Below are 144,179 nucleotides of genomic sequence, written 5' to 3'. Positions count from 1 at the left end.
ATGCCTTGTAAAAATAGTAGTTTGGGAGTCGTGGGCAACTTACAACCCGAGGAGAAACGCCTCCATGACTTCCACATGTGCTGCATCAGGAACTTTTGGGGCATCACATGGTAGGACAGAATATCCAAGATGTGCTCTCACAAGCCCACATTCCCAGCATGTTCACACATCTACACGGGCTTGATCATGTCCGCAACATGGAAGACGGCAGGATCCCCAAGGATGTGCTCTTTGGGGAGCTGGCTTCAGGCACCAGACCCGTTGGCAGACCAACTCTCTAACAACGATGTCTGCAAACGTAACATGAAGGCTAGCAACCTAAACCCTGCCATGTGGAAATCCCTTGTAGACAGATAGTCAGGTCATGTATCCACAGCAGTGACTAGAGGAAGAATGACTGCTGGGAGGCCTGGAGAGAGAGAAAACCATGGTGCATTTTCAGCTTTCATCTGCCCCAGCTGTCTCTTCCATCTCAGTCTCTAGAGACACAGCCGATGCTGTAAATCTCAAACAGTATGATTTCAGCCTCTCCTCGCCGTTGCTACCCAACTCTGCAGCCCTAGCAACAGAAGGCCCCGCCCCTCCACATCCGGCGCCCGCATTGGGCGACGCGGGAAGGTGACGTCGGGAGGCCCGGGAGCCCGGCCAGAAGGCGGAGGAATCTTTGTGCCGCCGGACCGCTTCCCCGGAGGCCCTGAGCCGCTGACTTGTCAAGGAAAAGGGCGGCAGATAAAAATATAAAACAAAACAGGGAACGTACTTTTTGCTGGTGTTATGTTTTTATTGTAATTATTTATATTACTATTTATTATATACAGCTCTTCATCTGGAGGCCTCGGGGCGGTTCGCAGCCTATAAAGTCTACCCATATTCAATTCTTATTATTTTAAAAATTGTTTTCCTCCTATGTTTTGAGCTTGTTTTTCTCTGTAAGCTCCCTCGAGCTCGTCAGGGAAGCCCGCTTGCCCCCTCACTGCGCAGGCGCTGCTGTGACCTGGCCCCGCTCCTGCACAGGCCCTCCCGGAGGGCGATCTCCCTTCCTCCAAGATGGGCTGCTGGCTGGTTCTTGGCCTGGCCGTGGACGTTGTCCTTGCCCTGTTCGGGGCTGGCCAGGAGTTTTTCTGCTTGGCAAACTGGCTCTGGCCCTGCGGCTTTCGTCTGTCCGTAGCAATTGTCAGAACTTGGTAAGGCGGTTGGGCATTGGGTCAGCCTTAGTCTTTAAATGGAGAGCAGGTTGTAGCCTCCACCTGCCCCTCCTTGGTTAAGGGTAGCCCTCACCCCTTTTCCTGTTCCCGCTGGAGCCTTCTTTGGCTTGCCACGCCTGCGGGCTCTCTTCCGGCCAACGCTGCCAATGACCGATCTTAAAAACTTGGGGTCGGTGAGATCCGGCAATCGCGGCACCTTGCGCCTGCTGGACCTCCTGAGCGGAGCGGGTTGTGTCTTGCTCCTTGTGAAGTAGGGCGAAATGTGAGGAGTGTTGCAAGCCGGCGCAGAGGCAGAAGGTCTGGCCAAGGTGCTAGAGCACGGCTTCTCTGTCTGGGGCGTCTTCCTAATCCAGTGGAACACCATTATCATACGCCTCTTAGATGGGTTGGACATGCTGAAGAAAGTGCTGGAGGGCCAAAGACCAGGGTGACTTCAAAGTGGAGGACGCAGCAGGCAGTTCCCTATCAGTGCCAAATCCAAGCAGATTCCTGCCCCAGGAGGTTCAGGAGGTTCTTTTCCAAGTCGTTATTAGTTATTATTAATTAACTCCATTTGCATGTAGGAACTCCTATGACTACAATTAATGATGGGAGAGGTCACTGAGTTTATTCCAGACTACATGGCTTGCAGGAATGGGTTTTATAATATTTATAAAATAGGGACGCGGGTGGCGCTGTGGGTAAAACCTCAGTGCCTAGGACTTGCCGATCGCATGGTCGGTGGTTCGAATCCCCGCGGCGGGGTGCGCTCCCGTCATTCGGTTCCAGCGCCTGCCAACCTAGCAGTTCGAAAGCACCTCCGGGTGCAAGTAGATAAATAGGGACCGCTTACCAGCGGGAAGGTAAACGGCGTTCCGTGTGCTGCGCTGGCTCGCCAGATGCAGCTTGTCATGCTGGCCACGTGACCCGGAAGTGTCTGCGGACAGCGCTGGCTCCCGGCCTATAGAGTGAGATGAGCGCACAACCCCAGAGTCTGGCAAGACTGGCCCGTACGGGCAGGGGTACCTTTACCTTTACCTTTAATATTTATAAAAGTACAACAACAACAACATGCATTATAATCTTTGCTCTAGTATTACAGAGCTGGCATAGCTAATTTGAGGCTGTGTACACACCATACATTAAAAGCATTATTGCTTCTTCCCTGTAAGAATCCTGGGAACTGTAGATTACCCTTCTAGAGCCTAGCTACAATTTGTAGCACCCTCTACAAACTGTAGTTCCCAGGATTCTTTGGGAGAAATGTGCTTTTAATGCCTGTTTTGGCTGCAGCAGGCATGCTCAGCTACCCCTCTGGAAGCTCAATCCCACAGAAAGCTGTGGCGGCCACCAACTTGGATGGTTTTATGCAGGAGAAGGCTATCAATGGCCACTAGGCACAATGGCTATGCTCTACCTCCACAGTCAGTGGCAGTAACGTTTGTGAATAGTAGTTGATGGAAAGTATAGGAATACAGAAGGCTCTTGTTTCCACAGGCCTCTGGTTAGGCATTGTGAGAACAGGATGCTGGACTAGACAGGCCAATGTGGCCTCATCCAGCAGGCACTTCTTATGTCCTTACGTGGTTCAAGGGTAGAGATTGTGAGAAGGCATCTTCCAAAGCAATCCCACCCCACAAATAGCTTTGGAGCCTTCTTGCCTCTAGCCTAGCCCTCACCCCTTTTCCTGTTCCCGCTGGAGTCTTCTTTTGTTTTGTTCTTATAATACTTTTTATTGAATTTTCCCACAAACAAAATAAAACAGTCTTTACAATCATTCTTAATATCATTTTATTTACATTGCGTAAAATCACGCCTCGGCTTCCTTCCTTCCCAGTTGCGGTTTTCTTAATATACATCTTAATATACATCTTCTCTTCATTTCTATACATTTCTAGAGACAGCACAGCGCGGGGGTGGTGGTGCTTTCCATTTCGCGCCTGCCACTCCGTCCCGCTCTCGGGCCTTTAAAAAAACCCCGAGAAAACAGGGAAGCAGCTGTGGCGCTGCTGGGTGCCCGTCCCCCAAGGATGATCCCCTTGAGGTTTGGAGGTGCGCAGTGCCCTTGCGCCACCCCCAGAGCCCCGTGCCGCTCGGAAAGCCTCAGAGACGTTTTTCCGCGCTTCTACGATGTCCGTGGTTAAACCAGAAGTCTTGGAGCCTTCTTTGGCTTGCCACGCCTGCGGGATCTCTTCCGGCCAACGCTGCCAATGACCGATCTGGACCTCCTGAGCGGAGCGGGTTGTGTCTTGCTCCTTGTGAAGTAGGGCGAAATGTGAGGAGTGTTGCAAGCCGGCGCAGAGGCAGAAGGTCTGGCCGAGGTGCTAGAGCACGGCTTCTCTGTCTGGGGCTTCTTCTTAACCCAGTAGAACACCATTATCATACGCCTCTTGGATGGGTTGGACATGCTGAAGAAGGTGCTGGAGGCCCAAAGACCAGGGTAACTTCAAAGCGGAGGACGCAGCAGGCAGTTCCCTAGCAATGGTGCCAAATGTTAGCTCCAGTCCTGTTCAATCGATCCAGCAATTCTGAACGTTGAATAAGGGATTAATTCCTCAGGCAGTACGAAAAGACTTCCTGTGGCTTTTTAATAGCAGGGAGCTCCCAACTACTGCCACTGTTGACAGCCTGTTGCCCCTTTTAACTCTGCTTGAGTGGGTTATGTCACCATGGTTCCTTCATCAGGTGTTTGTGAGCACAAAAATGCTGTTGGGAGTTTCAGCAATGAAGGCTCAGGCATAATACACTGTTTGAAAGTCTGAACATTTCCCCTTTTTTTATTTAACAAAATGTATATACCACTTTTATAATTTTTGCTTTCGTAGATTTTCACGGGTACAGGAATGCAGGTTTTGGTGTCCTCGGGTATCTTCCCGTGTAAAAGTTGGGGTGTCTAGGCGACGTTTCGACGAGGTCTCACTCGTCATCTTCAGGCTGGTGCTTTCGGCTTCTTGTTACTGGAAGCTCTGTTCCAGTAACAAGAAGCCGAAAGCACCAGCCTGAAGATGACGAGTGAGACCTCGTCGAAACGTCGCCTAGACACCCCAACTTTTACACGGGAAGATACCCGAGGACACCAAAACCCGCACTTTTATAATTTATATACAAATTATTCGGAGAGTAAGTTAAAGATATACTATAGTTGATTCACTTCTAGGCTAGTTTACATACTTTATTCCTTCTTACACTTCTTTTTTTTTTCTCTTCCCAATATTCCTTTTTAATCTTTTGAAAAGCAGTCAATGACCCACCACCCTAGACTTAGAGGAACGTAATTATGCCATTTATAATTTGTGTGCCTAATGAAGTACTTCTGTTGGGACTAGCAAAGTTGGGTTTTGTTCATCAGCAGGAATTGGACATTCCCTCCGAGACTTGGGTCTCTTTTTTTATTATTATTTATTTCTTTTTATTAAGTTTCATATACATAGCCAAAAAGAAAAAAAAGGAAAAATAAAGAAAAAACCAACATCTAATTAGTCGTTGCATAAACAGAATTCCAGGAATAAAAAAATAATAATAAAATAAACAATTTCCATTTCAATTATTGATCCTCTCCTTTGTTTCTTTATATCTTTCATAATCTAAGTCTCTCTTCATCCCCCTACCGACCTCCATCCCTCCTGCTTTCAGGCTTCTTGATATCTATGGTTTACCTCTCCTGCAGCTTATACTTGTAACTAGCTTATACATCGTGAGATTTACATCAAACCCGCTATAATCTTTAGGTTTCTATAGTTTCCTTCTATGTAGATCATAAATTTGTTCCAGTCGTTCATAAACTTTGCATTCTTTTGGTTCCTAATTTTTTGTGTCAATTTTGCTAAATTAACGAATTCAAATAATTTTGTTTGCCACTCTCCAATTGATGGGGTGTTTTGACTCTTCCAATTTTGAGCAATTAGCAATCTGGCAGCGGTCGTAGCATATTGAAATAAAACTTTATCCTCTTTCTTGATCTCATCTCCTACAATTCCTAGTAGGAATGCTTCCGGACGTTTAGGAAATGTATATTTAAATATTTTTTTTAACTCATTATAGATAAGTTCCCAGTATTTCTTCATTTCTTCACATGTCCACCACATGTGAAAGAAATTACCCTCCTTTATCTTACATTTCCAACAGTTCTTATTTCCTGTTTTGTACATTTTCCCCAGCTTTGCTGGGGTGATGTACCACCTATACATCATTTTTTCTAAGTTCTCCCTAAGCGCTACACATGCTGTAAATTTCATTCCGCTAATCCATAATTTTGACCATTTATCATACTCAGTATTATAACCCAGATCCATTGCCCATCTTGTCATTACCCCTTTTATTTCTTCATCTTTTGTGTCCCATTCTAGTAGTATGTTATACATTTTAGATAATAATTTATGTTTACCTTCGATTATCTCTATCTGGAACTTCGATTTTTTTTCATTCATACCTATTTTTTTATCCATTGTCCACATAGCATTTATTTGATGATATTGTAGCCAGCCAGATAACTTGTCTTTCAGATCTTCATACGTTTTCATCTTCCATCCACTTTCTGATCCTATCAATACATCTTCGTATGTCAACCTTTCTCCCTCCATATTAGTCTTTTTTATTATTAGTATGTCCATTGGGGATAGCCACCAAGGTGTTTTCCATTCTAAAAGTTTTTTATTTCTCTCCCACACTTCTAAGAGGGGCCCCCTGATAATGTGATTTGAAAAACCCTTATGTATCTTTTCTTTATTTTCCCATAAGTAGGAGGGGAGGTAGACAAGGAGGGGAGGTATGAGGAAGTCAGTGAACTATGTTACTGAAAAATAGGTATTGTGAAACTTATGTGTTTTTAAACCTTTTTGCTTTTTGCTTTTTTGATTCTTTTTATTGTATTAAATTTGAAAACTTTAATAAATATCTTTTTTTAAAAAAAAAGAACACCATTATCATACGCCTCTTAGATGGGTTGGACATGCTGAAGAAGGTGCTGGAGGCCCAAAGACCAGGGTGACTTCAAAGCGGAGGACGCAGCAGGCAGTTCCCTATCAATGGTGCCAAATCCAAGCAAATGTTAGCTCCAGTCCTGTTAAATTGATCCAGCAATTCTGAACGTTGAATAAGGGATTAATTCCTCAGGCAGTACGAAAAGACTTCCTGTGGCTTTTTAATAGCAGGGAGGTCCCAACTACTGCCACTGTTGACAGCCTGTTGCCCCTTTTAACTCTGCTTGAGTGGGTTATGACACAATGGTTCCTTCATCAGGTGTTTGTGAGCACGAAAATGCTGTTGGGAGTTTCAGCAATGAAGGCTCAGGCATAATACACTGTTTGAAAGTCTGAACATTTCCTCTTTTTTTATTTAACAAAATTTATATACCACTTTTATAATTCATATACAAATTATTAGGAGAATAAGTTAAAAATATACTGTAGTTTATTCACTTCTAGGCGAGTTTACATACTTTATTCCTTCTTATACTTCTATCCCACCTTTCCTCCACAGAGCATACACACTTCAGCCTCCACCTTCTCCATTTTATCCGGACAGCAATATTGTGAGCTAGGGCCATAGCTCAGTGGTAGAACAACTGCTTAGCATGCAGGAGGCATCAGGTTCAGTCCCCAGCATCTCCTGGTGGGACTGGGAGAGATCCTGCCTGAAATCTTGGAGGGCTGCTGCCAATCAGCGCAAACCAAGTATCTTTAGCCTTTGAAGACCCAAGACCTACTTTTAATCATACATGCATTTGGGGACCCATTTCTTAATCTTTCCCCATATATTGGCAGGGTGGTAGCTCTCTGGTTGCAACCCACCTTGGATCGGGCCGCAGCATGTTAGTGGGTGCCAACCCACCAGCTGAAGACCAGTGGTGTATGAACTGAATGGACCGCTTTCATGTGTTACTCTGTGTTGGGCTGAGAGAAAGAGAGGAACTGGCCCAAGGTCACCCAGTATACTTCATGGCTGAGTTGGGATTTGAACCCTGCTTTGGCAGGTCCTAGTCTAACAGATGCAAAATATCTGGAGCATTGGGAAATTTCCCAATAGTGTCTTCCTACATACATCCCTTCCTCACCCCCTTTAAAAATGAAATAAAATTCTTTAGCATACTGAGTTTTCAGAATGAAATTTAAATGTGGTACGTCAGCCTAGTTAACTTGGGGGGGGGGGTCCTGGTCATTGTGCCAAGTGGGGCCTGTTAAGTTGTGGGTGAACATATCAGACGACACAGCGATTCTTCAAACAGCTCTTGTTTATTCACAGGCCAGGACAGGGTTCAGTCAGCCTGCTTATATAGAGCTCCAGTACAACGTAACTGTAACAACTTTCTAAAACTATCCAATCACTGAAGGTCACTTTTGATCCCTTATTTGCATAACTATCTACAGTATCCCCCTGCTGGCCCAGGGTGAGAACTTCAGTACATAACACCCCTCCCCACCGAGATAAGGTGTTAGTTACAATCGTAATGGTTTCCTTATATACAGCACTGCGCGTAATGGTTCAGTTAGGCACAAAAGCATATCGGTTGCATTTCACCTACTTCCATTAGACCAGCAGTGTTACATGTCCAACAACATAGTCCTTTAAATAAGTTGGGCGCTTGGAAACTCTGCCAGAGCGCTGGGGACCGGTACCCAAGTCCAGGGGGCCGCCCAATTTTTGCTGAGGCTGTGGCACGACCCTAGGTGGCGTTGAAACCAAGTCCCCTGGATCCGCTGCTTTGGGTGGATACCTCCGCAAATGGAGTTGGTGGAATGTTAGGAAAGAAAGGACAGAATATCCAAGATGTGCTCTCATAAGCCCACATTCCCAGCATGTTCACACATCTACACGGGCTTGATCATGTCCACAACATGGAAGACGGCAGGATCCCCAAGGATGTGCTCTTTGGGGAGCTGGCTTCAGGCACCAGACCCGCTGGCAGACCAACTCTCTTACAACAATGTCTGCAAACGTAACATGAAGGCTAGCAACCTAAACCCTGCCATGTGGAAATCCCTTGTAGACAGATAGTCAGGTCATGTATCCACAGCAGTGACTAGAGGAAGAATGACTGCTGGGAGGCCTGGAGAGAGAGAAAACCATGGTGCATTTTCAGCTTTCATCTGCCCCAGCTGTCTCTTCCATAGCAGTCTCTAGAGACGCAGCCGACGCTGTAAATCTCAAACAGTTTGATTTCATCCCCAAAAGTGCACTCTTCCAGTTTCCCAAGACAGATGGATTCCAACCAAAGGAAGGAATCCCAATTCCAACCAGAACCCACCATGGCTATTACCGTATTTTTTGCTCTATAAGATTCACTTTTTCCCTCCTAAAAAGTAAGGGGAAATGTGTGTGCGTCTTTTGGAGCGAATGCAGGCTGCGCAGCTATCCCAGAAGCCAGAACAGCAAGAGGGATCGCTGCTTTCGCTGCACACCTCCACTATGTTTTGAGCTTGTTTTTCTCTGTAAGCTCCCTCGAGCTCGTCAGGGAAGCCCGATAAGAAAGTCGGCTTCCAGGTGGAAAAATCTAAATTGGAAACAGAACTGTTAGAATCTAAAACTAAGATTTTGTCAAAAATGTATAACTTGCTGCTGAAATGGACTACTCAGGATGAGACGGTTAAATCTGCTATGATTAAATGGGCACAAGATGTGGGACATTATGTTTGCTGACTGGGAGCAGTTGTGGTCCACCGGTATGAAATTTATGGCATGTAATGCCTTAAGAGAAAATATTATGAAAATGATATATAGGTGGTACATGACCCCAGTCAAGCTTGCTAAAATTTACCATTTGCCCGATAATAAATGCTGGAAATGTAAGGAAAATGAAGGTACATTCTTTCACCTTTGGTGGACATGCCCTAAGATTAAGGCTTTCTGGGAAATGATCTATAATGAACTGAAAAAGGTATTTAAATATACCTTCCTGAAGAAACCAGAGGCATTTCTCTTGGGCATGGTCGGCCAATTGGTGTCAAAGAAGGATAGAACTCTCTTTATGTATGCTACAACAGCTGCAAGAATACTTATTGCAAAGTACTGGAAGGTGCAAGATTTACCCACTCTGGAAGAATGGCAGATGAAGATGATCGACTGTATGGGATTGGCAGAAATGACTGGCAGGATCCGAGACCAGGGAGAGGAGTCGGCGGAAGAAGATTGGAAGACATTTAAGGACTATTTATGGAAATATTGCAAAATTAATGAGTTTTGAAAGATGCTGTATAGAAATTAAGGGGTTTATAGCTGTAATGTGATATGGGGGGGGGGGAATAGGGTATAGAAACAGGTTAAATTTATGGATAAGGATTTGCTGAACTAATAATTTAAATTGGAATACAAGGAGGGGAGGTATAAGGAAGTCAGTGAACTATGAGGAAGTCAGTGAACTATGTTATTGAAAAATAGGTATTGTGAAACTTATGTGTTTTTAAACCTTTTTGCTTTTTTCTTTTTTGATTCTTTTTTATTGTATTAAATTTGAAAACTTTAATAAATATCTTTTTTTTAAAAAAAGAACACCATTATCATACGCCTCTTAGATGGGTTGGACATGCTGAAGAAGGTGCTGGAGGCCCAAAGACCAGGGTGACTTCAAAGCGGAGGACGCAGCAGGCAGTTCCCTAGCAATGGTGCCAAATGCTAGCTCCAGTCCTGTTCAATCGATCCAGCAATTCTGAACGTTGAATAAGGGATTAATTCCTCAGGCAGTACGAAAAGACTTCCTGTGACTTTTTAATAGCAGGGAGGTCCCAACTACTGCCACTGTTGACAGCCTGTTGCCCCTTATATCTGCTTGAATGGGTTGTGTCACCATGGTTCCTTCATCAGGTGTTTGTGAGCACAAAAATGCTGTTGGGAGTTTCAGCAATGAAGGCTCAGGCATAATACACTGTTTGAAAGTCTGAGCATTTCCTCTTTTTTTATTTAACAAAATTTATATACCACTTTTATAATTTATATACAAATTATTAGGAGAGTAAGTTAAAAATATACTGTAGTTTATTCACTTCTAGGCGAGTTTACATACTTTATTCCTTCTTACACTTCTATCCCACCTTTCCTCCACAGAGCATACACACTTCAGCCTCCACCTTCTCCATTTTATCCGGACAGCAATATTGTGAGCTAGGGCCATAGCTCAGTGGTAGAACAACTGCTTAGCATGCAGAAGGCATCAGGTTCAGTCTCCAGCATCTCCTGGTGGGACTGGGAGAGATCGTGCCTGAAATCTTGGAGGGCTGCTGCCAATCAGCGCAAACCAAGTATCTTCAGCCTTTGAAGACCCAGGACCTACTTTTAATCATACATGCATTTGGGGACCCATTTCTTAATCTTTTCCCATATATTGGCAGGGTGGTAGCTCTCTGGTTGCAACCCACCTTGGATTGGGCTGCAGTATGTTAGTGGGTGCCAACATACCAGCTGAAGACTGGTGGTGTAGACAATATTGAACTGAATGGACCGCTTTCATGTGTTACTGTGTGTTGGGCTGAGAGAAAGAGAGGATCTGGCCCAAGGTCACCCAGTGGACTTCATGGCTGAGTTGGGATTTGAACCCTGCTTTGGCAGGTCCTAGTCTAACACATCCAAAATATTTGGAGCATTGGGAAATTTCCCAAGAGTGTCTTCCTACATACATCCCTTCCTCATCCCCTTTAAAAATGAAATAAAATTCTTTAGCATACTGAGTTTTCAGAATGAAATTTAAAATGTGGTACGCCAGCCTAGTTAACTTGGGGGGGGGGAGGGTTCTGGTCATTGTGCCAAGTGGGGCCCATGGACATTTGCCCCAGATTCCTGCCCTGATGGCTCCACTGCCTGAGAGGACCGTCAGATCCTGGAGCTGGCCTGGCCCCACAAGAACCCTTAAAGTTCCCTCCAGCTCATCAGGGAAGCCCGCTTGCCCCCTCACTGAGCAGGCGCCGTTGTGACCTGGCCCCGCTCCCCACCCCGTCGCAATCCCGCTGTGGGCTGCAGCCCCCGTGCAAGGCGGGCTCCTGCGCAGGCCTCTCCCTTCCTCCAAGATGGGCTGCTGGCTGGTTCTTGGCCTGGCCGTGGACGTTGTCGGGGCCCGCCAGGAGTTTTTCTGCTTGGCAAACTGGTAAGGCGGTTGGGCATTGGGTCAGCCTTAGTCTTTAAATGGAGGGCAGGTTGTAGCCTCCGCCTGCCCCTCCTTGGTTAAGGGTATCCCATTCAAGGGATCTGTGAGCAGTTGCTTCTTTGGGTGCCCAGGCGGGGCCTAGAGCCATAGCACACCTGAAACAGGGACACTTGGGGGGGAGGGGATACCTCTATTTGATGTGGGTCATAGGACACCCCCCCCCCGTTGGGTTTACCCAAGAATACACACCCAGCAGTCGGACTGGAATTCAAATGTTATGCCCAATGCCATAAGGCAAAACCTTCACTTCTGTAATCAATAAAGTTATGGCCTATTTGGCCCCCTCTTCACTTACACTCCTTGTCCTGCCTGGTTGTTCCCCTCTACTGGGGGTGAGGGGGTCACAGAGCCCTGGCATGTATTAAAAAATAACAATAGCCCTGCTGCCCCCTGAGAATTAGCCAACAGGTTAAATGGATCACACGTGTTTTGACCATATTGTGCATGCACCAGGACCTGCAATTCAGTGAAGTTTAGATTGCCTGAGAATCCTCAATTTCTAGCCCCAAGAGGAGCGCGGGGAGCATTTGTACAGCAAACCTACACACCGCGGCTGACACACGAATGTGTTGTGACACACAGTTTGAAAAGCGCTGGCTTAATGGAAATGCGCTGCCTGCTGAAGATTCAGCAAATGAGGGGTTAATGAGCTGGAGTGCTGGAATTAGATGAGCAATTAGAGGCCACTTGCTTTGTTTCTTGGTCTGGCCTACAGTTGTGAGGGTCAAGGGAATGGGGTGTGTGTGTGTGTGTGTGTGTGTGTGTGTGGAGAGAGACATACCATACTTTTCCATGTAGAAGACTAGCTTTTTAACTGGAAAACAGTGTTCAAAATTGGGGCTTGTCTTATACTCAGATAGCGCAGAAGGGAGATGGGTGATATCAGTCTCTAGAGATGCAGCCGACGCTGTCAATCTCAAACAGTTTGATTTCATCCCCAAAAGTGCACTCTTCCAGTTTCCCAAGACAGATGGATTACAACCAAAGGAAGGAAGGAATCCCAATTCCAACCAGAAACCACCATGGCTATTACCGTATTTTTTGCTCTATAAGACTCACTTTTTCCCTCCTAAAAAGTAATGGGAAATGTGTGTGCGTCTTATGGAGTGAATGCAGGCTGCGCAGCTATCCCAGAAGCCAGAACAGCAAGAGGGATCACTGCTTTCGCTGCAAGGTATATTCTCCTAACAAGCAGAAAGCTGAATTCTTTAAAACTATAGAAGAGAAACTGTTTGATATTTGATGGCAAATTAATAATGATGGGTGACTTTAATGGTGTGGTGTCCCTAGGTTTAGACTGATCTATAAAAAAAATCAGACTCTAAAGAAGGGAAACTACCTAATGCTTTCTTCAACATGGTGGCCAACATGGATCTAACTGATCTTTGGTGTCTGAGACACCCACTGGTCCAGGAATCCACTTTTTTCCCTCAAAGGCAACAATTCTTCAAGTAGAAAAGACTTGTTATGGGCTTTGAAAGACCTAACAACTAGAGTAAAAAAGGTTGAGATCCAACCAAGGACGTTATCAGATCACAATGGTATTCTTATGACCATGGCAGGCTAAATGATGCGATACTACATCATATAGAAATTGTTAATAAGGGAATATGTTCCCTACAAGAATTTTTCAACCTCAACCTTAATAAAGGAACAGATCTAAATATGGTTTGGGATGCCAGTAAGGCAGTAATGAGAGGCTTTTTAATCAAACAAAGTGCATGCATATACACCCACCCCCCACCTCCACACTAGCCCAAAGATGGAAAGTGAGCGAGATCCCTAGTAAGGAAGACTGGCAACTTAAGATGATAGAATTTGCAAAATAATAATAATAACAATAATAATAAGAATAATATTTTTTTATTTATACCCCGCCCTCCCCAGCCAAGGCCGGGCTCAGAGCGGCTTACAAGCAATAATAAAAACAAGATGAATGATTACAACTTAAAAACAAAAATAAAATACAACATTAAAATAATGGAACATTAAAATATTAAAATGTAGCCTCATTGCAGGAGGAGAAGGAAAAGAAAAAAGAAAGAGAGGGAGGGAGGGAATCAAATTGGCTCCAAGCCAAAGGCCAGGCAGAACAACTCTGTCTTCCAGGCCCTGCGGAAAGAGATCAGATCCTGCAGGGCCCTGGTCTCATGAGGCAGAGCGTTGCACCAGGCCGGAGCCAGAGTTGAAAAGGCCCTGGCTCTGGTTGAAGCCAATCTAACTTCCTTAGGGCCTGGGACCACTAGGGTGTTGTTATTTAGGGACCTTGAGGCTCTCCGTGGGGCATACCAGGAGAGGCGGTCCCGTAGGTACGAGGGTCCTAGGCCATGAAGGGCTTTAAAGGTCAAAAGCAGCACCTTAAATCTGACCCTGTACTCCACCGGGAGCCAGTGCAGCTTGAAAAGCACTGGGTGAATATGCTCCCATGGCAGAGACCCCATGAGGAGCCTCGCTGCAGCATTCTGTACCCGCTGGAGTTTCTGGGACAGCTTCAAGGGCAGCCCCGCGTAGAGTGAATTACAGTAGTGAAGCCTGGAGATGACCGTCGCATGGATCACTGTGGCCAGGTCGGGGCGGGAAAGGTAAGGGACCAACTGCTTGATGCGGCGAAGGTGGAAAAATGTCGCCTTGGCTGTTGTTGTAACTTGCGCCTCCGTAGAAAGGGAGGCGTCAAGGATTACACCCAAACTCTTAACGGAAGGCAATGGCACTAATTGGGCCCCCGCAAGAGAAGGGAGTTGGTCCCTCATCCCCATGCCATCCCGACCTAGCCAGAGGACCTCTGTCTTCGAAGGATTTAGTTTCAATCGGCTCCCACGAAACCATCCAGCCACAGCTTCCAAGCATCTGGTCAGTGTGTTCGGGGCCGAGTCGGTGTGGCCATCCATCAGCAGATAGAGCTGAGTGTCATCAGCATATTGGTGACAGCCCAGCCCAAAGCTCTGGATAATCTGGGCAAGGGGGCGCATAAAGATGTTAAAAAGCATCGGGGAGAGGATTGCGCCCTGTGGCACTCCACACACCAAGGAGTGGCGCGACGACATTTCCCTCCCTAGTGCCACCCTCTGTCCCCGACCAGAGATAAAAGAGCACAACCAGTTACGGGCTATGCTATGCCCTGTATCCCCACGTCTGCGAGGCGGTGGTCCAGAAGATCATGATCGACCATGTCAAAGGCTGCTGACAAATCTAAAAGGATCAGCAGTCCTGACCCGCCTCGATCCAGTTGTCTACGGAGATCATCTGTTAGGGCAACCAGAGCCGTCTCCGTCCCAAAACCAGGACAGAAACCGGACTGAAATGGATCTAATGCCGATGTTTCCTCCAGAAACCTACAAAGCTGTTCAGCAACCGCTCTCTCAATTACCTTACCCAGGTATGGAAGATTTGAAACTGGGCGGTAATTGGATAGGTCTAAGGGATCTAATGAAGTTTTCTTTAAGAGTGGACACACCACTGCTTCCTTCAGTTCCCCTGGGAATATTGTCAAGGGACAAATTGATAATTTCAACCAGGGGGGTCCGCGCAACATCTGGACACTCCCTAATCAGCCAAGACGGGCACGGATCAAGGAGGCAGGTGGTGGGCCTACCAACTTGGAGGAATCTATCCACATCGGTAGGGAGTATCCGATCGAAATGGTCCAACACTGGACCTGAAGTCAGTCGAGGGGCCTCCAGTTCAGTCATTGTATCTAAATTGGCAGGGAGGTCACGGCGGAGCAACAGGACTTTCTCCTCAAAAAAGCTCGCGAATGCCTCACAGCTGTGGGTCGAATTTGTGCTTAAATTTGGTTGTCCTCCTAAGGACGTTATTGACCTAATTATTCTAAAAAGTTGTGCTGGGTTGAGAGCTAGCGGATGCAATGGAAGCTGCAAAGTAAGATTGCTTAGCAGCTTTCATAGCCATCTCATAGGCTTTCATAAGCGTCCTATAAGATGTTCTTGAGGCTCCGTCACGAGTCCGTCGCCATACTCGCTCTAGCCGTCTGAGATCCCGCTTCATTTTCCGGAGCTCCTCAGTAAACCAAGGGGCCTGGTTTCGACGGGGTTGCAGAGGGCGCTTAGGCGCGATCTCATCAATGGCTGCCAAGAGCCGGTTATTCCAGTCCTCAACAAGATCATCTAATGAGTCGCCAGGAGGAGCAGGGTTCCGCAAGGCTTGTCGGAATCTATCAGGATCCATCAGTTTTCGCGGACGAGCCCAAATAGGTTCGCCACCCGAGCCGGGGAGGAGTGGGAAGTCAATCTTGGCTTTCAGAGCATAGTGATCAGACCATGGCACTTCCACAGCGGGGAGCATGATCACATCTATGCCAGCCCCAAAGATCAGATCCAGCGTGTGGCCTGCTTGATGAGTGGGGCCCAAAACAAACTGGGAGAGCCCTAGTGTTGCCATGGAAGTCACTAGGTCCAGAGCCTGTGAGGAGGGAGCGGCATCGGCATGGATGTTGAAGTCTCCCAAAACCAGTAGGTTTGGGAACTCCAAGGCCCAGCCCGCCACCACCTCCAGCAGGCCTGACAGGGTGGCTGCAGGTGTGCTGGGTGGTCGGTACACCAGCCAGACAGCCAAGCTCTCCTTGGTGCCCCACACGAGACCAACACATTCAATGCCGGAGATCGCCGGTGATGGCAGAGCTCTGAAAGAGCAATCCTCCCGGAATAACAACGCTACTCCTCCCCCCCAACCCACAGTCCGCGATTGATGGAGGACAGAGAAACCAGGGGGTGTTATCTCATGTAGGGAGACTACTTCGCCTTCCCGTACCCAGGTCTCCGTCATGCAAGCCAGGTCAATCCCCTGCGAGACAAAAAAGTCATGCATGGTGGCGGTTTTGTTGCCTATGGACCTGGCATTGCACAGCACCAATGACCGAGGTGTGTAATCCTTGCTCTCCCTACCCTCATCCCTTGGGATGGGGCGTAGATTGGAAGGGGTTTGAGGATCACTGCATCTCGAAACCCTTCGCCGATAGAGATATCTAGCCCCACCGCCATTCCTCCCTAGCCCTTCAATTGTGGAAATCCCAGATCCCATACTAGCCTCCCCAATAGATGGGTAACATCCCCTCAATAACAAGTCATCCTTGGGCCAGGACTCCTGGGTCAAAATGGTATGGGAAAGAGGTGGAGGTCTGATAGGGTAAGTATCCCTAGAAGATAAAACCCAACCAACCACACCTCAAGCCGGCGGGGGGGGGGGGGGACACAGTCCCATGGTGTTTCATTAATTGTCAATCCCCCTCTCCCTCCTGGGTTAATTGGAGGATTGTTGGCTCTATCTGTGGCTGTGGAAGTATTAATGAGGTATGTGTTATAAAATGTGGATCACTGGCCAACAAAGAGCCAGATTCGAATTCGGAAGATCTGTCCATCCTGTCTCGCCAGGAGTACAGTAGAGAAGGCTGATCATTCTGATAAGTTTTTGGAACATTAGGCAAAGGTCCAGATGTAGATTTGGTGCTGGATATCTCCAGATTGTCAGCAGTTCTTTAGGTGTTGTTGCCATAGAAATGTCGGAGGCGCCAAATTCCTCATCTAATTTGGTGTTGTTTGAAAAGGGAACAGGGAGTTGCACTGATGTCTTTCTATGGGATAAAGAGCTGTTGTACGTCTTTAAATATTGTGCTCTAGGCTCTACTGTCCTTATATTTTGGGTAGAAATCTCAGTCTTTATACTCATTAGCCTCTTCTTCAGGTCTTGTAATTCTAGGCTTACAGAGTTCTTTTTTCCCTTCGGGCAATTAGTATTTCTAGTGTTGAGCTTGGTTTCCTTTATCCGCATTAGCTCTGACTCTATGCAAGGGACCAATTGCCTCCTAGTTTCGTCCTTAAATACCCTCACTGGGCGGAGAGAATGCAACCACCATAGGGTATCCTTTATCTCCATGAGTCGAGATGGGAGGGTTGATGACCTAAAGGCCATAAATAGGCGCATGGTGTTTCTCAAGGTAGGCAGGAAGTGGAAATTTTCTAGATCTACATTTCGGTAATGGTAATTCAGGAGCTGAGACAAGGACATAGTAATTTGTCTGCGGTTCATCCACCTATGAGTGTATCGGTGAATCTCAAGCATTATATGGTTCGTTTGCAAGACTTGACAGGACCTCACTTCATCCATAGTTTGAGTTGGTGAGCTGTTAACAGAGTCATTTCTTATCATCCTATTAAGCCCTTGGGCATTTAAAGGGGAGGAACTAGTATCCAATTGTTTCTCAATGTTAACTATTCTGGTGAAGATTTCATCCAGTCTTTGGAGAACCAGAACCATAGTTTCTGCAGACAACATGCAAATCTCTTGGTAGGGGTGCGTATCCGGAATCAGTTGAAAGCAGGCTCCTCTGATATCTTGTTCTAGAGGCCTGGGTGGGTCAGCATTAGGCGTGGGAGGAATCCCTCCTGCACCTGCTCTTGCCCTCTTGGACGGATTAGCTTTTTCTGCGAGGAGGGGGGTCGGGTCATTGACATCCTCCTTAAGGGGGGGTGAGGCTCCCCCAACGTTGTTACCCACTGTTTGTTCTATTTGCTCCGTTTTCTCGGTTTCCTCGACCCGCTCTGTTTCTGAGCCAGGGCAGATGGCGTTGGCTCTCTGCCGATTCTTTGTTTTAGAGGAATTGTGAGTCTCAATAATGGTCTTCTGGCTCTTTGCACCTCGTTTTCTCCTTCCGGCAGGCATTCTCAATAAGGAAGTGACAGTTGGAGGAGTGTCACTCCAATGAGGAGTGACAGTTGGAGAACTAGGCCTCAAACCTTCTGGCCTAAAAGAGCAGGTTTTAGCAGGGAAAGCCACACCTCTCCTTGAACACACTCAGAGGTGGATATTTAAAGCACAGCCTGGAAAGAACAGGGCAAAATTTAAGTGTGGATAAGCCCTTAGATTTAAGAAGAAGGAGATGTTCCTGCCTCTCTCATGGCGTTCAACGCTTCTGGGCTATTTCACACCTCTCTTGCAAGCCTGAGCTCATTCTGAGTTTTAGCCTGCCTGACCCTGCAAGGGACCAACAGCGGAGTAGGGGTAGGTGTAGAAATGGGAGCTGGTCCAGGGCACCATTTAGCCACTTCCAATCCTGTTTCAGATCAGCCTGATGTACACCCACAGGATTGGTTCATACTATTGGTTAATTGGTGAAACTAGAATTGTTCCTGCTGCTTCATAATGATAACCTGGTGTTACCCTTGATGGAAGAGAAGCTGATGGAAGTCCCTCTGTGCCACTGAGCCCCCCTGAACCACCCTGGCATAATGTGGCTTGGCTCCTAGGCAGTAAAGGGCAGTGGTGAGCATCCCCTGCAGAGCTCACCCTTGGAGCAATTGGGGGTCCAAAAGGTTGCAGCGCCCTTACTGTAAAAAGCCGGCAGTTAATCAGTTTGGGCCACTCTTGCCCTCTTGTGTAACCCCACGGGCAGTCAGGGAGTGCCGTGAATCCCTTGCAGGGCCCAGAGACTCTTGCATTCCCCACCGGAGCCCTTTTTAGAATTGTCTTGGAATACCTGTATGAACTGAATGGACCGGTTTCATGTGTTATTCTGTGTTGGGCTGAGAGAAAGAGAGCAACTGGCCCACGGTCACCCAATGGACTTCATGGCTGAGTTGGGATTTGAACCCTGCTTTGGCAGGTCCTAGTCTAACACATCCAAAATATCTGGAGCATTGAGAAATTTCCCAAGAGTGTCTTCCTACATACATCCCTTCCTCATCCTCTTTAAAAATGAAATAAAATTCTTTAGCATTCTGAGTTTTCAGAATGAAATTTAAAATGTGGTACGCCAGCCTAGTTAACTTGGGGGGGGTGTGTGTTCTGGTCATTGTGCCAAGTGGGGCCCATGGACATTTGCCCCAGATTCCTGCCCTGATGGCTCCACTGCCTGAGAGGACCGTCAGATCCTGGAGCTCGCCTGGCCCCACAAGAACCCTTAAAGTTCCCTCGAGCTCAGCAGGGAAGCCCGCTTGCCCCCTCACTGCGCAGGCGCCGCTGTGACCTGGCCCCGTTCCCCACCCCGTCGCAATCCCGCAGTGGGCGGCAGCCCCCGTGCAAGGCGGGCTCCTGCGCAGGCCTCTCCCTTCCTCCAAGATGGGCTGCTGGCTGGTTCTTGGCCTGGCCGTGGACGTTGTCGGGGCCCGCCAGGAGTTTTTCTGCTTGGCAAACTGGTAAGGCGGTTGGGCATTGGGTCAGCCTTAGTCTTTAAATGGAGGGCAGGTTGAAAAATGTGCATTTGTGGGAGTTTTTTTAACAAACCAATTCAACATATTCCACAGGTGAGAGCAGTGCCAACTTGGCAGGAGTGTCCACTTCTACTGCCGCGCATGCCGCTGGTACCCAAAGCTCATCAGGTGTCCATCTCCTCGTCCCACTTGGCGGCGTCAGGCAGCTTCATGTTTTGCCACATGAAATCGAGGAACATGGAGGCCTGCAGTAACCGGCCCAGTCTCTGGAAGTGCCGTGTATGGTAGGAGAGACTCCACAGCTGCTTTGATCCCTTCGTATTGCAAGAGGCTCTCTGCCGTCTCATGCTTGAGGAGGGTTTCCACCGCTGCCTGAGCCTCGAGGTAGTTCCGCGAGTTTGTGTTCCACGTGATGGAAATCTTCAGCACAGCCTCTGGAAGAAGGGGTTTGGGGAAGACATGTCAGGAAGGAGTGCAAGTTGCAGGCAGAGTGGCCACCTTGAACCAACACACCTCTCTTGCGAAGCGTGGCCAGGTCTGGGCACACATCTGACCTGCGCCTTTCTTCAAGGCAGGGTGTCCTTGCTGGTGTCCTTATGCTGGTGTCCTTACGTTTTTATTGTAATTATTTATGTATGTTATTACTATTTATTATATACAGCTCTTCATCTGGAGGCCTCGGGGCGGTTCGCAGCCTATAAAGTCTACCCATATTCAATTCTTATTATTTTAAAAATTGTTTTCCTCCTATGTTTTGAGCTTGTTTTTCTCTGTAAGCTCCCTCGAGCTCGTCAGGGAAGCCCACTTGCCCCCTCACTGCGCAGGCGCTGCTGTGACCTGGCCCCGCTCCTGCACAGGCCCTCCCGGAGGGCGATCTCCCTTCCTCCAAGATGGGCTGCTGGCTGGTTCTTGGCCTGGCCGTGGACGTTGTCCTTGCCCTGTTCGGGGCTGGCCAGGAGTTTTTCTGCTTGGCAAACTGGCCCTGCGGCTTTCGTCTACCCGTAGCAATTGTCAGAACTTGGTAAGGCGGTTGGGCATTGGGTCAGCCTTAGTCTTTAAATGGAGAGCAGGTTGTAGCCTCCACTTGTCCCTCCTTGGTTATGGGTAGCCCTCACCCCTTTTCCTGTTCCCGCTGGAGCCTTCTTTGGCTTGCCACGCCTGCGGGATCTCTTCCGGCCACCGCTGCCAATGACCGATCTTAAATACTTGGGGTCGGTGAGATCCGGCAATCGCGGCACCTTGCGCCTGCTGGACCTTCTGAGCGGAGCGGGTTGTGTCTTGCTCCTTGTGAAGTAGGGCGAAATGTGAGGAGTGTTGCAAGCCGGCGCAGAGGCAGAAGGTCTGGCCAAGGTGCTAGAGCACGGCTTCTCTGTCTGGGGCGTCTTCCTAACCCAGTGGAACACCATTATCATACGCCTCTTGGATGTGTTGGACATGCTGAAGAAAGTGCTGGAGGGCCAAAGACCAGGGTGACTTCAAAGTGGAGGACGCAGCAGGCAGTTCCCTATCAGTGCCAAATCCAAGCAGATTCCTGCCCCAGATTCCTGCCCTGATGGCTCCACTGCCTGAGAGGACCGTCAGATCCTGGAGCTGGCCTGGCCCCACAAGAACCCTTAAAGTTCCCTCGAGCTCAGCAGGGAAGCCCGCTTGCCCCCTCACTGCGCAGGCGCCGCTGTGACCTGGCCCCGTTCCCCACCCCGTCGCAATCCCGCAGTGGGCTGCAGCCCCCGTGCAAGGCGGGCTCCTGCGCAGGCCTCTCCCTTCTTCCAAGATGGGCTGCTGGCTGGTTCTTGGCCTGGCCGTGGACGTTGTCGGGGCCCGCCAGGAGTTTTTCTGCTTGGCAAACTGGTAAGGCGGTTGGGCATTGGGTCAGCCTTAGTCTTTAAATGGAGGGCAGGTTGTAGCCTCCACCTGCCCCTCCTTGGTTAAGGGTATCCCATTCAAGGGATCTGTGAGCAGTTGCTTCTTTGGGTGCCCAGGCGGGGCCTAGAGCCATAGCACACCTAAAACAGGGACACTTGGGGGGGAGGGGATACCTCTATTTGATGTGGGTCATAGGACCCCCCCCCCCGTTGGGTTTACCCAAGAATACACACCCAGCAGTCGGACTGGAATTCAAATGTTATGCCCAATGACCTAAGGCAAAACCTTCACTTCTGTAATCAATAAAGTTATGGCCTATTTGGCCCCCTCTTCACTTAAACTCCTTGTCCTGCCTGGTTGTTCCCCTCTACTGGGGGTGAGGGGGTCACAGAGCCCTGGCATGCAAGGGCGTATTAAAAAATAACAATAGCACTGCTGCCCCCTGAGAATTAGCCAACAGGTTAAATGGATCACACGTGTTTTGACCATATTGTGCATGCACCAGGACCTGCAATTCAGTGAAGTTTAGATTGCCTGAGAATCCTCAATTTCTAGCCCCAAGAGGAGCGCGGGGAGCATTTGTACAGCAAACCTACACACCGCGGCTGACACACGAATGTGTTGTGACACACAGTTTGAAAAGCAATTAGAGGCCACTTGCTTTGTTTCTTGGTCTGGCCTACAGTTGTGAGGGTCAAGGGAATGGTGTGTGTGTGTGTGTGTGTGTGTGGAGAGAGAGACATACCATACTTTTCCATGTAGAAGACTAGCTTTTTAACTGGAAAACAGTGTTCAAAATTGGGGCTTGTCTTATACTCAGATAGCGCAGAAGGGAGATGGGTGATATCAGTCTCTAGAGACGCAGCTGACGCTGTAAATCTCAAAGTTGGATTTCATCCCCAAAAGTGCACTCTTCCAGTTTCCCAAGACAGATGGATTCCAACCAAAGGAAGGAATCCCAATTCCAACCAGAACCCAAATGGCTATTACCGTATATGCTCTTAACAAGCAGAAAGCAGAATTCTTCAAAACTATAGAAGAGAAACTGATATTTGATGATAAATTAATAATGATGGGTGACTTTAATGGTGTGGTGTCCCTAGATTTAGACTGATCTATAAGAAAATCAGACTTTAAAGAAGGGAAACTACCTAATGCTTTCTTCAACATGGTGGCCAACATGGATCTAACTGATCTTTGGTGTCTGAGACACCCACTGGTCCGGGAATCCCCTTTTTTTTCTCAAAGGCAACAATTCTTCAAGTAGAAAAGACTTGTTATGGGCTTTGAAAGACCTGACAACTAGAGTAAAAAAGGTTGAGGTATAACCACGGACGTTATCAGATCACAATGGTATTCTTATGACCATGGCAGGCTAAATGATGCGATACTACATCATATAGAAATTGTTAATAAGGGAATATGTTCCCTACAAGAATTTTTCAACCTCAACCTTAATAAAGGAACAGATCTAAATATGGTTTGGGATGCCAGTAAGGCAGTAATGAGAGGCTTTTTAATCAAACAAAGTGCATGCATATACACCCACCCCCCCACCTCCACACTAGCCCAAAGATGGAACATGAGCGAGATCCCTAGTAAGGAAGACTGGCAACTTAAGATGATAGAATTTGCAGAAGCAGCAGGTTTAACATAGAATAAGAGGGCAAGAAGAATCTTTATTCAAAGAGGAGTGGAAAAATTTTACTGAATATTTAGAAAACAATTGTGTACAATTGAAAACACTGGTAGTGTTTAGATAAATTCAACAGTATGGTAAATATCTGAAGGATGTCAAATGGAGAAATGATTAGATTTGCTATAGTAAAATATGCAGGAATGATGATAAGTAAAATGAACCATGAAAGGGGAAGGAGGGAAGTCAGTTGTTACATCATATTATGTAAAATGTTTATTTTGAGATGTATGAACTGAAAAAATAATAAAAATTGTGTTTTTTAAAATGCTAAATAATTTTATTTCATTTTTAACAGGGAAGGGGAAGGGATTTATGTAGGAAGACACTCTCGGGAGATTTATGCCTTTACAAAATGAAAAACATGCATTTGTGGGAGTTTTTTTTAACAAACCAATTCAACATATTCCACAGGTGAGAGCAGTGCCAACTTAGCAGGAGTGTCCAGCTCTTCTGCCGCGCATGCCGCTGGCACCCAAAGCTCATCAGGTGTCCATCTCCTCGTCCCACTTGGCGGCGTCAGGCAGCTTCATGTTTTGCCACATGAAATCGAGGAACATGGAGGCCTGCAGTAACCGGCCCAGCCTCTGGAAGTGCCGCGTATGGTAGGAGAGACTCCACAGCTGCTTTGATCCCTTTGTATTGGCTCTCTGCCGTCTCATGCTTGAGGAGGGTTTCCACCGCTGCCTGAGCCTCGAGGTAGTTCTGCAAGTTTGTGTTCCACGTGATGGAAATCTTCAGCACATCCTCTGGAAGAAGGGGTTTGGGGAAGACATGTCAGGAAGGAGTGCAAGTTGCAGGCAGCGTGGCCACCTTGAACCAACACACCTCTCTTGCGAAGCGTGGCCAGGTCTGGGCACACATCTGACCTGCGCCTTTCTTCAAGGCAGGGGAGAAGTTGAAACACCCCTCCCCACCCTAGTAGAAAAGCAGCCTGCGGTGTTGGTGGGAGGTTTTGAATCAGAAAAATGCCAGGAGGGCGCAGGGTCAAGCAACCTCTCCTCTCACCCGTCTTTCTTCTTAAACTCACAACTTTCCCATGGCTGTTGTTCAAAAGAACAAAAAAAGACTTTGCGAAAGGGCACCTGCTGGGTAATTAAGTTCAGTACACACACACACCCCTTTCGAGGTCGTCCCTGCAGCATACCAACTAACCTTTCTGGTCTTTCCGAAGCTTCAGGAGGTTCTTTTCCAAGTCGTTATTAGTTATTATTAATTAACTCCATTTGCATGTAGGAACTCCTATGACTACAATTAACGATGGGAGAGGTCACTGAGTTTATTCCAGACTACATGGCTTGCAAGAATGGGTTTTATAATATTTATAAAATAGGGACGCGGGTGGCGCTGTGGGTAAAACCTCAGTGCCTAGGACTTGCCGATCGCATGGTCGGCGGTTCGAATCCCCGCGGCGGGGTGCGCTCCCGTCATTCGGTTCCAGCGCCTGCCAACCTAGCAGTTCGAAAGCACCTCCGGGTGCAAGTAGATAAATAGGGACCACTTACTGGCGGGAAGGTAAACGGCATTCCGTGTGCTGCGCTGGCTCGCCAGATGCAGCTTGTCATGCTGGCCACGTGACCCGGAAGTGTCTGCGGACAGCGCTGGCTCCCGGCCTATAGAGTGAGATGAGCGCACAACCCCAGAGTCTGGCAAGACTGGCCCGTACGGGCAGGGGTACCTTTACCTTTACCTTTAATATTTATAAAAGTACAACAACAACAACATGCATTATAATCTTTGCTCTAGTATTACAGAGCTGGCATAGCTAATTTGAGGCTGTGTACACACCATACATTAAAAGCATTATTGCTTCTCCCCTGTAAGAATCCTGGGAACTGTTGATTACCCTTCTAGAGCCTAGCTACAATTTGTAGCACCCTTTACAAACTGTAGTTCCCAGGATTCTTTGGGAGAAATGTGCTTTTAATGCCTGTTTTGGCTGCAGCAGGCATGCTCAGCTACCCCTCTGGAAGCTCAATCCCACAGAAAGCTGTGACGGCCACCAACTTGGATGGTTTTATGCAGGAGAAGGCTATCAATGGCCACTAGGCACAATGGCTATGCTCTACCTCCACAGTCAGTGGCAGTAACGTTTGTGAATAGTAGTTGATGGAAAGTATAGGAATACAGAATGCTCTTGTTTCCACAGGCCTCTGGTTAGGCATTGTGAGAACAGGATGCTGGACTAGACAGGCCAATGTGGCCTCATCCAGCAGGCACTTATGTCCTTACGTGGTTCAAGGGTAGAGATTGTGAGAAGGCATCTTCCAAAGCAATCCCACCCCGCAAATAGCTTTGGAGCCTTCTTGCCTCTAGCCTAGCCCTCACCCCTTTTCCTGTTCCCGCTGGAGTCTTCTTTTGTTTTGTTTTTATAATACTTTTTATTGAATTTTCCCACAAACAAAATAAAACAGTCTTTACAATCATTCTTAATATCATTTTATTTACATTGCGTAAAATCACGCCTCGACTTCCTTCCTTCCCAGTTGCGGTTTTCTTAATAGACATCTTAATATACATCTTCTCTTCATTTCTATACATTTCTAGAGACAGCACAGCGCGGGGGTGGTGCTGCTTTCCATTTCGCGCCTGCCACTCCGTCCCGCTCTCGGGCCTTTAAAAAAAACCCCGAGAAAACAGGGGAGCAGCTGTGACGCCGCTGGGTGCCCGTCCCCCAAGGATGATCCCCTTGAGGTTTGGAGGTGCGCAGTGCCCTTGCGCCACCCCCAGAGCCCCGTGCCGCTCGGAAAGCCTCAGAGACGTTTTTCCGCGCTTCTACGATGTCCGTGGTTAAACCAGAAGTCTTGGAGCCTTCTTTGGCTTGCCACGCCTGCGGGATCTCTTCCGGCCAACGCTGCCAATGACCGATCTCAAAAACTTGGGGTCGGTGAGATTCGGCAGTCGTGGCACCTTGCACCTGCTGGACCTCCTGAGCGGAGCGGGTTGTGTCTTGCTCCTCGTGAAGTAGGGCGAAATGTGAGGAGTGTTGCAAGCCGGTGCAGAGGCAGAAGGTCTGGCCGAGGTGCTAGAGCACGGCTTCTCTGTCTGGGGCTTCTTCTTAACCCAGTAGAACACCATTATCATACGCCTCTTAGATGGGTTGGACATGCTGAAGAAGGTGCTGGAGGCCCAAAGACCAGGGTAACTTCAAAGCGGAGGACGCAGCAGGCAGTTCCCTAGCAATGGTGCCAAATCCAAGCAAATGTTAGCTCTAGTCCTGTTAAATCAACCGTTAAAGAAGGGATTAATTCCTCAGGCAGTACGAAAAGACTTCCTGTGGCTTTTTAATAGCAGGGAGCTCCCAACTACTGCCACTGTTGACAGCCTGTTGCCCCTTATATCTGCTTGAATGGGTTATTTCACAATGGTTCCTTCATCAGGTGTTTGTGAGCACGAAAATGCTGTTGGGAGTTTCAGCAATGAAGGCTCAGGCATAACACACTGTTTGAAAGTCTGAACATTTCCTCTTTTTTTGTTTAACAAAATTTATATACCACTTTTATACTTTATATACAAATTATTAGGAGAGTAAGTTAAAAATATACTGTAGTTTATTGACTTCTTGGCTAGTTTACATACTTTATTCCTTCTTACACTTCTATCCCACCTTTCCTCCACAGAGCATACACACTTCAGCCTCCACCTTCTCCATTTTATCCAATATTGTGAGCTAGGGCCATAGCTCAGTGGTAGAACAACTGCTTAGCATGCAGAAGGCATCAGGTTCAGTCCCCAGCATCTACTGGTGGGACTGGGAGAGATCCTCTGGGCTGTTGGGTGGGTGGCCAGGTGCCTTCCCAGCAGTATCAAGGTCATGGGGGGGGGGGGTTGGCTCCTCTGATAGACGCACCAGGCACCCCAATTCCTCTCTGCTGGCGGTGCTGGTGGCAGCAGTTCTGGGAGCCCGGGAGTCAGCCAGACAGAGCCGTTTACTCTGGCTGGCTTCAGGAGCTGTTTTGTGCCGTTGCCGCCACCATGATGCCGCCATAAAAATTGTTTTTTTAAAACAACAACAGCACCACAATACCTGGTGGAAAGTATTGTGCAGGACACCATTTGCAAGTAAAAAAGACATAAAATAGACTAGTGAAGAATAATTGTGAATTCTGCTGAACATTTTTAACCATATCTGTTAAGAAATATATATCGGTTAAAAGGTAAAGGGTAAAGGGACCCCTGACCATTAGGTCCAGTCGTGACCGACTCTGGGGTTGCGGCGCTCATCTCACTTTAAAGGCCGAGGGAGCCGGCGTACAGCTTCCGGGTCATGTGGCCAGCATAACTAAGCCGCTTCTGGTGAACCAGAGCAGCGCACAGAAACAAACACCGTTTACCATTTATCAAGTTAGCGAAATTTTTAAAGATAAATGGGAAACAAAATAGAGATATAAATGTAGTTTGGGACGCAAGTAAAGCGTACATGAGGGGTCTTGGAATACAACAAATGGCTAGGCTGAAGAAGATAAAAGACAATAATATCCAAGAGCTAACTAAACAGATAAGAATTAATGAAAAAGAGTTGATCAAAAATCCAAAAAGTCATGAAATAGTACAGAAAATAAAGATATTGCAATCCCATATCTCTAGTATATTAAATAAGGAAGTAGAAAATAAAATTAAATGGGCAAAACAAAGGTATTTCGAGTCCGCCAATAAGCTGTTAGCATGGATGATAAAGGAAAAGATATATATATATATATATATATATATATATATATATATATATATATATAATTTTGGACCAAGGGGAGGAAATAACCGACCCAGTAAAAATAAAAATAAAATTCTTAAACTTTTATAAAGATTTGTACAAACAAGAACAATTAGATGTTAATAAAATGGAAGAGTATTTACAACAAAATAAATTACCAAGAATTGAAAAAGAAGAAGTTGAGGCCCTAAACTCCAATATAGAAATAGATGAAATAGCACAAGTAATAAAAAAAATGAAAGGTGGCAAATCGCCAGGTCTTGACAGAATCACATTAATGTACTATAAGAACCTGGAAGAAGTAATCCTCCCTATATGAGAGCCAGTGCGGTGTAGTGGTTAAGAGCGATAGACTCGTAATCTGGGGAACCGGGTTCGCTTCCCTGCTCCTCCACATGCAGCTGCTGGGTGACCTTGGGCTAGTCAGACTTCTCTGAAGTCTCTCAGCCCCACTCACCTCACAGAGTGTTTGTTGTGGGGGAGGAAGGGAAAGGAGATTGTAAGCCGCTTTGAGACTCCTGAAGGGGAGTGAAAGGCGGGATATCAAATCCAAACTCTTCTTCTTCTTCTTCTGTTCTTAGGCTGTGTGCACAAGCCTCAATTTTCTGCTCTTCCCTGTTCCCTCTCCTCCTCTAGCACCCCCGTGAGGAGGATGTGCTTTTAAACCAACTTTATAAATCTAAAGTCAGGAAAACGGATTAGTTTAAAACTGGGTGGATGAAGCCAGGGGCAAACAGTTTACAAACGAAATAGATTCTCTTGAGTTTGGATGTAGTAGGGAATGCAAGTGAGTTTGAAAACAAAAGTGCACGCATTGGATCTGCTTGTGGCCATGTCAGAGCAGGTCAGGAGAGGTGGAAGGCTTGGAGAGCCAGTGTGGTGTAGTGGTTAAGAGTGGTAGTCTCGTAATCTGGGGAACTGGGTTCGCGTCTCCGCTCCTCCGCATGCAGATGCTGGGTGACCTTGGGCCAGTCACACTTCTCCGAAGTCTCTCAGCCCCACTCACCTCACAGAGTGTTTGTTGTGGGGGAGGAAGGGAAAGGAGAATGTTAGCCGCTTTGAGACTCCTTAAAGGGAGTGAAAGGCGGGATATCAAATCCAAACTCTTCTTATTATTATTACAAAGAATAATGAATAATATACTGGGAGGGAAAGATATACCACAATCATGGAAGGAAGCACTGATCACTCAAATCCTGAAACAGGGAGTGGAGTTGACAGACATGAAAAATTATAGACCAATGTCCCTGTTGAATACAGACTATAAAATCTATGCTGGAGTGATGGCTAATAGATTTAAAAAGATTCTAAACAAAATAATCAGCAGAGACCAGGCGGGCTTCTTACTGGATAGACATATAAAAGAATATAAAAGTCATCTACAAGAATAATAATTGACCTTTTGGAGTATGTGGAAATGAAACCAAGTAAAAAGATGGCCATGTTATTGGTTGATGCAGAAAGACCTTGGTTGTCGAACGCCTTGGTACTCGTACATTTCGGCTCCCAAACGATCGAAACCTGGAAGTTTTCCAGTTTTCGGGGAAAAAATTGGTAGCTGAATGTCCAATGCAGCTTCCGCTATTGTTTCCGGTGCGCCTGCACCTTGGTTTCTGAACGTTTTGAAAGTCGGAACGGACTTCCAGAATGCATTCTGTTCAAAAATCAAGGTATGACTGTACTAATCTGTTACCAATGTGCGTGCACTCAATTTTTTAGGCTCAGTACAAAAACTGTACACCATAGAATTGTAAAGTTGGAAGTGCTCAAGGGCTCATCTAGTCCAGCTCTCTGCAATGCAGGAACCATTTATTCTAAACATTTCTACAGAAGCCCAAGATAGATGCAATAACGTCGACTTAACATGGCTGCTCTTGGTTATATGAGGGTCTTCACTAACTTAACTGGAATGTTTTCCTTTTCTTTGAACATGCTTTCATTATCTTTGAGCATACCCATGTGCCATATCAAGCTGCTTTTAAAACCCCCTTCCATTCCACAAAGGTTAGCACCTCTGTTTTAGAACAGTGTGTGAAGCCACTCTTCACGAGTCACTGGCTCTTTCGAGGAGATGCTGGGGTACTATTTACAACGTAATATTAACATTGTGCATTTGCACTTTAACATTTTCTTCAAAATTGGATTTTGCCAACCTTTCATGGTTTCTTTTGCACATACTGCACTATCAAATAAATTGTTTCAACCTAAAAAGGCAGTTTCCTGCCAACCTAGCAGTTCGAAAGCACATCAAAGTGCAAGTAGATAAATATAAACCACTCTGGCGGGAAGGTAAACGGCGTTTCCATACGCTGCTCTGGTTCGCCAGAAGCGGCTCAGTCATGCTGGCCACATGACCCGGAAGCTGTATGCCGGCTCCCTCGGCTTATAGAGCAAGATGAGCACCACAACCCCAGAGTCGGTCACAACTGGACCTAATGGTCAGGAGTCCCTTTACCTTTACCTAAAAAGGCAGTTATTAATCTATTATTGAAACAAAGCACCTGGCTCATAAAAAGTGGCTTGGGCAGGGTTGGGCAATGGGCTCTGTGGGGTGGTGAATCCTTCCCTCTGTGAGGTAGTTTTTTCTGACCCGCTTAAAGAAGCAGTTATCAAACTGCTTAAAAAACCCTCTTTGGACCCGGCCACTATGGCCGACTATCGACCAGTCTCAAATCTTCCATTCCTGGGCAAGGCGATTATGTGATTACTGATCAACTCCAGGCAAGCCTAGAGGATGTGAACCATTTAGATCCCTTCCAATTGGGATTCAGTTCCCTCGATATTTATTTGTGTTTATTGTTTGTAGTGTTTGATTTGACATAACCATTTAAAAATATAAAAAATAAAATACCTTATTATAAATACAGTACAAACAAAACATTTAAGCTCTTTATTTCTTTTGCAAGTACAAGAAAAATCAAACTTATTAAAAATTAACTATAAAAAATTACTTGCATTGTAATACAACCAGAACTGCGGGATCCTGGACATTCCTTCAGAAAAGTATCACTTTTCACAAAATGTTTGATTGTGGAACATCCCATAATTTTATAGCAAAATAATCAAGCCAACATCACAAGCAACTTGGTATTGGCTTCCTGCAGCCATTACTGCATTACAGTTTATTAAAGGCACATAGTTCCTTTTTGTATATAAACGTGTCTGAGTCTCATGTTCATTAAATAACTTCATATTTTTTTTTAAAATATCCCATGGGATTGCTTTATGAGGCAGTATTCCCAGATTCCTCAACTAGCAGCCTTTTTCTACATCTTGGGTGCCTCTTTGTTATGAGATTGGGGTTCCATAGCCGGTGGACAGATGCTAAACATTCAGCATTTGCTCAAATCCCAAGTGATCACTACATGAAGGATTAAGGAGGATCCTCCTCACCCCCAGGTGTGATTGTACAAGCTTTATTAAACTTATTTATACCCTCTGATACAGCATGCTATGACTTGTGTTTCCGCCTTGCGACACACTAGATCTTTAAATATGTCAGTTAAGATACTTGGTTCTGGAGAATCCTATGTCAGTAGAGTGTCTGGATAGGTGATAAATTTAAATCTATACTTCAGTTAAGAATGCAAACAGCAAAATGGTCTTCAAAATGTGAAAACCCAATGAACAGGGATAACTTGCTAATAGTTCTATCAGTCAGTAAACTGAAACCATGACAACAAAGTTTGCTTATACAAACAGCTGCCTCTTCCTGCCCAATCCCAGTTACCTCTATCTCAATTTCAATTTGCACTCTCAGTGGCCTTTCTTTCCCAGGCCTGTTCTCCAAAATATGTATTCAAATACCAATTTTTAAGGTTAGACCATTACTTGCTAGAGTTCATACTGGGGTGAAAATGTACAGTGTGCATTGGGACAAATACCTTGTGGAAATACTCCCAACTACTGCCACTGTTGACAGCCTGTTGCCCCTTTTAACTCTGCTTGAGTGGGTTATGTCACCATGGTTCCTTCATCAGGTGTTTGTGAGCACGAAAATGCTGTTGGGAGTTTCAGCAATGAAGGCTCAGGCATAACACACTGTTTGAAAGTCTGAACATTTCCTCTTTTTATTTAACAAAATTTATATACCACTTTTATAATTTATATACAAATTATTAGGAGAGTAAGATAAAAATATACTGTAGTTTATTCACTTCCAGGCGAGTTTACATACTTTATTCCTTCTTACACTTTTATCCCACCTTTCCTCCACAGAGCATACACACTTCAGCCTCCACCTTCTCCATTTTATCCTGGCAGCAATATTGTGAGCTAGGGCCATAGCTCAGTGGTAGAACAACTGCTTAGCATGCAGAAGGCATCAGGTTCAGTCCCCAGCGTCTCCTGGTGGCACTAGGAGAGATCCTCTGGGCTATTGGGTGGGTGGCCAGGTGCCTTCCCAGCAGTATCAAGGTCATGGGGGGGGGTTGGCTCCTCTGATAGACGGACCAGGCACCCCTGATTCCACTCTGCTGGCAGTGCTGGCGGCAGCAGTTCTGGGAGCCCGGGAGTCAGCCAGACAGAGCCATTTACTCTGGCTGGCTTCAGGAGCTGTTTTGTGCCGTTGCCGCCACCATGATGCCTCCATATAAATTGTTTTTTTAAAACAACAACAGCACCACAATACCTGGTGGAAAGTATTGTGCAGGACACCATTTGCAAGTAAAAAAGACATAAAATAGACTAGTGAAGAATAATTGTGAATTCTGCTGAACATTTTTAACCATATCTGTTAAGAAATATATATCGGTTAAAAGGTAAAGGGTAAAGGGACCCCTGACCATTAGGTCCCGTCATGGCCGACTCTGGGGTTGCGGCGCTCATCTCACTTTATTGGCCGAAGGAGCTGGCGTACAGCTTCCTGGTCATTATCAAACTGCTTCTTAAAAAACCCTCTTTGGACCCAGCCACTATGGCCGACTATCGACCAGTCTCAAATCTTCCATTCCTGGGCAAGGCGATTATGTGATTACTGATCAACTCCAGGCAAGCCTAGAGGATGTGAACCATTTAGATCCCTTCCAATTGGGATTCAGTTCCCTCGCTGCGAGAAGTGAGGTTACAGGGAATCAGGCAGAGGGCCTTCTCTGCAGTGGCACCCCTCCCAGTGGAATGCCCTCCTATCTGATGTCAAGGAGATAAATAACTATGTCTGATGTTTTAGTATGTTTAGTATGTTTTCATATGTACTGGAAGCTGCCCAGAGTGGCTGGCTGGGGAATGATGATGATAAAAATAAAATAAAAAATACCGGCTTAAGGATGTAAAGTTGTGGTAGAGGGAAGTCACGTGGGTGAAATATTAGTTGCGGTAAACGTATGTCAGGGGGTTTTGTCTATGTTTGTTTTTGATATTTATTTGTGTTTATTGTTTGTAGTGTTTGATTTGACATAACCATTTAAAAATATAAAAAATAAAATACCTTATTATAAATACAGTACAAACAAAACATTTAAGCTCTTTATTTCTTTTGCAAGTACAAGAAAAATCAGACTTATTAAAAATTAACTATAAAAAATTACTTGCATTGTAATACAACCAGAACTGCGGGATCCTGGACATTCCTTTAGAAAAGTATCACTTTTCACAAAATGTTTGATTGTGTCACATCCCATAATTTTATAGCAAAATAATCAAGCCAACATCACAAGCAACTTGGTATTGGCTTCCTGCAGCCATTACTGCATTACAGTTTATTAAAGGCACATAGTTCCTTTTTGTATATAAACGTGTCTGAGTCTCATGTTCATTAAATAACTTACGTGGTTCAAGGGTAGAGATTGTGAGAAGGCATCTTCCAAAGCAATCCCACCCCACAAATAGCTTTGGAGCCTTCTTGCCTCTAGCCTAGCCCTCACCCCTTTTCCTGTTCCCGCTGGAGTCTTCTTTTGTTTTGTTTTTATAATACTTTTTATTGAATTTTCCCACAAACAAAATAAAACAGTCTTTACAATCATTCTTAATATCATTTTATTTACATTGCGTAAAATCACGCCTCGGCTTCCTTCCTTCCCAGTTGTGGTTTTCTTAATATTCATCTTAATATACATCTTCTCTTACAGTTCTTCTTCATTTCTATACATTTCTAGAGACAGCACAGCGTAGTGGTGGTGGTGCTTTCCCTTTCGTGCCTGCTACTCCGTCCCGCTCTCGGGCCTTTAAAAAAACCCCGAGAAAACAGGGGAGCAGCTATGGCGCCGCTGGGTGCCCCTGTCCCCCAAGGATGATCCGCTTGAGGTGTGGAGGTGCGCAGTACCCTTGCACGACCCCCAGAGCCCCCGTGCCGCTCGGAAAGCCTCGGAGACGTTTTTCCGCGCTTCTACGATGTCCGTGGTTAAACCAGAAGTCTTGGAGTCTTCTTTGGCTTGCCACGCCTGCAGGCTCTCTTCCGGCCAACACTGCCAATGACCGATCTTAAAAACTTGGGGTCGGTGAGATTCGGCAATCGTGGCACCTTGCGCCTGCTGGACCTCCTGAGCGGAGCGGGTTGTGTCTTGCTCCTCGTGAAGTAGGGCGAAATGTGAGGAGTGTTGCAAGCCGGTGCAGAGGCAGAAGGTCTGGCCGAGGTGCTAGAGCACGGCTTCTCTGTCTGGGGCTTCTTCTTAATCCAGTAGAACACAATTATCATACGCCTCTTAGATGGGTTGGACATGCTGAAGAAGGTGCTGGAGGCCCAAAGACCAGGGTAACTTCAAAGCGGAGGACGCAGCAGGCAGTTCCCTAGCAATGGTGCCAAATGTTAGCTCCAGTCCTGTTCAATCGATCCAGCAATTCTGAACGTTGAATAAGGGATTAATTCCTCAGGCAGTACGAAAAGACTTCCTGTGGCTTTTTAATAGCAGGGAGCTCCCAACTACTGCCACTGTTGACAGCCTGTTGCCCCTTTTAACTCTGCTTGAGTGGGTTATTTCACAATGGTTCCTTCATCAGGTGTTTGTGAGCACAAAAATGCTGTTGGGAGCTTCAGCAATGAAGGCTCAGGCATAATACACTGTTTGAAAGTCTGAACATTTCCTCTTTTTTTATTTAACAAAATTTATATACCACTTTTATAATTTATATACAAATTATTAGGAGAGTAAGATAAAAATATACTGTAGTTTATTCACTTCTAGGCTAGTTTACATACTTTATTCCTTCTTACACTTTTATCCCACCTTTCCTCCACAGAGCATACACACTTCAGCCTCCACCTTCTCCATTTTATCCGGACAGCAATATTGTGAGCTAGGGCCATAGCTCAGTGGTAGAACAACTGCTTAGCATGCAGAAGGCATCAGGTTCAGTCCCCAGTGTCTCCTGGTGGCACTAGGAGAGATCCTCTGGGCTGTTGGGTGGGTGGCCAGGTGCCTTCCCAGCAGTATCAAGGTCATGGGGGGGTGTTTTGGCTCCTCTGATAGACGGACCAGGCACCCCTGATTCCACTCTGCTGGCAGTGCTGGCGGCAGCAGTTCTGGGAGCCCGGGAGTCAGCCAGACAGAGCCGTTTACTCTGGCTGGCTTCAGGAGCTGTTTTGTGCCGTTGCCGCCACCATGATGCCTCCATATAAATTGTTTTTTTAAAACAACAGCAGCACCACAATACCTGGTGGAAAGTATTGTGCAGGACACCATTTGCAAGTAAAAAAAGACATAAAATAGACTAGTGAAGAATAATTGTGAATTCTGCTGAACATTTTTAACCATATCTGTTAAGAAATATATATCGGTTAAAAGGTAAAGGGTAAAGGGACCCCTGACCATTAGGTCCCGTCATGGCCGACTCTGGGGTTGCGGCGCTCATCTCACTTTATTGGCCGAAGGAGCTGGCGTACAGCTTCCTGGTCATTATCAAACTGCTTCTTAAAAAACCCTCTTTGGACCCAGCCACTATGGCCGACTATCGACCAGTCTCAAATCTTCCATTCCTGGGCAAGGCGATTATGTGATTACTGATCAACTCCAGGCAAGCCTAGAGGATGTGAACCATTTAGATCCCTTCCAATTGGGATTCAGTTCCCTCGCTGCGAGAAGTGAGGTTACAGGGAATCAGGCAGAGGGCCTTCTCTGCAGTGGCACCCCTCCCAGTGGAACGCCCTCCTATCTGATGTCAAGGAGATAAATAACTATGTCTGATATTTTAGTATGTTTAGTATGTTTTCATATGTACTGGAAGCTGCCCAGAGTGGCTGGCTGGGGAATGATGATGATAAAAATAAAATAAAAAATACCGGCTTAAGGATGAAAAGTTGTGGTAGAGGGAAGTCACGTGGGTGAAATATTAGTTGCGGTAAACGTATGTCAGGGGGTTTTGTCTATGTTTGTTTTTGATATTTATTTGTGTTTATTGTTTGTAGTGTTTGATTTGACATAACCATTTAAAAATATAAAAAATAAAATACCTTATTATAAATACAGTACAAACAAAACATTTAAGCTCTTTATTTCTTTTGCAAGTACAAGAAAAATCAGACTTATTAAAAATTAACTATAAAAAATTACTTGCATTGTAATACAACCAGAACTGCGGGATCCTGGACATTCCTTTAGAAAAGTATCACTTTTCACAAAATGTTTGATTGTGGAACATCCCATAATTTTACAGCAAAATAATCAAGCCAACATCACAAGCAACTTGGTATTGGCTTCCTGCAGCCATTACTGCATTACAGTTTATTAAAGGCACATAGTTCCTTTTTGTATATAAACGTGTCTGAGTCTCATGTTCATTAAATAACTTAGGTGGTCCAAGGGTAGAGATTGTGAGAAGGCATCTTCCAAAGCAATCCCACCCCGCAAATAGCTTTGGAGCCTTCTTGCCTCTAGCCTAGCCCTCACCCCTTTTCCTGTTCCCGCTGGAGTCTTCTTCTTCTTCTTCTTCTTCTTTTTTTTTAATAATACTTTTTATTGAATTTTCCCACAAACAAAATAAAACAGTCTTTACAATCATTCTTAATATCATTTTATTTACATTGTGTAAAATCACGCCTCGACTTCCTTCCTTCCCAGTTGCGGTTTTCTTAATAGACATCTTAATATACGTCTTCTCTTCATTTCTATACATTTCTAGAGACAGCACAGCGCGGGGGTGGTGGTGCTTTCCATTTCGCGCCTGCCACTCCGTCCCGCTCTCGGGCCTTTAAAAAAACCCCGAGAAAACAGGGGAGCAGCTGTGGCGCCGCTGGGTGCCCGTCCCCCAAGGATGATCCCCTTGAGGTGTGGAGGTGTGCAGTACCCTTGCACGACCCCCAGAGCCCCCGTGCCGCTCGGAAAGCCTCGGAGACGTTTTTCCGCGCTTCTACGATGTCCGTGGTTAAACCAGAAGTCTTGGAGTCTTCTTTGGCTTGCCACGCCTGCGGGATCTCTTCCGGCCAACGCTGCCAATGACCGATCTTAAAAACTTGGGGTCGGTGAGATTCGGCAATCGCGGCACCTTGCGCCTGCTGGACCTCCTGAGCGGAGCGGGTTGTGTCTTGCTCCTCGTGAAGTAGGGTGAAATGTGAGGAGTGTTGCAAGCCGGCGCAGAGGCAGAAGGTCTGGCCGAGGTGGTAGAGGACGGCTTCTCTGTCTGGGGCGTCTTCTTAACCCAGTAGAACACCATTATCATACGCCTCTTGGATGGGTTGGACATGCTGAAGAAGGTGCTGGAGGCCCAAAGACCAGGGTAACTTCAAAGCGGAGGACGCAGCAGGCAGTTCCCTAGCAATGGTGCCAAATGTTAGCTCCAGTCCTGTTCAATCGATCCAGCAATTCTGAACGTTGAATAAGGGATTAATTCCTCAGGCAGTACGAAAAGACTTCCTGTGGCTTTTTAATAGCAGGGAGCTCCCAACTACTGCCACTGTTGACAGCCTGTTGCCCCTTTTAACTCTGCTTGAGTGGGTTATGTCACAATGGTTCCTTCATCAGGTGTTTGTGAGCACGAAAATGCTGTTGGGAGTTTCAGCAATGAAGGCTCAGGCATAATACACTGTTTGAAAGTCTGAACATTTCCTCTTTTTTTATTTAACAAAATTTATATACCACTTTTATAATTTATATACAAATTATTAGGAGAGTAAGATAAAAATATACTGTAGTTTATTCACTTCTAGGCTAGTTTACATACTTTATTCCTTCTTACACTTCTATCCCACCTTTCCTCCACAGAGCATACACACTTCAGCCTCCACCTTCTCCATTTTATCCTGACAGCAATATTGTGAGCTAGGGCCATAGCTCAGTGGTAGAACAACTGCTTAGCATGCAGAAGGCATCAGGTTCAGTCCCCAGCGTCTCCTGGTGGCACTAGGAGAGATCCTCTGGGCTGTTGGGTGGGTGGCCAGGTGCCTTCCCAGCAGTATCAAGGTCATGGGGGGTGTTTTGGCTCCTCTGATAGACGGACCAGGCACCCCTGATTCCACTCTGCTGGCAGTGCTGGCGGCAGCAGTTCTGGGAGCCCGGGAGTCAGCCAGACAGAGCCGTTTACTCTGGCTGGCTTCAGGAGCTGTTTTGTGCCGTTGCCGCCACCATGATGCCTCCATATAAATTGTTTTTTTAAAACAACAACAGCACCACAATACCTGGTGGAAAGTATTGTGCAGGACACCATTTGCAAGTAAAAAAGACATAAAATAGACTAGTGAAGAATAATTGTGAATTCTGCTGAACATTTTTAACCATATCTGTTAAGAAATATATATCGGTTAAAAGGTAAAGGGTAAAGGGACCCCTGACCATTAGGTCCCGTCATGGCCGACTCTGGGGTTGCGGCGCTCATCTCACTTTATTGGCCGAAGGAGCTGGCGTACAGCTTCCTGGTCATTATCAAACTGCTTCTTAAAAAACCCTCTTTGGACCCAGCCACTATGGCCGACTATCGACCAGTCTCAAATCTTCCATTCCTGGGCAAGGCGATTATGTGATTACTGATCAACTCCAGGCAAGCCTAGAGGATGTGAACCATTTAGATCCCTTCCAATTGGGATTCAGTTCCCTCGCTGCGAGAAGTGAGGTTACAGGGAATCAGGCAGAGGGCCTTCTCTGCAGTGGCACCCCTCCCAGTGGAACGCCCTCCTATCTGATGTCAAGGAGATAAATAACTATGTCTGATGTTTTAGTATGTTTAGTATGTTTTCATATGTACTGGAAGCTGCCCAGAGTGGCTGGCTGGGGAATGATGATGATGATGATGATAAAAATAAAATAAAAATACTGGCTTAAGGATGTAAAGTTGTGGGGAGTCACGTGGGTGAAATATTAGTTGCGGTAAACGTATGTCGGGGTTTTTTGTCTATGTTTGTTTTTGATATTTATTTGTGTTTATTGTTTGTAGTGTTTGATTTGACATAACAGTTAAAAAATATAAAAATTATAAATACAGTACAAACAAAACATTTAAACTCTTTATTTCTTTTGCAAGTACAAGAAAAATCAGACTTATTAAAAATTAACTATAAAAAATTACTTGCATTGTAATACAACCAGAACTGAGGGATCCTGGACATTCCTTTAGAAAGGTATCACTTTTCACAAAATGTTCGATTGTGGAACATCCCATAATTTTATAGCAAAATAATCAAGCCAACATCACAAGCAACTTGGTATTGGCTTCCTGCAGCCATTACTGCATTACAGTTTATTAAAGGCACATAGTTCCTTTTTGTATATAAACGTGTCTGAGTCTCATGTTCATTAAATAACTTCATATTTTTTAAAAAAATATCCCATGGGATTGCTTTATGAGGCAGTATTCCCAGATTCCTCAACTAGCAGCCTTTTTCTACATCTTGGGTGCCTCTTTGTTATGAGATTGGGGTTCCATAGCCGGTGGACAGATGCTAAACATTCAGCATTTGCTCAAATCCCAAGTGATCACTACATGAAGGATTAAGGAGGATCCTCCTCACCCCCAGGTGTGATTGTACAAGCTTTATTAAACTTATTTATACCCTCTGATACAGCATGCTATGACTTGTGTTTCCGCCTTGCGACACACTAGATCTTTAAATATGTCAGTTAAGATACTTGGTTCTGGAGAATCCTATGTCAGTAGAGTGTCTGGATAGGTGATAAATTTAAATCTATACTTCAGTTAAGAATGCAAACAGCAAAATGGTCTTCAAAATGTGAAAACCCAATGAACAGGGATAACTTGCTAATAGTTCTATCAGTCAGTAAACTGAAACCATGACAACAAAGTTTGCTTATACAAACAGCTGCCTCTTCCTGCCCAATCCCAGTTACCTCTATCTCAATTTCAATTGAGTGGCCTTTCTTTCCCAGGCCTGTTCTCCAAAATATGTATTCAAATACCAATTTTTAAGGTTAGACCATTACTTGCTAGAGTTCATACTGGGGTGAAAATGTACAGTGTGCATTGGGACAAATACCTTGTGGAAATAAGGACTATTGACAAAAACATTTTTTGGAACAGTTAGCTTTTTCCTAAATCATTTTAAAAATGATTCTGGGGAAATTCTTGGAGAAATGTTTCTATAATGTTAAACACGCTATGCACCTATATCCTGGTGGATTCTGTTCATTCACGATATATGGGTCCCAACAGGCATTTCAGCAATTATATGAACAAAAGACATAGATTGACATGAGAGATACAGGCTGCCTCTTAGGAAATGATATACAAAAAAGGTCAGCAAACATCCTGATATTTACTTGTACCCTTTCCCCATTTATTTAAATCTCTGTTTACTTCAGTAGTACACCACATTTCTGAACTCCGTATTATTTATATAGGATTGCACAGAATATTGGCAGAAAAATCTATTTCCACAAAGGCCTGGTTTAGAGCATATTTTCCTCCATTCTCTCTCTCATATGTGGAGAAGAGCAAGAGTATATTGTCCTCACAGTCCACCCAACACACCGATTCCACCCTTTAGGATAGCAGCTGTCGATACATGTGGGCAATGTTTCAGGAAGGTGTATGAAAGAAGAAGAACGTCCCAGATTATGCCATGTTACACTGTATGCATTTAAGCCATAGGCAAACATTTCTCCCACATGTGGTTATCAGGTGGGAGAGGAATTCCTTCTGAGTTGGGTTAAAAAGACATAATCTCACTTCACCCAATGTGCATAGAGAGACGTTTGGGCTGGTGTATTTTGAACCAGGCCAAAAGGGGGGTGCATTAAATTCAACTAATAGTTCTCACATTTTGTCTGAAGAGTCACTCCCATGGGTGACAAAAGTTTCCTTCTGAATTCACTGCGCATGTTAACTTTTCAGGCTACATTTTCATAAATATTTTCACGTACATAAATCCATGAGGGGGAAAGCAATCACTGCAGTGAGAATACTGCATATGATCAGATTAAAGCACATGGTTATTACAACCAACCACTGAAAGATTAAGATATTTGTATATGTTCTCATTATTAAAGTGCAGATACCCACCCTGATAGTAAGTGCTTGAACTATAATAGATTTAAAGCACTTTTCCACAATAGGATAGAGCGCTTGTCTCAAGGAAGACTGTTCCTTGGCTAGCCAAACTGAGGCAACTCCATTCTATTCAGTAAGATACAAGGTTTGTTCAGACCCAGGGAGTCAGCTGAAAACCCCTACACTGATGGAGAGTGCTGCTTCAGGTTTACGATTCTTAGCCATCTTTTTTTCAGAGTAATGATCCTTCTGCACACAGTCAGGCTTCTGGCTACTGGAAAACAAAAAGCAGATACACTATTAAAGTTAGTCAATCAAGTATTAGAAATATATGCGAGGCAGACCTGAGTCTGGAACACAAAGCTCCTTGAAGCAGGGGTGAGTAGCAGGATCTGGCTGGCAGCCACAGCTTGAGCTCTCCCAGCAATTGCAGGCTATTTTGATGGGCATTTCTACTGAGGAGAAATGTGGAATAGTATCTTGATGAACTGCTCTGGGAGGTGAATCATAGAAATCCATTGCAAATAAATTCTTTCTGCAGGATTTTTCTTTATTGCACATTTGTAATATGCAAACCCTGAAGTGTATATAGTTAGTATCCTAAATGTGCTGTAAAACACATAAACTTGAATCCTGTATTAGAAAATTGGGCAGAATCCCAGCATATCATAGTGGATAAATGAGTTCATTTCCAAAAAGACAAGGTCACTACAGATCAATGGGTTGGATAAAAACAGCCTGTTCTGCTCTTCGGTTGATGCCATAGAAGCATTCCTTCAAACCCAGAGTTCAAACAAAAATAGACCAGCACGTTCATGTGGTGTTAGTTAATGCTGGCTATGATTAACTTTAACTAGATCAGATCCTATAATATGGTGGTTTAAAATTTCATTTTTCAATTATTCACATTCTTTCAAAATCAATTTCATTACCTTGCAGCAGACCAAACGTGCAAACAAGTACAACTGAACAGCCCTTGAATTTATGGCATTAAAATCTAAATCATAATTCATCCTACTAACTTTTGAGATAATACTTTGTTGTAATTAGATAGATAGATAGATAAATTTATTGTCATTGTCCGTATATACACAGTATACACAACAACGAAAATCAAACACCCACCCAAAGACCGGGTTCACATACACATTTGCACGTATCTCCATCACTCTCATCCTATTCAGACATAATCTATAAAAACATAACATAATCCAGAATATAACATAACCTATTAAAGGCATAACATAACCTAAAACCTATCTCATTCCTTCCTACTCCCTGCTTGCTATTCCTTGCAGCTGGCCCTGAGATCATTATTTAGTGCAATCAGAGCTCTTGGATAGAAACTATTCAGAAGGTGTGTGGTTCGTGTTTTCATTGTCCTATATCTTCTGCCCGAAGGCAACAGTTCAAAGAAGTTGTGAGCAGGATGGGTGGGATCTCTCAGGATATTGTGTGACTTCTTCAAAGTGCGAGACGTGAAGATCTCATCCAGGGTTGGTAGTTGGAGCCCAATAACATTCTGGGCAATTTTAATTATTCTCTGTAAAGCTTTTTTATCCGTTTCAGAGCTGCTCCCATACCACGATAATATACTATAGGTTAAGACACTCTCGATGGTACTGTGATAATAGGACAGAAGTAGGTGCTGAGATAGATTCAGTCCCCTGAGCATTCTCAGGAAATACAACCTCCCCTGCACCTTCCTCACAACCATATTAATATTTGCAGTCCATGAGAGGTCCTCAGAGATATAAATGCCCAGGTATTTAAAACTACCAACCCTCTCCACCTCCTCGCCATTTATGTGCAATGGTAAAAATACACTTTTCTTTCTCCTAAAGTCAATTATGAGTTCTTTGGTTTTTTTGGTGTTAAGCATAAGATTGTTTTCTTTACACCATTGAATTAACCCCTTTACTTCTTTCCTATAAGCAGTCTCATCGTTCTTAAATCTTTCATTTGACTCATTGAACATCATATGGAAATACAGCTGAGTGGTTTTCTAGCCCTGCATATTCCCTGATGCCAAACTGGTCACTGCCCAACAATGCAAGCAAGTAGATGCGTTACAATAATCCTTTGTAACCCTAACATCTTTTCCAGACCATGCTGTTGTCTTGAATAATACATATTTTGGAAAGAGTGAGACAACAACCAGAGTTACATTGTTCTAGAACAGATGTATGTGCAGAGGCCAGTCAACAGAAATGCGAAACATTTCTATATAACAAGGACTTCTTCATTTTGTTAACAGGCCTCTTTTCCAATTGCCTATTCAAATTCCAAATCTACATAAAAAAATCCAATCACCACATTTGAGGACACAACTGGATTCATTTTACTGCTTTCTATGTTTAGACAATTTATATGGGCTTCTTGCTGAGAGAAAGGCATGGTATAAATTCTATAAAAAACTAAGATATACCTTGTTTTTTCCATAGCAAGTTGCTTCTGCATTTGTTTTCCAATGTCATCTTTCATGGTACTGAAGTCTTTACTGTCATCAAGTAGGAGATTCTGTTGTGCAAATTAGTGAAATAATTGTGAAAACAATTCCTAATAGTACTCTCCTTATAAAGGCAGATACATTTTTACAAGTGGTATTTTTTACTAATGACATTAAACTGCTATTCTTTTTTCTTTTGTTTGTAGAAATACATGACCTTCATGCAAAAAAAAATTCTTGCGAAAGCACTTTCCTCAGTTGGAAAGGAGGACAAAGCCACCCCACAATGCTTATTTATAAAACTTCTATCCGGCTTTATCAGATCAAAACCCCTGAACACAGCTAGAAGTTATAAGCAGAATAGGAATGCCCCTGACAGAAATGGGGAGTGATAGGAAACCAGATCTCCCAAAAGAAAAATCTCAAATCCTAAGTAAAACAAAATATAGGCTACCATAAATGAACTGGCCTCATTATCTACGGCTGCAAGATACACCAAAACACAGTTTAAAAGCACATAATTTAGGGCCTCAAAAGCATTGTACACTTCTGCACACATTCACCTAGATTTTGTACTTTACAGCTTATTAAATCTGGGTTGTATGGAGATTCAACATTGTGGAATCTTTTCCAACTTTGCCTGCAGCAACTTGTACTCCCTGAGAAGCCTCTTTCAGTGGTTCATGAATACCTGCTAAAACTTGTGGGCTCTGTTATCTGGGGATGCAGTGGTGGTGGTGGAGAAATCACTTGGAATTAAGCAGAGGAATTTTGTTGATAAATCAGTTTATTTACCTTCACACCAATAATATCTCCATCCTTCAAGTTGTAGGGGCTTAATTGTAAACTGTCACCTTTCTTCTTCTTTTTTCGCTTTGAAACTTGCTGTGTCTGAATGCAAATGAGAACATGTAAAAAGCATCATAAACTAACAGAGGTTACTTGTGATTTTGGTGCAGAGAGTGAGAATATTTTATATTCCCTATATTCCCAGGTAAAAAATAAAACATGTTTTTACAACTGAAAGGTAATTTAAAATTTTAAAAACAAAAATTGATTAGGGGTGAAGATATATGGATTTGCTAAAAAAAAAAGTCCTCAATAAACTTCTGAGGATAAATATTAATATTTATTGCTAAGTGTAAATGCTTCCCTGCTTAGGAGCACTAGAAATAGATTACGTTCTCCATCTTGAGCTTTTGCAAAACAAAAATGCTTGTGCAATGGGATTTTGTTTCTCTATTCCACACCTCCAGCCCACTGAGCACCCCAAAATCTGTTTCAGAGGGGTGCCCAACCCTCCAGAACAGGTTCGGGGATGTGGGGTGAAGCAGAGGAGAGGAGATGAACTTCATGAGCAGAAATCCACTCACACCACATTGGATCTCATCCACTGTCATTTTCCATGTCTCAAATATTAAGCCCGTACGTGTGTGTGTGTGGTATTTTTTTAACACATACAAATGGGGGAGGGGAGATACATTTTGCCCCCATGTAAAATGTGCCACTTCCCATTTTAGTGGGTGTTTTCAGGGTTTGCCCATTTGGCTTGTAATCTTATCACATACACAAATATGATTGGCTGCATGAGGATGATGATGACGACAGCATCACATTAAAAGCCAGTGTAGTGTAACAGTTAGATTGTTAAGACTAGGACTGATGAGACTCAGGGAGATACCATTTAGCCTTGAAGCTCACAGGGTGACCTTGGGCTAGTCACTGTCTCTATCCTGCCACACAGTTTTGTTTTGAGAAGAAAACACGTTCTCTGCCTCAAGCTCCTTGGGAAAAGGGCAGAACATAAATGTAATAAAATGTAAGGTAAAAGGTAAACGACCCCTGGACAATTAAGTCCAGTCAAAGGGGACTATGGGGTGTGGCGCTCATCTCACTTTTCAGGCCGAGGGAGCCAGCGTTTGTCCACAGACAGCTTTCCAGGTCATATGGTCAGCATGACTAAACCAGTTCTGGTGCAACGGAACACCTTGATGGAAACCAGAGCGCATGAAAATGCCGGCTGCCTTCCCTCCGCAGCAGTACCTATTTATCTACAGTGGTACCTTGGGTTACAGACGCTTCAGGTTACAGACTCCGCTAACCCAAAAATAGTACCTTGGGTAAAGAACTTTGCTTCAGGATGAGAACAGAAATCATGTGGTGGCGGTGCGGCAGCAGTGGGAGGCCCCATTAGCTAAAGTGGTACCTCAGGTTAAGAACAGTTTCAGGTTAAGAACAGACCTCCAGAACGAATTAAGTTCTTAACCCAAGGTACCACTATACTTGCACTTTGACGTGCTTTCGAACTGCTAGGTTGGCAGGAGCTGGGACCGAGCAACGGGAGCTCACCCCGTCACGGGGATTTGCACCGCCAACCTTCTGATCGGCAAGCCCAAGAGGCTCAGTGGTTTAGACCACAGCGCCACCCACTTATCGCTGACAGGAGGAGACTACCTCAAGAATAAAGCTGGGGGTTTTTTGGTTTGTTTTTTAAAAAAAGAAGAAGTGGTGCCAAAGCTGTAAACCAGGGAAAGAGAAAAGGCAGTGAATTACCATATTTACTTGAATGTAAGGCGCCCTTTTTTTGCCAAATTACGTTATGAAAATTAGGGTGCGCATTAGATTCAATGGCACATTACATTCGAATAAATACAGTATGTTAATTTTCCTTGACTGTTCCGATCACCTAATCTTAACTTTTTACCCCTACATTGTGAATCTTTTCTCTCTCTTTTTTGGTGCGTTATTGCTTTCTTAAAAAAAGAAAAAAAAGAAAACAACCCCTATACTACCACTAATTACCATGATGAGGATGACACAACAATTCAGGAGCTGGCTGCGTCTGCCAGTGTGTGTGTGTGTGTGCCTAGAGTGCCTTGCTTGCCCTGTTTCCTGGTGCTCTGCTCCCTGACCCCAGTAGTGGCAGTCCTTACACACTGCACTACTCTGCTCTCTTCCTTCTTCTCTCCCCCTTCATCTCTCCCTCTCCAGCCCAGATCGCAGCTGCTCTCCTTCTTCCTTTCCCTCCTTCCTTCCTTCTTTTCCCTTCCCGGCCAGAGAGAAGGGAAGAGGGATCAGATGGAAGAAAGAATATAATGTGCACCTGTTTTTGACAAATCACGTTGCGAAATTTAGGGTACACGTTAAATTCGATGGCACATTACATTTAAGTAAATACAGTAGTGTCAGTCAGCACAAAGAACAGGTAAGAACAATATTAAAAGAACTTATCCCGTTTCTCTCTCTTTCAACCCTTCCTGTGTTAAATGTCATTGTTACACAGGCATCTTTTATTTAGATAATGTGAAATGTCAATTCAAAGAATTGTTGAGAATATTGCTCCATGTCTCTGGCATCTCTTAGCTTACCCAACTACATATTGGTATCCATTCAAACTTCTCAGGAGAATATTTAGCAATTTCAATTTGCTCCTCTGGTAATGAGTAGTATGAAGCAATTCTTTGTCTCAATGCACATGCTGTACACTCTTTGGAGATATCCCATACCAAATCCACAGGATGGTAATAATCTCTTTCCTCTGGTATGCCCATCTGCACTCGCAGAAGCAAATCCTTTGGTCTGTAATAAGAAACATACACAATGCAATTAACATTCTCAAAATATATGTCTACATTAATGTCACAGAGAATACACAGATTCCCTACTCTTTTAAAAAAAAAGTACTATAGAAGAAAAATTCAGAATAATTGGGATTTGAAAGAAATATTTTACAAGGTTTTCTAAAACCTGTTTTGATGAATTGTGGCTGAATATCTTACCCAAGATTCTCTTCCTTGTGTAAAGGCTCTATACAAATTTCCACTCTGTTTCCTAGTTTGAATTTACTGAAAAAGAAACATAGTAAATATTTTAAATTCAGAATAGGAAAGGCAGGATATAAATAATTTTTTAAAAATACAAGTTCCACATTTAGAAGTTGGATTTTGAAATATCATAGACTGTCAATTTAACTGTTGCCAGAACACTTATACACAGGGTAGTTAGAAATCCTCTGCCTAATTTATACAGACAGAACAGATTACCTTCCTGAAAAGAATTAATCAAAAAGAGGTCTAGGCCACAATCAATGATGCTTAGTTTGTTTTAATTGCTTACAATAGTAAAGAACAACTGAATGAATGCTTGCAGGACAGCAATTTGCCTACTGAAAAGTAAAACCCACTGAAAACTTTCTTCTAGGAAACTGGATACAGGATTTCAGTCTCAAAGTATATCCCACCAAATTCAAAGTGACTTACTCTTAGTTAAGTGTGTAGGATTGCAGTGTTAATTAAAAATAATGGTAAAAATATATTGCATTAACATTTATTTAACTGAATGTTATACATAGGAACCTACTGGAGTTGCTGCTTATTGTTTCGTAAAAGCCTGCAAGGGCACTTATTTTCCATTGTCCAAACTCGGAGAAACTCAGGTAGTGGAATACTAAACTCTTCAGAGAATGGCAAAGTCATCACCTGAAAAGAAAAGTACTTTGCTAGCAATTTTAGAATAAATGTTAGTTTAAGCTCAGAAAACTAGTCATTTTCTAACTTGCAGGACTACAAATGTAAGCATAATTTTTAACCACCACATCACATTTCTTTTAATAACTTTACTATTTCCCCCAATATTATTGAAATGCAATGTTGCAGAGGATCCTAGGGAATTTTTTATTTTCTGTTAAAATCTACATCACATAAAATCTTCAAAAGATAATTCCCCACACTGCAACCTCTATATGCAGTGCTACTGGGAGCAGATCTCAGACTTATACCCACTCTATTTTTGTGCACAAAGCTTAACACCAGAATCAGGTGGAACAATGCTTATTTGAGCATGGAAACTTCGGTACACAACTGACTTTCATGTTACATTCTAGTTACAAGGAAAGACAGAGGAAGGTGTACTAGTCCAAAACCCTCCCCCAATCATCTGTGTGTAGAGGCTCATAGAGGCTCCTTTACTAATCCACACTAGTCTCACCAAACAACTGTTGTCTCTGGGATGTAACACAGGACTGGTTCACCCGTCACATTATATGATACTGTAGTTTAATGTAAATGAGTAGCAGGCCATTGCAGGCTGCTCAAAAGTTTCTACAGCATTTCTCCCCTGCTCCTGCTACACTGCAGAAAAAGAAACCGGAGTCTTGACTTGTTGTGTTGCCTAAAACTGGCTCATGGCTTGTTTCATCTGAACATGGCTTTGTTTGTTTGGACGACACTAATCACAAACTGGGGTTTGGGCAACTCCCCTCCTGCCATGCCACAAGCCAGAATCTGTTGTCCAAACGGGGCTTATGGTTTCTGTTCTCCAAACAATTTATAGTGATAAGCCAAGATCAGAACTTTTTAACATTTATGATTCAATTGGAGAAAAACTCATTCATATTAAAACATAGTTTGTATTAAACCATGTCTTAACTGGGCTACAGCCAATTTTCTATGTCAATGCAGTGAAATCTCAATGAACGTTGTATGTCTTGGTTTTTCCCCCTTTAAGAATTCGATTACTGTTCAGCAACTTAGTGGTAGAGCACGCAAAAGACCTTGGGAAAGTGTCCAGGATTACACCTATTAAAAAGGGTTTCAGATAGCAAAATTGAGAAAAAGCACTGTCTGAGATCTTAGAAAGCTGCTGTCAGTTGAAGAAGGCAGTTCTGGACTAGATGGAGCAGTGGCCTGATTCATTATGAAGCAACTGTTTATGCTCATGTTTCACCTCACCTAAAAGTTTCCCGTTAGTTAAAACTGACAATTTCACAAATATTACCACCAACCTCTTACACCCCACACAGGAAGGACACATACACAAAAACCATTAATAAAGGAACTCGTGTCAAAATGCAGAGTGGTTCCTGCGATACTGCATGTTCTGCATTCACATACAGAAATTGCAATTCTGATGGAAGTGTCACATGAGTCTTGCAGCTAAGGACACATGAAACAGATGACAAACTGCTAGAAGTGGATATTAGGAAGTGTCTCAAAAGTCCCTGGTTGTACTTACCACTGAAAATGGCATCTAAGCAAATGCCATATCAGAACATACTGGAGACAGAGGAAAGGAAATAAAAAATATATATTAATAGATCTTACTTAATGAGTAGATTTGTCTTCGCTTAACAAAATGTAATATCTAACCTGCATCTTTAGGTCTTCCAGGAAAGCGTCTCCTGAGATCTCTATATCACCCACATAACATAGGTCAACTTCACTTTGTAGAAATGTTGGTGTATCTTTAAAGAACATCAAGAGTCAGTGTTTAATTAAATTTAGAGTTCTCCAGTTACACAATTAGTAAAACATGAATTGTGTTATCGATACTAAACTAAAATGGAGCTCCAAGCTCTGTGCTCTCCCTCATCTAATTAAAAGAGAAATAAATAGCCCTATCTCAGTGCCTTACAAGGGCTTCCCCTGTTTCTTTTTAAGAAAGTGTCTGGTCCAAGAAATGATTATTTACATTGAACTTCAAAAAATAATTAATAATAATAATAATAATAATAATTCAAACACAAACTCTTGCTGACATGGTGATATGGGGATGGCTAAATAGCTACTTCCAGGGCTGAAAATATATTTAGTTTTAGTTTTTGTTTGTTTCCGTCTACTGCTTGGAGACTTATAACTTACCTCCAGATGTGGACAGTTCCAGAGCTTCCACTTTTTTGCAGACAGAGTTTCCTTGGTCTTGCCTGTTCCTTTTGTGCCTTGACTGAGAGAAGGCTTTGTACCACCAGACAGACACTTTCAGGAATCCCTTTGGGAATTAATGAAAAACATTCTATAATTTACTGCTACAAAGAAACAAAAAGTGTTGGCTTTAGAACAGATACTAATTGTAATACTTCTGAATAAAGGATTAAACAAAAATAATGCAGAGTGCTCAGTAGTCTATGATTTGCAGATAAATCCCAATGCCCTGCCCCAGGTTGATGGATGGAGCATTAGGATGGCACACAGTCGTCTCTCCCCCAGCCTTTATTGAAAATAAGCGTATTTTTTCAGATTTAACTACCAGGTTTTCTCTGGGAAAACTGATTACATTACTTCAGCACGCTGCTGTCACTGCTATGCTGAAACTGAAAGGCCAGCTTCCTAAATGCTACACTTTAATACAAAAAATGTTATTTCACCTTTGGCGGAAGCTTCCCCTCAGCAACATTCAGTATATCCCCACTGCAGATATTTAGTTCTTTTAGTGTGGCAGCCTGAGGAAACAAAAGGAAACATGTAAGAGAATACAGAAAACACAAAAGATAGCAATGTTTTATCCATAAGGGGAAAAACCCTCCAAAGTTTGTTTCAGCAATGGGAAATCCTCTGCCCCAAGCCGGCCCCCCACCCCCCGAGGACTCAGGTGTACCAACATGGCTGCAAAGGAACAACTGGGAACCCTAAAATGTGTTCCTGATTGTTCCTTGGCAAGTGGGGTGCGTATTTATAGTGCTTGTTGGGGTATCTGGTATCCTCTCTCTTCCAAAATAGATGTTGGCTTATATTACAGGTGTAAGTTCTGTATTATTTTATTAATACTATTGCTACAAGTCTTTGGTTAGAACAATACACCTAAGAGAAAAAAGGGCACCAAATGCAAACCCCTCTGGGATTAGTTCCACTCAGGAAATTCCAATCCGAGATCCTGAGTGGAGCTGATTCTTGTCAAAAGTGAGGTTTCAAAGTCAGTGCCAATCAGCCGATTATCAGGGACTTCAAGTCCTGCTTGGATTGGCTAGGATTTCTCTTTACAGAGTGGCTTCAACTCAAGCTGCCTTGCGAAGGTAGACTGGGCCACCTGACTCAGGGTGGTGTTAGGTCAGGGGTCTGCAACCTTTAAGACAAAAAGAGCCACTTGGACCCGTTTCCGAAGGGGGTAAAAACTGGGAGCCGCAAAACCATTGCGACATTTAAAACAAATATATCTCCGGAGCTGCGATCTGACAGCGGGCGGGAAGGTGACGTCGGAACGGTGCGTGACTAACGCACGCACCGCCCCCATGCGACGTCACAGCCAGTACAGTGCCCGCCACAGTGGGGAGTGTTGGGGCGCACAATGCGCCTCCTCCCCTCGCTAATATCTGCCCCGGAGCCATGGCAAAGGTGTAAAAGAGCCACATGTGGCTCCGGAGCCGCGGGTTGCAGACCCCTGTGTTAGGTGATTAACAGGTGGGCCTGCTGGAGGTGAGAAAGCGGAGCATCCAGGTCACTGCCAGGTTCTGTTCCCACCCACTGACTAGATGCTGTTGCTGTGAGGTCAACATGTACTCAGTTCCACGATGGAAATTGCAGGCTAGGTCCCACACAGCCGTCCTATGGTTCTGGAATAAACCCTTTCCCATGGTCTGAGAAAACACAGTCTGACTTGTATTCCAGATCTGACCCACATCTTAAAGAAAATACACAGTTTCCTGGGTAAGAAGATTGCAGAAGTAATGAGAAACATTGTAGCCTTTATCTTGGCAAAGCCAGGGATTGATTTTGGATGCCGTATTACAGGCTTCCTCAACCTCGGCCCTCCAGATGTTGTGAGACTACAATTCCCACCATCCCTGATCACTGGTCCTGCTAGCTAGGGATCATGGGAGTTGTAGGCCAAAAACATCTGGAGGGCTGAGGTTGAGGAAGCCTGCTGTATTAGGTAAAATAGTCAATTGAAGTCATATATGGTAGTATTACTTTATGGTTAATACTACTCATTACTTTTGAGAGGGGCTAACTTAACCTGCAATTTCCATCTTGGAACCAAGTCTACATGCTGATTTCATGGTTACAAGATATAACTTACATTTCCTACTTTTCATTTCGTTTCAGTTTTCCTTCTTGCACTACATCCTGCTCTATGTAATATTTTGCCTGACAAAGAGCTCTAGAAAGCCTGAAAGTTTGCCACATCTTTGGTGACCCTTTGGTTGTCCCAGTAACGGTATTACCCACCTGTGTACAAAAGAAAGGAGTGCACCTAACCAAAGCTCACACAATAAAAAAATAAATAAAAAGAAGGGCGGGGACTGTAAGCAGTATACCCTGTCTGCCTAGAGCAGAATCTCAATGCCATTTTTAAATAACTGATTTCCAATTTGTAAAGGGCACTAAAAGTATTGAAGTAGTAATGGGTTAAATAATGGGGCTACAGTTGCACATGTATTTTGGACTAACAAGTATGTTCACAGGAGCTATAACCTTTATACAGTATTTACAAAGTCCTATAGAAGTAATATCAAAAGGAATACTTATGTAAATGAATGTAAAAAATGAATGTAAAAAATTAGCTTTTTTACTTCCTCACTTAACGCATCCCCAGCTTCATAGCACCAGTCAATCTTTCTCAAGTGCCAGTTGTCCCCTGCAAAAGAAACCAGGAAATCGTCAAAGTGAAACATAAAAAATAACAAGAGTCACATCACAAATATTGTTCCTGCATATTTATCATTTTATTAAATACAGCGGGCCATATACAATGGGCAGAGCAATCCAAATCCTCCTTGTGCTGGGCTGGGGGGCACTGAGATTGAGCAGACGTCCTTTCACTCTGTTCGGCTGGCATCTTGCAGGCTGCCACCACCAGAGTAGCTCCAGAGTCATGTGCAGAGCTTCCCCTTCTGCCCACTGAATAAAAACAGTGTTCCAGAGGCAGGGAAGGTCTGAGCTGGCATCTGCAGACCTCATCACTATTCCAGCTTGGATAATCCTGCCCCCCTTTTTCATCCCTGGTTGCTGTACAGAGCAGGGCTGCAGGTGTAGCCCTGCTAAGTGAAACCCCACCAGTTGGGGCTTGCATTGCCTCATAAGCCACACTCAGAGAGCGTCTGTTGATAATCAACACTTAAGGTACTTAAGTCTATTGAATGTAATTGATCTACTCAGAGTATGACTAACGTGGGGTTATCACTCAATATAGAGGTCTGAGGTGGAGTAGCAAGAGAGATGCCATTTTGAGAATATTGTATTTCAATTATACCAACTTAGCAAATAATTAGATGTGGGGGATTTTTCCTTAGACTAGGTGACTTTTAGATTCCTGCCAAAGCGCACCAAAATCACGAACAATATTTTGCCACTTGTAAAGACTGCTTTATGGCACAATTCTTCTTGTTGGCTTCAAAATTTTCACAACAGTAATATTTAAGAACAATAAAGAACTAAAATAAAGATAATAACATTTATAATAAATTTATACTAACCAGCTAAGCCAGACTTCTTCAGCATTAAATTTAAACACTGAAAGAAAAATACACCATAACCAAAGTTAGTAAAATTTAAATACTGATGAACAGCACTCACTGTGGTACATCATGACCATTTATTTTATTTATAAAAATATTTCTAAACTAAGCATTTCCCCAGCCACTCTGGGCAGCTCCCAACTATTAAAAACCCCTGATAAAACATCAAACATTACAAACTTCCCTAAACAGAGCTGCCTTCAGATTTAGAAGACATCTGAAGGCAGCCCTGTTTAGGGAAGTTTGTAATGTTTGACGTTGTCAGAGAGTTGTCTATTTCCTTGACATCTGATGGGACGGTGTTCCACAGGGCAGGTCCCACTACCGAGAAGGCCCTCTGCCTGGTTCCCTGTAACCTTACTTCTCACAGTGAGGGAATTGCCAGAAGGCCCTCAGAGCTGGCCCTCAGTGTCTGGGCAGAACGATGGGGGTGGAGGCGCTCCTTCAGGTATACTGGGCTGAGGCCGTTTAGGGTGTTTAAAGGTCAACACCAACACTTTGAATTGTGCTCGGAAACGTACTGGGAGCCAATGTAGGTCTTTCAGGACCAGTGTTAAATGGTCTCAGCAGCCACTCCCAGTTGCCGCATTCTGCATTAATTGTAGTTTCCGGGTCACCTTCAAAGGTAGCCCCACGTAGAGCGCATCGCAGTAGTCCAAGCAAGACAGTCCATGGGCAGGTAGGGTCCTCAGCCTGTGTACTAGATGGAGAGGGTAGACAGCTGCCCTGGACAAAGAATTGACCTGTGCCACCATGGACAGCTGTGAGTCCAAAATGACTCTCAGGCTGCATACCTGGCCCATCAGGGGCACAGTTACCCCATTTAGGACCAGGGAGTCCTCCACACCTGCCCACCCCAGCCCCCCAAAACAGTACTTGTCTTGTCAGGATCCAACCTCAATCTGTTAGCCGTCATCCATCCTCCAACCGCCTCCAGACACTCACACAGGACATTCACCACCTTCACTGGTTCTCATTTAAAAGAGAGGTAGAGCTGGGTGTCATCTGCATACTGATGAACACCCAGCCCAAACCCCCTGATGATCTCTCCCAGCGGCTTCATATAGATATTAAAAAGCATGGGGGAGAGGACGGAACCCTGAGGCACCCCACAAGTGAGAGCCCAGAGGTCCGAACACTCATCCCCTACCACCACTTTCTGAACACGGCCCAGGAGGAAGGAGCGGAACCATTGTATAACAGTGCCCCCAGCTCCCAGCCCCTTTAGACAGTCCAGAAGGATGTCAGGGTCGATGGTGTCAAAGGCCACTGAGAGATCCAGCAGAACTAGGAAACAGAACATAGAACCATACAAAAACACACACACATAAAATGTTAAAACCAGGAATTAGGTCAGTATTGTGGGAAGACGTATTCTTAATTGTCTGCATAAGTCTAACAGCAAACATACAATTTAAATTAAAAACTACCACTTCAACCTTAAAAAGGCCATGTTTAAGATTTTGTTTTTCATTCCCTATTACACCACACAGAACAAAATAGATATGTCATTTGCTCATAGCCTCATTTTTTTATTTTTTTATTATTATTGTTTGATAATCTTTGATTAGACTGATCAAATTATGTAAACCTAAAGAGCCAATTCATTTTTGCATTTTAAGATTGGTTTCTCCAGAGGAACATTCAATTCTGAGCCACTGTCTACAACAGCACTACAGTGCTATAGTGGTAGTACTAGAGTACAAAGTGTCCAAGCCAGAATTTTGAAATATCTTTACAGCAATGTGTTTACACAGAATTTATAGCTCCTGTATTTACCTCTCTTACAGTTGTAGTCTCCTCCACCACTATCTCCATCTCTGGACTAGACTGAAGCTCATGGCCCACAATATAATACAGAAAAAGCTAGAAGAAAGATGATTAATCAGGTTTCTTGCTCCATATAGAGTTAAGCTTAGCATACTTCACATTTTAAGATTAAGGCATTTTATGGACACATAATCCAATACGGAATATGGCAGCCATGAAAATAAGTCATCAAATCAGTTTGTAATTTTTGTAAAGTTTGGCATTTAGTGACATATCAATGACCTAAAACAGTAACAAAACAGTCTTTCAATTAACAAAAGCTCCCCTGTTTAATCCTCTGGGGAAGAATGTTGCTTATCACAGGTGATGGGGGGAGGGAAAATATTTCTATGTCTGAAATATGAATATTTGAATGTAAGCATCCATAATGTGTTTTGAATTTAAAATGAAAGTATGTGGCTGAAAACAAGTGTAAGTGCACAATCCTATGTTCTTTGGGATGGCGTCCCAGGGGCTACAGAATTTAGTGGATCTCTCTCTCCACAGGTGGTGGAGGAGGAGATCCACCTCCAGACTGGATGATCTGCCCTTGTAAGCCCCCTCTCAGACAGTATTGGGGGGGTGGGGGGGAACCACCATCTGTATTTCCCTGCCATAAATGCTCCAATAGCACAGAGGGCACAATGGAGGCATTCCCAAGGGTTAGATCAAATCCACTAGATCCAAAGCTCTCACATACGCCAAACACACTGCTGGAAGAAAGTACATTTATTTTCACTCCCACTGGACCAAAAAGAAAATATGCCTTCCCCTTACCTTCCACCCTGCCAGCCTGAGCCCACCAAAGCTTAGTGTATGACTGCTCATCCACCACTGATCCTCCCTCTCCCCAACTCAATAGGATTGCTCTGTAAATTCCTTTTTTCAACTGTATTTTTAGTTTGGGAGGGGCATAAGTTAATGGCAGAGCACATATACAAAAGATTTAAGGTTCATTCTCTGGTATCTTCAGTTAAAGGCTCTAAAGCAGATGGTTAAGAGTTACTTTCCCCCTCCAGACACTATTGGGAACTGATGCTAGTCATTCAGGCTACTATTTTGAACCCTGACAGTATAAATTTCATTTAGTTCTATGTTCAATAACTAGGGAGCAATGGTTCAATACATTACTGTTACCCCTTATAAGATCACAGTTTTTCTGAACCCAGACAAACCAAAGGTTCTGTTGATTGCTAATACAGTGGTGCCTCGCAAGACGAAAAGAATCCGTTCCGCGAGTCTCTTCGTCTTGCGGTTTTTTCGTCTTGCGAAGCAAGCCCATTAGCGGCTTAGCGAATTAGCACTATTAGCGGCTTAGCGGATCAGCTGTTAAGCGGCTTAGCGGATCAGCTGTTAAGCGGCTTAGCTGATAAGCGGCTTAGCGGCTTGGGAAAAAGGGGGGGGAGGAAAAAACCCTGCAGGAACTCGCAAGACATTTCCGTCTTGCGAAGCATGCCCATAGGAAATTTGTTTTGCGAAGCACCTCCAAAACGGAAAACCCTTTCGTCTAGCGGGTTTTCCGTCTTGCGAGGCATTCGTCTTGCGGGGCACCACTGTAAAAGATTGACCCAGCACTGGGATTTAAGGAAACAATGTTATGTGGAATTTCAAAGCAAACTACTAATATTCAGTACACTAGCTGTGAACAATGAAGTGATATGCCTTAAACACACTGTAGGTGGAATCTAACACTACCATTCTGCTTGCATGACAGAAGCTTTGGATTAACCATTGGATTAAACTTCAGCAAGGCGTGGGCTGCACCCAAAGGTACACTTATCTCATTCTGCCACTAGCAGTGCCAACAACAAAATGGCAAGAATAAAAATAGTGACAAATGTTTCCAAAAGCCCTTGTAAAACCTTCTTATACAGTTTGTCTTACCTCAGTGGCTGTTGGAGCTTTCCCAGAGCACAGTCCTAGAAGGCTTCCCATTTTCAGCTCTGCTTCTTTAACGGTATAATCCTCAGGCACTTAAGTAGCCCAAAACAGGAACACAGAAGAATGCTTTGTTTTTTAAAGCAGTAATGTAAAAATTAATCAGGAAACTCCAAAATGCACTGCAACTCATACAAATTAGAAAGACTGGGTTTAGACTTCTGTTTCTGGCCACAAACGTGGAAGTAGTTCCCCTGAGGCTCTCCAAAGCCTGAGGGAGGGAGGGGGGTTAGAGGAGGCTTATCCGGTCCCCCTCCTAACCCCCCCCCCCCAGAATTTGGAGGATGTGAGCCCGTGGAAGCCTTCAGCAGCCAGCTTCTGCAGTCAATGGAGGTGGAAAACTTCACCGGAGGCAGGTGTGCAGGGCGCTGAGTTTAGCACGACCCTACCCAATGGACCAGGGACGTGGGTGGTGCTGTGGGTAAAAGCCTCAGCGCCTAGGGCTTGCCGATCGAAAGGTCAGCGGTTCGAATCCCCGCGGCGGGGTGCACTCCCGTTGCTCGGTCCCAGTGCCTGCCAACCTAGCAGTTCGAAAGCACCCCCGGGTGCAAGTAGATAAATAGGGACCGCTTACTAGCGGGAAGGTAAACGGCGTTTCCGTGTGCGGCTCTGGCTCGCCAGATGCAGCTTTGTCACGCTGGCCACATGACCCGGAAGTGTCTCCGGACAGCGCTGGCCCCCGGCGTCTTGAGTGAGATGGGCGCACAACCCTAGAGTCTGTCAAGACTGGCCCGTACGGGCAGGGGTACCTTTACCTTTTACCCAATGGACCAAACTGTAGTCTAAACCTCCCTTTAAATCCATCTCAGCCAAAAGAAGGGAACTCACCTTGAAACTTATCTATAGATCAGGAGGGGCCAACTCCCAAGAGACTGTGATCTATTCACAGAGTTAAAAACTGGCAGTCAAAGTTGTTGAGCTTTTTTTAAGGAAGGTCCATGGGGGAGGGGTTGGGTCAAAGTTATTGAGTTTTTTCAGGGAGGAGGTAAAATGTTGAGCTGTTTTGAGTCACAATTGTTCAGCTTCTTTGGGGGGAGCCAATGATCTACCAGTGACCTATTGCAGATGTCCAGTGATCTACCAGTAGATCATGATCTACCTGTTGGACATGCCTGCTATTGATGATACCTAATAACACCATGAAAGTTGGCACTGATACGCCCAGGAACCTCTGCTTCCCAGTCCTTTACTCGAAATAGTTTAACATTTTATCATTAATTATTTTTTCCTTTATTCTTTTCCATTAGCTGTTCATATTTCAGTTAGTGCTTGTACTGATATTTAACTATAAGGTATTTTGGATAAATCCAATATAATTACTCTTCACTTTGCCAACCTACATAGACGTTAGTTTAAAATAATTATTCTTTCAAAGAACTTCATCCCCTGGTAACATGCAAATGCAAAGTTCCAATTGTTTTATTGTTGTTGGCAAATCCTTTGATCCGTTTCTCCAGATTTAATTCATTTCCTCTTTCTGTGAAAGCAGTTCACAACAGTTCAAAGATTCCTTTTATGCTGATCCTTCAGCTAAAACATTCTGCAATTCTTGCTTCTCTCCCCCCCCCCCCCCAGCTTCTGTTCTCATGCTTAGCCTCCTGCCTTCAGTAAAAAACAACACTAATCCCCTCTTTCTTACCATGTGGGGGTGGGTAGTCTTTATTCCCTTGCAAATGTTAAAAGTTTAAAAATCAAAACACCCTTTCTCCTATTTACCCACAAGAATAAACTAATGTCTATGAAGCTTGGCAAAGTGAAGGGAAGTGCAGGGGGTTGGCCTATGATATAATATGTAATGCAACCATAAGGTGGAATCTACGAACATATAAACTGTTCTGAAAATGCTTTTTTACAGCATTTTAAAAAATACATTGAATTTTCCATAAGGCTCACCATCATCATCTAGTGTCACACTGTATATTGCACCCAAAACACACTTTAAACCATGGGTAGGCAAACTAAGGCCCAGGGGCCGGATCCGGTCCAATCGCCTTCTAAATCTGGCCCGCGGACAGTCCAGGAATCAGCATGTTTTTACGTGAGTAGAATGTGTCCTTTTATTTAACATGCATCTCTGGGTTGTTTGCGGGGCCTGCCTGGTGTTTTTACATGAGCAGAACGTGCCCTTTTATTTAAAATGCACCTCTGGGTTATTTGTGGGGCATAAGAATTCGTTCATTTCCCCCCCCCCCCCAAAAAAAAATATAATTTGGCCCCCCCAAAAGGTCTGAGGGACAGTGGACCAGCCCCCAGCTGAAAAAGTTTACTAACCCCTGCTTTAAACTTTTTATTTGCTGCTGTATAGCTGAATCAGATGTCTAATTAAAAAAAGCTGCAAATAACAAAGACAAAACAAATGATTGCCTGATCATAAACCCTACTTCTTCTGTTTAAAAAAACGATAGCACAACCACAAACATACAGCTGCATTAAGCTGTATCTGGAGGACTGATATGTGAGCTTACCTGGACAAAGAAGTTTTCCATTTCTGCTAATGGGCCTGAGACAGCTATTGTTAACTGCAGCATGAAAAAAGAGAATAAAGATGGAATCAATACAAATCTATGGAGTTTCATTTGCCTGAATTTTTCTTCACCTCATTAATAGAAAGGCAATTTAATTGAATGGCCAATTGCTCCTCCAGGTTGGAATGCAGAACAAAATGTTGTTGCTGTTGTTGTTTAGTCATATAGTCATGTCAGCCTCTTCGTGACCCCCTGGACCAGAGCACGCCAGGCACTCCTGTCTTCCACTGCCTCCCACAGTTTGGTCAAACTCATGCTGGTAGCTTCGAGAACACTGTCCAACCATCCTGTCCTCTGTTGTCCCCTTCTCCTTGTGCCCTCCATCTTTCCCAACACCAGGGTCTTAGTATCACAGAATTGTATAGTTTGAAAGGACCACAAGTGTTATCTAGTCCAACCACCTGCAATGCAGGAATCTTTTTGCCCAATGTGGGGCTCAAACCCACAACCTAGAGATTAAGAATCTCATGCTCTACTGACTGAGCTATCCCTTCCAAGCCAGAGTTTCTGCTCATTTATATGCGTTTCAAAATAGAGAAACAAATTTCAAACAATGAGATTAAACTAATTTGAAATTAGAAACATTTACAAAAATAGATACACATGATGTTCAAGGACATGTGTAAACATTTCCAGAAAATGAACTGTGTGGTTGGGGCAAATTGTCTTATTTTTAGAACGATTCTAATGTTCAGTCTTTGAAACACAGTAAGCTCACAACTTATGTGCATTTAACTCATGTGCATTCAGCTTTATGTTTGTGGCAAAAATATAAATGGAAAGGGGGGCAGGGTTCTGGGAAAGATGACTTTGGCAATCCCACCTGCCACTGAATCTAATGAGTTTTGTCTCCATGCGATTTTGGCTTTAGGTGTGATCCTCAGAATGTAACCCCTGTGTATGCTGTGGACTTACTGTAGTAAAAGTGTTTGATCCCTCTGCCTTAATCACACAGGTGCTCTCATGCCTGTATAATAATATGCAATTACCATTTCTTCTGTCCATACCAAACATCTTCCCTCGATAGCTTTTGTATGTACACAAATACATTTTGTTAGCAGTTTCTGTTAGAACTGATAGAAACCCACATGCCTATTGTTTTATCTACGATTTAAACAAAATAATAAATGGGTTGGATTAACATGTCCCATGCATATAATTCTGCTCCCAAGGTTGCTCCTGCTGGAGGAAATGCAGTTCAGGGTGAATGGAGGCTGTTTTCACCTACTCATCCTTCCTCCTGCAGCCGCCTATAGCCTCTTAAAAGCTGCCACAGAGGTAAGGAAGAAATGGAGGAAAATTCCTCCAGTAGCAGCTTTTGTTGGATCTGATACCACTTGATATCTTCAACACCAACTCTGAAATAACCAACTGAACAAAATTAAATTTTGCAAAACTATTTTACCTAGCTCCTTGTCCAACTGCATTTCTTCTATTGCTTTAATCCTGATGTCTGCCATCACCTAAAATAAAAACCATTAATTAAATGCAAATGTGATTCAGCAAAGGAATGCAGATTTCATAAATGTTTGTGTTTTAGTACTTAACCCCCTTAACAGCTGATGGCTGAAACATTTTTATTAGCAGCCAAAAATTTCATTTTACTGCATTTCTTTTACTCCTATAAAACCTTGTATATTTTCAGATGAATAAGCTGAACAGGAAAAACCTTATATAGAAAAGTCAATAAGGCATGTTGACTATGAATATAGACTTAAATGTATTATTGAGCCATAAAATGCAGCTATTTGCATTTTAAAAGAATCTCCCCAACTTGCAACAATTATGTTTCTCCATAACCTAATGAGCTATTACTAAAACATTTTTAACTTCCTTGACACAAAAAGTGTGTAATATGGAACTTGTTTATTTTAATTGCATTTCAGTCCTTTTTTGTAATGGACTACTTCCTACATCACATTTCCCAACTTGTGTTCTTAAGATGCATGCAGGTAAAGGGCAGGATGTCCAGTAACACATGTATTGGAATTATGCAAGGAGTCAGCTGCAAACACCAAACATATGTGCCCAAGTACAAACAGTAAAGACATAAATACTTCAGGTTGTATGCAACTAAGCAGCACAAAGTGCTAGCACAATGTGGTTTCCCCCTCCTTCCCTTGCGTGTGCCCCTGCGTCACCCCCTGAACTGCTCCAGAGGGTGGAGGAAACCCCACAACAGATTTAGGGGGTGCACAGGGAGGAGAGGGGGTGACTACTCTGCTTTGCAAGGAGAAATTTTTGTGCTGATGTATTATCTGCTTAACACTGTACTGAGTACAACCCATTTATTGAAGACAAGCAAAGCTATTTAAATGTATATCTACCATATGTGTTTAGCACTTTAAACATGTGTTTTTGTGGCCTAGTTTAAAAAGCAATGTGTGAATCAGTCCTCACATTCACAGCTGACACTAGGGGTGTTACAAATATATGCACATCTTCCTACTTTCCTATAAGCATCTAAAACACAAGCAGGCAAAAGTAACAAGATAAACAGCTTTCTGGACTTGGACAATTTAGAAAGCAAAACAAAGTAGATGAGCTGAATTGAATGGAAGGAAATGAATGAGATGAGATCTCTCAGAGCCGTGCAATCACAGTTGCTTTACTTACTGTTTCAATAGTTGCAGTAATTTTAACTTGTATCTCTTCAGCCTCCAATCTACAGAAATTTTTTACTTGTAACCAGCTGATATCATGCGTAAAAGCAGTCAAATTGCCGCCTGCCACATTCACCATGCTGCAAACAACACATGCTTAGAATGCATAATTGTGCACCACATGTAAGACAAAATGCAGGGAAATGAATTCTAAACAATGGTACTAATCTAAGCAACTAAATGACCCAGCAAGGTCGGGTCTCGTTCTTATGTAATAAACTAATATTGCAAATATCAGTCACAGCACAACCCCAATCCCCCATTGTCATCAAGGAGACACTGTGGTGCGCAGTACTAGACATGCAAGTGTCAGAAGTCACAACACCAGGTGGTAAATCTGATTTTAGTCAGTATCATGTGCCTACTAGATTTCTTGTTCTTTATCCTTCTCCTCTTTTGGTTATTTATTAATTACTCAAACACTGCAATGAATATGTATGGCACACTTCTAAGTTAAGTAATCTTAGTGCCTTAATGTCTGCTCCAAGCAGATTTCAACCAATAGTTTAGCCCAAAGAAAAAAGATAACCATATCAAGATGAATGCAGTTGCACATACATATACTTAGTGCAAATCTGTTCAAACCTTTCAACCCATGGGCTACAGATCCCTTAGAATTCTGGGTCCAAAGGGTTTGGGGGCTTCTGACTGCTTGAAAAGTATGGGGCAGAGCAATCATCTTTTGAAATCAGTGACACTTTCAAAAGCAGTTTTTGATATGGCATAGTGTCCTTGGGTGAACCTGCAGAAGCTTTGGAACCCATCCATGGTAGCTGTGGTTTAAATCTGCTGATGGCGATTTTTAGCCATATTGTTGCTGATTGAGCCAACTGCGTAATTAACAACAACACTAGTTTTGGATAATCTGATGGACTGCTATACCTCAGGATGCAATGCTGGCATTTTTATGGCCAGCTCAGACCACAGCTGATAAAACACTTCAACGTTGTCTATATGTTAATTTCCTATACTGGAACATCCACCCATATATTTCTTAAAGTATGCCCTATGAATCCTATTCCCACAGAAACCCTTCAGGTGCCTTAAAATTCCAGCCTGACTGCACATAATCCAGGACCTAGATCCAGTCAAAGCCTGCTGACATCATGTATATATAGGGTACACAGAATCTCTAACAAAGTAGACTGGAAATATGCATTCCCACATCAACAGAAATGAAACTATACAAAATGATACAAGAACTCTCTGTATTGGTGGGTTTAGGTAATAAATGTGGGAATGAAACTAATTTAGGTTCTCTCACAGAAGTGGATCTATGGAAAGGGACAGAAAAGAAGGCGGCAGTGTAATTTAGGCATCTTGAAAAAGAGCTCCAGCACAAAAGGATTAGAAGGAAATGTTGAAAAGGAAAGCAGATTCTGAAATACACATCCCAGTCACATTCATAATTATTTACCGTGATAAATCTTTTTCATATAAAACTTCTCAGCTGGTGTGACTTTTAGCAAATACTCTTAAATAGAGAACAAATCTCTTGCCTACATGTTCTTTGCCCTAAATCGTGTAAGAGAGGAGGGAAAGAAAAGGGGCTCCACTGAGCCGTACACCAGGCTGCAGCTACAGACTGATGAACCTTGCTCAATATATTTATGCTTCTGGTTGCAAAAACATTGTTACCAGCTGTGAGTCCTTGAGATAGTGGAAAGAGGTGGTGGTAGAAGAAGGACAACAGAATCCCACTTGAATTATATCAAAGATGTTTATAAAGTGGTAGCATGTGCAAAAAAAAAAGCATTACAAAATTCCTGTTCATGGTCCCCGGTAACCTGGAATAGGTGCATTGCAGCACTGTTCAGGGCAAATGGGGGGGAGGGGGAGGGGAGAAAAAACTGGGAGCGGGAGGAGAGAGGATTGAAATATTTCATTTCTCACTCTTCTGAAACAACCTGTCACTTTCAGCTTGAACCTGAAAGCCTTAGCAGGATGGAGCAAGACATTTCTAGAGAACAAGAAAGGAAAAAAGTGTCCTCTCCCACTGCTGAAGCCTCCTTGTGCAATGCAGGGTACAGTGCAAGGCACAGCCCCAACCCTAATAGCCTCTTCAGGGTTAAACGAGATTAAGGCTCCTGCACACCTTGTGGGCCACTTTGACAGGTGGGTGGAGTGCCTACCTGTCAATCACCTGGTGCCACCATGGCTTCAGGTGGCCAATCTTCAAAGGAAAGCATTGGGACAGCACTTTAAGTGCGCTCTAATTTTTTCCTTTCTTCCTTTGCAGTCTGGCTTAAACTCCAGTCAGGCTGCAAAGGAACATCCCAATCAAAATGGGGATTGCAGGTTTTACCAACAAATCCCTACAAACCTTGCTTCTGGCAGGGATTGGCTGCACTTGGGAATTCTGCTCAGGAGCTCCCAAGTGGAACCAATCCCAGTACGGCTTGCATTTGGTGCCAAATTTAAAACGCACCAATAACAAACCCAGTTTGCCAATTACAGATAGGTAGCCGTGTTGGTCTGCCATAGTCAAAACAAAAAAAAATTCCTTCCAGTAGCACCTTAAAGACCAACTAAGTTAGTTCTTGGTATGAGCTTTCGTGTGCATGCACACTTCTTCAGATACACTGGAACTATGTAACTGGAACTATGGAAGGCACCACATTGAGCCGCATGAAATGGAAGTCCATCAACTGTGTATCTGAAGAAGTGTGCATGCACACGAAAGCTCATACCAAGAACTAACTTAGTTGGTCTTTAAGGTGCTACTGGAAGGAATTTTTTTTGTCCAGTTTGCCAAGAAACTATAGGAAGTTTCTTTGCCGTCACATCAACACCTGTCCCACACTTAATGTTACATATTAGGTAAAATATAGGGCAGGTGGGTGTGGCTTAGGGAAAGCTGCCTCACAGGAAAATTAGGACCTCTGCTGAGTCTCACGTGGATCACAGTCAAGAGACACCTGTATGAGTGGGCACTGAGATGGCCATTTCCCATGCTTTCCTCACAGACTGCCCTCAATATTGCATGGGTCCTAGAGGGTTTTTTAAATCACCAAACACGTAACTGGCTTGTCATATAGCTTTCCACAACTGAATTACACTGAATTACACAATGAAACATAAAAGGAGAATAAATACTTAATCTCAATTCAATTCACAAGATTTACCTTTGGTCATGGCTGTCTAAAACTAGGATTGAGCTTCCATTCTTGAGCCCAATATTTCTGAGCGTCTGTTTCATATCTTCTTCAGGAATGACTTTCCAGTTTTCAGAGTCTTTCTCAGACCCTGAATGGTTCTTTAAGACAATCCCTTCGGGTGACATTAAAGCATCACAAATAGCTCTCAGGTTTGAACTACATGGAAATACATGCTGGGATTCCATAAATTGCTGTCCCACTCGTCCTTCATTATGTCCAGCTAAACGCAGAATGTTTATAAGAACAGGTTCATGGTCAATGCCAGTCAGTACTTCCACTCCATCAACCTATAGAAACAAAGTAGAATTATTTGAGCACAGATAACGAGCTGAGAGAACATTTAGTTAATGCTTCAAGTGCAGGTTTCTGTAAAACCACGATCTTCCTTGTATGCCGCAAGCAGTATACTATGAGCATTATCCTGAATTAATATTCAAAAATTTGTTAAGGTGTAATAAAATGTGAAGGCTTTAATCAGGGAGTTGGCAAGCCTCTTGTGTTGAAATATTTAATTGATTTCAAAGGCAGGTAATTTTACTGTATTCTTATTAAATCACTAAATGTTCATAGAACATACAAAGCAGCAAATCATTCAAGTCAGATCTTAGAATCATAAAACTGTAGAGTTGGAAAGGACTCCAAGAGTCATTTAGTCCAACCTCCTGCAAAGCAGGAATCTTAACTAAAGCATCCAAATAGATGTTAGTATCCATTCATATGCAACTATTCAGAAGGGGGTGAAATGCCTCTAGATAACTTGCAGGTATAAGCATAATACATTATCACACCACAAATGTTTAAAATGCATAGCATGAACACCCAAAAACAAAGTCCATTTTCAACCACAAATCAAAATAAAACACAGAATGCTCATAAAAATGCATTTAGCCACTAGTTGAGAAAAAGTGATAGTTATACAATAGTAAAATTGCGGGGGGGGGGGGGGGAGAACAGGATTGATAGGGAGATCCAGTTGTGTGTGCTTGCGCCCTTGTGTAGGAAACTATTGTGGCTATCATTTAATTTTTGAGCTTTGTGAAAATTGAAATAATATGCACACAGTTGGCACAGGTAAGCAAACTCCTAACAAGAAAAGCAAATGACACAAGAATGATAGCAGAACAACAAGATCCTGCCACAAGGAAATGAAACCAATGTTTCTTCTAGGCATAAACAGACTCTAGCCATTAATTAAGATATGGTATGCAATTCAACAAATAATAAGCTTTAAAGTGAAAATAAACCTTAAAAACAACAAAATGTGTTTGTCCCATTCACAAGGTAGACAGTTTTGTACCTCTTTTCCATTCCACACGAATATATTGGCTCCATCAGAAAGTCCAATGCCACTCAACGTAGAATCATCCCCTAACAAACAAAATAGTTTTTTAACTCCAAAAAGACACACTGAAAAGTAAAAAGGCCCTTTAAAATTATATAAGCCAATTATGTCTAAAGAATCTCCAACAACATTTGACTTCGTTTCACTGTAAAGTAGAACTTTATTAGCTAAATGCTTTCTCCTTCTGAAACGGAGGAAACCCTCAAACTATGCAGCCCAAAAGCCAATTTACAGCATCGAGTTAATTAATCTGTATTCTTTAGTTAGGCTTGTTCTGAGTTATTTATTGTGAAAGAATTTGGATCTTTTTGTCAGTCTAATACTTCTTCCACAGCTTCTGGATGCCCACAGAAATCACTGCAGATAGGAGGCCCAATCTGCCAGGCATAAGAAGTTTGAAGAAACAAAGTTGTGAGCATTTATCTACTTGTACCATATAGGTGCAAAGCTACATCACAAGGGTATCCTCACATTGTATCTTTGCACAAACTCGATTACTAGATGCAGCAGGGTGAATGTAGCCTTATGTAGATCATGTGGCTCCATGCAATGAAATGAGTGCATCTCCATTTGGGGGCTCTTTTTCTGTCACTCAGTTCTCCCAACCCCATTCTAAGCAAATTTTAGACTGCCAAGTGAGGGAATCGCATGACTGAATGCTCCTCCAGATCAATAATCGCACATAGAAAAATAGTCGGAGAGAGTAAGTTTAGCTCACCCTCCCTCCCATTATGATACGACGTTTGGAACACATAAGAATTTTAAAGAAAAACATCCAACCACGTGGTCAGGAACAGCTATTTATGTAAACCAGGCAACATGCCTATGCCTCAAGCCCAGGGGCCAGATGCAGCCTCTTGTGGAGCATGGTGCAACAGGGCAGGGTGGAAGGCAAGGAGGCAGACAGTAGGCTAAGCCAGAGCCAACCACTTCTGGTTTTGTCCCCCTCTTATACCCTGCTGAATTCTATGAAGGCAGCACTGAGACTAAGGAGGAGCCAGTGCCATCCTTTGGGCTGGTTGTAAGTAAGGAGGAAGCATAGCTGTCAACTTTTCCCTTTTCTTCCGAGGAATCCTATTCGGAATAAGGGAATTTCCCTTTAAGAAAGGGAAACGTTGACAGCTATGGGAGGAAGGCAAGTGGGGGCTGACTAAGGGCAGGCTGAGTTTGGATGGGTAGTGCCCCATTTGCCCTGATGGACCAGCTGCTATTGCCCTTCAGTTTTCTTTCCAGCCCTTGGGACTCTTCATAGGTCACCCCCTCTCTCCCCAGGGCAGGCCAAACCACTCATCAGCCCTGATGCTCCATGTCTTCCTCAAGCTGTTTTTCCGTAGCTGGAATGCATCCCTGTTCTGCAGATGGGGAACAGAGATTGTGCGTGTGTAGAAACCTTCTGACTTTTGGATGTTATCTACTATATCAAAGGTAAGTCGTGTCCATTGCACCACCCACTTTTGGCTTCTTGCACAAATACCCACTACTGCCACCTGGGCTGAAAAAGGTTCCTCACTATTGCTATGCCTCACTGACTCAATGCTGTGTCTCACTGACATGTTTAAAAGAGGAAGGTAATCGTGCATATTAGAAATGTGGCATACATAAAATTTTAATTCTACGGTAACTGATATTAGCGAAGATGTCTACCATAGCAATCAAGATGCTTTTTGATGCATACGTATCTTTGAAGAAAGGATTAACTGGTCACTCCAGCATAATCCAATAAATACGTATAATCTCCTTAAAAGTATTTGGAGTGGGGGGATTGTTTTTACAATTACATGTATGTAATTTTAAAGGTATCTTACCTTCAAGTGTTTGGTATATATGCAGTCCAGCTGGAAGAAGCTTTGCAAGGCTGAGAACTAGGTCTCCTTCCCAAAATTCCAACAACTATTCACAAAAAGTGAACATATTTCAGAAGTGCAGATATGGCTATGTAAATCATGTTGTTTATAAAGGATTCACACAAGTAGCTGTGGCTCTCCTGAAGGATGCCATAGCACTAAATAATTTATAATACATAAGGGTCATCTTATAGTAATCCACTCTACAAGTTACTAAAGTACCTATCAAAGTATGTAGGCAAACAATCTTGCTTGTCCTACAAGCCTATTATTATTACTAAAGAAACTTAAACTCGGTGAAAGTTTGGGGACATAGAATAACAGCAAGTACCTGAAATACCAATTGCTGAAGTTCTCCCAGTGTTTTTCTCTTGTCAATCGTCAGATCTAGAACACTTTCCTTCTGAGAAGCTACTGGGTGCAGAGCTCCATTGTAATATTTATAGTGAGAAAATATATGGAGATGTAAATCAATACTGTTGTTTGCCAAGTCATATTCTGCCCTTTAAAAAGTATTAACAGAAAAGTATGTTCAGTGGAAAATCTGAGCACAATTGAACAAAAATCTTAATTTTCTTACAAATCATACCTTCAGAAACTTCCCACAGTAAAGACAAGTTGTTTGATTTGTATCTTACTTCATAAAATATCATTCTAAAAGTCTTATTTATTTTTTACTAATTATGCATGTTGCACTGTGCAGGAATTTTATAAGAAATTTAATATTTTCAAAAAGTGTAATTGATTCTCTGATCAGAGAAGGCTCTCTGATGCAGTGAAGACTTCTGTGATTACAAGGGAGAAAGGTAATTTGGTTGATTCCCCATTCCTTCTGCACCCCTGCACAGATATCCAATTGCTCAAGAACATTGGGGGAGATTCTGGAACAACATGGAAAGTGGCAAATGATGTGGGGGGCTTGCAGAAGAAAGCTGTGGGTGGCTTGTTTTTGCAACTATCGCCTCCCTTTCCTTCCCGTTCTGTTCATAGAAGCCTGCATCAGAACAAAAAGCCTTCCAAGACTGCAAGATGATTGTATGATCTTTGCAATCCTGATCAGAAGCCCTGAACGAACTACACACCACACGTTTGCCATCAGAGCTGACTTACCTCTTCTTCTGCAGTTTGATATTAGCGGCATCCATTTCATTCAAGAGATGGATGGGGACCCGGTATCTTGGATTTCCTCGAGCTGTGTCAAAATAAACTGATTAATTGAATAACTGAAAACACATATTAAAAGGCTTAGGAAGTGCTGAAATTCAGATTTTCATGCATATCCTTTTTACATCACTAGGGTACTCTTCCTCTGGCTTACAGTTTATTAAACTACAAACTAAGAGAAAGTCACTCAAAAACTTCCATTCCTCAAAAAAGATGCTGAAGGATCATGGAAATCCCTAAAGCTAACTGCTCAGAACACAACAACTGTTTTGGTAAGACTACATTCCTATGAGAGCCTTGGTAGAAGATAAGGTTCCTGAAATTACGATCAATGTTGCCAAATTCTGTGTAGCCGCTATTAGGCGCACCAAACAAGAGCTTTCCAATGTCAATATGCAGGCGAAGGCAAATACTTAATTTTATTTATGCTGTCTAATTTCAAATTGCTGTTATGGCCTAATCTGTATTGAAATTGTCCTTTGTTTTTTCCTGGTGTTATGCTTCGCTGACTAGCTGTACGAGTTAACCTGGTCTGTGACCGTTTAATAAAATTTGATTTGACTACATTCCTCACAACACTTAATAACAAGTTTTGCTACTGAAGTCAGTGGAACATTCTGATCTACGTTATTTCAACATTTGTCTCTAAAATTTTGTCTTTTTAAGCCTTATACAAACTGTTACCTCATGACTGTTTAATAAAGAGGAAATAACCAAAAGCAATATTAAGACCCCAAGTACACACTATATATTTTGTACCTTCAGATGGTCTTGTCATTTGGGATTGTCGATAGAACAACATGTAGGCACTCTCATTCCCCTGAAACTGTTTCTCAATCTCTTGCTCTCTGATTGGCTGGACTTTGGAGTCATTCAAATCAAACCAATGGGATTCGGATGAATATTCCCGTAAACCTGTTGTTGCTTTTTCTGATGACATCTTTACCTCATGGTTCAGAGGGTTGCTTTGGGATGCTGATCCAAAATGGAGTTTATGACGATCATTCAGCTTAACTTTGCTTTCGTCAGAACTTAGAAGAAATGTTGGATAATGACTCTGCAAAAACTAAAGGGTAAAAGAGAAAGGGGGTGACAAAAAGGTGTTATTAAAATCCAGTTTAAAATGTTCCAACTATCAATTAATTATACTTACTATCAATTAACTAACTTCCTTCTGATATGAACTGTATTTTTCTGAATTTGGCTGCATGAGCTGCTCCCACCTATGCTCTCACACTGTATCTTCAGAAGTTCACTCTTCTGTTTTCTGCTACTGTATTTGGTGTTACACCCTTAACCATATCTAAAATTAGCTGCAGCTTAAAGTAACTAAAACAAGGCAGTATCATAAGCCAAATTTGAAGCTGGCTTTAAAAAAAATAAAAAATCATAGTTATGCCTAACTAGTTTGTTCATGTTTGGATGTTAATGCTAACTTTTGGTTAGTCAAAACCAAAGGCAAAATTTCCATCTCCCAACAATTCCTAAGATTTATGAGGTGCAAAGAAAAGGGCTGTTCAACATATATTGGCCTTCCCCAACTTTTATTTACCTATCATTACTAATGGAAGATAATGTGTTCAATATATTTTTTCTCTTTATATGTAGGGAAGCATATGTAAGATCCATTGGAAACTTGGGAGATTTTCTGTATACTTCATTGTGATATTAGTTTGTACTTGGTCTCTTTTCCATAATCTGAGGAAAGGCTTTGATAGAATCAGTCAATCAAATATTCAATATGGTCAACCAACCATTAAAGAAAAAACAAAATATAAAAATAGATCACAGCTTCACAGGAACAAAGGTAACAAGTTAAGTGCTAACAATCTTTGTTCAGTGTTGCAGCATATGCTCCTGGTTTGCACACAATGTAAAAATCACACCACCCTATATAAAAATCAAATATTTTAGCTCTGTGTTTAGCTAAATCAATGCTTCTGGTGTACCTCTTTGTCAGGGAATGGCTAGACGAAGAGGGGTGGTGGGAGGCACCAGCTGGCGAACCAAGGGAAAGCCCAAAGTACAAAAGCTCAGAGCCAGAGGATTGGTAGTGGGACACAGAGAAGAGGTCAGAAGGAGAGGATTGGGAGGAGGGGCTGGATGCTGAAGGAGCAACAGGGTTCAGTGAGCAGGAAGAGCCAAAGACAGGGAGCAGTTCAGACACTGAGGCTGATACCGAGGCTGCGGGGTCAAGAAGCTGCTGAAGAATCCAGGGACTCTCCCGCAGCAACAAACTCCCCTCCTCCCTGATCTTCAAGAACACAGAGAATAATGAGGAGGGCAGAACAGAAACCAGAGGTGTGCAGACACAATTTGAGTCTGCTTGGGAAACATCTGGAAGAGGAGGAGCCTGATAAAGGGTGGAAGGCGGGGACCTTCAGTCCTGGCAACTGCTCTGTAGGAGCAAGACCTGCTGGGAAGTGTAAAACAATAGGATGGCCACTCATGCCACAGGAAAATCACCACTAACTCAGGTAGTATCACTTTCTATGCTGAACTGTGTAAGACATATTGTAAAGTGCAAAAGGATTAAAGCCAACAGAGATAAAACAGAATTATCTTCAAATACCTTCCGTATTGGTCCATGCTGTTTACGGTATTTCTTGTTCCAGGACACACTTTTTTTCTCCAAAAGTTTCTGTGCCAACCGATCCACAGCAATTTCCTTAGACTCTTCCTACAAGATTAGATAACTATTGACTGAACTGCAGACACTAAAATTAATTATTACTCAAAATGGGACAGGCAAGTGCTAGCAGAGGGGCCAAATCGGGTCCCAAACATGGTCCCTTCCCCCATTATAATACAGCTCACCGGCGCACTCCCAAACATAAACAGATTATTTAACACACCCTCTTCACTGTGAGCACCAAAGTGGCTTTTTAAAAAGTTCCTCTTTATGTACCAACTACTGACTCCATGACTGTCTTGGTTCATGTATAAGAGTTAACAGCTGAAGGACCTAAGTGGGAAATTGTTTCAAAGACAAATCTTGTGTTTGCTTCTCAGTTTTGCTAACTTGTGTAACACAGATTTTTTTTTTACACACATAAAGAAAATTATTGTAACACACATAAAGATCTTGAACTTCAATATTTAAAAAGAAAAATCTGAAATGTTCAGTCTCAGAGCTGAACTTAAAACAGCAGTGTTGAAATGTACAGTTTAAATATATATCAGCTTAAATATAATTAAGGAGCATGAAAGGCATTCTGGTGTACTCTACCTCCAATAAGATGTTTCTTAAAATTCGTAATGGATTTTCCTTCTCTTTTGCATTTTCAATATCTTTCAAATCCTTATCTTCATCATTCATGTTGCTTTCCTCCTCCAAGAGATCAAAAATAACTTCAAAAAAGAAAAAAGAACTAGAAAGAGAGAGCTGTGCATTCTGTTATGCCAAAGGAAGGCTAGCATTTTTAAAAAGTCCATCTGCCTTCCACTGATTATCATGTAGTACTCAACTGTCATTGTTTCATGCTTTTTATTAAATGTATTATTAATGTATATCAATACCAATTCTCACCATTCCTCCTCCTCCTCTGCCATTAGCTGTAGCCCACAACATGAGATCAAAGATTGCAAATATTAGATTATATGTGTTAGAGAAACCACTTGGTGTTAATTTTCATTCACCAAATAAACTTGGCTTTGTGTATCTCAGGTGGTTCTGGCATACAGTTCTGCACAATAGCAGATTCCCCTGAATTGTAAACATAATATAAATGCATGTTAACAAAAGCCTGGCAGTGATTTAAGCTACTGGTTCCTCTTAACTAAGCTACAGGTTCCTCCCCTGTTCATTGTGACCTGCAGAAGCTCCGTGGCTTCAAGGGCCTGGATTCAACTAATGCCTCCCACTAGTGGACGCCCATCCAAAGACTTCCACTAGTGCAATAGGGCTTCCTCCCCGTGTGTGCCCCCATACCGGCTAAGGGTGTGTGTCAGGAGACTCCCCAAAAATCAGTGTGCAGGGGAGGAGAGGGGGATCATTCCAACAAACTAAAATGCTTGCACTGATTAAGCAGTTCCCATAGCATTACACTGAATTCCTCCCAAGAGCTTTTCCCAGGCTTACTGTTGAACCTTCATGTAAAATTGTGCTCTACAATGCAACATATATGAGATGCCTGGCCTCAGAGATGAAGTTTCGGTCCTGAAATCATGTAAAATCTGATACAGAGAACTCAGAACCTTTAAATACTAGAAATCATTTATACTTATCTAAATAATCACATAAGATGCTTTAGGAGGGAAGCAAATAATCAAATCTAAACTTATATGATCTCGTCTCTTTATATAGAGTAACTGAGAAAATAACAAAGGGGAAACTCATCTATACACTGCGACAGGAACTGCATCTAACAGTCTTTTGTCATAACTCTCTTCCAAGCAATGCTTTAGGCATGAAGACACAATGGGATAACTCCCATATATGTGGTCATCAGCTCCTTGGAGGAATGATGATTTATGCTTCACTCCAGTGTGTGTTCATATAAAAATGCCTTAATTCTTTATTTGCGAAGTATACAAGTATAGAAATCAACTTACTAGCACCTGCCAGTTTCCTAGTTCATCAATATCTCTGATGTAAACATGATAATGTCCTCCATAACAGCCACCTTTGTGTATTATAACAGAAAAGAGCTCATACATGTATTTGAAATCATCCACTTCAGTCTAAAAAGAAAAAGAAAAGACAACAATAATCAAAAGCTATTTCCACAACTGAGGTAAAAACAATCAAAGACAGAGCAAGAAAAACAGAAGGCATTGAAGTGGAAATATCAAGTACAGGCCATTACATGGATATTCCAATGTGAGAGTTACAGCTGAGTGATTTGGGGCACTTGAATATATATAATATAAATAGCCACCATCAGGAACTCTTCTCATCCATTCCTCCATGGTGTGGACAACCTACTTACTCCAGGTTAGACTCCTGCACGGTTGTGCACAGTCACTGTCTTTTTGCCTAACATACCTCAGACAGGGATGCGGGTGGCACTGTGAGTTAAACCACAGAGCCTAGGGCTTGCCAATCAGAAGGTCGGCAGTTCGAATCCCTGCAACAGGGTGAGCTCCCATTCCTCGGTCCCTGCTCCTGCCCACCTAGCAGTTCAAAAGCACATCAAAGTGCAAGTAGATAAATAGGTACCGCTCCAGCGGGAAGGTAAATGGCATTTCCGTGCGCTGCTCTGGTTCACCAGAAGCGGCTTAGTCATGTTGGCCACATGACCCGGAAGCTGTACGCCAGCTCCCTCGGCCAATAAGGTAAGATGAGCGCTGCAACCCCAGAGTGGGCCACGACTGGACCTAATGGTCAGGGGTCCCTTTACCTTTACCTCAGACAGTTGTGGTAGGGATTAAATGCGGAGAACCATGTATGACACCCTGAGCTCCTTAAAGAAAAGAGTGGGGTGTAAGTGCAATAAATAAATAAATGTTTGACCAAGCAGCCCTAAGGGATACTATAGTAAGATATGTACCTCTTCTAACCTTTACAGTAAGAAACTGGACATAGAATTAAGTGAAGATTGTACCAGTAAACAAGAGCACAGCTTCTGCAATTACCCCCAAATCACCCAGCATAAAACATTAATGATTCAAAGTGATGAAAATTTAGACACATAAAAATAGTTCAACCTGCTCACAAAAAGGCTTGAGGTTTATCCGGACTGGAAATGCATAGCTGCTTATTTCCTTGTATCGTTCACACTTCTCGAAATTGAAGTTAAATCTCAAGAGGGAGATTGTGAGAAAAGGAGGCAACTTGCGTAGTTTAGCAGACTGTAAAATAAGTAAAACGTTTTTAGGAAAGTGATCATATTTTGGTGACCAAAGCTATGTTTTTCTGTTTTTTATTTTATTTTATTCCCATTTTAATGCATTTGATTATATTTGTATCTTATTGCTACTAGTACAATTGGGTGGAAAGGTGAAATGTAAATTTTACAATTATAATGATAGTCCATGAATAAGACAAAATACACCGGGGGGGGGGGCGGTCCAAAGAGAAGACAGCTTAGCCTAATTTTGAAGGTAAAATTATACAAGCAAAAATATATAAATTATACCATACAGATTTTATTCATAATCATTAAAAGTACTTAACAAGAGAATATCTTTTAAACGTTCTGGAAAAGTTAAAATCATCTCATATTTTCACAATCTAGTAATCCATATTTGACAATAAGAACTGAAAGCAGGTCTGCACCAAGTCCCTACATTTGCAGGAGGATCATAGTTCTGCAATACAGTGGTGCCCCGCAAGACGAATGCCTCGCAAGACGAAAAACTCGCTAGACGAAAGGGTTTTCCATTTTTTGAGTTGTTCCGCAAGACGAATTTCCCTATGGGCTTGCTTCGCAAGACGAAACGTCTTGCGAGTTTGTTTCCTTTTTCTTAAAGCCGCTAAGCCCCTAATAGCCGCTAAGCCGTTAATAGCCGCTAAGCCGTTAATAGCCGCTAAGCCGTTAATAGCCGCTAAGCCGCTAAGCTGCTAATAGCCGTTAAGCCGCTAAGCCGTTAATAGCCGCTAAGCCGCTAATAGCCGTGCTTCGCAAGACGAAAAAACCGCAAGACGAAGAGACTCGCGGAACGGATTAATTTCGTCTTGCGAGGCACCACTGTATATTTACTTCATGAAGCTCCTTTAAATTTCAAAGGAAGGAGGACTTTCAGAAATGCAATAGAATACTTGCCCTTCCCACGATCTATGTCAGCCTTCCCCAACCTGAAGCCCTCCAAAACATATCCAGGGCACCATTTTGAAGAGGGGTGACTTGAGCATCTTGGAAGAATTACCATAGCTCTGCACATGATTACAAAACATTTCACTGGCCAATTCTCCCAATTACAACAAGAAGAAGTTTCCATCATCTAGAGTGCAACCATCCAAGCACAGGACACAATGAATGGATTTTACATTGAAATGAATTTTGCACAGAAGATAATTAGCCTTATTTTAGGATGTTATATACTCAACATCTGAGTAAACAATACTTGTAAAATACTACCTTTGTGGCTTCAACTAATTTATTGCATGCTCCACATCGATACAAGTTATCTTTCTCAAAATGTTCTTCTTCCACGTACATATTCCACAAGGCTTCCTCCAAGCCAGATACATCTTTGACAGCAACTGTGAGGTCCAAGAAATCCTCCTACAAAGCCGAGCAGAGATGAAAGCCCTCTTTTAAAAATGTATTTTAAAGACATCATGGACTTATTTGTATAGCTCATAAGAAAACTACAACCTGAGTCCACCAATGCCAGGAAACAATGGTTAACAGGTTCAGAACAAGTCAGGCTAACTTCAAACCTTGATTTACTATCCTGGCCTGTTCTGAATATGGCAACCAGTTTCCTGGTGACGATAAAATGGGAAACTACTGTTAAATGGAAATTTTCCTGTTTATCTGCTTGCTAGGGCCGTGTGGGGAGAAAGACTTGTTCATACCTCAGCTTATTGTAAGGTTATTTTGTCTCAAAAGCTGTGTCAATTATGCATAGCAAAAGTTAAAAATATACAATTGTGATTTGCACTGCAATCCCAAAGATCTTTGAAATTTTGGGCAAAGGTTGAGAACTGGACTAGTTTCTAAGTTTACATTTGTACCATAATGTTTATTTTAAAAACATTACTAATTCTCATAATCACATTGAGTTCTGAACAACAGATAGCTGTATTGAGAAATTTTGACTAAAATTTGATCTGCACATTTCTAACAGGACTGCATTGCTAAATGTGAAGCTGCAGAGGACTCCTGGTTAAAAATTTGTCACTGGAAACACAAGAGAGCGCACAGAATACTGTTCTGAAACTTGCCCATGGAATTACCTGTCTCTCACTGACATTCTTGCACTCTTTACAGACAATGTGATTAACAACAGTCCCATGGTATAGCTGGTTTATTAGATTATGACCAGAGGTCCCAACAAGGGAGGTCTCTAAAGCACTGAACAGAATCCGATTTAACTCCTGCACATCATGTTGTCTCATTTCCTGCAAGATAGGAGATTATTTTTAAAAAAGAATTGACATTGCTTGAAAAGAGTTTTCCTCTTCATTTCAATGAAGATCCAATTACGCAAATAAACCTAATTTACAACGTCCCTTAAGCTCTTGCCACAGATGTCATGTTAATCCAGCAGTGTCTTTTTTGTGGTTGCTTATCTGTCATTTTATTTTGTTCTTCTGGTGTCAGGGACACCCACCAAATTGGAATCTTTGTGGTCTTTCCAACTGATAGCTATATAACATGAACTTCCATTATGGGATGTCCTCATATCTACTAGAGGAGGGACAGCCAATGTGGTTGGCTATAATTCCCACCGGCTTTTCGCCATTAGCCATGCTGGTTGGGGCTGATGAGAGGTGAAATCTAGTAACATTTGGAGAGAATCACATTAGCCATTCCTGTGCTAGAGTATGGTCTGCAATGGAACTGTGGCCTAAAGCACAATACCCATTTTAACTGTCTGAGCATCTTTAATGCGTTCCAAAGGTGAGATGAAGCTATACTGAAAGCAACATATGAAAGCATTTTAAGAGAGCAAACATGTCATGAACTACCACTAATTGTTGGAAAATTATACAATTTTAATATTTTGCCTTTCATTTCCTATTACAAAAACATACCTGAAACGAAAGAATCTTCAAAAATAAGTATGCCCTTAACTTGTATGCCTACCAATTAAAATTAATAAACTACCAATGAAATTAAAGTTTGAAGACCTATGAAATATTAACCAGGAAGGAGGGAGGAACCACCTCAAAGGGTTGGATCCTTCCCAGTATCTTGCCACCCCAAGCCTCTCCTGAGGGTCAGGAGACTATGATGAATGGGGTGGATTATAGGGGTGTGGGTCGAGAAGCAGAGCTGTGGACCATCCCTACCATAGGCTAATATATGGCTGACAATATAGGCAGCCAGGATAGTAAAATACTTTGGAGGGATTTCATACAAATGTTAAAGGTTTTAAAAACTGTCAACATTATTAATAAATTATTTGGCAAATGTATTGATACCATATAAATATTCATATTCCCTTCCTTTATGAAGGAAACTGATATTTACCTTCAGTGAAGCTCTGAACAAAAGTAGTTTGACAAAATATACCGTTTTTATTTCCTTTTTTTCTGGAAGGAAAAGGAAACACAGGGAAAACCACCTTAAGGGCGAGCAATGCTATCAATGAATACTATATTGTACCTCATTACTATTCCATCCAAAGCTGTCAGTGAGGTCTGCTGTAGATGCAGCATGTTGATCTAGGAGCAAAAGTTGAGCAAACAACCGTTGGAGCTGTAATGGGATTATTCGAACCTAAACAGAAATGATCATAAACTTTAAGAAGCTGACTTTCCATTAACCTTCAAAAAACTATTTATTAAATTTAAAAAATTACACACCTCTGGTTACGAACTTAATTTGTTCCGGAGGTCCATTCTTAACCTGAAACTGTTCTTTACCTGAGGTACCACTTTAGCTAATGGGGCCTCCCACTGCTGCCAGTGCGCGATTTTTGTTCTCATCCTGAGGTAAAGTTCTTAACCCGTGGTACTACTTCGGGGTTAGCGGAGTCTGTAACCCGAAGTGTTTGTAAACCGAGGTACCACTGTACTGCCTTTCATTAAATATACAAAAACACAATTCAATCCAAACAATTCAATGTACAATAAAAAAACTAATAAAAACAAAACATCACATTTACAGTAGCTAGGAATCTTCCAGCTGTTATCAGAGATGAGGGAAAAATTGAGTAAATGGATATATTTTAAGCAGCCATTAGAAGTTCACCACAGTAGATACCTGCACTATTTCAGTGGAGAGCTCACTCCACAGCCTGGAAGCCACAACAAAGACTGCACTCCCCCAAGTTGCTTCAAGATGAACCTCTGCAGGCTACGGTATAACTAACTGTGCTTCCTCAAAAAATATTAGAGCATGATTCAACCAGATTTCTAACTTACACTGATTTCAGTGGGAAAGAATTAAGTACAGTTCAGTTCTTCCATTTATATCAATTAGGCTGAAGTCTGCTTAGCTTTGGCTGGATCATGCATTTAGCAAACTGCTACACCTGTTTAGTTGAATATTATATAGTAGGGTGAGAAACCTGGAGTCCTCCAGATGTTAGGATTCCAACTTCCATCAGTCTGGCCAGTGATCAGGTATGATGGGAGCTGCAGCCTAACATATGGAGGGCCACAGATTCCCCAGCTCTATTCAATAGCCATATGAAAACATTTAGCCCCAAAGTGCTTTTTAAATGTTTTCATTTCAATGAAGAAAAGGTTTGGCTAATCAGTAAGGAAATCTTTATAATAACCTGTAACAAACATAACTGAACAAATATAAATGAGGTATCTGATAACAAGTAATTACTACAGAATTGTAGAGTTGGAAGGGACCCCAAGAGTCATCTAGTCCACCCCCTGCAATGCAGAAATCTCAACCAAAGAACCCATGACAGCCAGCCATCCAACCTCTGCTTAAAAAGGAAGGAGAGTCCTCATGAGGGTCTCTATTCCACTGTTGATCAGCTCTTACCATCAGAAAGTTCTTCCAAACATTTAGATGGAATTTCCTTTCTTGTAACTTGAAGCCATTGGTTCAAGTCCTACCCTCCAGAGCAGGAGAAAACAAACTTGCTCTCTCTTCCATATAAAAATAATTTTGCTTAAACCCAATTTCACCTAATTACTTTTCTTAAGAATATATCAAGGGACAGTCCAGGCTTTCCCCTGTGCATGGTAATAATGCCTCACAGCTTTTAAGTGCACAGGGCTAAGACAGATTTGATATTATTTATATTGATTAGTCACTCCAACTACAGAGAATGCACTTGGTCAGAGAATCTTTTTAGACACTGGACAACTGCTCACTGTTTAACATGCTCAGATATCTAAAGTAGATGTTCATGTAGTGATGTTAGGGTAGAAATTCTTCATGTGCAAATAACTAAAGGTTTGTGTAATGAGTGTTTGCACAACAGGACCTGTGTGTATTCTGAAAGCACTGCACCAGAACCTATGCAGGAAAATCCGCTTTGTAGATTATATGAGCACATGAAGTAATGTGTGCACCCCCAGCTTTGCATTATAAATACATTATCCATCATCTTAATATTTTATTTATTAATTGCATTTATACTCCACCTTTCCTCCAAAGAGATCAAGGTGGCATACAGACTTCTCCCCATTTTATCCTCATGATGATCCTGTGATGTAGTTTAGGCTGCGAATGAGTGGCCTAAGCTAACCTAGTGAACATCATAAACCTTTCAGCTGATCTAAGTATAGAATTGAATACCTTTGATTCAGGCTTACTGTTGTCTTCCAAAGAACCAAGTTCTTCAGGGCCTATAGAAAACAGTGCTTCTACAACAAAAATGAAAAATACCAGTATGAGAACAAATCTCCTACCAACACCACAATTATAAGGTAAAAGGTAAAGGTACCCCTGCCCGTACGGGCCAGTCTTGACAGACTCTAGGGTTGTGCGCCCATCTCACTCTAGAGGCCGGGGGCCAGCGCTGTCCGCAGACACTTCCGGGTCACGTGGCCAGCGTGACAAGCTGCATCTGGCGAGCCAGCGCAGCACACGGAAACGCCGTTTACCTTCCCGCTGGTAAGCGGTCCCTATTTATCTACTTGCACCCAGGGGTGCTTTCGAACTGCTAGGTTGGCAGGCGCTGGGACCGAGCAACGGGAGCGCACCCCGCCGCGGGGATTCGAACTGCCGACCTTTCGATCGGCAAGCCCTAGGCGCTGAGGCTTTTACCCACAATTATAAAGAAGAGTGCAAATAGAAATGTTAACTTTCTAAATCAGACTTCATTTTGCTCCTTTGCCCTCCAAATGGGTTTGTATCACAATTTCCATAGGCACCAGCTAGCATGACCATTTTGCTTTTGTCCATTCCCCATGGGACAAAAGGTTTATTTATTCTGAGGAAGTTGTCAGTGTGGGTCCTTGCACAATTTGGCTTTCCAAAAAAATAGTGAGATTGCAGAGTTTAATGTCTGCTCAAAGAAAGCAGACAAAAAGGACCATTTGAATACAGTGGGAAGCAAGTGAGCCCTGCCCATTCATCCATAGAGAGATGAGATGATCTAATAAGGTAAAGCTAAGTCTGAGGCAAACAGACATGAAACAGAAATATTATTCGGATTCAGGATCAGGCACTGTGGTGATGACCAACTTACATTAACAGGCAAAACCACCAATCAATTCTGAATAAAACAAGTCTATGCTACAACTCTGAATCAACAGTTAGCCATCTAGCCTAATATTTGATGCTGGAAAAATATCAACAGTCTTACCCAAATATACTTTTTCAGAGTGTACATTTGTTAACTTTCATTATGCCGCACAAGCCTGTTTTGTTACTTTCAACCTTTGTATCTTTCATTATGAATTTTACTCAATCCTTAGATACTCTGGTCTATTATCCAATACAACATTTAGAAATATGTTTTGGAAGTTTTTTATTCATTCATTCCTAGGTTATATAGTAAGAAAAGTAAGGTAAACTACTTTGTGTGAAATAACACAAAATCCGGCATTCAGAAAAAGCTATTTTAAAATGTTAAAATACTGTACAGTACCTCTAAATTCTGGTGTGAATAGTAGAGTCTGAAGAAGTGAATTAAGGTAACAGGTTCCACCCTGATTTTTTATTCCACTTAAATTGGTGCTTTCTCTAGGAACAAGCAGCTCAGCATCTTTGTGTTTTGATTTTTGCTTCCCACATGGATTGTTTGACAAAAAGGAGAAGTCTTCATCAAATAAATTTCCAAACATTGTGAAATTATAACACAGACCTTTAAAGAAGAAGATAAAATAATCTTGTATTTTCATCATTATTATGTTACACTGGTGTTATCTGAAAAAATATCCATATTTTAAAGTACAATTAAAACCATGAGAAAGATGCTTAGATAACATTTGTCCTTTGAAAACAGCCAAAGATAGCATTGAATGAATGTCTTTGTTGAGGTTTGCTAATGACTGGAGGAAATTATTGCCATTTACATGGCTGGAAGTCTTCAGACACCTATCCTTCTGACATGACTCCATTCACAACATGGGGGGGGGGGGATAAATTACAACTATGCATAGATTTCAAAGATATAAGTATGGAATGAAAATCAAGAAACAGTGGACAGAATGACTGGTCAAGGAAAGTGGTTAGTCCAGTTTACACAACCTATCTCTTGGTACATATGATGGGCCCTGTATAGAGCCCCACCCCATATGGAAATAAATGTATTGGTGAATACAAATGGCTTTTGGTTGTTGTTTTTTACTAAGCAGTAACTTATCAAGATGATGTCTCTTCTTCTTTTTTAGACATCACCTTGCCAACAAAGGTCTGTATAGTAAAAGCTATGGTTTTCCCAGTGGTGATGTATGGAAGTGAGAGCTGGACCATAAGGAAGGCTGATCGCCGAAGTATTGATGCTTTTGAATTATGGTGCTGGAGGAGACTCTTGAGAGTCCCATGGACTGCAAGAAGAACAAACCTCTCCATTCTTAAGGAAATCAGCCCTGAGTGCTCACTGGAAGGACAGCTCCTGAAGCTGAGGCTCCAAGACTTTGGCCACCTCATGAGAAGAGAAGACTCCCTGGAAAAGACCCTGATGTTGGGAAAGATGGAGGGCACAAGGAGAAGGGGACGACAGAGGACGAGATGGTTGGACAGTGTTCTTGAAGCTACCAGCATGAGTTTGACCGAACTGCAGGAGAAGTGCCTGGCGTGCTCTGGTCCAGGGGGTCACGAAGAGTCGGACACGACTGAACGACTAAACATATATGGAAGTGCCTGGTAAACTGATCATCTGTAATATCTTGACATACAGCAAGAGGAAGTTTACTACTCCACTAACCAACCTACTTCTATTTAAAGTGCAGAATTATCCTAATGCATCTATTTTATTTACTTACTGTATTTCATATACTTTTCAGGCAGACCTCAAAAAGTGATTGCAATGATAAGCATTGCTTTAAAAAAGTTACAAGAGAAATGGCAGGGTGGGATTAACTTGTTTAGAAAAAGCTGTTACTGCATCTTTTTCATTCCCCCTCAGGACACGGTGGCTATTTAGACTTGCCCCCTTGGTGGCAGTTGTGGGGAGGAGAGAGGAGCCACTATGGGAGCCGGCTGTGGTTCCTCCAGCATATATATTGTCAGGACATTACATATGCCACTTAGGACAGAGTTATGAAGTACAGTCATACCTCGGGTTACAGACGCTTCAGGTTGCGTGTTTTCGGGTTGTGCACCGTGCCAAACCCGGAAGTACCAAAACGGGTTACTTCTGGGTTTCAGTGCTCACACATGTGCAGATGTGCTAAATTGTGCTTTGCGCATAAGCACTGAATTGTGACCCACGTGTGCACAGACATGGCGCATGGATCACGTTCGCAACCTGAGCGTCCACTGTACCTGGAAAGTCCTTTATACCCACACTGTGAAGCAACTCTGAGCAGCTCCAAGTGGGAGCAGACATGTTTTGGAGATTTCCATCAGGAAACAGAAGCAGGGGGGAGGCAGCATAGCGCAAGGGCAACTAGGTAGAAGGAAAGGAGAAGCCAGGGCGGCACCTGCCTGTGAAAACACTCCACGCCCCACATCGGGACCCGCCTAACGCCCAGCCCAGCTGCAGGTGGGTCAGTCACACGGGCAACGTGCACGCGCGCAAGTCAGTTTTGGCCCCCGTGCAAGTTTCACGCCCCAAAACACCGGAGAAGGAACCTGCCTCTGATCCCCCTGCGCGTCCACACGGGGAAACGGTCCTCGGTCCGAAATCGAGGCGCCTCAGGAAGGCGGCCTGGGCGGCCTCCTCTCCCCGGGCGACGCGCGGGCCCCGATTCCCGGCTGCCTGTAGGGGCAAACAAGTCCCGTTGTCAAAGGGGCCGGGAGGAGGAGGCCGGGACTCTTCTCCCTGACGCGTTTCCTCTCTGTGCGAATGCTCGGTCACGTGAAAAGCGACAAGCAAACAACACACCACCCGAAGAAGGGGGGCCCAGGCCCCCGGCGCAAGCACCTCACTGAGGACTAGGCCCGTGACGAGGCCTGCAGCGCCAGCCTCCGAAAGGCCGTTTCACGGGGCGGCGGCGGCACTGCTCCCCCCTGCCCACCCGCCGCCCGCAGCCCAGGGGCGCTTGAGGGGGGGGCAGCCGCGCACCTCAGCAGCAGCAGCAGCGGCAGCGCCACCGACCCAGCCCGGCCGCTTCCCTCTCGCCTGCGGAGCCGACGGCGCCTTGAGGAAGAAGCCCGAAAGCCGCCCCAAGTCCGCTGGGCTTCCTCTACCCTGCAGAGGTTGCTGGGAACTGTAGTCTCCACTGGCTTCTAATCTAGACCGAGCGCCGCCCAGCCGCAATGGCTTGTGGGAGTTGTAGTTTTCCAAGTGCTTAGCCGGTTCACGTAATTCTATCTGTTTCAGTATTTTAACTTTTGTGTGTTTCAAAGAATGGCTGTGAATTTTTCTCGATTTCCTTGCTTTGCTTTTTTGCAAGCCGCTTTGAGGGTTTTTATTTTTACAATCAAGCGGTGTATAAATTTCTAGACGCAAAAAAATTAAGTGGCACGAAGCTAGTTCAGGCTTCTGGTGGGGTAAGGATGCTTCCCCCCCCGCCCCAAGTTTCGCTCGTTATTTTTCTTTTCTCCAGCTATTCCAGGTATAGCTAAACATGGTGTGTGTGTTTGTGTGTAGAGGTGCAAATAAAGTGGGGGGGCGGGGGAGAACAAATTTGTAATGGATGTATGATGTTCAGCTGACAAAGGATGTTATATTGATACTAGCTGTCTCTGATATATTTTACTTTTATTGCTGAACAATTTTGGTTACTGCATTGCTTATCAAGACTTGCATGTTATTGGTTTGCAAAAATAAATGGATCTAAAAATTAGAGAAACAGCTGGAACAGAGTATCAAAAACAGAACAGAAAAACAAAACAAATATCTAGGCATTTAAAATAAGTACATTTGTCCATGGATTGAGTGTCAGAGTCCAGATTCAGAAAAATAAGTGTGTGTGTATACACAAACACACACACACATTATTCTTGAGAATGTTGAGGTTGCTTGTGTAAATAATAAAGAGATGCCATATCATATTGTTATACAGAACCCAAATTTCCAAGTGGTGCAAGATTCCAGGCATGCTTACCCAGAGTCCAGGTTTCTTTGGGGGGAATGAAACAGCGGAAAATGTGTTGTCTTCATGATTCATGGTTTATTTACATATACAGTGGTACCTCGGGCTAAGTACTTAATTCATTCTGGAGGTCCGTTCTTAACCTGAAACTGTTCTTAACCTGAAGCACCACTTTAGCTAATGGGGCCTCCTGCTGCTGCCGCGCCACCGGAGCACGATTTCTGTTCTCATCCTGAAGCAAAGTTCTTAACCTGAAGCACTATTTCTGGGTTAGCGGAGTCTGTAACCTGAAGCGTAGGTAACCCGAGGTACCACTGTATATGCAACCTGAGCCTATGATGGAGAGGTTCACAGCATGAAAACTCCAAGAGGATATTGATTCTCCTATAGCTGCAGCCCTGGGTTCAAACAGAAATCAAACATGCTCCAAAAACAGGACTCTGACCCTCTCTCCAGCTTGTGGCATTTTTTCCTAGGTCACACCCTGCAAACTCCAATCCTAAACTCAATTCTGCTTCAAACTCTGCTCTTTGTCTTTCAAACTAACTCTGAGTTACGGTAGTTCCCATTTGTCATCTGGCCCAGAGTCCCTTCTTTTTGTCTTTCCTAAGGGCTCCTCACCTTCTCTTTGTCTTCTATCTAATGGCCCAGCACCTCAGGAGATTTTCTGTACATGGGAAGCTGGTTTGGGCTGTCTTTGAACACTGCTAAATCCAGTGTCTAGCAGCCAGTTTTTAACACTCCAAGCATTGATTAACTTCTAACATTTTTTGGACCCAGGAATTTTGGGGAGTCTAGAACCCACAAACTCATAACATTATAGAAAGAACAAAAAAAATTCCTTCCAGTAGCACCTTAAAGACCAACTAAGTTAGTTCTTGGTATGAGCTTTCGTGTGCATGCACACGTCTTCAGATTTGGTATCTGAAGAAGTGTGCATGCACACGAAAGCTCATACCAAGAACTAACTTAGTTGGTCTTTAAGGTGCTACTGGAAGGATTTTTTTTTTGTTTTGACTATGGCAGACCAACACGGCTACCTATCTATTATAGAAAGAGTTTGGGGTAGTGTTTCGACTAAGAAGCAGTATTTAAAATGCTGTTTCTAATTAATGTCTTTTTGCACATGAAAAAATATACTTTTATTTTGAAAGAGACTCTGACTACCTTGTAATGTAAATACTGCAGGTTGGAGATGGGTCTGGGGCTGACACTTCAATATCCATGAAGAGGCTACCTTGAATTGCCCAGTACAAGACTGCATGTTACCTTACTCCACCCCTCACACACGTTTCCCATGAGTGGGTAAATGGAGGACAACTCTGTTGTGGGAAAGTGTAGCTGTGTGTTTGAAGGTACAAAATAACCCTGAAACACAAAACAGGGTAGATGAAAACCTCTCCCTCTTAACCCCAGACCACCTCCTACCCGCAGTATTAGTAGTGGATTACATTACAAGGTTGTCATAGTAGGATACTGTTTCTTCCCTTTCAAATTAAAAACACATTTTTCATGTGCAAAAAGACAGGGGATAGAACCAGCATTTTACATTCTGCTTGAGTGATGCTTGATTTAAAGCTAGAGCACAAGTGAAAGACTCCATGTGAGGCTGTTCAGATACACACTAGATCATATAGCTTTATCCAGTGCTATTTTTGTTAAGTTGTGGGTGAACATATCAGATGACACAGTGATTCTTCAAACAGCTCTTGTTTATTCACAGGCCAGAACAGAACTGAACGGAAGGGTTCAGTCAGCCTGCTTATATAGAGCTCCACTACAACACAACAGTAACCACTTTCTGTAACTATCCAATCACTGAACGTCACTTTCAATCCCTTATCTGCATATGTGGACCTGAGTGAAAACTATCTACAGTATCCCCCCTGCTGGCCCAGGGTGAGAACTTCAGTACATAACAATTTTTCTAGAAAAAGAGGTGCCAGAACTCACCATGAACTCACCCTTGTTCTAAATGTAACTTGAAAAAAGAGACATTAGGCATACCTTTGTAAACCCAGAAATCTTTAATAGCAAAAACATGTAAAAAGTAATTACTGTAAAGTAATTAGAATGGCAATGGCGCACAGCTGAGAAGTGCTGGAACTGAAATCTGGCAAGTTATGGCCCCCCCAAAAAGCCCTGGCTGTACCCATGCATGCTGCCTTGCTCTGTCACAGCATAAATTTGAAAGGGCCCAGCCCCTTCATTGAAAATATGGGGAGGGCACCCTACTTGGTACTCTTGGCTATACTTATTGCATGGCAGTGAAGTCATCCAGGACTTTCAGATCAGAACACATTGTTTCTAGATAGCATTGAGACTTGGACATCTCTTTTTCTATACAGTATATAAAATATTCAGCACCTTTTTTAAATTTTTCTCAGAACTCTGGTACAATTTCTTACTGATTAACAATCTCCAGTTTGGGGGGGGGGGTGTTGGATATAAAATATAGTTCTGGAGCTAGCTTGTTTACCCAGTTTAGAGGTGAAGGTACTTTAGCACATTTTACAAAAGCTGTTTAAAACAATAAAGAACAGGATGATGAAAGAACAAGTTCTAGTTAATATAGCTTGAGAACAGCCACTATAAAATTGAGTTAACAGATTAACCTAGCATGAATCAACACAATCAGCTTGAATTTTAAATGCATTTCTTCCTATCCATAGGGAGGTAATCAGTTCAAAGTCTGTTGTTTTAACATTTGATCCAATTTCAGGCAGATATCTACTAAAGTCCTGATGCAAGGCAACAGTGTGATATCTAACCAATGTTTAATTGCTAGTCAGATATTAGTACAGTCAGAGGTAAATAGAGGACAGGACTCTTGTACCTTTTATCTTAATCCGTTCCTTTGAAATATGCTCACCTTATAAGAACTATAACTTTTGTGCCTATTTTGCAGCATGAATGCAATTCAGGCAGCAAAATGTTCTGGACCAGCCATGTGCTCCCATTTGTATGAATGATTGATATTAATTAATCAGATACAGAAACTGCTGGCTTCTTTTGCAAAATAGTCACTTCAAGAATTTAGTCTTAACTAATGCACTGTTTGTTTTAAGTTGCTTTATTTTTAAGACATGTCCTCTTCATCATTGCTGGCCAACAGAAGACAGACAGGATTAGAAAAAGAACAACAACAATATCCTGCCCAAGAGTGTTTTCCCCACTCTGGGAGGCTTACAGAATATATAAAACAAAATAAAACATCAAACATTAAAAACTTCCCAACACAGGGCTGCCTTCAGATATCTTCTAAAAGTTGTATAGTTCTTTATCTCCTTGACAGTATTTAAAACATGGTAGCCCAATCCTGTGCATATTTACTTGGAAAGAAGACATTGGAAAGCAATGACTAGGATTGCAATTATACCGGGAAGTATCACTTGTACTACTTGTGTGCATGGACAGTCAATGCAGAAAAGAGGGAGTAGATGATGGTAATGGGAAAAACAAAATACTGTCCTGTAGTAACTGATGCACTATGACGTTCCAGAGGTAAGCTTGAATGCATTAATCCTGTGTTCAGTACCTCTGGACCTATCAGGCAGGTAAGGGCAGAGAGTGGGATCATAAGAGAGAAAGACACCTGCTTGCGTACTAGAAATAGCTCAAAAATAACCTGCTTTTGAAATAAAGCCAAAGTGATGAGCCAGCCACCTTGGCTAAGAAATGAAGACCAAAACACCTTTATCATGAAGAGTAGGTAGATGGGGCTTTCAAGCTTAGAAGTGAGGAGGGTTATTTTTAATTTTTATTGTGTATACTAAAACACTGCATGTTGATGTAGCAGTCACATAACATTGACCACAGGGGGGAAAGTCACTTCCCTTTAAAAATGTTAAAGGCACCTAACCCAGCACAAAAACTTCTATTTATTTCTAATAATTTTGTCAAGAAATAAAAATGTTATAGGAATTAATTGCTTTTTCCCTTTAAGTAACACACAAATGTTAAAGATGTCCTGTACAGCAACAAAAACCCACCTATTAATATGAAATTTGACAGGCTTCATTCTGTCTGAATGGGTACTATGCTCCAAATTTCATCCAATTCTATCAGAAATGTTGTAAGTTTATAAATATTTATTAATTTTCCAATTATAGTCCAGGAGGAAGTAATCAGGAGCTTCAGAAAATGAGGTGACATTTCACCTCAGATGCAAACCACATAATGTCAAATCATGCTGAGGCAACCTGTCATCTCAGCAACCTGTTATCTGAGCAAACAAAAGTGAGTTCAAAGGTGAATATATTTATTTTATTATTTATGCACAGCCCTATTAGCTAGTATAATTGGTAGGTAGTTCCCCTCTAATATCATGCAGAAGATCCATTTGAAGAGTGAAAAGGCAGGAGTCAGAAATCTCTCTACTTTCATGGCACACAAAACGCACTAGACTCCATGAAATTTCATTAACTCAAATTGAAGACTGCTTAACTTTTATATAGATCTTTTTAAGCTTTGCTTCCACGTGTTTACTACACATGAAAAAAGATATAGCCCCTGAGGTTATGTGCCCTGCTGCCTCCACTGCTCATATACACATTCAGTGACAAGTTAGCTGTATGTGTATAGGTGCTCCATACTGGTAATCTAATTTATTCTGGGGAGCTACTTCCTTTTACATCAGCACACCAAGCCCAATCAACTACTCTGAAGTGAGGCCTGAGCCCTCAAAATCCAGTTTAGATTACTAAACTTTGAGAAGTATAGCTTAGGTTTTACACACACACACACATCTCATCTCCAGTGTGTCAAATCTCCCATTGTCATGTGTAGTTTGGCCCTTGGGCTGAGCTGATTTTGCAGCAGAACTTAGTTTAAGCTAACCTCTGAGCATGTCCATAGTTAACAGCTTTTTGTCTGTGCAACACTCCAGTTTCTTAGCACAGAGGCAGACCAACAGACAAAACTATGGCTTATCAACTCTGATCATAGCTGTCAACCTTCCCTTTTTTTTTGCGGGAAATTCCCTTATTTCAGCACCGTTTTCCGGTTCTATCCCAGATTGTTAGATATCCCGTAGACTGTCTCCGGGACAGGTGAGGCTGCTGATCCCTTATTTTCAAATCTGAAAGTTGACAGCTATGACTCTGATCTTTCACCCGACCAAAGTAAGCACAAAACATGGTTTAAACCCGCATTCAGAATCACAGTTTCTGCTACTGGTGATCAGAAGCTATGTTTTAATTATTATTTATTAAATTTGTATACCGTCCTTTATCGGAAGATCACAGGGCGACTCAGAACATAGAAATACAAAATGAGAGCATAAAATACATAAGAAAAACAAACCAATAACTCCCATCCCACACTTAAAAGGGCCTAGAATGTTAAGCAGCCAAAGTAGCGTTTTTGGCTGGTGCCTAAGTATTCCACAAATCTCATGCGGGGGGGGGGGGCACACAAAAATGGGCCTCAAATGAGGATTTCAGGGTCTGGGTTGGTTCATATGGGGAGACGTGGTCCTTGAGGAATTGCAGTCCTGAGCCGTTTATGGCTTTATAGGCCAAAAGCTGCGCTTTGAATTAGGCCTGGAAACTAAATGGCAGCCAATGCAGTCGCACCAGAACTGGTGTAATATGCTCACGCCATCTTGCCCTGGTGAGCAACCTAGCTGCCAAATTCTGAAGTTTCCGAACCGTCTTCAGAGGCAGCCCTACGTATAACATGTAATAATCTAATGAAGAAGACACTAACTAGAGTACAGACGACAGGAGTTAGGCTGTCTCTGTCCAGATAGGGGCCCAGCTGGGCTACCAGCGGAAGCTGATGGAAGGCACCCCATCAATAGCAGGCAGCCTTCTATCCATCTGGTTTAGGGAATCGCCCACTAACAGCACCTCAATCTTATCCAGACTGAGCTTCAGGTTGTTGGCTCTCATCCAGCCCCCCTTCCTTTACAGACTTATCACAAAACCACAGTTTATAATCACATTTTGATCTGGTCTCTGAACTGTCATGTCTCTTATCAGCAGCTTTCCCTAGCTGTTACAAAACCTGTTTTTACTGCTTTGCACTTCAGATTAGCCTATCACTTCCTTTCCTGATCCTTCCTAGTCAGGGCCTTTTGTTAGTTCATAAATGAGCTGTAGGATTGCACCATTGCTTATGGTGCTTCATTCTCAGGGCAAACAGGAGGGCTTTCATGGCCATGAACTTTCATCAGATGGTGTTGGACTAATGATTAATGCAGACAGGTAGAATATCTGGCTTATAGACTAAAGCAAGATTAGTTTTTTATTCCTGCGCTAAACAAGTACACAATACAGAAATACACAAGGGTTTCCTCTTATTGACAGACTTTTTTCTGGACGAAGAGATGGCTTATCTTTTTCATCGGCCTATCCACTTGACTGCATGGCTTCTGTTTTTGATTGCTATCATTAACTTTACCGAAACTGGGAAGCTGCTGGTGATACCTCAGGACGGAAGCCACTGGCTCAGCATGAATGCTGTTGTCAAGAAGCTCAGTGAAAAGGGCCATGAGGTAACAGTGGTGGCACCAGAAATTAATTTGCTCTTAAAGGAATCGAAGCATTATAAACAGAAAACCTACCCAGTGCCATACAAAAAGGCAGATCTTGATGCTGGATTTCGAAAGTTTGCTTCCAACCTTTTCCGCAAGGTTTCTTTTCCTTACACAATTCTTCAGGAATATCAGAACAACATGTATATAATAAATATGTTTTTCTACAACTGTGACAGCCTTCTGAGGAACAAAGAAATCATCAAGTACCTGGAAGAGACTCAGTTTGATGCGCTTTTCACAGATCCAGCTTTGCCATGTGGAGTCATCCTTGCTGAACATCTTTCCATCCCTTCCGTGTACTTCTTTCGTGGATTCCCATGCAGTTTAGAGCATGCAATTTGTAAATCTCCAAACCCTACTTCCTATATCCCAAGATGCTATACCAGGTACACAGACGAAATGACTTTCATCCAACGTGTGATTAATCTGTTTGTCAATTCTGTAGAAACATCACTTTTTAAAACTCTGTATAATAAGTATGAAGATATAGCTTCAGAATTTCTACAAAGAGATGTTCACTTACCAACACTTTACAGAAATAGCTCTATCTGGCTTTTACGGTACGACTTTGTATTTGAGTATCCCAGACCTGTGATGCCAGGTATGGTCTTCATTGGAGGGATAAATTGTGAAGAAGGCAAAATCCTGCCACAGGTGCGTCCATTACTTTTTATTCACAAATTCTTTAAGGATAAAAATTGCATTTAAGTAAGAAGTGCTTGTGCACATAAAGGATATGAATAATAAATTGCACATTGTGAACGTCAATCATGAGGGTTACATTTGTGTTATTTCCATAATGAATGGAACATCATCCAGATAACATTGCAAATGAAATCAAACCGTTTAGAATACACCAAGTGATAGAATTTAAGACATGGCTCCAAAACTAATGTTGCAGTCTTATGCACACCTACTCAAGAGCAAGTTACATTTAATTCAGTGAAACTTACTTCCAGGTAAACACACATAGGATGCTAGGGGTATATTATAAAAGAATGTTCTGATTACACTTTGTGAACTAGGTAAAAGTCTGGTGTATAGTTGCATGGATGACTGGCTGCATAGAAACTATATCAGAGCTGCTAGGGTCTTCTGCGTAATTGCTGGGAGAGGTCAATGGGACTTACTTCTGAATAGACATATTGTGCTGTTGGAGTATGTTTTGTTGGATGTGTTGCAGCCGGTTGGACTTGAGCATGTGGACCCAGATGTATGAGTAGATTCAGCCCTGGGTCTGCATACCCAGGTTTCTGTGGTGGCCAGAAATGCATTTGCACAGTTAAAATTTGTGCACAATCTGTGCCCATTCCTGTAGTCTGATCTGGCCACAATGAGACATCTTAGTTACAGTGGTGCCCCACAAGACGAATGCCTCGCAAGACGGAAAACCCGCTAGACGAAAGGGTTTTCCGTTTTGGAGGTGCTTTGCAAAACGAATTTCCTATGGGCTTGCTTCGCAAGACGAAAATGTCTTGCGAGTTCCTGCAGGGTTTTTTTCCTCCCCCCCCTTTTTCCCAAGCCGCTAAGCCGCTTATCAGCTGATCCGCTAAGCCGCTTAACAGCTGATCCGCTAAGCTGCTTAACAGCTGATCCGCTAAGCCGCTTATCAGCTGATCCGCTAAGCCGCTTAACAGCTGATCCGCTAAACCGCTTAACAGCTGATCTGCTAAGCCGCTTATCAGCTGATCCGCTAAGCCGCTAATGGGCTTGCTTCGCAAGACGAAAAAACCGCAAGACGAAGAGACTCGCGGAACGGATTCTTTTTGTCTTGCGAGGCACCACTGTACATCCTGTTTGGATTACTGCGGGGTTGCCTTTGAAATGTAGTCAGAAACTTCAACTGGCCCTAAGAGGTGCAGACAAACTGTTGACGGGCCGGTTAGTAAGGAGCATATGACCCTTGTTACAGCAGCTCCACTGGCTACCAGTCTGTTTCTGGCAATGGTAAACATCTGGAATTCCTAATAAACTGCAAGTCTAATGTCCATTAGATACGTCTACAGGGTTCCCATGAAGAAGATACAAATTATTCTGACATACAAATTCCATTGCAAACACACGTTTTAAATGACCAATTTCCTTTGTTACAGACAGAGGATATAATACTTCTTGATCTATCCACTTTGCAGTTACCTCTGGCTCCCTTTCTCCAATTACAGTCAAAGTGCTCAAATATAAATATCTTAATTAAATTAGGTAATGGGGCTTGAGGCTTTTTTAGGTGGAGCACACCTATCCTGATCTCTTGTGATAAGCATGGTAATGCTAAAGGTACCTAAAGCAGTGCCATAGCTAGAGGGGCACCACAGAGGCTCCCAGCCTGTGTGTGTGTATGTACACAAATGCTTGGGTGGGTGGGTGGGTGCAAACTGGGTTTTTGGCCCCAGGGGAAATACAGCCTATCTAAACAGCAGTGACATTCTGAACGAATAAACGTGAAATAAATAAATACGATTGACTTAAAAATGCTAAAATGATTCCAGTTGTATGCCCTGTATTCCTTTGTGGTACTTATTCCTTTGATAAGGTATAGGTTGGATTCCTACTGTAGGTCAGGCGTTCAGCAGTTGGACTTGATGACTCGGTGGCTTCGTTCTCATTCTACATGGATTTCTTATTCTACCTAGGCTGGAGTTGTGGGCACAAAAAAGAAAACCACATACTTCAGCATTTTTAACTGAAGAAGACAAGCTTTACAGTGGTAAAGGTAAAGGTACCCCTGCCCATACGGGCCAGTCTTGACAGACTCTAGGGTTGTGCGCCCATCTTACTTAAGAGGCCGGGGGCCAGCGCTGTCCGGAGACACTTCCGGGTCACGTGGCCAGCGTGACAAAGCTGCATCTGGCGAGCCAGTGCAGCACACGGAAACGCCGTTTACCTTCCCACCAGTAAGCGGTCCCTATTTATCTACTTGCACCTGGAGGTGCTTTCGAACTGCTAGGTTGGCAGGCGCTGGGACCGAGCAACGGGAGCGCACCCCGCCACGGGGATTCGAACCGCCGACCTTTCGATTGGCAAGCCCTAGGCGCTGAGGCTTTAAGTACTTAATTCGTTCCGGAGGTCCGTACTTAACCTGAAACTGTTCTTAACCTGAAGCACCACTTTAGCTAATGGGGCCTCCTGCTGCCGCCGCACTGCTGCTGCACAATTTCTGTTCTCATCCTGAAGCAAAGTTCTTAACCTGAAGCACTATTTCTAGGTTAGCGGAGTGTGTAACCTGAAGCGTATGTAACCTGAAGTGTACCGTATGTAACCCGAGGTACCACTGTATTTCACATTCAGGTTAAAAACCAGTGTAATCCATGGTCTGACATCAAAAGATGACTGTTGTATTTGTAAATGCTGTGAACCGCCCTGATTGAGAGCAGTATACAAATTTAATAAATTAAAAAATAATAGAGGATTGTTGGTATATCCTAAGCCAGTTTTGATGAATTTATAAATAAATTAGGAGTTTATTATTCAGTTTGACCCTGATTGATTCAGCACTTCTGAAATAGCCCAATTTGAACTGACCCAACTCATAAGTTCTGTTGTTCAGCTTGGGTCAGATTCTGATTCTTGATTTGGGAAAACTGAAGCATCACACTTCCCTCTTTACTATGGTCTTCTTCTTTTTTAAGGCTATGACTTTTTCCCCCAGAATTAGATGAAATCAAGTGGGGGGACAAGAAACTGTTTTGAATGGCCAATTCCTCTGACAGCTGCTCCTTTGCAAAGGCTCCAAGGTCCTGATGGCAAAATTTCATTCTCACTTTCCTCCCACCTCTGCCCAGTACAGTGAAATGTACAGCCTTAAGGTTAAATTACCTGACAGTTAGAATTCCACAATGGTTTTTGATTTTTGTGCAAAGCAGCCATAGATATGCAGCTACTTGGAGTTAAAACATGGCCATACTAACATGCCATTTTCCCAGTCGAAATGACCCCCAACTTGCTTTTCACTCCATGGAGAACAAAGAGAGCTCCTGCTTGATGGGTAGAGAGAGCAGCTTCCTGCTCCAGATTTATTTATTTTTTTAAATTTCTTTTTATTGAGTTTCATGTAAGTAACCAAAAAGGAAAACAAATCCACACTTACAAAAAAGGAAAAGGAAAAAAATTAAACAACAAATATCTAAACAAACATAAAAGTATTGTCCGTTTCCGTTACAGTTCTTTGTCTTTAAGAACTTACATCATTCTTCTACACCCTAATGACTTCCATCCCTCCCGCTTTCAGGCTTCTTAATATACATAATTTATTTCCCCTGCAGTTAGTGATTGTTAATGATTTACACATCGTAAGATTTATATCGAACCTGCTATAGTTTTTAGGTTTCTATAATTCCCTTCAATGTATATCATAAATTTGTTCCAATCGTTAATAAACTTTGTATTTTTTTGGTTTCTGATTTTTTGCGTCATTTTTGCGAGTTCAACAAATTCAAATAATTTTGTTTGCCAGTCTCTAATTGATGGGGTATTTTGATTTTTCCAATTTTGGGCAATTAATAATCTGGCGGCAGTTGTAGCATACTGAAATAGTATCTTATCTTCTTTTTTGATTTCGTCCCCAATTATTCCTAGTAGGAATGCTTCTGGTCTTTTGGGAAATGTATACTTGAATATTTTTTTTAACTCGTTATAAATATGTTCCCAATATTTCTTCATTTCGTCGCATGTCCACCACATATGGAAAAAATTACCCTCTTTAATTTTAGGTAAAGGTAAAGGTAAAGGTACCCCTGCCCGTACGGGCCAGTCTTGCCAGACTTTAGGGTTGTGCGCTCATCTCACTCTAGAGGCCGGGGGCCAGCGCTGTCCGAAGACACTTCCGGGTCACGTGGCCAGCGTGACATCGCTGCTCTGGCGAGCCAGCGCAGCACACGGAACGCCGTTTACCTTCCCGCTGGTAAGCGGTCCCTATTTATCTACTTGCACCCAGGGGTGCTTTCGAACTGCTAGGTTGGCAGGCGCTGGGACCGAACGACGGCAGCGCACCCCGCCGCGGGGATTCGAACCGCCGACCTTTCGATCGGCAAGTCCTAGGCGCTGAGGCTTTAACCCACAGCGCCACCCGCGTCCCTAGTTCTTTAATTTTACACTTCCAGCAATTCTTATTTCCTGTTTTATACATTTTCCCTAGCTTCGCTGGTGTAATGTACCACCTATACATCATCTTTTCTAAATTTTCCCTGAGTGTTACACATGCCGTAAATTTCATTCCACTAGTCCATAATTTCAACCATTTGCCATACTCTATATTGTATCCCAGATCCATTGCCCATCTTGTCATTACCCCCTTTATTTCTTCATCTTTGGTATCCCACTCTAATAATATGTTATACATTTTAGATAGTAATTTGGATTTGCCTTCAATTATCTCTATCTGAAACTTGGATTTCTTTTCATTCATCCCTACTTTTTATCGTCTATCCATACCGCATTTATTTGATGGAATTGTAACCAGCCAGTTAGTTTATCTTTCAACTCCTCATAAGTTCTCATCTTCCATCCACTTTCTGATCTTATCAGTAGGTCTTCATAAGTTAACCTTTCTCCCTCCATATTTACTTTTAAAGATTTAAAGCTTCCAAGTGCATAATGGAACTAAGTAAAGAGGGTTTAGGGCAGCAGTTAGGGAGATAAACGTAAGGGAACAGCTATCAGGAAGTGAGTTAGCAGAAACAGACCAGGGATAGAGAGAGTTGGGGAGTTGAAAGCAAGTTTGTTTGAATAAAGTTGGTTCATATTACTCCTGTTTGATCATTCATGTAACTGACATCATGTGGCATACCGCTTGTCAAATATCACTTGGTAAACAAAGCAAGCTGATGCAAGCATATGTATGCCTACAGTTTGACCCTCAGGGATTGATTTGGAACAGCAAGCAGATCACGCCACAAACATGTGAAGAAGTGCATGCTGTATTAAGGAGCTCACTTCCAGACAAGAAGCCAGCTATGTCTGGTACATTATTTTAGCACTTTGGGGCACCCATGCTTGAAGAAGATTTTGTGCGAGCTACAAAATCAGGCCAAATTTCTAACTGATCCAGTGCAAGTATTTCACCAGTGTCACTGGGAAAAGTGACTCTCATTAATCAGCAACCTTGTGCTTTATACCAATCATTAACAATATGGGCAGGTAAATCCAAGGTTACTGGCACGCTGCTCAGGATTTAAAAGGTAGCTTTACATGGTTACATAACAAATATAGGCTGTCATTGAAGATGGGTTCCGCCGTGCCTCGCTTTCATGGCAGTGCTGTCTATTTTGTCTTTGTTCTCATCTGCTTTGGAGAGGCAAAGCGGCTGCTAGTGATACCTCAGGACGGAAGCCACTGGCTCAGCATGCGTGCTGTAGTGGAGAAGCTCAGTGAAAGAGGGCATGAGATAGTTGTGGTGGCTCCAGAAGTTAATCTGCTCATGAAAGAATCAAAGTATTACACTAGGAAAACATTTGCTGTGCCGTATACAGCAGATGATCTTTCCCAGCGTTTCCGTTCGTTTGGCAACCAACCCTTTGACGAAGTCTCTTTTCCTGCCATGATTTTAGGAGCATATAGGAGCTTAATGCATCTCGTCGAGATGTTTTTCATTAATTGCAAAAGCCTTCTGAGGAACAGAGAAGTCATGAAGTACCTGGAAGAGACTCAGTTTGATGCACTTTTCACAGATCCGGCTTTGCCATGTGGAGTCATCCTCGCTGAACATCTCTCCATCCCTTCTGTGTACTTCTTCCGTGGATTCCCATGTGGTTTAGAGCATGCTATCAGCAAATGTCCAGACCCAGTTTCTTATGTCCCAAGATGCTATAGCAGCCACACTGATCACATGACATTTGCCCAGCGAGTGTTGAACCAGCTCATTAGCTTCTTAGAGACGCCGCTTTTTAAGAGACTGTACATTCCTTACCAAGAGCTTGCTTCAGAACTCTTTCAGAGAGACGTTCACTTACCAACACTTTACAGAAATGGCTCTGTCTGGCTTTTACGATATGACTTTGTATTTGAGTATCCCAGACCTGTGATGCCAAATATGGTCTTCATTGGAGGAATTAACTGTGAAGAAGGCAAAATCCTGCCACAGGTAGGTGCTATGTATCGATGGTTTTGAGCTTAGATCTGTGTTGCTACCATGCTCTTTGCTACGAACACAGCCACACTTGAATGAATTATCATAGTGAGATGCTGATTTCTGTACTCCTGTTCGAAAACAAGGTCGGTAGGGGCATGGGATGGGATATTTGTGGCTGTAGCTCAGCAGTTGTGGAGATAAACCTTTGCTTAAAGAAAACTGCCTGGTCCTGTGATTATTTGATCTGAGAAACATGGCCGTATTGACTTGTTACAGCAGGAGTTTGTCAAAATTGCATTTCTGGTGCTTGTTGATATTGAGGGATAGTGTATAAACTATATCTACTGTTTTCCATTTCATTTGTGACTTTTAACTGTTATTATATTTTTATGTCACAAGTTAGTTGTGCCCCATGCAAGCTACACTGTTATTCAGGAGGGATGGTAAAGGGGGGGGGGGATGAAAAAGGTGTTATTTGAGTACGATACAAACCAACACCCCCACAGAGAACTGGATCAGATTAAAAAGAGCAGTGTAGTAGAAGCTAGGGAGAAGGAGGAGAGAGAAATAGAAGAAATGGGTATGTGTGCAGTTATATTATTCCTGGCCTTCTTTACAAACTATATGAGAAACATGTCAAAATGGAGGGGGAACAAGAGTGCCTGGGTGAATCTAAAAAGGAAGGCATTCCTTGAGCACAATGTTTTACTGGGCAAGATTCACATGATGAGCAGCTACAGGGATGGGGGCTCAAAGCAAGGAGACTCAAGAGAGGCAGCCTGCCTGGGTTTATGCCACTAACTGCTCCCCTAAAATTACACTGGTTTCAGAAGTCTAAGCTCAGTTATAGTCTTAGAAAGAAAAAACTAATGAACTAAATGCATGGCGTTTCCGTGCGCTGCTCTGCTTTGCCAGAAGCGGCTTAGTCCTGCTGGCCACATGACCCGGAAGCTGTACGCCGGCTCCCTTGGCCAATAAGGCGAGATGAGCGCCGCAACCCCAGAGTCGGCCACGAATGGACCTAATGGTCAGGGGTCCCTTTACCTTTACTTTATCAAGGTGCAGAAAAGGAAAGAATTAATGAGATGTCCTTGACAACAGGGAATGCTTGACTCTAGATGGATGCGTACATTTCAAGCAAACCCCCCCCCCCCGGGGAAAAAATTAACCTGGAAACTGTGATTAAGTGTGCTGGGAACTGTAGCTCTGTGATTAACAAACTTCAGTTCCCAGGATTCTTTGTGAGGGGAGCTTTAATGGGAGGTCACAGAGGTTTCAGTAGCCAACTGATAAGTGATACAGTGTGGTTTTGATTGAATTATCAAACAGGGAACACATGACTTTAGCTCTTCCAAGTTCAGCTGTCAAGTCAGCAGAAAAAGTCTGGGGCATTCTCCTCTGCATTTCAGCATGGGGTGTTGACTGGAACTGAGAAATGCATCCTGCCCTAACTTGTTAGCTCTTGCCGGGGATCATTTCCAGATAAAACAGAGAATTGTGAACCAAGGGGATAGTGTGAGAAGGAACAGAAAATGGGGGCAAATTTTTATTTTAGACTTTGGCAGCCTAACTGCAGACCTGCAGCCCCCACTATGGGTCGGCCAATCATGTTACATCACTCAGGAATCAGGTGGACTCTAACGTGTCGCAATACCCAATAAGGAAAGCTCTGGTCTAAAGAGTTGTGGTAGCGTGTACTTAATGCCCTGATAAGGAGTGACCCCCCACTACCTGCCAGTACATTCCTGCATGTGTTACTATGATGGATGATAGGATATTGTGCAAATTGACACCCAGTCACAGCACACCAGTGTACAGTAGGCCTGCAGCTTACACAGGGGTACATTTCAGGGATTGTGCCTAAAGCTAAAACCATGAATAGTCAATATACAATGGCAGGTGGTATTGCCAAAGTACTTTTTCCCTCCCCTTTTTATTCCCTCCCTCTGCCCCCTATTTATTCATTCATTGCCAAGTGAATTAAGCTGAATGCGCATAAGTTAAATGTGAGTAAGTTGTGGGCTTACTATACAGGAGAATCAAATGGGGCTATATCCCTTAGCTTATGCTGTGCATACTTAGAGCCCACAAGGTGGGAGAACATGTGCTTTGAGGGTCATTGAAGGAGCAGTGAAATAGGCAAGTTTGCTGATGATACAAAATCTTCAGTGTGATGAAAACAAAAAGAGATTGCATTCAATGTAAGCAAGTGTAAAGTGAAGCACGAAAGCCAAAGAAGTGTGGGTGGGACATTTTCTCCTAGTCTACTGGCCCCGTCTTCTGCAGCTGGGGAGAAAAGCCTTAACTTTCTCCCCATTTGTTGCCATCTCCCCCTAACTGCACCCCACTTGGCAATTAGTCTCAGTACATGGGAACTTCCCCCAAATTGCTGTGCCAGGATGAGGCACAGGATTATGAGACAGTGGCAGCTACCTCCAAAATCACACCCTTCCTGCAGAACAATTAGACTAATGGGGAAATGTGACCTTTTTTAAAAGACTAACTGCAGGGGGAGAAAGGGAAAGAAAAGAGAAATAAACAAAGAAGAAGTGAGGTGGAAGGGAGTTTTAAATTGCTGTGATTGGAAGGGAGGGAGGATGCTGATGGGTAAAGGTTTTCTGAAAGTAGCATGTATGTGTGGATAAATATGTGTTAATTGGAACTTATTTTGATTTTGGCCTTGCCCACCACTGGCATGAGGCAGTTGCCTGTGAAAGGATTGTGACCTGTGACTTAAAAAATGTTCTCCGCCCATGCTCTAGATTCTGGCAGCAGAGTCTGGCTACAGATCTTGGCAGTGGTTTTGTAAATATATATGGCTTCCCATTGCTCCATTCTTGTGGAGGCATATTTGTGTAGTATCCGCTTTTTGTTAAAGTGGAGCTTTTGCTTGGGAGAAGTCTTCCACTTCAGTGTCAGGGGTCTCTGTGGAACAAATGATGGTCTTAGCCATTCTCATCCTCACTCAGAATCTATACATTTATTTACAATATACCCCATATTTATAGTTACAGATAGGTAGCTGTGTTGGTCTGCCATAGTCAAAACAAAAAAAATTCCTTCCAGTAGCACCCTAAAGTGTATCTGAAGAAGTGTGCATGCACACGAAAGCTCAGTGTATCTGAAGAAGTGTGCATGCACACGAAAGCTCATACCAAGAACTAACTTAGTTGGTCTTTAAGGTGCTACTGGAAGGAACTTTTTTTTGTTTCCCCATATTTATGTTAACATTGCCAAAGCTTGAAGTTACAGTATTGGCTGTTTGCATTTGCAATTACATGCATATTTCTCTTTGGTGTTTTGTACAATAAGCTTGGTTTCAGATCCTCTTGTCTCATTGGGAGGGGTGGAAAGGCAAAACCTCATCAGGTGAGAACATCACTCTCACTGCTTGAGGATCTGAACTGGCCGCAAGCCCTTCCTGTGTCCTGGAGACTCCAGTACAGGAGGAGCCTTTTTGCCAGCACCTTTGAAACCCCAGAAGACCACTTTGCCATCCTTGGACTCCTGTCTGGATGTCCCAGCAGAACAGACTCCTGTCTGGATGTCCTAGCACCATCACTCAGCTGCTCCTAAAGTAAGTTAGAGCCAGGGCTGGCCCAAGACATTTTGTCACCTGAGGTGAACCAAAAAATGGCTCCCCCCCCCCCCAATCCACCAGGGAAGAAGGGGTGAGTGAAGATCAAGAACAGAGGGGTAATAAAGATCCTCGTAGAGAACAAGGAGGAAGTAAAGATCTACAGCAAGAGCGGGGGGAATCAAATCAGCCTTACCCAATGGTTGAAGTGGGAATCAAAGACTATTTTGTGTTGGGGGTGCAGAACCCAGGAGACCCCAGAGGGCAGCCCTCACCATTTTCTTGCTATGGGTGGGAGACGAGCAGTGCCTCCTTTTTGCAGAGAGACCTCTGTAGAGGTGGCCTGGGGGTGGGCTGCCAAGGAGGCGGTAGATCTGCCCCCAAGTAGCAGCCAGCAATGCATTTCTTGGAGGCTGAATCTGCTGCCCCTGTGGATCTTGCTGCCCTAGATTTTGCTCTCTCAGCCTGAGAGTCACAAGGAGCTATCCAAGGTGCTGTCTTTGCTGGTCTGCGACCGAAATAAAATTTGATGCTGATACTATGTTTTCTTTGAATTTTGCCTTATCTGACCTCTGTGTTGCCTGACTTTGATTCAACAGAACCTGAATTATTACTTCTTTTCCTTACTAGCACACAAACTCACACCTAAGATATCTCCGATGTTTGTGTTACAGCTCCATTTGGCTAAGATAAATGGGTTCTTTAAAGAAGTCCAGCATTCCCTTCCTCAGGGTGAAAGCAGGAGCTCCCACATCCCTGGTGTCAGGCCGGCAGCTGGCTAGGAAAGCAAGAGCGGGGAGTGATAGGAGCAAATGGGGAGAAGAGAGATGTAGCTCAGCACGGCTCATGATAAGGCTGGCAATGGCAGTGTCGCTGTCATGACTGCATCCCAGACATGCTCCCCTGGCACCACACAATTAAAAGAACTGTATCAGACTTTGTGAGGAGTAGGAAGGGGAATTATGGGTAAATCTGAGGCTATTGGTGATAAAATCTCACATTATCACTGCTCAGATAATGATGAGTCAGCTCAGAAGCTGAAAGACTCCTGCAGAGCACAGTGTTATATTAGGTGGTGATGAAACTGTGCAAGAAGTTTATTTAATATGAACATTTAAATTAAATAACGTGTCACACAAATACAATCCTATAGAGCAATGATGTTTTCAGTTGAAGAATAAATAGGATTCATTATGTAAGAACAAGAACTATCAAGTCCACACTGATAAATTCCTAGCAGGGTCGGAGAAATATCTTGCTTCCACTGGCCTGATCCTTCTCAGGGTTGACCCTGTGGGCAAGGTGCTTTGAAGTCCTGAAGTTGAGACTTAAAAACACCTTGCAAGAAGCTGGTAAAACAAGTATTCCCCCTTCATTTTAGCATGGATTTCAGTGCAACCCCTTCCTGAATCTCTCAGCTGCCCACCAGCTGTACTTGCCCATCGGCTGACATCATTTATGACAATGGCATCTGATGGATGCAAGGATGGGATTAAATAATGCATTGACTCTGTGCCTGTTCCTTAGCTGAGCAGGCTCTAACCACTACTCATTCGCTCAGTTCTTTTATTATAATTACAATAGAAAGTTTTTATTGTTTTCAGACAAGCATCAAACATAACAACTGCAAAAGTATTCTCTGTAACAATGCAAGCAATAACAAGAAAATGAAGGATGGCTAAACATTTTGTATAATTCCAGTAGTACCTTTTATAAGCTTTAGCACCTCCCAAAGTAAATGTTTAACTAGAAGCCTTGGCTTTTAGTTAAATGTTTACTTCAAGAGAGCACACAAGGTCAGACTTTGCACTCCAGTATATAAGGGGCGGCTTGGAGCATACAGGTGATACTTTCTGAGAGAGAAGCAAGCGGACAGACCAAAAAAATGGCTCCCATGGCCTGCTGCCAGGCATATGTTTCCATCCTCATGCTGCTTCTATGTTCTTCGAGTTTTGTTTCTGGTGGGAAACTCCTGGTGGTACCCATGGATGGAAGCCACTGGCTCAGCATGCAATCCATCCTGAACCAACTCAAGAAGAATGGACACGAGATAGTCGTCGTTGCACCTGAAATCAATATGCACATAAAAGCGTCAGATGATGTTTATACTTTGAAAAGTTATCCAGTGCCCTTCACCCAAGAAGAAATGGATATCTCTATTAAAGAATTTGGAAATGACAATTTTCAAGAGCTTCCTTTTTTGGTCAGGTTTTTTAGAACAATTGAGAGAATGAAACAGACAAATGCTATGTTCTTAGCTGCTTGCACACATTTATTATACAACCAAGAACTGATGAGTTATATCAACGAGAGCAAATTTGATGCTCTCTTTACAGATCCTATGATGCCTTGTGGCCAGATAGTTGCTGACTACTTTGGCATCCCTTCTGTCTTTTTCTTACGAGGAATACCATGTGGTTTTGACTTTGAAGCTACGCAGTGTCCGAGGCCTCCTTCTTATGTCCCAAGAGGTATGACAGGAAACTCAGATCATATGACGTTTGCCCAGCGTGTGAAAAATCTGCTGTTCCACCTGGCAGAATACTTCCTCTGCAGTTTTGTCTACTCTCCTTATGCAAGTCTTGCTTCAGAGTTTCTGCAGAGAGATCTGAGTCTCACAGAACTTCTAAGTCATGGATCCATTTGGCTGATGAGAATGGACTTTGTGGCTGAATATCCAAGGCCACTAATGCCAAATATGATTATAATTGGAGGGGTGAACTGTGCTTGGAAGAAGCCGTTATCTCAGGTTGGTAATGCTGCTGCTGCTTGTTATTATTATTATTTTATTTTTGTTGTTGTTAAATTTATTATGACAGGATTCTGAATTCTGTAGAATTTCTTTTATGAGTAGAAGTATGATTTTTAGACTTTCTAGTCAATCACCAGTTTGGTACAACCAGTGCTATTTTTTCTTTTGTGGTACAGTTTGATATTAATTCCAACCACCACCACCCCCCCAGCAAAAAAAACCTCAATAGAAAACATGCAGTGAGTTCACTAAATAATCTATAAATAGTCTATAAAATATACAAAATATCTATAAGTGGTAAGAATTCTCCTAATAACACCTCATTAACAGAACTGAAAATGCTTGCCTGAATGAGATTTCCCCTGGTGCCTAAAGGAGAACAATGGCACCAGGCCAAGAGCAAGCCCCCTTTCCCCATCCATGCCTGCAGCGTGTGCTGATGTTGTGTCTAGTTTCTGGGCAGCCACAGCTGAGTCAGAACAGCTCATCCCAGCTCATCCACCCAGGTTTCAGGAACACGAGCAATATCGGTATTCTCATTCTCAATCAAGTCATGAATGGCTCAGAAATCATGTTCCAATTTTCTCCATGAGCCAGATTGCAACAATGATTATCATGAACAATCTCAAGCAACTTTGGCCAAGGAATTTGGGGAAATGGCATAATTCAATTGATGCCGAGCTGAAGTCTTGGAAACACCTAAGGCTTAGTTGCCTGGACTGGATTGCAGCAATTAAGACCTCTGTTTTACCAAGATTCCCATTTTTGTTTCCAACCCTCCCTGTAACTATCCCCTCAGATATCTTTGTTAAATAGCAACTGTTGCTCAGTGGATTTATCGCTTGGGGAAGCGTGGTCATGTGACCAATAAGACCCTCTATAGACCTTGGATGAAGGAAGGACTGAGAATGTCTGATCTGAAGTACTATCATGAGGCTTTTCATCTAAAGCAGCTAATTAAAATAGCCAAAGAGACCCTATGAATTAATTCCCTCTAGTCCTTCAATATGTGTGCTGCTGTTTCTTAGTATATCTAGACCTATATTAAGGGATGTATCTCATCTTTTTCTGAAGAGAGCATTGATAATGTGGAGGAAGTGTAGAGGTTCTATGGCCCAGGGCACCTCTCTGCTCTTTCCATATTGGAATCATCCAGCCTTCAGACAGGAAAAGGTATGAGCAATTCCACCTGTGGAAAGATCGGGGTCTATATAGACTGTATAGACTGTATGACATCTAGCATGCGCTCAGCATGTGTCTGAAGCCAAGTATGCATGGTAAACAGCTGCCCTGGACAAATAATTGATCTGCGCCTCCATGGACAGCTGTGAGGCCAGAATGACTCCCAGGCTGCGCACCTGGTCCTTCAGGGTCACAGTTACCCCATTCAGGACCAGGGAGTCCTCCACACCCGCACAGCCCCCCCCAAACAGTACTTCTGTCTTGTCAGGATTCAACCTCAATCTGTTAGCCGCCATCCATCCTCCAACCGCCTCCAGACACTCACACAGGACCTTCAACGTCTTCACTGGTTCTGATTTGAAAGAGAGGTAGAGCTGGGTATCATCCGCATATTGATGAACACCCAACCCAAACCCCCTGATGATCTCTCCCAGCGGCTGCATGTAGATGTTTAAAAGCATGGGGGAGAGGACAGAACCCTGAGGCACCCCACAAGTGAAAGACCAGGGGTCTGAACACTCATCCCCTACCACCACTTTCTGAACACGGCCCAGGAGGAAGGAGCGGAACTACTGTATAACAGTGCTCCCAGCTCCCAGCCCCTCTAGACGGTCCAGAAGGATGTTATGGTCGATGGTATCAAAAGCTGCTGAGAGATCCAGCAGAACTAGGAAACAGCTCTCACCTTTGTCCCCAGCCCTCCGGAGATCATCGACCAGCACGACCAAGGCAGTTTCAGGCCCATGATGCGGCCTGAATCCTGACTGGAAGGGATCCAAATGGTCCGCTTCTTCCAGGTGTGCCTGGAGTTGTTCAGCAACCACTCGCTCAATCACCTTGCCCAAGAATGGAAGATTTGAGACTGGGCCATAGTTGGCCATATTGGCCGGGTCTAGAGTTGTTTTTTTTAAGAAGCGGTTTAATGACCGCCTCTTTCAGCAGATCTGGGAAGACTCCCTCACAGAGAGAAGCATTCACCACCCCGCGAAGCCCATCGCCCAGCCCTTCCTGGCTAGCTTTTATAAGCCAGGATGGACAAGGATCAAGGTGGTTGGTTTCACTCGTCCAAGCAGCCTGTCCACATCCTCAGAGGTAACAGATTGAAATTGATCCCAAGCAACTTGACTAGACAGGACTCTAGCACTCTCCTGCCCCGGCCCTGCTCCCATGGTGGAGTCTACCTCTTCCCGAATCTGAGTGACTTTATATAAATCCAGTAATGGGCACCAGGTGATTACATTCCCTTTCTGATCAAATGTGTACATGGGCTCGGGTGAATGTAATGTGCTCTGTGGGAAGCTACCCTTGAGGATGGTTTGAAAATTAGCGCTACAGTATGTGGAGGCCATGGTGCTGACGTTGGGCACTTGGCCACACACAAAAGCTTTGGAGCTCCCAACCTGCAATGCATGTCACTAAAACTAAAGCATTAAAAGAACAAAAAACCTTACAGCATTCAATTATATTGTCCAGTAGCACCTTAGAGACCAACTAAGTTTGTTCTTGGTATAAGCTTTTGTGTGCATGCACACTTCTTCAGATATACAAGACTACCTACCAGAATCCATTATATTGTATTTGTTTCTCAAAAAAAAAAACAAGCAAGCCAGATAGAAAAGCTTAAACTCTTGATTCTGTAAGGAAGCAATTTGAGGAGGAGACCGGTCCTCTCTCCCTGTTTTTGTTGGGTTTTTTCAACAGCAACAGAAAAAGGAGCATGTGCTCCACTGAGTCTAAACTGTAGCTAAAAAGGAAGATGAAATAAATACAAATCAAGCTAATAGATAATGGGCAAAACAGAAGCTTGCAACTTTTGCAATGGCATCTATATTAGCATTTTTAAAATAAAAATAACACAAAGGACTTGTGCAAAAACAGTCTTGTAGAAGACCTCTGTGTTAAAAACATTATTTAAGGGTTGTACATATATATTGCAGTTACAGTCCCCAGAGATCTTTTGGGCATGCCTTCAGTGAGCATCAGTCAGTGGCAATAGACAAGGGGTGGCAACGTAAGGCCCGTGGGCTGGATGCGGCCCAATCGCCTTCTCAATCCGGCCCGCGGACGGTCTGAGAATCAACATGTTTTTACATGAGTAGAATGTGTGCTTTTATTTAAAATGCATCTCTGGGTTATTTGTGGGGCATAGGAATTCGTTCATTATTTTATTTGTTCATTATAGTCTGGCACATCACATAGTCTGAGGGATGGTGGACTGGCCCACGGCTGAAAATGGTTACTGACCCCTGCAATAGACGAATTAAGATCATTTGAGTTGCTGGCAGTAGAACGGCTAGATTGTATTTAGGTGAGCAGCACACAGAAGGTGTGTGGTGATAAAAAGCATCCACCGAGACATCACCATGTACATGACAAAAAATTTAGGAGCGAGAAATTTAATAAACTTTAAAGAAAAAAAGAACAAAATATTCATCTTGCTGGAATGTAGTAACCTTTAACATCTTCAACAAGTAGTTATGAACTTTTATGACCTCCGCTTGTTACAAAACCAAAGTGTTTAAGTGTGATGAATCATCTTCTATAACTGTAGTAACTTAAGATTTCATTAATGTAAATAACTCAACTGGAATTCTTATGATTAGATATAAAGACTTTATGTGCTGGTGGCTATAGGTTCAGCAGAGGCAACACATTAAACATTTACTTGATGAGTGCAGGGCCACTGGCAGAGGAACGGGAGTGCAGAGGGAGCAGACTGCCCCCGGCACCACTATTCTGGTAGGGTGCCATTGCGGCGCCCCCCTGGACACGCGCCATACATCCCCGCGTGTGCGCCAGATGCCACGCCCCCCAGGGGGTGCATCATGCCCTCGTGGGTGGCGTACCACACCCCTGGGAGGCGTGCCATGCCCCTGGGGGCAACGTGTCATGTCCCCAGGGCACGCACCGCGCCCCCGCCTGCTTAGGTGAATTTTACTGTGCAGTAGGTGAGAATGTTTTAAATAATTCTCACTTCTGGAAAAGGTTGTTCAAGTATTTAAAAACCTATCTCAGATTATTTCCATGTTTGCTTCTACTTGTATGACAGAGAGCTAGTAGAGCAACTTTGATGCCATATCATATATGAGGCTCCTCACGGGGTCTTTGCCATGGGAGCATATTCACCCAGTGCTTTTCAAGCTGCACTGGCTCCCGGTGGAGTACAGGGTCAGATTTAAGGTGCTGCTTTTGACCTTTAAAGCCCTTCACGGCCTAGGACCCTCGTACCTACGGGACCGCCTCTCCTGGTATGCCCCACAGAGAGCCTCAAGGTCCATAAATAGCAACACCCTAGTGGTCCCGGGCCCTAAGGAAGTTAGATTAGCTTCAGCCAGAGCCAGGGCCTTCTCAACACTGGCCCCGGCCTGGTGGAAGGCTCTGCCTCATGAGACCAGGGCTTGTAAGACAGAGTTGTTCCGCCTGGCCTTTGGCTTGGAGCCAATTTGATTCCCTCCCCTCTTTCTTTTTCCTTTCTCCTTCTGTGATGAGGCTGCATTTTAATATTTTAATGTTTCAATATTTTAATGTTGTATTTTAATCTTGTTTTTAAGTTGTATTCATTCAACTTGTTTTTATTATTGCTTGTTAGCCGCCCTGAGCCCGGCCTTGGCTGGGGAGGGCGGGGTATAAATAAAAATTATTATTATTATATTATTATATCTTAGGATCCCGTGCTCCTTGTGCTGAATATCTTTCCTTGATTATAGTCTACTTCTTGCATAGACTTCCATATGGTCTGAATTCTGAAGCAGCCCAGAATCCAAGCCCCCGACCTTATATCTCAGGAACTTATACAGCTTATTCAAATCATATGACATATACTGAGCATGTGACAAACATTTTAATGATGGTGTTAAATTCTTTATTTTGCACTTTATTATTATTATTATTATTATTATTATTATTGGTAAAATATGAGTATCTTGCTTCTGAATCTCTGCAGAGGAAGATTACAATCTTGGATTTTTTTTTTAAAGTAAAACATCTCTTTGGTCGCTGAGGTATGAATTTGCATTTGATTACCTCAGACCAGTGGCGTAGCGTGGGTTGTCAGCACCCGGGGCAAGGCAATTAATTAGCGCCCCCTAACCCATGGATTTGCGCCCCCTAACCCGTGGATTTGCGCCCCCTAACCTGTGGATTTGCCCTAACCCCAGATGTTGCGCCCGGTGCGGCCGGCCCCCCCTGCACCCCCCACGCTACGCCACTGCCTCAGACTGGTGCATTTGATTACCTCAGACATGGTTTTAATTGGAGAGATAAACACTGAACAGGGAAGGCATTCTCCAAGGTTTGAAACACTTTCTTATGAAATTACTATATATCTGCAATTTTATAAGACCTCCGTCACCTGCATTATGCTATGATTTGTGCCTTGACTAGTGTTATTAAGGAGGTAGCAACTCTACTCAATATGTTAGGATCCTTGACAAACTGATTTGCTTTTGTTTCTACTCCACTGATGCCAAACATGTTTATCTGGAGCTAAGCACTATTTTCAAGTAAAAAAAGGATAGTGGGTGATACCCAGTGCTGAAGCTTCACCAGTGCAATGGACTTTGTGCAGGCAGTGGAACTCTATCCTTTCCTATTCCCTTCCAGCCCGCCCCGCCCCCAAAAATCCCCTCAAAATCAACTCCAGAGGGTTGGAAGTCCCTCCGTTGCATATTTTGGAGATGGATGTGGGAAGCAGAGGAAACAGAAGTCCCATTGCACTCATTGCACGAAGCAAACAGAGGGAGAATTGAATACATCACAATATATATTTAAAATAAAAATATTCAAATGAATGTCTGTTACCATATGCTACACTGGCTTGCTGCCATCTGATTAAGAAAATGGTTTTTTTTTAAGTAACAAGAGAGGATGATGCAGCAATTGGCAGTGGCTACTCCTGGTGCTGATGCTGGGCTTATCTGCTGTTGCCTCTGCAATCTGCCTCGCTCTGGGTGGTCATGGGGTAGGCTGTATAATACCTTTAATTTCTGCCTTTCCTCTCTACGTGGAAACTCACAAGAATGAATACAAGAATGAATACAAGTCACACTGCTAATGGTAATGCTTGATATCAGAAATAAGATATTCCGGCTCCACTTGTCCTCTTTTACATAGAAATATGTACAAGAGATTATGTTTTCTTTAATGTTGTTACCGGCCACCCCAATTCTGGCTGAGCCATGCACAGGATTCCAGAGGTCTTGGCCCTAAACCAGGGTCTGTGCTCCTTTGGGGAATTGAAGACACACTGCAGGCTGTCGTAGCTTTAAGGATTATGGTTTATTCACCTATTTACACCTTCAGTCTGCCTGGAGGGAGTCCAGATCTTATAGTATGGTCGCATCAAAAGAGGCTTGTTCCCCACAGCAGTGCAGCCCTGGAGTCGAAGGCCTCTCTTCCAGCCTCCCTTCAGCCAGCCTGCCCAAATGGTTCTGTCCTTTGTTCTCAGCTATTCCAGGCCTTGTGCCAAAAGCCCCAAAGTCTTCTGTGACATCACACGCAGCATAGACACCAACTTCTAGGGGCCAAGGCAGTTTCAGCCCCCTGAATTTTTTTTTCAGGGGGCAGCCACCTTCAATATTCAGATGATGTTGCACATGGGACATCAGCACATTGCACAATGTTGCATTGCCCCCCAATCCTCTGCAGAGGCTGGCTCCTTTGACATCCAGTTACCCTGTCAACCTTCCAACCCCACCTCCCCATATCTGTTCACACCTCAGGGCAGAGGAAAGGACTTTTGCCTTGCCAATGGCCTTGTGTTGTTTTTAATGGCCCTACACTGCCAGGTTATTTTGCATAAGCTAGCCCAGGAATACTTCTGCAGCTTGTATTTTGCCTTCATATCCCAAATAATCACAATTCTACCACTTATTAATTTATCGGGTTTAGGGAGGTCCCCTTTCTAGCACCAATAAAGTTGATGCTCCATAGGAAGCTCACAAAAAAGAGTACAATATATGACATTATGGCAACTATACTGCCTCACCTCCGCAAGCTACAGGATAAAACTACAAACTTATGCTGAATCATCTGCAGGCAAATATTGCTACTGAAGAGATTTGTTTCGTTAATGTACAACATAAACTCATTTGGCCCTATTCTTATCTATTTAGTAAGTTTGAATGTAGCCCCGGTCATAAGATCAGCGGAGGACATTTATTAAACATTTACCTGATGCTTGGAATCAGTGATGCTGTGGGCTACACCAATATTATACTCAGCAACATCTGATTTCGTGTGTTAGGCATAAGGTAAAGGTAAAGGGACCCCTGACCATTAGGTCCAGTCATGGCCGACTCTGGGGTTGCGGCCCTCATCTCACTTTAGTGGCGTTTATACAGCTTCCGGGTCATGTGGCCAGCATGACTAAGCCACTTCTGGCGAACCAGGGCAGCGCACGGAAACGCCGCTTACCTTCCCGCTGGAGCGGTACCTATTTATCTACTTGCACTTTGACGTGCTTTCGAACTGCTAGGTTGGCAGGAGCAGGGACCGAGCAACGGGAACTCACCCCACCGCGGGGATTCGAACCGCCGACCTTCTGATTGGCAAGTCCTAGGCTCTGTGGTTTCTCGTTAGGCATACAGTATATCAAAGTCAGGGCTTCTTGTTGCCATGACAGGAACGATGAATTCAAGGTCTCAATGAGCCACTGGCCTTGCCTTTTTGTTCCGTGTTGCTTGTTCTAGTTAACATTTTAAAATTTAAGGGTTACAGAAGCACACCACATAATTGTGCTAAATCATCTTCTGCAACTCTTGTGGCTGAAGAGTTTTCTTTTTTGTTGTTGTTAACGTACGACATGAACTTGGTTGGCCCTGTTCTTATCTGTTCAATATTATTTCATGCACAGCCTTTGGTCCTGATAAAAGTAGCGTCACAGGGCACACATTAAACATTTACTTGATGCTTAGTATGAGTGAGTCCATTGGCTGCACCAACGTTATACTTGCAACATCTGCTTTCATATATTAGGCACAAAGCGTGTAAGGAAGTCAGGACTCCTTGATACCACGATGGCCAGGCTGAATTCAAGGTCTCAACTGGTTGCTGGAGTTGCCTTTTGGTTCTCCTTGTGGCATTGTGCCGAAAGTGGGAAGCTGTTGGTGATGCCTCAAGATGGAAGTCACTGGCTGAGCATGCAAGTGGTAGTGGAGAAGCTTGCGCAAAAAGGTCATGAGGTTGTGGTTGTGATGCCAGAAAACACTTTGGTCATGCAAACGTCTTCTGAGCATTTTACTGTAAGAACACATTCCGTGCCTTACACCCAGGAGCAGTTGGACGAATTTTACAGGGCAATAGGTGAGAATATTTTTAATAATCCTCACCTCCTGGAGAAGGTTGTTCAAATCTATAGAAATGTATCTCATAGTGTTTCCATGTTTGTTTCTGCTTGTCGGCATCTTTTATACGACAAAGAACTCATCCAGTTCCTCCAGCAGAGCGACTTTGATGCTGTGTTTTCAGATCCTGTGCTGCCTTGCGCTCCAATCCTTGCTGAATATCTTTCCTTGCCTAGAGTCTACTTCTTGCGTGGACTTCCATGTCATTTGGACTTCCAAGCTGCTCAGTGCCCAAGCCCCATTTCTTACATCCCACAGGGTTTTACAACTTACTCGGATCATATGACATTTACTGAGCGTGTGAAGAATGTTTTAATGACTCAGTTCAATTCTTTAGTTTGCTACTTATTTTATGAAAAATATGAACAGCTTGCTACTGAGTTTCTGCAGAGGAAGATTACAGCCTTGGAACTTTTTAGTAAAACATCCCTTTGGTTGCTGAGGTATGACTTTGCATTTGATTACCCCAGACCTGTGATGCCCAACATGGTCTTTATTGGAGGGATTAATTGTGCCCAGAAGAAGCCATTATCCAAGGTTTGTAACACTTTATCATGATATTTGTAGTTATTTTATTGGTGTTACACCCTCTGTCTTTCTGTATGTCCACTATAGCAATTTATTGTAGTTCAGTGGTAGAGCTTTCCATCAGAAGATTCCTTTTTAAAAAAAAAAACATATTTATTAAAGTTTCCAAAACACAAAAAATGAAAATACAAAAAAAATTTAAAAAAAGAAAAAGAAAAAAAAGAAAAAAAATACACATAAAACTTTCATTGACATCTTTCTAGGACTCCCCCATCCCCCTCCCAATTGTATTCCCCTTTCATTAATTTGATTCTACAAGCTCTTTCTCCCGATTTAAAACTTAATTTGTTAACCCACCATTCAATTTAGTTATATAATCATTCCACCATCCCTCATCATTAACAGAAAATTTTTCTCCCCCAAGGTCCACCCCAATTTCCTTCCACGAATTCCCTTTTTTAATGAACACGTCCAATCAAAGTAAAAGATATAAAAAGACTCAAAAAATAGTTGCACACCCTTTGGATTCCAAATCTCCCCCCCCCCTTCCCCGGTTTGGATTCCCCATATCCATCAGCCTGTCTATTGTCAGCCTGGAGGTCTCAGATCCATGGCCAGTTTTTTCCCCAGTTCCACCTTGCCGGTTTTTCCCTTTTTTAAAAAATAATGTTTAACTTCAGACATCCAGTCTTAAAGAGGCCCCCAATGGGCCTTTAGTTTCCTTGGTCTTTATAGCTCCTCCCTTGTTCTTTCCAGGTCGTCATCAGTCCTTTGTTCTTTTTTCTCTCTTTCTCAGATATCTTTTCCTGTTCCGCTGCTAAAACATTCTAATTCAGGAAGTTGGTACCTCTACAGAAGTTGTTGTTAGTTCAGGAACAAAAACTTACGTCCAGTCCCTTCCTTTCTTCAATAGATAATTCTATTGTCTCCTTTAATATAAACACCTCTGCAGACGAAATACTGTTTCGTTTTTGCAGCTTTCCCAGAAGATAACAAGTCCTGTACGATTCCAAGAGTATTTTTCCACTTACGACCGTTCTTGTAATGTCCCAAAACCCCTCTAGGGGGATTATAGTAACTTTGTTTCCTCTAATCCAAAAGTCAAATTGTTATTCCTTATTTTCGACAGTTTATATCCAAATTGTAACAAAACTAACCAGCAAAGTCCTCATAGCAAAGTCCTCTTTATATTCTCCAACTTTGACAGCTACTTTGACAGCTGTCAAAGTCTCCGTTTCTCTTCGCCAGGCTCTCTCGCGGGTCACCCCGGTTCCCGGGGGGTTGCACTTTCATTCTCACCCTCCACTCTTCTCCTCCAGCACAGTTCTTATAATTTCCCATCATGGAATTAATAATTTTTATCAATAAACAGAAGCAAGCTCCTTTCTCGACCTTGGTTGCCAAATCCTTGTTTTAAAATGTTTACAATAGGGGGGGGACTGACTTCCTTTTTGGATCTCCCCCGCTCGTGCCGAATCCGAAAAAAAATTTCTTTTTTTCTCCTTTTAAGTCCGATTTACCAAATTACTCACGGGTTGTTGTTTATAGTCTGAATTTTCAATAGAAGAAGTCAGCGCTCTCCGTCGAATGGCATGCGGCTTCGCTCGGCAGGGAAAGCAGAGGACTCATAGCACCACGCCGCTCCCCGGCACCCGTTCCGTAGCCTTTAAAAAGGCTCCTTCACGAGTCAGGAGGGCGCTAACGGTGCCCGCCGAGTCTACCATGTCCACGGGCTCCGTGCCCGTGGTTTTTGAGGGTCCCCGCGTCGCCGGCGTGGTAGGACCCAACCCCTGCCGAGCAGGCTCCCTCCGGAGCTCGGAGGGAGTCCGCCATTCGGCGATGGCGCCAACCCGGAAGTTCCATCAGAAGATTCCAGGTCCCCTGGGGCATCTCCAGGTAGGGCAGGAAAAGAGCCCTTTCTGAAGCCCAGGAGAGCAGCTTCCAATCCATGCAGAATACACTGAGGTACACAGAACCGAGGTCTGACTCAGTCAATCGAGATTCCTATACAGTTCTTTTTTTCTAGCCAAAAAGTGCTGGGTGGGGGCGGGTCACACAGAGGGTGGAGATTGCCCTCTCAGCCCTCTATTCTTCACCTCCAGGCGAGCACTTGTGGGACACGCAGAGGGGGGCATGACGTGACATCACAAAACACTTTGCCCCCTCCATGTGGGAGGCAAGGTGGCGCTCCTGAAGCCACGGAGCAGGAGCTCTAGGAGGCTGAATCAGTGGAGGATTAAGCATCCCTTTTGAATACAAAAGGGAAATGTTGCAGGAAACCCACAGAATTGGGCAGGAGTCTCAGGAAGACATGCATTAAAGATTTATTTGAACTCATCAACCAAATATTTTGCTTCAGGACAATTGCTTATAGGTGGATATTTTTGATGGAGAGGATTGCTTCCTTCTCACATACAAACTTGAACTGCTGACCTGAATGCAGAGGGGACTGGTTTAAATCAAAGCGATTTTTAAAAAAATCACAGAAAGGACCAGCTTAAACAATTACAACAAATTGACGATTTGAAAATCCAACTTTTTTTTTAAAATAAACATGCCTACTAAACTGGTTGCTATAACTTTTGAAATTAGTGATAATGTAGTTACCTGGTTCAGAATACAAATAACAAACTTAGTTGGTCTCTGAGGTGCTACTGGAAGGAATTTTTTTATTTTACAGTGTGTGTTGTGCGTGGGGGAAAGAAGTGCCCTCCCAGCAGTGGCAGTGCTGCTGCTCAGCGGAATGGAGGTGGAACAGGGAGTGGCAGCAGCAAAGTCACAGAGCTCTTGATTTGTGGTGGCTGCAAAGGGGGGTGGGGACAGATGACTAAACTGGGGGGGGGGGCAGATAAATACCAGCTCAAGCCAATTGATGATGGGCAAAATAGAGGCTTGTGGGGTGTTTTTCTTTTCTTTTTGCAGAGACATGGTGTATATTTTTAAACAGAATTAACACTGGCTTCCTGTGCCAGGGCAGGCCTGCACAAGACCTCCGTGCTCTTGTTGTTGTTGTGGAATATTGTTACAGTAGTTATAGCCTTCACTACCTTCCCAGTAGTGATGTATGGAAGTGAGAGCTGGACCATAAAGAAGGCTGATCGCCGAAGAATTGATGCTTTTGAATTATGGTGCTGGAGGAGACTCTTGAGAGTCCCATGGACTGCAAGAAGATCAAACCTCTCCATTCTGAAGGAAATCAGCCCTGAGTGCTCACTGGAAGGACAGATCCTGAAGTTGAGGCTCCAATACTTTGGCCACCTCATGAGAAGAGAAGACTCCCTGGAAAAGACCCTGATGTTGGGAAAGATGGAGGGCACAAGGAGAAGGGGACGACAGAGGATGAGATGGTTGGATAGTGTTCTCGAAGCTACAAACATGAGCCTGACCAAACTGCGGGAGGCAGTGGAGGACAGGAGTGCCTGGCGTGCTCTGGTCCATGGGGTTACGAAGAGTTGGACACGACTAAACGACTAAACAACAACAACAACAACAAAAGTTATAGCCTTCAGATGTGTTTTTGTTGTGCCTTCAGTGTGCAGCAGCATTTTGGTCACTGGAAACGAAATGGCTAGTTTGTATTCAGCTGAGCCGCATATACAGGTAAGGGGTATGAAAATAAAAGCCCCTCCTGCCCAGAGGGGTACATGCAAACTACCTTCCCCCAAAAATAAAGTGCACCAAATACTCAGCTATACAGCTGCAAATAAAATAATTACGTGTGTTTTAAGTGTAATATACAATGTGAAACTAGATGGCAATAGTGAGCCTTATGGAAAATTCAACGTATTTTTAAAAACACTGAAATATACTCAGAGTCGCAAAGTGATTTCATGCTCTTTATTCAGCTCATAGTGGTGAGGAGGAATGAATGAATGTCCCCTCAAAGTATCTGCTTTATATACATTATTTACACAATGGGCTGCACATGATTGGCTAATTCCGGAATTCTACTGTAAGCCAATCAGGTTGTGGATTCACTTCTATCTGGAGCATGATTGGGTGGTTCCTGCCAACCAATCATACTGCTGCATTGTTCTAGGACCAATCAGACTGCTGCATTCTGAATCCTATTGTTCTAGGACCAATCAGACTGCTGCAGTTTGGATCCTATTCAACTCAGTACATAACACCCCTCCCCTCTAAGTTCCAGTCCTGCCCGGGAGGTCGCATTCATAGTCCTCAAGGTACGCCGGCGGCCTACGTGTGCGTTGCGGCCTGGGGTGTTCCCTGGTCCGGGGTTCAGGTTCTGGCTCGTGTTCCAAGGATGCTGGCTGTGATGGGGCTGTTTGGTCTGGCGCAACCGGCTCGCTCAGTCGTGGTTCTGGCTCCAGTGTCCTTTCGGCCTCACGGGTCCTCTCTGTATTTACTGATTCTGCCTCTCCTGCTTGCCCCTGCTGCTGTATGGGCCTCACTGCCCCACTGTTCCCTTGGGACTCCTCTGACCTGTCCTCCTCCTCCTGGTTTTCTCCCGGGAATCGTCGCCGTATCTGGTCGCAGTGGCGGCGCCAGCATTGTCCTCCATCTGTTAGCACCTCGTATGACACGGGACCAGTGACCCTGGTGACTGTGGCGGGTACCCATGCAGGGCCTGCCCCAAAATTCTTTGCGTACACTGGGTCCTGGGCCTCGAAGGTCCGGGGGTTCCTGCCTTCCCCCACCACTACCTCATCCTGAGCTCTATCGGGGTGAAGGCGGTCTAATCTGATTGCAAGGCGCCGACCCATTAGTAGTTCAGCAGGGCTCCGGCTGGTCGTTGAGCTGGGGGTGCTGTGCTGTGCTAGAAGGAATGTGGCAAGGCGGTACTCCCAATCCCCTTGCGTCATGCGGCGAAGGGTGTCCTTGGTGGTCCGCACCATGCGTTCTGCTTGGCCATTGGTGGCAGGATGGAATGGCGCCGAACGGATGTGGTGGATGGCGTTCTGCACTGTGAAGGTTTGGAATTCTCCTGACGTAAATGCAGTCCCGTTGTCTGAGACGAGAGTGTCAGGGAGCCCATGGGTTGCAAACAGCCTGCGTAGTACCCGGATGGCTGCGGACGTAGAAGTGGACGGTACCAGTGCGACTTCCAGCCATTTGGTGTAGGAGTCCACCACTATGAAGAATGTTTTCCCCTGAAAGGGGCCAGCGAAGTCCACATGCAGGCGTGACCATGGTGCTCGGGCGGACTCCCAGGACTGGACTGGGGCCCTTGGGGGATCTGGGCGGGATTCTTGGCAGGCCTGGCAGTGTTTGACCCAGGCCTCTATCTCTCCGTCGATCCCCGGCCACCACACATAACTCCTGGCAAGGGCCTTCATTCTTACTACCCCTGGGTGTGTCTCGTGTAGGGCTGTGAGGACCCTTTTGCGGAGGGGCTGGGGAACAACGACCCTGCTTCCCCATAACAGGCACCCCTTGTGGGCCGACAGTTCATGCTTGCGGGTTGTGTAGCCGGCGAATTCTGGCCCGGGGCTGCTGCTGGGCCATCCCCTCCACACCCAGTCCAGGACCCGGGAGATGACCCTATCTTTCTTGGAATGGTGTGCGACTTCTTGTGCCTGAATGGGGCGGTCGGGAAGCAGCTCCAGGCTCATAACCTCTTGTGCAGGTGCTGGGTCGGGGCCTGTTTCCGGTAGTGGTAGCCTGCTGAGGGCGTCCACATGGCCCATCGCCTTCCCAGGGCGGTGAATCAGTGCATACTGGTAGCTGGCAAGGAAAATTGACCACCTGAGGACGCGAGGAGACAGCACTTGGGGGGTCTGCTTTTCGGGGGCAAACAAGCCAAGCAACGGCTTGTGGTCAGTCACCACGGTAAAGGGCCGCCCGTACAAGAAATCATGGAATTTTTTTACTCCCTTCACGATTGCCAGACCCTCTTTGTCGATTTGCGAGTAGTTCCGCTCGGTTGCATTGAGTGTCTGGGAAAAGTATGCCACCGGTACCTCTCTTCCATCCGGGAGTTGGTGTCCCAGGACAGCGCCAATGCCATAGGGCGAGGCGTCGCATGCTAGCACCACCGGCAGCCTCTCGTCGAAGTGTGCCAAGACCGAGTTTGAGACAAGCAAGTCCTTGACTGCCTGGAATGCGGCCTCCTGGTGCTGGCCCCACACCCAAGGGGCCCGCTTGTCCAGGAGTCTGTGTAGGGGCTCTGCTACCGCCGCCTTGTGGGGAAGGAAGGAATGGTAAAAGTTCAATAGTCCCAAGAAGGCCTGAAGTTCAGTCTTGTTCTTGGGCGCTGGAGCATCACAAATGGCCCGTACCTTGTCCCCAGTCGGGTGGACCCCTTCTGCGTCCACCATAAATCCCAGAAAGTCCACCTGAGGCGCTCCTAGTAGACATTTTTCCCGCTTCACCTTGAGACCCGCCGTCTGGAAACGGTGCAGAACAGTGCGGAGGCGGTCCTCAAACTCCTCTGGTGTGGGCCCGGCAATCAACACATCATCAAAGAAGGGGGTGACGCCAGGAATCCCTTTAAGGAGCGAGTCCATTAGATTCTGGAATATGCCTGGTGCCACGCTGACACCGAATTGCAGCCGCTTTACCCTGAACGCTCCTCTGTGCGTCACAATCGTCTGTGCCTCTGCTGTGGCCTCATCTACTGGCAGCTGTTGATATGCTTGGGCCAAGTCCAGCTTGCCAAAAATTTTCGACCCAGCCAGGGTGGCAAGGACATGGCTGACCACTGGCACTGGGTATGCATGGGCCGTGAGGGCCTTGTTTATGGTACATTTGTAGTCTGCGCAGATGCGGACCGAACCATTAGGCTTGACGGGTGTGACGATTGGGGTTTCCCAGGGGGCATTAGGCACCGGCTCCAGCACTCCTTGCTCCACGAGTCGGTCCAATTCCTCGTCTATACGGGGTTTCAGGGCGAACGGGACCCGGCGGGCCTTGAGCCTGACCGGTCGTACTGCGGGGTCAAGCTGTAGAGCAATGGGGGGGCCCGTATACTGTCCCAATTTCCCATCAAAACCCCCCGGAAATTCCTTGCATATGGCATCCACGTCCACTTGTAAGCTCGTGTGGTTCACCCCGGTGACGGCTAGCCCCAGTGGTCCAAACCATGCCAATCCCAGTAAGCTAATGTAGGGGCCCTTGACCACAAGCAAGTCCAGTTGCCGCGTCCGCCCTCGGTATTGCACCCTGAAGGTCCCCACCCCCATTGTGGGGACCTTACGTTTCTGGAAGTCCCGGAGGGTGAATGGGGCCGGCCTGAGTTTGGGACCCCCAGTAGGACACAGTTTCCTTAAGGTCCTTGCCGAGATTATGGATAGAGTTGAACCCGTGTCAAGCTCCATGCGGCATGGGGCCCCCTCTATCTGTACCTCTACATAAATTTTCTCTACGTTGGGGTGGGGCAACTGGTATACCTGGAAGTCCGTGAGCTCCGTTGAGTTGCCTTGGTGCGTTGGGCCCCGGGACCTGGGGCTCTTGGATTGGTCATCTGATGCCTGGCGTCAGGTGGGCCGAGCCCGACACACCCGGGCGATGTGTCCCAATTTTCTGCACTGCCTGCACTCTGCGTTGCGGAAACGGCAGGTCCTCCTCTCGTGACTTTCTCCACAGCTTGCACAGTTCCCTCCTTCTCGTCGAGGCAGCTGTGGTATGTGGGCTGCTTGAGTGCGCTGCTGTACTCGGTGCACCTCCTCCCTGTTGGATCCTGAGTCGTCGGTGAGGTCTTCGTGGTGGACCCTCGGTTGGGACGGCTGGCTCGGCCGTGCCTCTTGCATCGACCTCTCGGCAGCTTCCGTTGCCAGGGCCTCCTCCAGAGCGACCTGGAACGTTAGGTCCTTCTTAGCGTAGAGGCGTCGTTGCAGCTTCTCATCCTTCAGGCCACCGACGAGGCGGTCACGAAGCATGTTCTCCAGCTCTGAGAAGTTGCAGAACCGGGCAGCTTGGCGGAGAGAGGTCACAAACCCAGTTATGGTTTCCCCAGGGGCTTGCTGCTTTGCGTAGAAGGCATTTCGACGAGCCACCACTGAGGGCTGTGGCGAAAAGTGCCCCTTCAGCTGTTCCATTATTGTTTTGTATGGAACAGTAGCGACGTCTTCAGGCACAAGGAGAGCCCGGGCGATTTCAAATGTCTCCTCTCCGCAGACGCTGAAGAATATTGCCCTCTTCTTGGCGTCTTCTTCATCGGTGACCCCTTTGGCTTCTAGGAGGAAGGTGAAACGGGAGGCGTACGCTTCCCAGTCTCCAGATGCTGGGTTGAACGGCGAGAAGCTGCTGTCGGTTGCCATTCTGAGTTCCTTGTGTCCCGGAGCTGAAGCCTGGATACACGGTGCGAGGCAGCGGTGCGGCAGGTGGCGGTGCTGCGGTGCTGTGTGTGGCAGTCAGCTCAGCAGGATCCCACCTTCGTCGCCAGTGAAATATACTCAGAGTCGCAAAGTGATTTCATGCTCTTTATTCAGCTCATAGTGGTGAGGAGGAATGAATGAATGTCCCCTCAAAGTATCTGCTTTATATACATTATTTACACAATGGGCTGCACATGATTGGCTAATTCCGGAATTCTACTGTAAGCCAATCAGGTTGTGGATTCACTTCTATCTGGAGCATGATTGGGTAGTTCCTGCCAACCAATCATACTGCTGCATTGTTCTAGGACCAATCAGACTGCTGCATTCTGAATCCTATTGTTCTAGGACCAATCAGACTGCTGCAGTTTGGATCCTATTCAACTCAGTACATAACAAACACTTTTCAAAAAGCATTTTCAGAACAGTTTTTATATGTGTGTAGATTCCACCAAAGAAGCTTCCCTGTCAGCAGTGACTACATTTTTGTACTGGGCCATTTTTCCTTGGTGGATTATCCATGGATTGGGAAAATCTGGATTAAATGTGTAGGAATTTGGGGCTGCCATTTTCTTAAGGATGATGTGTACACATTGAAAAACCTTGCTCACATAACTAAGAGCAAATGCACAGTAAACGGACATAGGGAGAAGCCCTTTATTTGTCTGGACATGTTCCAACTTGATTGGTAGATCATCATTGCTTATTCTAGTTAACATTTTAAAATCTGAGGGTTACAGAAGCACACCACATAATTGTGCTAAATTATCTTCTACAAATCTTGTGGCTGAATAGTTTTCTTTTTTGTTGTTGTTAACGTACGACATGAACTTGGTTGGCCCTGTTCTTATCTGTTCGATATCATTTCATGCACAGCCTTTGGTCCTGATAAAAGTAGCATCAGTGAAGGACACACATTAAACATTTACTTGATGCTTAGTATGAGTGAGTCCATTGGCTGCACCAACGTTATACTTGCAACATCTGCTTTCATATATTAGGCACAAACCGTTTAAGGAAGTCAGGACTCCTTGATACCACGATGGCCAGGCTGAATTCAAGGTCTCAACTGGTTGCTGGAGTTGCCTTTTGGTTCTCCTTGTGGCATTGTGCTGAAAGTGGGAAGCTGTTGGTGATGCCTCAAGATGGAAGTCACTGGCTGAGCATGCAAGTGGTAGTGGAGAAGCTTGCGCAAAAAGGACATGAGGTTGTGGTTGTGATGCCAGAAAACAGTTTGGTCATGAAAACGTCTTCTGAGCATTTTACTGTAAGAACACATTCCGTGCCTTACACCCAGGAGAAGCTGAATGAACTTCTGAGTTCGATGACTGAGCATGCTCTTAAGAATCTGAATTTCCTAGAGAACATGGTACAGATGTATATAAACATATCTCAAGTTACTACCATGTTTGTTTCTGCTTGTCAGCATCTTTTATACGACAAAGAACTCATCCAGTTCCTCCAGCAGAGCGACTTTGATGCTGTGTTTTCTGATCCTGTGCTGCCTTGCGCTCCAATCCTTGCTGAATATCTTTCCTTGCCTAGAGTCTACTTCTTACGTGGACTTCCATGTCATTTGGACTTCCAAGCTGCTCAGTGCCCAAGCCCCATTTCTTACATCCCAGAGGGTTTTACAACTTACTCGGATCATATGACATTTACTGAGCGTGTGAAGAATATTTTAATGTCAATGTTAGCTTCTTTATATTGTTACTCATATTATGGAAAATACGAACATCTGGCAACTGAATTTCTGCAAAGGAAAATTACACTCTTAGAACTTTTTGGTAAGACATCCATTTGGCTAATTAGACAAGACTTTGCATTTGATTACCCCAGACCGGTGATGCCCAACATGGTCTTCATTGGAGGGATTAACTGTGCCCAGAAGAAGCCATTATCCAAGGTTTGCAATTCTTTATGGTGAAATTGTTGTTTATTTGCTGCCTTTCGTGACCTTCTGGCACTTGCCTTATCCTTCATGAATGATATTTTCTATTGTGCATCTACTTAAGTGTTAGGACCTTTACATCCTAGTTGCTCCATTGATGGAACAAAGCCTTTTTTTTTTCATTACCACCAACTCTTTAGTGCAAATGAAGTGGTAGATTCCAGCAATAATAATTTTAGAGAAGAGCTAAGGCACTTTCCGATTCGTTCATGCACCAAAAACTCTGTTGTTCCAATTAATTGTTCAGAACTGAAAAGCCTGTTATCTTGACTGCTTTTTTGAGTGTCCATGTTGCTTCAGACCTGCAGGGGAAGGGAATTGCGCCTGAAAGGCCCAAGGAAGAAACTGGTTAGGCTGGTACTTTTACGGCTGAGTTCTACCCCCTAACCGCCACGGACTGAGCTGGAGACATGTTCCCCATCAGGTATCTGTTCTGCCCCTGAGCTATGGTACTGTCCTTTGCTGTACTGATCACCTACCTAACTGCTGAAAATGCCATTCAGCAAGCTGAGGGTTCGTGAAATCTGCTGTGAGAAAAACAGAAAGTGTGTTTGGATAGGAGAAACAGTCCCCCACATAGCTAGAAGGAGTTTTGAGCTGTTGCTTAGGTGCAAAGGTAGAAGCAGAAATGCTAGCCTAGCATTGCTTACAATGATACAGGTATTTTCTTTCTTTCTTTCTTTCTTTCTTTCTTTCTTTCTTTCTTTCTTTCTTTCTTTCTTTCTTTCTTTCTTTCGAGAGTCATAACCCCTGTGTAAACTGTGGGCTTACTGTATGCAACTGAGCAGATAGTGAGGAAGGTCATCCAATCTGCAAGAGGAGAAACATATGTATGGTATCTTTGCTAATCTACCTTCAAGAACCGTAGTCATCATTATTTGAAACCCAAGAATTGTTCAGGTGAGCAGTGATAAGGAAACCACCCATGTGACACACACACACCCACACACACCCAAGTGCAGTAAGGAGCTTCCACGCCGTCAGCAACTGTGGTTTTGTACTTGGTCATTTTTACTTATCCAATTATTTAGGAAGTGGGAAATCTAGATTAAATTGAAATTGGGGGGATGGTGCTGGCTTTTTGCTCAGAATGATGTCAAATGGAGATTGCAAAAAATTCTACTAATACACATGACTAACAGAAAATTGACAGTAAACTCCTGTGTGGAGCAGTCCTTTGTTTGAGTATTTCCCAAGTGATCTCTGGATTGTACTGCTTATTCTTAGTATTTTTTCAGGTTAAGAACGCACCTCCGGAACGAATTAAGTACTTAACCCGAGGTACCACTGTATGGGCTATTTGTCCTGACAAGAGGTTCAGCAGTGGCAACAAATTAAACATTTACTTGATGCTTAGAATCTGTGATCCTGTGGGCTGCACCAGTGTTTTATTCTGCAACCTCTGCTTTCATACATTAGGCACACAAAGCGTATAGCGAGTTCAGGGCTCCTTGATTCCATGACAGGAAGGATGAAGGTCTCATCCAGCTGCTGCTGGCCTTGCCTTTTGGTTCTGTTTGTGGCGTTGTGCTGGAAGTGGGAAGCTGTTGGTGATGCCACAGGATGGAAGTCACTGGCTGAGTACAGAAGTGGTAGTAGAGACGCTTATGCAACAGGCTAGCCTGCAGACTCCTTATCACCCAATCCAGGTTGGTTTGCAGAACCGACCTTTGACCAAGATTTAGACATTCCACACTGCCTTTATAATGTGTCACAGAAAATAAATATTTGCAGAAGAAGATCAGGCTAAAGGCTCACAAGAGGCTCTGCCGTTCGCAATGGTTTTTTTACATTCATTTCATTTTGGGTTGGAATTATACCACAATGCAACCAGCAAGAAGATTTCTATGCGTCAAGGCATTTGTGTTTTGCTTACTCTCTTTTTCTGGAGCCTTGCGGATGGAGGAAAGGTGTTGGTAATACCCCATGATGGCAGTCACTGGCTCAGTATCCATCCAGTTATGGAACATCTTCAGCAGAGAGGACACCAAGTAGTTGTCGTTGCTCCTGAGACGAACTTATGGATAAAGTCATCTGTACATTATACATTGAAAACATTTGCCGTGCCCTACTCAAAGGAATACTTGAAGGCAGAATTCCAAAAGCTTGGTCACAGGATTTTTGCACGTCAGCCTTTCCTGGAAAGAATGACTGGGACATTTTCAAGAATAAGAAATATTACAATGCTTCTATATAATAATTGCAAGCAGCTTTTATACAACAAAGAGCTGATTTCTTACCTTAAAGAAACCAAATTCAACATTGTAGTTATGGATCCAGTGTTTCCATGTGGGCAGATCTTGGCTGAGTATTTATCCCTTCCTTCTATTTACTACTTGCGGGGAATTCCATGTGGTTTAGACTTTGTGGCAACACAGTGTCCAAACCCACATTCTTATGTCCCAAAATTTTTCTCGGGCAATACAGATCACATGAACTTTAAACAGAGAGTGAAGAATTTTTTAATCGGCTCGCTGGAATTCATGATATGCCATTTTCTTTATTCACCCTATGGAACACTGAACAAGGAATTCCTGCACCAAGATATGACAGTAGCAGACCTTTATAGTCAAGCATCAATTTGGCTTCTGCGCTATGACTTTGTTTTTGAATATCCCAGGCCTATCATGCCCAACATGGTCTTCATTGGGGGTATAAACTGTGCAAAGGAAAATCCACTAACTCAGGTTGGAATCCACCTCTCCACTCCCCCTTACTGAGACGGTTCAAAACTTCAGTTTAAAAATGGAGGATGAGAAAGGGATTAGGATTGAGATATTTCAGTAGATTGGAAAAGTTAATAGCATGGTGCCATCTCCCTTTTGACATAATATCAGAATGTCTGCGGCCATCCTACCTTGAACACGCCCGATCTTGTCTGGTCTCGGAAGCTAAGCAGGGTCAGGCCTGGTTAGTACTTGGAAGGGAGACTTAATATTGGAATCAAGAGGCAAAATGCAATTACCAAGCAGCAGATTTAAAATAATATGCACAGAGGCCCTGGGCTTATAAATCCTAATGCCTAATACCTTAGCTGAGCTTAGTGAACCGCCTTATTATATCATATTTATGTCACCCTGCTAACTTGCTTTGCTGATGTGGAAAACTTTATTGTATATGATTATTATTTATTATTTTTATTGGTTGCTGTACTTATTGCATTTGTGTTTTCTGTTGTAACCTGCTCTGTGATGACTTCTGGGATGAAGAGCAATTTAGAAATATCCTAAATGAATGAATGCATATGATATGTTGTTACAGAGATTCCTGAAATTCAATGTCCTGACCAATGTCTAAGACTGAATGTGAGGGCAGGTGGACCATTAGGCTGGTCTAGGACAATTCTTCTCAGGGGCAAAAGAAAAATATAAGCCAGGGCAGGGAAGAGAGGAGGAGGAGGAGGAGGAGGAGGAGAGGCTGCCACTATTACAGTAGTGCAAAACAACAACAGCAAAAGTAAGTGAGGGGAGAGGAAGAGTCCCTGCTGGGGAGGGGCAGAGGAGAGACGGGGGCAACAGGAGGGCCTACACAGAAGGATTTGTTCTGGATCCGACACTGCCCCCCCCCCCAACAGATCTGGTCCTAGAGTTAGTCTAATGTTTACACACACACACACACACACACACACACACACACACACTCTTACCCAGCAAAGGTTACTTTTTCTTTTAGCTTTTTGGGAGAGATGAAAATATTCCCACGTGACGCAGAATTCTGACCAAAAGTTTCTTTGTTTGTTTTGCCTAGGAATTTGAAGCCATGGTGAACAGTTCTGGCGAACATGGCATTGTGGTGTTTTCCTTGGGTTCAATGGTTTCTGAAATTCCAATGAAAAAAGCTATGGAGATTGCTGAAGCGTTTGGAACAATACCTCAGACGGTAAGAAGGAAAAATGGTAACCTCTATTCACGTAGGATGTTAAATATTTTGGTTCATTATGCATGTGTTGCTGTCTGCTTGAAAAGTGGCTCCGAAGCTGAAGTTGCCTCAGTCCAACCAGCAATCTTGCAGCTTGACACAGCATGGACTGGGAAGCTGTTCACATACAGCTCTTTAGAAATATTGCCATGGTAATTTAGATGCCAGCTGCTGGCTCAGACCCTCCTCAAAAGCTACAGCTGATATTGCTTCAATAAGACAACAGAGGAACAAGACGTGATGTTGTCACGTTTGGCTGCATTCCAGATAAAGCTGCCAGAGTTGAGCCCTCGGCGGGTTCCCCTAATTGTACAGCAACTGCAAGTGGAACAATGCAGAAAACCCAGCTGATCTTCATAACCAACATTCTGCAACTAAATTTCAGATCATAGGGACTAGGTCTTGTTTCTTTAAGTTGGGGAGGGTCAGCTAAAAGATTATCCATGCACACCACCTCAAATCCAGAGGCTAGAAACATCTATTGGAAAAAAGTTTTAGTAATGATAGATTGTAGTATAGCCATGTCAGCTAATCAATTACCAGTCCAGAAACTGGTGAAATTTTGCCTCCTCTGCATTTTTTTGCTATCATAACATGAGACTTCTTTCCTCATTCCTCTGAAAATACAGCTCCTTCATTGCTAAGAAGTGAAAGGAGTCAATGATAACTGGATTTCCCAAACTTGCCTCATCCTTCTTGGAAGTAAGAAATAGCTGCTTTAGCGGCCTCCATCCTGTTGCCCTTTCTCAGACTTCCTAAACCTGGTGCCTTCCAGATGCCTTTGACTACAGCTCCCATCTGCCCCAGCCAGCCTGGCCAGTGGTCAGGGAAGATGGGAGCTGTAGTTCAGAACAACTGGAGGGCATCGCGGTGGTGTGGAAGAAACCATGTTGCCGCGGTAATATAAAAAATAGGCTCTGTCAGGGCCTGGATTATTATTTATTTATTTATTATTTAATTTTTTGTTAAGTTTCAAAAGAAAAGGAAAGAAATGGTTTACAAAATTCTACAAAATACAGTGGCACCAAACAGGATCTGATGAAAATATACAAATTCTTTATAAAATCATAGATCCCTGTTGGACAAAAACGGACATAAAATAAAACCAAAATAAATAAACTACAGGTAAGTGAATGTGTGGGAGGTAGTGACTGGAGCTCTTTATAGCACAGACATAATGGTTAAACAAGAGAAAGTTACAAAACGTAGACCCTGTTATACCAAGGGAAAGTGATTAAAGTATTCAAATGCCCTGAGTCACTGAGCCATATTCATTTGTAGGCTGAGGGCGTCCTTGGCCATGTTTCTCTTTGCTTACAACTGAAATGAAGTCAAACTAAACAAATACAAAATCTTCCTTCTTTCTTTGGCCCCTAAGGACTTTCAGCTTATTAGTTAGTTTTTCTAGCAGGGCAATATCACACAGAAAGATTGGCCCCATCTATTTTTCCCCAAAACTGTGATGGTCATTCTAGCGGCAATAAGCAGCTGTACTATCAGAACTTTGTGCAAATGGTGCAAATTTTGATTACCCTCAAATATAAGCGTAAAAATAAAAGGGCTAATTGAGATGTTAGGATACTGTGGCAGCTTAAGATCTTATCCATTTCTCTGAATGCTGTTGCTGAAAATTCTTGCACTCTAACACAACCCCACCATAGGTGGATGTATGACCCAACTTCTGAACATCCCCTCCAGCACCTTGGGTAAGCTGATAATTTATATACAAGAGTCTTCTAGTACATTCGGCTGATATATTATGAAAATGAGCTTTTTCCACATGGTAAACCAAGTATATTCAGTTATGTCACATTCTAAATCTGTCTTCCAGGACATTCTTAAACCTGTTTGGTGTCTGGGATCATATTTGAGGAAAGCTTTTAAATATTTGAAAGTATTCCCTTTGAATATTGTGAAGAAATAATTCTTATTATTTTTCAATGTCTGGATAATCATGACACTAATTCCATATTACTTTATCCTAGCCTGAGATCCCATGCAGACTCAGACCATTACAGACTTATGGTCATGATTACATGCTATTTTATGAGATAAATTATTGAGAGTGGTTTGTGTTTTGGTTTTTTGTAAGCTTTTACATTTTTTTAAAGTCACAGAGAGTGTGCAATATTCTTTGTTTCTGTTTCTATTTGCCTAACTTAGGGCGAAGCATTTGCAGTGAATTATCTTCCCTCTGTTATCTACTGAAATGTGTTGGATTTAGACACAAGACCTGGATTCAAATCCTAGCTAACTCTTTGGCCTGGTTCACACGTCACGGCAAGGCAAACTATGTGATGGCTCCCGAAGAGGAACTCACACATGCTTTGCTCCTCGTTGGTTTTTTAACCGGAGCTTGGCATGGCAGCTAAGCCAAGGTTTGGCATAGAATGTCATCTGAACTGAGAATTGTAGCTAAGGTCTCTGTTCCTTAACTACATTCTTAACTACAAGGTTCCTTAACTACAAGGTTTGTCCATATAGTTTCCTGGTTTGGATGAAATAAGGTACCATGGTTAATCTTGGCTTGATTTCTTGTGCTAAGAAGGGAATAGCAAAGGGGTTGCAAGCAGGGGCAAAAGGCTTGTTCGTATCTCAGCCTGTGAAGCTGAGATATGATCATCCAAACACAGCCACTGGGTGTTAAGTAGACCTGAATTCTCCATCAGTAAATTGGGAATAGTATTGCTCTAAGGATAGTTGATATATGTTATTCAGTTTTGGATAAAGAATAGGACTATAACCTTTTTAAAAATGTATTAATTTTAGTCCATTCTTTTTAAAATATTTATTATTTATTTAATTGAAATATTATTCAATAACATGTTTAAAAAGAAATAAATTGGACATAATACAATTGCATAAAAATAAAAATTAAACACACACAAAATAAAAGGATACAAATATGCATTCACAACCCCTGGGGAAAATAATGAGTATTGATATTTCATTCTTCAGCTAAACTTATGTATGGGTAAAAACTAGAAGTGCACTTTCATTCTTTTATATACAGGCAGTACCTTATTTATTTGTTGTTAACCGATATCCCCCAGGGACGCGGGTGGCGCTGTGGGTAAAAGCCTCAGTGCCTAGGGCTTGCCGATCGAAAGGTCGGCGGTTCGAATCCCCGCGGCGGGGCGCGCTCCCGTCGTTCGGTCCCAGCGCCTGCCAACCTAGCAGTTCGAAAGCACCCCCGGGTGCAAGTAGATAAATAGGGACCGCTTACCTGCGGGAAGGTAAACGGCGTTTCCGTATGTGGCTCTGGCTCGCCAGAGCAGCGATGTCACGCTGGCCACGTGACCCAGAAGTGTCTTCGGACAGCGCTGGCCCCCGGCCTCTTGAGTGAGATGGGCGCACAACCCTAGAGTCTGTCAAGACTGGCCCGTACGGGCAGGGGTACCTTTACCTTACCTTTAACCGATATCCCACCTTTCCAACCAATGGGGCTCTTCGAAGAGGCATTGCACCCTACATAAGAGATATGAGAGAATGCTTGTTCAAGTGCAATTTGAAGTTTTTGTAAGTGTTTGAAGTGTAAAGATACATTTCCTAATCTATGTGTTTCCTTCCTCGTGAAGGTGCTGTGGAGATATACAGGAGAAACACCCCCCAATCTTGCAAAGAACACAAAGCTTGTGAAGTGGCTACCACAAAATGATCTGCTTGGTATGTCTGGGGCAGGAATTACGTTGTTGTCTATAACCAGCCCTTAATGCTGCTTCAATGCCATTAGCCTCTTAGCAATACCATGAGAGAGTATATCTAAATACTGTTTAGCAAAGTGTAAAGTAATGTGATGTTGGATGGACATGCTCCCACATTGCTCTTGGTCATGTACACTCATAGCTGCAAAAGCTGGGCTAGGAAAAGAAAACCCTGCCTGGCGCTTTATGCTCATAGTGTGCATAAAAAACCAAGGAAGTGGTTGAAAGGACAGTGGGCACAGATGCCAAAATGTGAGCCATGAAATAGGGGTGAGGGAGAAATTTCATTCAGTTCGCATTTAAAGGCAAGCTTACTTCATTCGCACTATCCAAAACAATCTGTGAACTGAATCACAGACAGACGTCCTTCAAAATTCACACGGCTCTGTATTCCACAATGCAGGTAATGTACAAAATGTATATACTATGGTGAGGCATGCATAAAAATGCTGAAAGTAGTAAAAATAACCTACCGGAATCCATTATATTAGGAGAAATTCACACTAAAACTGGCGAGTTTTCATGATGACTAATAATAATTGCAAACTGGCATAGAAGTATGGAGAACTGAACATAAGACTGGTAAGATGAGAAACTGGGAGAAACCAAAACTGACTGATTTGCTCATCCTTAACCATAACCACTTGCTGGAGTGAAAATTGCATTCAGTTCTGTGGAAAACAATGACTGACCAAAGTACCATTGGCTTTAATGGAATTTAGCACCAAACTAGACAGGATACTGGAGGCAGCTGATATCCTGCTTTCTACAGGTGCTTTCTACAGGTGTCCCAAGAGGACAGGACTCCCTGTCCATCACTCAATGTTAAGTGTCCCACATCTGACATTACATGTGGTGTCAAATATGGGGCAGGTGGGTGTGGTTTGAAGAAAACAGCCTCATGGGCGAAATCTGGTGGGTCAATTCTGGCTCTCAGACCAAGGGGTCTCCACCCTTTGTATTGAATTGAGGGATCAGGGATGGAGAAGCCAAGCCTCTTTATCTGGCCTTCAGGACTCAACACAGGCCATGCCCCCAGGCCACATCCTTCACTGGCCCTACTCTGCACCCTACCTGCCTGGACTGGGCCCTTGAACTGTGATAGCACCTCTTCCTTGCCTGGGTGGAGAGTGGCAGGACCCACCACTGGTCTGGAGTCCTGGAAGGCTGTCCATGAAGGAAGGTGACCCTTTGGCTGACAGAGGGTCCCCACCCCTGGCCTAGATGGCCTAGAAGGGGGCCACTTCTCTCCTCCCACAGTTCTGTACCATCCTTCTGAAAGACATTTTGCTAGACGGTACATAACAGTCCAAGGAGATCAGCTTAATCATATGGCTGTTTAATTTGAACTTCAATTGGCTGCTTCCATAAAAATGCAATTTTAAAACTTGGCCTAGATACGTTGTCGTTAGCAGAATAATAAAGCTGTTGGTATTTCTCCACCTCCTGCTCTTTCCTCAACAGCTCATCCAAAAGCCAGAGCCTTTATCACTCATGCTGGCTCCCATGGGGTCTATGAGGGAATCTGCAATGCAGTACCAATGGTGCTGATGCCGCTTTTTGGAGATCAGATGGACAATGCAAAGCGGATGGAATCTCGAGGAGCAGGAGTGACTCTGAATGTAGTGGAAATGACTTCCAAGGATTTATCTGATGCACTGAAGGCTGTTATTTATGATAAAAAGTGAGTAACAAGTGGTACAAAACTCATTTTAGGGTTGGCCCAAAGTACATTTAAAATCAGAATATGCAAGAAAGTATACCATGGAAATATACCATGGAAAACTTCTTTCTTCTTTTCTTCAGTGCATTGTTGTCTTTCTCACTGGCAGTTGTTGGTTATTCAGAGGAAATGAAATAATGTCTGGTGACCAGGAGTGTAGCCAGGCAGGGGCGGGGGGAGCGTTCTGCACCGGGCGTGGGGGGGTTGTATGGTGCCACGGGGGTCTGTTGGGTGGCTGCTGGTGGGATGGGAGCTTGAGGGCAGCACGGCGGTTGCTTGGTGATTCGGGCCCTGCAAGGGGGCAGAGTCACTGCTTGTCACTGAAATCAGCAGGGGTTGCTACACAGCTGCTGGTGACAGGTGAAGAAGAAAGTCTCTTCTTAATAACCCCTCTGTTTTTACTGCTTTGATTCTTTATTGGGACTCTGGGCCCTCTGCAGTAGTGGTTTTAAAAATGTATTCTCTCAGACCGTGGCATTCCCAGAAGCTAATCAGAGCATTATCAAAGAAAAGTTAAGTAATGGCAACGTTCCGTAAAAGAAAGCTTTCCCTACAATGAGCAGCTGCAAGAGAGTTCGGAGTATCTTCTAATGCGTAGTGCTAGCTCCCCCAAGGGGACAATAAGTGGGGGCAGGGGGGAGGGCCAAGAAGCCACGCCAGTGCTCCAGGTGAGCCAAGTGCCCTGGAGTATTCTCCAAAATCCTCCATAATGTTTCCAGGGGTTCCTTCACAGACAGGTTGATCTGGAAAGCATTCCACATTCCACATTCATCACAAACCACTGTCCTGCACAATATTCCACCTCTGCTCCTTGGCAATGCTGTTTCTGCCAAGGGTAGCCAGCAAATCTGCCGTTTGTTATTATACCCTCTGCTGATTCATACCATCCTACTTCCAGTTTACACAGTCACTGTGGGGCAACTGAAGGGAATGGAAAAGGACGTCCTTGGAGGAACTGTCAGGAAGCAGCAGTGAAGGCAGGGGGCATCTCCCTCCACATTGGGGAGTGGCCCCGTTCTTGACTACCTACCAGCTCCTGCTTCCTTCAACAGGCCACATTCTGTGTTTAAGAGACACTGACTGAGATCATCCCTCCTCCAACTGCCACCTGCTGGTGGTCACCAGTATCATCAGTTGCCCCACAGAAGTTCCTGGACACTGCATCATTCTCCATTTTTATCTCCAAGGAGCTGTGATTAGCAGCAGCTGTCACGTAGGTGACAGATCAGTTATGTGAAAGTTCCACCAGAGAAAAATTAGAGTTCAGCTACTAAAAGCATCGGAACTCTGGTCTCAGTCACCCTGTATAAGCTGTATACAGAGTATCCCGAAGTGTGTGCATCTGCACCCACAGGAACAGGGGAGGGGGTTGCATCCCATGTTCCCAGTCTCTCAGCACGTCCAGCCTCTACACAGTGGAGGTCTCAGCTGCTCAGGGGATCCACATTTGTAATGGAAAAATAACCTCAGTAATATAGAGAACAGTATCAACCCCACTTGGATTTCAAATGCTTTGGAAATCTGCTTCTATGCTGTGTGTTTTATTTCCCTGTAATATTTATTTCCTAAAGAGGTTCTTTTCTTTTAGGTATAAAGAGAACATCCAGCGTCTCTCAGCTCTCCACCTGGACAGGCCCATTGAACCTCTTGACCTTGCGGTGCATTGGGTGGAGTTTGTGATGAAGCACAAGGGGGCTCCCCACTTGAGGCCGGCAGCACATGACCTCAACTGGATCCAGTATCACTCTATTGATGTCATTGCCTTCCTCCTGGCTGTTGTACTCCTTGCCCTATTTATCTCGCTGAAGTGCTGCCTGTTTTGCTGCAGAAAGTGTTGCTGTAAAAGTGGAAGGATGAGCAAGAAAAGCAAATCAAAATCACACTGAAATGGGGTGGAGCATGTAAGATGAAGAGGAACAGAAGAAACTGGGTCCTGCTTTTGGGGTTCAGAAGGCAGAGGTAGCCAACATGATGTCCTCCAGAGGTTTTGGATTACAACTCCCATCAGACCTAGCTAACATGGTCAGAGATGACAGGAGCTGTGGTACAAAATATCTGGCAGGCACTATGTTGTCTAGCCCTGTCTCAAAGCATCCTTCCTCAGTCTCATTCCCAATTTGCAGGAGCTCTTAAAAACACATACATGATGATTTGCAAGGTCACTTCCATGCCTATATATGAATTGAAACTATTTTAGTCAATGAACAAGCAATCTGATAGCCAAGGGACCTGTGAACTTCCATACAGATCCCACAGTTCTGTAGTCAATTGATCTGTTGGGGAATCAATTGTTTGCATAACATATCTTGAACTGATGGGTGAGACCCACACATGGGGTCAGTGTTTTTGAGGGAGGTTTTTGAGGGAGGTTTATTTTAACAGGAAGAGAGAGATGGAAAACACAATGTTCAGATAGCAGAGAAAGAAAGCTGGGCTACCTTTAACAATTGAGTGAGAGAGTGGACTCTGACAAGTGGAGCGCATTGCACAGGGTTGATAAAAGCTGCTTATGGGAATGCCGCCTTCCATAGGAACCCCCTGCCCCCTCATCCTGGAAAGAGAAGAACAAGGTATGGCCTTATAATGCCAATAAATATAAGGAGAAGGAGGACAGGCATATGCAATATATTTAAAGTGGAACCTGCTTTGCTGGTGGACCTGAGAAGGTTGGCTATTAATGGTATACATGAGCCATTCCCGTGTTAGTTGAGTGGGTTACTGGTGTCTAAAGTCAATCCAAGTCAAGCACTCTCAAAACATAAATGCCGTCACAGATGACCCTCTCCCTTTGAAATGGCAGCACAGCCGTGTTTTAGAACAAACTCCTGTTTCCCCTCCTACTTCAGAAATGTTGTTGTGACAGCATCTCCTGTAATATTAAGCAGTGAACATCCTTGTGAGTGCCATACTAATACTGCCGGTTTGGCTGTCTATAAGGGCCCCTTTTCAGAAACATCCTGTACACAGAAACAGAAGGCCAGTGGTCCATTTAATCCAGCACCCTGTTTTCATGGTGGTCACTTTGGATACCCGTGGGAAACTGGCAAGGACCCAAGCCCAAGAGCCCTCTCCCCTCCTGTGGGTTCCAGCAACTGGTATTCAGAATTATTATAGCTTCCACCCATGGAGACAGAGCAGGGCCATTATGGCTAGTGGCCATTGGGAGCTGTGTGAACAAATACTTTATCAGTCCTGAACCTTCCAATATTTGGCTTCGTTAGGTGTCCATTATGTCTAGTCTTATGAGACAGAGAGAGATATTCAGAAACTTGGAACAATAATTTTGTGAGATTCTTGCATTGCAGGAGGTTAGATTAGATTACCCTTGGAGTCCCTTCCAACTCTAAGAATCTATCATGTTTAGTTGGAATCTCCTTTATTGTGTCCTGAAGCCATTGCTTTGAGTCCTACTCTCTGGATCAGGAGAAAACAAGCTTGCTCCATCTTCCATGTGACAGCTCTTGATATTTGAAGATGGCTATCATCTCTCCTCTCAGTCTCCTCTTTACTAAGCTGAACATACCCAGCTCCTTCAACCGTTTCTCATAAGGCTTGGTTTCCAGACCCTTGGTCATCTTGGTTGCCCTCCTCTGCACATGTTCCAGCTTGTCAATATCCTCCTTAAATTGCAGCACAGGTGTGGTCTGACCAAGGCAGAATAGAGTGGTACTCTTACTTCCCTTGATTTGAACACTATATTTCTGTTGATGCAGCCTTGAATGGCACTAGCTTTTCCCCCTGCTGTATCACACTGTTGACTCATGTTAAGCTTGTGGTCCTCTAAGACCCCAAGATCCTTTTCATATATACGACTAGCAAGCCAGGTGAAACTCTAATTAGGCCAGCAGCTGCACCTTGGCTAGGTCAGCTGGAAGAAAAATGACCAAATGCAAGTATTATTCAGATAAATCAGTCTCCTAACTGTATTTAACATACCTTCAAAGTGAGAGTTTCTCCCCCATTTGAAATCACTGTGCCGTGCTAATTAATTAAACTCTGCTGATCTCTGTGACTGCTGTTCTGCAAATAAATCTCAAATAATATTGTGTAGTTCTTCTTTCCTTAAGTTGAAGCGTGCATGACAGATCATTCATGTTGAATGCTTGAAATATGGTGACTGGTAGCATGTATGGATAGGTAGTGACAGATCTAATATCCAGTCAGAACACAATAGAAGCACAGATTGCCAAAGGAACAGCTTCTATAATGCATGTGTATCTTTTTCAATTGTTGCAGGGAGCACAAATGCTTTTACTTCCACTAATTCATCTGTTGCAGGAAAAGAGCATTTTTTAAGTTTACCTTTTCCTTTCTTTATTTGGTTATATACTATGCACCCCGATCCAGTATTATAGGCCCTTCCCCCAGTATGAACAGTCATTCTCCATTTCCTGCAGTTAACTACTAGTCCCTTGAATAGGACAAGGTATTGATTGCTCTTCTATTGTAGGAGCTAGACCAGGGGTCAGCAAGGTTTACTGGCCATCGGCCGGATCACTCCCATGGACCAAGACCGTGTGTGTGTGTGTGTGTGTGTGTGAGAGAGAGAGAGAGAGAGAGAGAGAGAGAGAGAGAGAGAGAGAGAGAGAGAGAGATGTGGAAAATGAAAAAGTTGCTCTGGTGGATGCATTTGTCGTTGAAGAATAATGCTACACTATTTACTATGTCCAGTAGGTGGTGGTAGAGGTAATTTTTTTAAAAAAAATCAGCTATGCAGTTGCACACTTCTTTTCCCAGTTTTGCAAAATGTGGCTTTAAAAACAAACAGGGCTTCCTCAAAATACTTAGGTGTAGGGAAAAGCATGAACATACCATGCACCATGCATAATGTTGGTATATGTCTCTTCTCTGCCTGTATACAAGCTGTACATGTATATCATGTGTACACACAGCAAAACTGATGTGCCTTGATCATCACAGGTGCTGAACTACATGTGGTTTGCCCTCCTTTTCCTGCATTCCAAGTAGTGAAATTATTTTCATGTTCGACACGGCTCTTAGTTTTCTTTTCGGTTAAAAACAGCTTTGGTAAATTGTGTTTTTACTTTGGGAGTAAGCTCCCTGTAACTCATGGTACTTCGAGACTGTTCCTATTTTGTGGGTGGGATTCAATCACACCGGCAAATTCAGGTTGCACAGTTCAATTGAATTTGGAGCTCTTGAGCTACAAACCACCTTCCAACAAAAAACAAAACAAAACCCCAGACTTTTGTAGCAAGGAAAGTGACAGGAAAATGCACTGTAGAGTTTGAGACAATTGCTTGATGTGTTTGCAGGGAGGTTAGACAACATATCAGGATGAATGCTCAGTCAACAGACTGTCTGAAACTGACCTCAGTGAGGATTGCTGTGAATAAATGTGCTAAAAATTGTGCAGCATGTCACAACTCAGCTGTCTAGGCTAGCTCCCAAACAGAGCACATCAAATCTAGTTATTTATAACTAAAAAAGTATCTATGTGTACATTAGACAAACATGTAAAAACATACTTTCTGATAGGTCTGTCAAGAAATTGGATCGTTAAGTGTGAGTGAAAGCAAAGTAAACCAACTCTTACATTGCTAATCAATCCACAATTGGTGAAGGTTCAGTATCCCATTTGACTTCCAGCTGAAGCAGTGAAACAATGCCTTCTGCTACCCTTGTTGTTGTTTAGTCGTTTAGTCATGTCCGACTCTTTGTGACTCCATGGACCAGAGCACGCCAGGCACTCCTGTCTTCCACCGCCTCCCGCAGTTTGCTCAGGCTCATGTTTGTAGCTTCGAGAACACTATCCAACCATCTCATCCTCTGTCGTCCCCTTCTCCTTGTGCCCTCCATCTTTCCCAACATCAGGGTCTTTTCCAGGGAGTCTTCTCTTCTCATGAGGTGGCCAAAGTCTTGGAGCCTCAACTTCACGATCTGTCCTTCCAGTGAGCACTCAGGTCTGATTTCCTTAAGAATGGATGCGTTTGATCTTCTTGCAGTCCATGGGACTCTCAAGAGTCTCCTCCAGCACCATAATTCAAAAGCATCAATTCTTCGGCGATCAGCCTTCTTTATGGTCCAGCTCTCACTTCCATACATCTGCTACCCTAGGAAAGGTCAAATAATCTTTTCAATTTCCAGTTCAATCTACAGTGGTTCAGACTACATAGACATAGAAAACTGTTCTGGGATCTCAATCGCAAGAAAGATAACACAATGGAGTGTTATTGTTGCAAAAGCTTTCCTGGACTCATGCATCAGTTATGAAGGGCACAGAGTTTTGTTACTTGTATGAGTTCCCCCCATCACCCTGACCCACTCACTCAAAATATTTGTTTGCAATGACTGAGACAGGATCAGGGCCCTTCTCGTGTTTGCTTAGAAAATAAAAGCCAAAATTCATACCTATGTGAGCCCTTCATAAGCCTAGCATACGACTACATATTGTAACCAATACGCTGCAACTTCACAAGCTGCAGCAATAAATTTCCCTTTCAAGTTAAATATTTCAAGTTGTTGGAAGCCGCCCAGAGTTATTATTATTAGTCTCCATGTACCTTATATATATAGGGAACTAAGAAATATAGAGGTGTGTGTGTGTGTGTGTGTGTGTGTGTAATTACATCTTTCTATATACATTTATAGGGACGCGGGTGGCGCTGTGGGTAAAACCTCAGTGCCTAGGACTTGCCAATCGCATGGTCGGCGGTTCGAATCCCCGCGGCGGGGTGCGCTCCCGTTGTTCGGTCCCAGCGCCTGCCAACCTAGCAGTTCGAAAGCACCTCCGGGTGCAAGTAGATAAATAGGGACCGCTTACAAGCGGGAAGGTAAATGGCGTTTCCGTGTGCAGCTCTGGCTCGCCAGATGCAGCTTTGTCACGCTGGCCACGTGACCCGGAAGTGTCTGCGGACAGCGCTGGCCCCCGGCCTCTTAAGTGAGATGGGCGCACAACCCTAGAGTCTGTCAAGACTGGCCCGTACGGGCAGGGGTACCTTTACCTTTTTATATACATTTATATATACAGAGAAATGTAAGGTGTCACCATGTTGCAGTTCCCATGGGTGACTATGCAAACTGCAACATGACAATTGCAGGCAGAGCAACTGTGCAAAGCAGGCAGCCTGGCAGCCTGAGTAGGCAGAGTGAGCAGCGGCGGATCGTGGCATTAGACGCAGGGGTAGGCAACCTAAGGCCTGTGGTCCAGATACGGCCCAATCGCCTTCCCAATGCGGCCCGCGGACGGTCTGGGAATCAGCGTGTTTTTACATGAATCAGACAGTGTTGGGCTTTGGCTTGATACTGATGACCCTCAAGTCTGAGTATCAATTACTTGGTTTGATGGAGCTCTGCAAACTTAGGGTATTTGCTGAAAAACACTACTATTGGACTATTGGCTAACAGTTTGAAGTGAATCAGACAATGTTGGGTTTGGGGGTGATACCTATGACCTTCAGTTTAAATTACTCTGTTGTGGGGGCTGAAAATTGTGGCGTTTTTGCTGCAAAACTGTTCCCGAACTTTGGCCCTGGTTTGAAGTGATTTGGACGCTGTTGGGTTTTGGGGTGTTAACTACGAACCCTGGTTTGATGGATCAATTTCTGTTTTGGGGGGCTGCAAAATGGCTGCAAAACTTTGGCACGGGTTCGGAGGGAATCCCAGATTTTGGCATTCATAGCATCCAGGGACTGTCTGGAATGCAGGTTCATCCACAGGTCAGGAAAAGAAGTCACGGATGGCAATCGGCTTTTGTTCACAATAGTAAAAACACAACTGAGTTCATCTAGGCCATGGGCAGGCAAACTAAGGCCCAGGGCCGGATCCGGCCCAATCGCCCTCTCAATCTGGCCCTCAGACGGTCCGGGAATCAGCATGTTTTTACATGAATCGAATGTGTCCTTTTATTTAAAATGCATCTCTGGGTTATTCGTGGGGCATAGGAATTCGTTCATATTTTCCCCCAAAAAATAGTCCAGCCCGCCACATGGTCTGAGGGACGCTGGACCGGCCCATGGCTGAAAAAAGTTGCTGACCCCTGGATTAGAGCAAGCTGAGGGGGGATGGGGAGAGGGGAGTTTGGGACAAACTATGTAAGGATGGGAATGGGAGTGGCAGATCGGCTGGGATGGCTGGGGTTGGAAAGTGTTGGGGGAGGAGAGTGTTTGTCAAGGGGGTGGAGAGCGGGTGTGGCGAGCAATGTGAGCCGGGGCAGCAGCTGCAGAGAGGTGGCCCTGGGACCTGCAGTATGAAGAGCTGCGGGGCTGTAGAGCAGCCAGCTGGCTCAAGCTAGGAGGAGGGATCGAAAGGGTGGAGATGCAGGGCCATGAGAGAGGAGGAGAGAAGAGAGCCAGAGGATGGAGATGGGCAGGTCAGCAAGTGGGTGGCCCAGGTGAGGCAAGGAGGAGGGAAGCTGAGGAGGGAGGTGTGGACAGGTTAGTAGACAAGCAGTCCAAGCAAACTGCAGAGGTAGGCAAAGTCTGGGGTGTTGGGTGTGTGAAGAAGTGTGAAGTGTAAAGGGAGGGGCAAGGGGGTAAATGAGCTTGACAAGTGAAGTGACCAGGATCACAACCACTACTAAGTCCATCTTTTAGGAGGTTTCTTTGTATGTTGCTCTTTTCTTTTCTTTTAATTTGGTTTTAACTTATCTTACCGCTTTGTACTTTACTTTATTATTAAGTTGCTTTGAGGATTTATTTTTTTTAATAAACAGTTGTGCCCATTGAAAAGATGCCTAATATGTTGCTGTTAGAGACACGGGAATTCTGTCAGCGGGAGGTGGGGAGTTGGCCACCCTACCAATAAATAATAATAATAATAATAATAATAATAATAATAATACTTTATTTATTTATTTATACCACGCTCACCTGGCTAGGTTTCCCCAGCCACTCTGAGCGGCTCCCAACAGAATATTAAAAACACGATGCTATGTGGCACATAGCCTAGGGTTGCCAACTTTTAACCCAGCTCCTATAATTCTCACTTTTAACCAGCCAATTGCTGCTGCTGGCTAATTGGTCATCCTAGAAGTATATCTACAGCATAAGAAGAGTTAATAACAGCAGTCACACCCCTACTTTCTTCTTACCTGAAACAGATCCAGCCTCACTTTGCCAGGGCTTTTGTTTGGTTTTGTTTTTTTGCAGAGAACATTCCAGTTTCCTTAAAGCAAACAGTTGTCACTTGATTTCTTTTCTCTCTCATCCCTGCCAAACTCTCTGGTCAACATTTTGTTTCCTGGTAACAGCTG

The 144,179-nt window shown here is 43.7% G+C and overlaps 3 protein-coding genes across 17 annotated transcripts; 1 reads left to right on the top strand and 2 right to left on the bottom strand.

Annotated features, from left to right (window-relative positions):
- Positions 1–15,141: 15,141 nt before the first annotated feature.
- LOC144325531 (uncharacterized) lies at positions 15,142–16,494 on the bottom strand. The gene has a single exon (XM_077919134.1). It carries the CDS (start codon positions 16,348–16,350, stop codon positions 15,142–15,144), a length of 1,209 nt encoding a protein of 402 aa, XP_077775260.1. The 5' UTR covers positions 16,351–16,494.
- Positions 16,495–39,097: 22,603 nt separating this feature from the next.
- USP40 (ubiquitin specific peptidase 40) lies at positions 39,098–85,573 on the bottom strand. 11 transcript variants are annotated; one of them, XM_077919080.1, is made up of 32 exons: positions 85,435–85,573; positions 82,852–83,067; positions 81,555–81,622; positions 79,452–79,565; positions 78,077–78,241; positions 77,253–77,399; positions 75,880–76,023; positions 74,785–74,913; positions 73,460–73,564; positions 72,803–72,910; positions 70,990–71,296; positions 70,177–70,258; positions 69,398–69,569; positions 69,028–69,112; positions 67,178–67,248; positions 65,848–66,167; positions 62,676–62,802; positions 61,465–61,522; positions 60,000–60,053; positions 57,481–57,569; positions 55,567–55,653; positions 53,746–53,782; positions 52,843–52,907; positions 50,701–50,775; positions 50,198–50,324; positions 49,706–49,800; positions 47,919–48,037; positions 47,339–47,404; positions 46,928–47,138; positions 44,355–44,450; positions 43,539–43,630; positions 39,098–41,384 (listed from the first exon to the last, which is right to left on the bottom strand). In XM_077919080.1, the coding sequence occupies exons 2-32, from the start codon at positions 83,045–83,047 to the stop codon at positions 41,276–41,278; spliced, it is 3,720 nt and encodes a 1,239-aa protein (XP_077775206.1). In that variant the 5' UTR covers positions 83,048–83,067; positions 85,435–85,573; the 3' UTR covers positions 39,098–41,275. The 11 variants fall into 11 exon arrangements, with proteins under 11 accessions (XP_077775206.1, XP_077775222.1, XP_028559994.2 ...); XM_077919096.1 differs by having other exon boundaries at positions 39,098–41,381; XM_028704161.2 differs by having other exon boundaries at positions 73,460–73,561.
- A 7,057-nt stretch (positions 85,574–92,630) lies between these two features.
- LOC114582812 (UDP-glucuronosyltransferase 1A6-like) lies at positions 92,631–139,008 on the top strand. Of its 5 annotated transcripts, none has more exons than XM_077919069.1 (5): positions 92,631–93,602; positions 129,368–129,499; positions 133,117–133,204; positions 134,707–134,926; positions 136,554–139,008. In XM_077919069.1, the coding sequence occupies exons 1-5, from the start codon at positions 92,739–92,741 to the stop codon at positions 136,849–136,851; spliced, it is 1,602 nt and encodes a 533-aa protein (XP_077775195.1). In that variant the 5' UTR covers positions 92,631–92,738; the 3' UTR covers positions 136,852–139,008. The 5 variants fall into 5 exon arrangements, with proteins under 5 accessions (XP_077775195.1, XP_077775198.1, XP_077775188.1 ...); XM_077919072.1 differs by lacking the exon at positions 92,631–93,602 and adding an exon at positions 99,139–100,023; XM_077919062.1 differs by lacking the exon at positions 92,631–93,602 and adding an exon at positions 105,433–106,337.
- The last annotated feature ends 5,171 nt before the right edge of the window (positions 139,009–144,179 follow it).

This window comes from Podarcis muralis, chromosome 1 (genome assembly GCF_964188315.1).
Source record: "Podarcis muralis chromosome 1, rPodMur119.hap1.1, whole genome shotgun sequence".
Taxonomy (NCBI): Eukaryota; Metazoa; Chordata; class Lepidosauria; order Squamata; family Lacertidae; genus Podarcis; species Podarcis muralis.
Note: the sequence above shows the minus strand (reverse complement) of the source record. Positions and strands in the feature narration are given on the sequence as shown.

Bases quoted from the DNA above. Each gene is read 5' to 3' on its own strand.
- LOC144325531 (XM_077919134.1), bottom strand. From the start codon at position 16,350: ATGGGATCTGGGATTTCCACAATTGAAGGGCTAGGGAGGAATGGCGGT.
- LOC114582812 (XM_077919056.1), top strand. From the start codon at position 127,399: ATGGTTTTTTTACATTCATTTCATTTTGGGTTGGAATTATACCACAAT. The intron at 129,500-133,116 runs GTAAGAAGGAAA...TTCCTCGTGAAG, and splicing joins TTGGAACAATACCTCAGACG to GTGCTGTGGAGATATACAGG. The intron at 133,205-134,706 runs GTATGTCTGGGG...TTTCCTCAACAG, and splicing joins ACCACAAAATGATCTGCTTG to CTCATCCAAAAGCCAGAGCC.
- USP40 (XM_077919080.1), bottom strand. From the start codon at position 83,047: ATGTTTGGAAATTTATTTGATGAAGACTTCTCCTTTTTGTCAAACAAT. The intron at 61,523-62,675 runs GTAAGTAAAGCA...TTTTTATTTTAG, and splicing joins TTACTGCAACTATTGAAACA to GTGATGGCAGACATCAGGAT. The intron at 57,570-59,999 runs GTAAGCTCACAT...GGGCTACTTAAG, and splicing joins TGGAAAACTTCTTTGTCCAG to TGCCTGAGGATTATACCGTT.